At 38.5% G+C, this 121896-nt stretch overlaps 5 protein-coding genes, 3 long non-coding RNA genes and 2 pseudogenes across 16 annotated transcripts in view; 6 read left to right on the top strand and 4 right to left on the bottom strand.

Moving 5' to 3' along the window:
- The first annotated feature begins 639 nt into the window (after positions 1–639).
- Positions 640–114581, top strand: LOC126587865 (TMV resistance protein N-like). The gene is made up of 8 exons (XM_050252947.1): positions 640–657; positions 2635–3181; positions 3268–3670; positions 64596–65300; positions 65401–65679; positions 65803–66789; positions 66858–67444; positions 114271–114581. Exons 2-7 carry the CDS (start codon positions 2664–2666, stop codon positions 67419–67421), a joined length of 3456 nt encoding a protein of 1151 aa, XP_050108904.1. The 5' UTR covers positions 640–657; positions 2635–2663; the 3' UTR covers positions 67422–67444; positions 114271–114581.
- On the bottom strand, positions 20084–21324 carry LOC126587907 (uncharacterized). The gene is made up of 2 exons (XR_007611246.1): positions 20404–21324; positions 20084–20220 (listed from the first exon to the last, which is right to left on the bottom strand). It is a non-coding gene; the product is annotated as an uncharacterized LOC126587907 (long non-coding RNA).
- LOC126587905 (uncharacterized) lies at positions 44132–50472 on the bottom strand. Its single transcript, XR_007611245.1, has 3 exons — positions 50326–50472; positions 45097–45120; positions 44132–44340 (listed from the first exon to the last, which is right to left on the bottom strand). It is a non-coding gene; the product is annotated as an uncharacterized LOC126587905 (long non-coding RNA).
- Positions 55223–57760, top strand: LOC126587913 (uncharacterized). The gene is made up of 2 exons (XR_007611257.1): positions 55223–55454; positions 57147–57760. It is a non-coding gene; the product is annotated as an uncharacterized LOC126587913 (long non-coding RNA).
- Positions 88341–92357, top strand: LOC126587885 (disease resistance protein Roq1-like). 3 transcript variants are annotated; one of them, XM_050252972.1, is made up of 5 exons: positions 88341–88398; positions 88536–89340; positions 89419–89591; positions 91243–92111; positions 92216–92357. In XM_050252972.1, the coding sequence occupies exons 3-4, from the start codon at positions 89524–89526 to the stop codon at positions 92063–92065; spliced, it is 891 nt and encodes a 296-aa protein (XP_050108929.1). In that variant the 5' UTR covers positions 88341–88398; positions 88536–89340; positions 89419–89523; the 3' UTR covers positions 92066–92111; positions 92216–92357. The 3 variants fall into 3 exon arrangements, with proteins under 3 accessions (XP_050108929.1, XP_050108930.1, XP_050108928.1); XM_050252973.1 differs by having other exon boundaries at positions 88342–88398; positions 88733–89591; XM_050252971.1 differs by having other exon boundaries at positions 88353–88398; positions 88531–89591.
- On the top strand, positions 107798–112131 carry LOC126587868 (disease resistance protein Roq1-like). Of its 5 annotated transcripts, XM_050252954.1 has the most exons (6): positions 107806–107886; positions 108517–108631; positions 108946–109021; positions 109854–110377; positions 110464–111568; positions 111670–112129. In XM_050252954.1, the coding sequence occupies exons 4-6, from the start codon at positions 109854–109856 to the stop codon at positions 112069–112071; spliced, it is 2031 nt and encodes a 676-aa protein (XP_050108911.1). In that variant the 5' UTR covers positions 107806–107886; positions 108517–108631; positions 108946–109021; the 3' UTR covers positions 112072–112129. The 5 variants fall into 5 exon arrangements, with proteins under 5 accessions (XP_050108909.1, XP_050108911.1, XP_050108912.1 ...); XM_050252952.1 differs by having other exon boundaries at positions 107798–108631; XM_050252955.1 differs by lacking the exon at positions 108946–109021 and having other exon boundaries at positions 109690–110377.
- On the top strand, positions 113529–114581 carry LOC126587897 (uncharacterized). The gene has a single exon (XM_050253012.1). The coding sequence runs from the start codon at positions 113555–113557 to the stop codon at positions 114083–114085; it is 531 nt and encodes a 176-aa protein (XP_050108969.1). The 5' UTR covers positions 113529–113554; the 3' UTR covers positions 114086–114581.
- A 5191-nt stretch (positions 114582–119772) lies between these two features.
- Positions 119773–120499, bottom strand: LOC126586892 (L-type lectin-domain containing receptor kinase S.6-like; annotated as a pseudogene).
- Positions 119773–121300, bottom strand: LOC126587894 (L-type lectin-domain containing receptor kinase S.6-like; annotated as a pseudogene).
- LOC126587877 (uncharacterized) overlaps positions 121187–121896 on the top strand; it is a 4068-nt gene continuing 3358 nt past the window's right edge. For 2 of the 3 annotated variants that reach the window (XM_050252962.1, XM_050252960.1), the window contains exons 1-2: positions 121193–121348; positions 121501–121896. The exon at positions 121501–121896 is cut by the window's right edge and continues 193 nt beyond it. The gene's annotated coding sequence lies outside the window, so the exon portion shown is untranslated. Of the gene's footprint in view, positions 121349–121500 lie in introns of all 3 variants that reach the window. The other variant, XM_050252961.1, reaches the window with a different exon arrangement.

Raw genomic sequence — 121896 nt, 5'->3', positions numbered from 1 at the left:
AAACCTTAACCTCTTTTGCTTAGCATACATTTTCAATTAACAAAACAAGATTTAAAGTTTCTATTTTCTATTTTCTTTTCACTGCTCGTTTTTGTTTTATTTGTTCATTGACTAGTATTTTAGTTTGCAGAACCCTTTATTTTTGTGGAAAATACTTACGAACGAGTGTTGCAAAATGGGTGAATAAATCAGACGAGTAAGTGGCTTTAGCAACATTATAGAAACAAAAAGACATGAATATCTTTTCTCAGAAGAAAGTTGGGCACTTATTCATACATGAGTATCTTTTCTCATAAGAAAGTTGGAAACTTACTCATAAATCTTGCATCCAATCACTTTGGTGAGAAGAGAAAAGGTAAACCGTCCCAACAAGGAAACTTCCTGGAAATTTCTCGAGTCCGTCTTCCACTTTTCTTGTGGAAAATACTAGTCCTTTCACTTTAATAGTACATTTGTTAACGTGTTCCTTTAGCTTTTCCTCTTGAATGAGTATTAAAAGTTGGACAGCTCTTGCATGGGGATTTTCTTGTTGCCTCTTTCAGGAGCTTTATATTGCACGAAAACATTACAGCGGTGTGGCACAAATTTATCCCCACCTCATCGTACCTTAACTTTGTAACGTGACAACAGGTACTTAACTTTGTAACGTGACAACAGGTAATAAGTTGATTACACGGCTATATTGGCGTTTTAGTTCATGTAAATCATTGTTCTTTTTCACATATAACATTTTATATATTTTATTGCCTTGTGTCATGGCGTTTCAGTTCATGTAATTCATTTTCATTGTTGTTTTCCTCTCTTGCTACAATTTTGCTTTGAGAATTTCAGGGTGATTTTTTTGCTTCTTTTATTGCCTTTTGTTAGTTACACATCTATAACACGTTTAGATAAAGAAATTAAAAACTGAAAATACAATTTTGAAAGCTCTAGAAATTAATTTTAATATTTATTTCTTTAAAAACTAAAAACTGAAAGTAGTTGACAAACAATTTTTCTTTAAAAATTAAAAACTAAAAACTGAAAAATAGAGTCTCGTGTAACACCTTTGGGTATTTTATTTGTATCGTGAAGATTGTCATTAAGAATAGCTTCAGTTGATCATCATCATGATTTGGTGTTGATTGTGTGTACTTTGAAAGTTATGCCTTCCACCATTAACATAGGGGTCTTCCTGGAATGTTGTTGCTCCTTAAGTCTCTAAGTTGTTTGCTGCCTTCTCCTGCGTGGTTTAGGCTTTGGTTTTTAGGTTTTCCCTTTTGTCTACTGGTGCTTTGAATTTTCTTCTTTGCCCAGTTTTCATTTGTTGTTCTCTTCGGACTTTTGCCATTTTAATATATATATATATATATATATATATATATATATATATATATATATATATATATATATATATATATATATATTAAAGGAATAGCTTTGGGTATTCAATATATAATCAAATAGTAAGGATTACAACCGTTTCAAATACTACTTGGGCTTCAAATTTAATACAAAAATAGATAACCCATTTGTAATGAGACGCATTTCTAAATGAGATGTTAAAATTCTAGATGGAATACCACTGTGCATATTTGATATTAAAAGTCTCTTCAATCGAAGTATTATTTGTTGACTGGATCTGAAGGCTTAGTGATTTGATGTCAAGTTTAACATCAATGTTAAATTTATTTTTAATTCATTTTAATATCGGGTCTCTTATTCCACTAACATTTCAACCAATAAAAATTTTGTTTCAACATTTTTTTAATAATTACAATCATTTAAAGTTCTATTTAAATATTAAAATAATATTAGTTGGAGAAGTACAAAATTTGACATAAGATTTCATATTACAACATCAACTATCAATTATAATTTAACATTTCATTTAAAAATGGTCTTAAAGCCAATCATGTTTGCTGGGAGGCATTGGGCAGATTGATCACGCCCACATATCAAAAGGAGAACCTGACATTAGGATGCATGTACGAAAAAACATAGATTAGTGGGTGACATAAGCATTACCCTTTCCTTTTTAGAAAAACAAAGAGACATGAAATATCTTTTATGATAAGAAAGTTGGAAACTTAGTCGAAAGTTGGAAACCTAGATTAGAGGTAAAGAAAGACAAGGCACCCAACCCAAACAAGGAAGCTTCCTCGAAACTTCTCATGGTCAGTCTTCCACTTTTATTGTGGAAAATCCTTGTCCCTTCACTTTGGTAATGGCAGTACATGTGTATGGGGATTTCCTTGTTGCTTCTTTGTCAAAGAAATAATTCACATTCTATCACAGATACTAAACCGTGTGATTCCTAACACCACCGCTACCGGTATGAGTACTCTGCTGTCCATCTCTCTCATTTATTTCCATTCCTACCTCTCTCAATTTTGTCTCTTCCTACAACTTTGTTGTGAGAATTTTCACTGTGATTTTTCTGCTTCTTGCCGTGCCATTTGTCGCCTTGCTCTACATGTGTAAGTTTGTGCTGATTCTGGATTTTGGTTTTTTCTAGTATTTTCTCTGGGTCCTTCATCTCTTTTTCGTTAATATATATACATTTTAAAGTTTCAATTTTATTTTTTTATTTTTTTACATTTTAAAAGATTGATTTTCTATCTTTTTACTTGTTCATTCATTTACTGTTTGCAGTACACGATTTACAGCAACTGTTTCTCCCCATGGCATTGAGCACCCAAAGAGCCTCTGCATCTTTTCTTTTGAATGAATCAACTCATCCATCGGAGTATGATGTGTTTTTGAGCTTTAGGGGTGTAGACACCCGCAAGGGTTTTGTATCCCATTTATACCATGAATTGTGGAAGTGCCAAGGAATTACTACTTTCATTGACAATCGAGAGCTTGAAGGAGGAGCAAGTATTCGTCTTGAGCTCCCAAGTGCGATCAAAAAATCGCATACTGCAATTGTTGTTCTCTCGCCGAACTATGCTTCTTCCAAATGGTGCTTGGATGAACTTACAACCATTCTTCAATGCATGGAAGCCAGGAAGTCGGTTCTGCCGGTCTTTTATGAGACAGATCCCTCCGACATAGGAAATCAGAGGGGGTCTTTTGCCGAAGCCTTAGAGGAGCATGAAAAAAACTTGATCAGTACCGAAGATAAAAAGAAGGTGATCCAATGGAAAGCTGATCTAAACAGAGTATCCAAAATTTCTGGGAGGCATTGGAAGGATTTTAAGTAAGCGTGCATATTTGAATGTTTCGTTCTTGTTCTTGCTTTGGTGCCCCTGTTTGGTTGACTGATTATACTTTTCTTCTTTCCAGGTGTGATAGAGAGCTGATTGAAGACATCGTCAAATGGGTGTGGAGGAAGGTGCAACCTACATTCCCGCTATCAGTTTCCTCACGGAAGTTAGTCGGAATTGATTATGCACTTGAGCAACTAAGTTTGCTACTAGCTCACGATGTCAATGATGTTCGCTTTATTGGGATAACGGGGATGGGCGGCATAGGCAAGACAACCCTTGCTAACCTAGTTTATGATAAAATCTGCCATGATTTTGAAGTTCATTGGTTTCTTGTCAATGTTAGAGAAGTTTTTGCAAAAAATGGTATAGTTGATCTTGCAAAAAAGCTTCTTTTCCCGTTCTTGAGGGAAAGGATCGCAGAAATTTGGGATGAAGAACGCGTAAGCATTCTCATTGAGAAGTTCTTACACAATAAAAAGGTTCTTCTCGTACTTGATGATGTGGATGAATTAAAGCAACTCGAATTGTTGGCTGGAAATCAAGGTTGGTTTGGTATGGGGAGTAGAATTATCGTCACAGCTAGGAATCAGCGCTTGCTAGTCCAACATGGTATAGAAACATCATATAAGGTGCAGGGGTTAAATGATGCCGAAGCACTTAAGCTCTTTAGCCTGCATGCCTTTAAAAAAGACCAACCTGAGGAAGATTTTTTGGAATTGTCCAAGTATTTCATTAATTATGCTAGTGGCCTTCCATTAGCTCTTATAATTTTTGGGTCAGCATTGTTTAAGAGAGGGCTAGATGCTTGGATTAGTGAACGGAATAGTCTGTCAAAAATTCTTAATCCAACAATTTTTGATAAACTTAAAATAAGTTATGATCGACTAGATGAGCGGGAGAAGAGCATTTTCCTCGATGTTGCATGTTTCCACAAAGGGAAGTACACGAAGAAAGTAATTGAAATACTATATAATTCGAATCCTTTTGGAATGTCTAGCCGTATTGTGATAGATGTACTAATTGAGAGATCTCTCCTCTATCAATATCACCACAATTGCATAAGGATGCATGATTTGATACAAGAAATGGCATGGAAAATTGTTGGTGACGAGTCTAAAGAGTCTGGTCAACGCAGTAGGTTGTGGCTTTTCGAGGACATAAATCATGTATTCATGACTAATACGGTAAGAAGTTAAATACTAAGTTTAAAAGAAGATACGATTTTTTTTGACACTATATTAGATTTGACTGTGAAATTAATTTGTTCTTTTTTCTTAATTGTTAGGGAACGGAAGCAATTGAAGCAATATCCTTATGCTTGCCCAAAATAGAGGAGGTACACCAGTGGAATTGGGAAGCCTTCTCTAAGCTCCATGGACTGAGGTTTTTGGAATTCGGTAATTTGATTTTTACTTCAATCCCCGAATTTCTTCCATGTTCCTTGAGAACTATAAATTGGAGTTTCTATCCGTCCAAGTTTCTTCCAACCAGGTTCCAACCGCATTTTCTTACTCAACTTGAGATGCGTGGGAGCAAACTTGTTCGGCTATGGGAGGGGAAAAAGGTAAGAAGTAGCATTGAATAAATGCTATTTAATTTAAAAAATTATCATTTATTTATTTATTTATTGTTTTGAATAAATATTAAGGTTGTAGAAGCTAAATATATGATCTGAAACTTATCGGTGTTGTACAGGACTTGCCCAACTTGAAATATATCGATCTTAGCGACTCCAATAAATTGATTAGTACCCCAGATTTTAGTGGTCTTTCAAAACTTGAGACGTTGGATCTTGCGAGTTGTAAAAATTTAGTCGAGATCCACCCGTCTCTTGCAGTCCTCAAAAAACTTAAATCTTTGTGGCTTTGTGGCTGCAAAAGCATTAAGAACCTCCCAAGTAAGGTTGAAATGGATTCCCTTGAGATTTTCGATCTTAGTGACTGCTCAAATCTGAAAGAGATTCCAGAATTTGGGGAGCAGATGAAGAATGTGTCTTGGATTTTCTTAGGTGGGACGGCGATCGAGGAAATACCTTCATCAATTGGACATCTGGTTGGCCTTAAGAAGTTGAATCTAATGAATTGCAAAAATCTCTTGAACCTTCCAATGGCTATTTATAGTTTGAAGTCTCTTGAACATCTAGAGTTTGACAAATTGGATGAAGGATCGGATGCTAAAGCAAGGGACGGGTGTGGCCTTCTCCGCTGTTTAGGACTTGAAAGGAGTCGTCCTGATCCTCCTCGTTGGGGTGTGGTGTCGTCTTCTCTAAATCGTTTATGCTCTTTGAGAGAGTTATATCTAAGAGATTGTGAACTCTATGAAGGGGATATCCCCAATGATATTGGCTGCTTGTCCTTTATGGAAAGATTGGATCTTAGTGGAAATAATTTCGTCAGTCTACCTAAAAGCATTAGATGCCTTTCTAAGCTTTCGATTCTTAGTCTTCGGAGGTGCAAAAGCCTTCAAGAATTGCCACCTCTTCCATCAAAGGGCTCTTTGTGGGTGGATGTAGAGAATTGTACTTCCTTAAAAAGGTTGTTAGATCCATCCAAGATGATGAGTAGATACACCAGTATCGATGGTAGAAAGTCTTTTTGTTATAAGTTCTTTTGCCTGAATAACATTGCCTTGGCACAAGATGAAGGCTGGATTAATACAATACTCTCCACGATTCTAAAATTTGCCACTCAGGTACTTTCTCTCTCTCTCTCTCTCTCTCTCTCTCTCTCTCTCTAAATAATTGATCTTTCTTCTGCTACAGGGATTCTCAGTTTGTGGCCAAGAAATTGTAATCCCTGGAAGTGAAATTCCAGGGTGGTTCAAGAATCAAAGTGTGGGACATTCAATAAATGTAGAGCTTCCTCCGCCATCATGTACCGACTGGCTGGGGATTGCCTTTTGTGTTGTTTTTGAAGATCCAATGAAAAACTTGGCCAATCCAGCTGCCCTTCCTCATTGTGATAAGTTCAATATTCTAGTTAGAGATTTTTACAGTTACAATGTGACCTACAAAATAGGGTCTCTCATGTCAAAACACCTTTGGGTATTTTATTTGGATCGTTGTAGTTGTTATCAAGAGCAGTTTTTATTCGAAACTTACTTTGATGCTTTTGGAAAGAGAGGAGTAAAAGCAGACTTGAATACAGTGAAGAAGTGTGGGGCTCGTTTGCTGTACAAGCAAGATTTGGAAGAACTCAACCAAACACTGAAAATCTTGAAATGAACACATGATTATCGTGATGAGGCAACTCCAATTGGACCTGGAAGTCCTAGTTTCAACGATACAGAACAAATCTACAAAAGGCATTCTTACTAGTCACCATCGGTTTTATCCCATCAGCTTCATTGTCTCTATTGCTTCACCATCTTAATAAATGTACTCAATCTCACGAGCTATATTAAGATGACTATGTTTATTGAAAGGCGAGGGGATACAAACACTTTTGCAGATTACTTGTGTGGAACAAAAAATATTCACCAGGCGACACGTGGACTTTTGAACGAAAGAGGACAAAAATACCCTTGAGGCATACCGGGATTCCTACGCGCAAATAGTGGGTAATCATCCTCAACCAATTCAAAAATGCTCCAGAAGAGGTAACCAATTCCAAATTATCTTATTTTAGGTAATTATTTCCAAAACTTAATTTCCCTAATATATTATTTAGTTAATTAATTATCTAAATAATATATTCTTCCCATATCTCCTAAAATCATCCCTTAATTACCAATTTGAAACATCCACTCAAACCTAAAAAATGGCATAGGGCCGGCTACCCCATTCAAAATCTATTCCATCACCTTTTTTCTACCTTTTCCACCTTTCTTTCCCTTTTAAATTAGCCAATCAATACCATAAATAATAAAATATCTCCTTTCATATTTAATTAGCCAATTAATTGGCTAATTAAACCAAAAATAAAACCCAAAACTCCCATCTAGGAGCCGGCCACATTCCCTCTCTTTTTCCTTATCTTTTCATACTTCCTCCACTTCATTAGCCAAATAATGATAACCATTCAATTTAGTAACTTCCCATTTATTTCTATTGTATTTTATTAGCCAATAAAGTGGCTAATAAAACCAAAAAATTCACCCAAAAGCACACAAAGGGGCCGGCCCTTTTCTTGAAAATGTGGACCAATTTGGTCCTATAAATAGTCACCCATTTCTACCAAACACTCATTCCAAACCTCTTGCAAAAATTCCAAAACACTCTAAACACTATTTCTCTCTAAATTTCTAACTTTGGCATCGGAGGTTCTTCGGCCAAAGCCCCCCCCCCATTCATCGTGGGCGCGTGAAGCTTTTGGCCTTAACCTAAGGTGCTAGTTGTTTTGTAGGTGCAAAATCGTCCAAGATCGAAGAGGAGAAAATTTGCATCCACAAATTGGTGCTTTCATTGAGAGTTGAAATCCATACTCGTAGAAGACTCTCGTACAAAAAGGTTTTTTCTTTATTTTCTAGTCCATTTGAATATTTTTCATACGTTCTTATTATTAGAATTTTCTACTTGCAAAGGATCTTTGATAAAACGTATAAGAAAAATATAATGACTAGAAGTTTAGAAAATTCCGCAAGTAAAAATTCTAGTATTCAAGAAATGGGACTGCGGAGATCCATGAGGCAAAATGCGACAAGAAGGGGAGCGGCATCATCACCACGAGCTTCCACCATGGGAACCACCGTGATGGCTACCTCGGTAGCCACCCGCGGCGAGGTCCATGGTGCCTTCACCACAGCCACCATGGGAACCACCACGGGGGCTACTCCGGTAGCCGCTCGTGGCGAGGTCCATGGAGCCTTCACCACCGCCGCCATAGGAACCACCACGGTGGCTACTTCGGTAGCCCCTCGTGGCGAGGTCCATGGAGCCTTCACCACCGCCGCCATGGGAACCACCACGGTGGCTACTTCGGTAGCCACTCGTGGCGAGGTCCATGGAGCCTTCACCACGGCCCGAGCCGTGCCATCCAAGTTTACGTGGACCAAAGCCCAAGCCTCGCATTCACATGCACCGCGCATTGAGCAGCCTGCTCCCGTGATCCAGCCAGCTTTTGTAGCCCAGCCTGCTCCCGTGATCCAGCCTGCTCTTATAGCCCAGCCTGCTCCAACGATCCAGCCTGCCCCAGTGATCCAGCCTGCCCCCGCAGCCCAGCCTGTTTTCATGGTTTCCCAAGCTGCCCAAGTCCGCCCGAGACAATCTCAACCATCCGGACCAATCATCGAGGCTGAGGTGTTTTCACCACATTTCTCCGCAGATTTGACATTCCCCAACTCAAATCTCGCACTTGGAGTCAACCACCCTTTCATTGTTCAAGGAGGTGCATTCCATCCAAGTTCTTCCAATCCGAATGGCGAACAAAACTTGTCCCGACAAGTCATAGAATTGACGAGCGCCCTTGCACAACAAACTACCTTGGTGAATCAACTTTTACAACGTACTGAGATGCATCGCGCCCACGATGAAGTTTCCCGAAGTAGAACAAGGGTAGACAAGGAGCCTTTTAAACAGCGTCCTGGAAAGCAGCCATTCAACCCATCACAAGTCGAGCGTTCAGACAGTGCACACTCTCGATTGGGCCCCCGAAATAGCGTATACTCCCGTCTTAGCGCGCGGAGGAGCGTGCACTCTCGGTTAGGCCCACGAGCAAGTATACATTCACGGTTGGGGCCACGCTTTGATAATCAACATGGGCAACCTACCAGGCAAAGCATTCATTCGCGATTAGGCTCACAAGGAGTATCCTCCACATCACATCGGAGCAGGCAACCTGACAAACGGAAGGAAACGATCGTTCAATCTGGCTCTAGTTCAACCGGTAGCCTGCAAAGAAATCCCTCGCCTGCTAGGAATCTATCTCATCCATTGCAGCCACAGCATAGACGAACCGACCGAGAAGAAGAGCAGCCTAGACCGGTAGAAAAAGACCAAGGGCAGCCAAAAGCTCCGCTACCCCAACAAAAGCAAATCCAAGAAGAGGTAGAAAGGCTTTTCAATGAGCGGATGCGTGATTTTCGGCGCAACGAAATGGTTGATGAGGCACTAAGGCGAGATATGACCAACATGAGCAGGTCACCTTTCGCGGATGAGATCGAGCAGGCAGAGCCTCCACGCAAGTTTAGCATGCCGCACTTCACATCTTTCAAAGGAGATGGGGATCCCGAAAGACACTTGAAGCATTACCGAAATGCGATGGTCCTTTATCGGAATAATGACGCCCTTATGTGCAAAATATTCGCCACTACTTTACAAGGCGAGGCACAAGATTGGTTTCATACCTTGCCAGCACGATCCATCCAGAATTTTGATGATCTTTCCTTGGTCTTCACCAAAGAATACTCATCTTATCGATCGATCAAGAAGAAGTCCGATCACCTGTTCAACGTAAAGAAAAACCCAAAAGAGTCGCTTCGCGATTACGTGAAGAGATTCAAAGCAGAGAAGGCGAAGATCGTCGGATGCGACAACTCGATAGCAAGTGCAGCCTTCCAAAAAGGACTACCAGCAGACCACCCACTGTTTGGAGAAATGATCATGAAAGAAGACCTAACTCTAGCAGATTCCTTTACTCTGGCAGAAAAGCATGCGCTTTGGGACGAGGCTCGACAAGCAGAAAAGGCTCCCGAACAACCTCGAAAAGAGTTGGCAGCTACTCAAAAGAAGGATGAAAAACAACCCAACAAGGGCAGGCAGGAGTTCAAGCGCAGAGACCGACCCACGACCAAAGAAGGCCCGATGACCAACAACTATTCTAAGTTCTCAATTCCGATTCATCAAATCCTTCGTGACGTCAAGAATGAACCATGGTTCAAGTTGCCGAAGCAGTCAAAAGGAGATACTTCCAAGTTGGACCACACTAAGTATTGTGCATTCCACCGAGGTCCCGGTCACACAACCAACGATTGCTACACTTGGAAGAACTACCTAGAGAAACTCGTGAAAGAAGGCAAAGTCGATAGATATTTGGACAAGCCAGCTGAGCAACAAAAAAGGAATGCAGACGGAGATGAGAAGCCACCAACTAAGACGATTCGAATCAACGACATTTTCGCTGAGTCCGAGCACTTAGGGGCTACTAATAACTCCAAAAAGAGGAAGATCCAGCAGGCCTTACTAATCTCACAAATTCATGCAGTCGATACCCAACCTGGACCTATCATTGGCTTCACGGAGCAGGATGCAGAAGGAGTCGACTTCCCACACGACGATGCATTAGTAGTATCTGTCCAACTAGCCCATGCTATAGTCGACAGGATGATGGTTGACAATGGAAGTGCGGTCAACCTACTTCAACTTTCAGTCATTCAGAAGATGGGCCTGGAAAGTACAATCATACGCTGGGCAGAGGTACTTACTAGATTCAACGGACACACCTCAACTGCCATCGGCCATATCATACTTGACGTAAAAACACCGCCAGTCGTCTCAAAGCAAACATTCACGATTGTAAGCGACCCATCTCCCTACAATGGGATTCTTGGGAGACCTTGGTTGATCAAGCTGGATGCTGTCACTTCCGTCAAGTATCAAAAAATCCGATTTCGCATCCCGGGAGGAGGAGTCGAAGAGATCAAGTCTGACCAGGCCTCATCCCGACGATGCACTGTGCAAATGTTAAAAGAAACAAAGAAGAAGACATTTACCCCCATAGAGGTTACCGAAGTCCAAAAGGGCAAAGAAATTGCCAAATAGCAATTACAGCATGTGGATCGAGAAGATGGCACCCAAGCAGACAAGATAGGATGGAAACCCGAAGAGGACGCTGAAGACATCATTCTTGATCCCCAGCAGCCGGAAAAGATGGCTAAAATTGGCTCACGACTAAGCCCAGACGAGAAGGAAGAACTCACAATTTTCCTTAGGAAAAACCGAGATATCTTCGCATGGTCACCATCCGACATGCCCGGTATTGATCCCAAAGTGGCCTGCCACAAGTTGCACGTCGATCGAACTGCCAAACCGGTAATTCAAAAAAGAAGACATTTCACTCCCGAACGAGTAGCGATCATCGAGGCAGAAATCGACAAACTATTGGAGGCCGGTTTCATAGAAGAGGTAGCACACTCGGCATGGCTTGCTAATGTCGTACTAGTCATGAAGAAAGAGAAGGGCAAATGGAGGGTTTGCGTAGACTACACCGACCTCAACAAAGCATGCCCAAAAGACCATTATCCTGTCCCCCGGATTGATCTATTAGTAGATTCAACTTCTGGAAACCAGTTACTTAGTTTCTTAGACGCATACTCCGGCTACAACCAAATAGCCATGCATGAGCCCGACAAGGAGAAAACTGCGTTCGTGATAGAGCGAGGCACTTACTGTTACAAGGTCATGCCTTTTGGCCTCAAGAACGCGGGAGCCACTTACCAAAGGCTAGTAAATATGATGTTCAAAAAGCAAATCGGGGTAACCATGGAGGTCTATGTCGACGATATCATGGTAAAGGGCAAGCAGCGATCAGATCACATTCGCAATTTAGCAGAAACTTTCAATATCCTTAGAAGGTACAAGATGAAGCTCAACTCCACCAAGTGCACGTTTGGAGTATCTTCAGGTCGATTCTTAGGGTACTTAGTAACCCAACGAGGAATTGAAGCACATCCCAAGCAAATCCAAGCAATCATAGAGATGAAATCTCCAACTACCTTGAAGGAAATCCAAAGCTTGACCGGACGAGCAGCCGCCCTCAATCGCTTCCTCTCACGATCCACCGATCGATGCAAACCCTTTTTCAAAGCTATCAAGAGGGCACAAAGAAACAAATGGGATGAAGAATGCGAAAAAGCTTTCCAAGACTTGAAGAATTATCTCACATCACCTCCCTCACTATCCAAGCCGGAAGCAGCGGAGGATTTATATATTTATTTGGCAGTTTTCGAGGTAGCAGTGAGCTCTGCTCTCATACGAGAAGAGCTGGGGGCCCAACTGCCGGTATTCTACACTTCTAAAGCTCTTCTCGATGCAGAAACAAGATATCCGAAGATTGAAAAATTAATTTTGGCGTTAGTTGTTGCGGCTCGGAAGCTCAGACCCTACTTTCAAGCTCATATAGTCATTGTTATGACTCAATATCCCTTACGATCAATATTACATGGTCCGAACGCTTCTCAACGAGTGATGAAATGGGCATTGGAACTTGGCCAATATGGTTTAGTTTTCCAACCTCGCACAGCGATAAAGGCCCAAGCTTTGGCAGATTTCGTGGCAGAATTCACACCTAGCCTAGGCAACGCAACAGTGCGGCCCAACGACGCCCCAGAAGCAACCGAGAGTACCTTAGCCACACTTACTCCATCTAATAAAGATTTCTGGAACTTGCATGTCAACGGTGCATCCAACTATAAAGGCTCGGGAGCAGGTGTAGTTTTTGTTACTCCAGATGGCTCAATGCTCGAGCAGGCGATCACTCTAGGTTTCAAAGCATCCAATAACGAAGCAGAGTACGAGGCTCTACTAGCAGGCCTCCGAATGGCAAAAGACTTGGCAGTGAAGAAACTCGCAATTCATTCTGATTCCCAACTAATCACCAGCCAGGCTACTGGGGAATACACGGCAAAACACCCAAGGATGGTACAATACCTAGAGAAAGTACACCAGCAGCTTGAAGCATTTCAGACTTACACTCTCACTCAAGTTCCGCGGGCAGACAATGCACATGCAGATGCACTAGCTGGTTTAGGCTCCGCCCTTGACCACCAATTCAAACGCTCCATTCCGGTGGAATATCTAGACAAGCCAAGCATAGAGATGGAGTCGATAGCCGAAGTGTCACAGGTTAGTGTAACTCCCACTTGGCAAAGTTCAATTATAGACTACTTGGTCAACGGCACATTACCCACAGAAAGATTGGAGTCAAGGAAGCTCCAAATTAAGTCGGCACTCTACTATATGTGGAACGGCATTCTCGTCCGAAGATCCTACACCGGACCACATCTCCGCTGCCTGGCACCTCCCGATGACTTGAAGGTTCTAAGCTCAATCCACGAAGGCGTTTGTGGGAATCACTCTGGAGGTCGATCCTTAGCCCAAAAGGCTCTTAACGCAGGCTATTACTGGCCTACCATGCACCAAGATGCTAAGGAGTTAGTACAAAAATGCGACCGTTGCCAATGCTACAAACCAGTACCAGCACTACCCGCCAGTGAGCTACACCCGCAAACGAGTCCTTGGCCATTCATGCAGTGGGCAATCGACCTGGTAGGGCCTATGCCGCCTGCTACGGGGGGCAGATGCATGATGATCGTGGCAACCGACTATTTCACCAAATGGGTAGAAGCAGAACCCATGACAACCACGACTCAGACGGACATAGAGCGCTTTATATGGAGGAACATCATTTGCCGATTTGGCATCCCTCAGTCCATCGTCACTGACAACGGTCCTCAATTTGTGGGAAAAGATTTGGCAAAGTTTTTTCAAAAATACGGCATCAAACAACACATGTCCACACCAAGATATCTTCAAGGCAATGGGCAGGCTGAAGCATCCAACAAGACGATTCTCGACTGCCTCAAGAAATCCCTCACCGACAAAAAGGGAAAATGGCCAGATGAGCTCCCAGGATGTTTATGGGCATATCGCACCACCAAAAGACGAGCAACCGGTGAAACTCCTTTCTCTTTGGCGTTTGGTTCGGAGGCAATCATACCTCCCAACATCATCGTGCCAAGCATCAACACTCTATTGCCAAACGTTGAGCGGAACAGTAAAGAAATGGCCACAGATTTAGATCTGGCAGAAGAAAGGCGCGAACAAACCATCACCCGCATCGCAGCCTACCAGCAGCAACTCATTTCCAGCTACAACAAAAGGGCCAAGATCCGGCAGTTCCAACCCGGAGACCTAGTCCTAAGAAAAGCTTTCATCACTGCCCGCAGAGAAGGCTCGAAAAAAATGGACTCCATATGGGAAGGTCCTTACAAGATCAACAGAGTCGGCGGTAAAGGCAGTTATACTCTTGCTACCATGAATGATAAAGAGATCGAGAAGCAATGGAACGCCTACAATTTGAGGAAATACCATGTGTGACTTCACACTATATCAAGACCTGAAGACTCGAGCATCTCAACGGGCACCACCTCGTAAACCGAGGACTATCCAATCATCATGCAGTTTTTGCAACCAAGTTATTTGCTCATTTTATTTTTCAATAAAGAATTCAAAAGTAATTTGCAATTTGGCTTTAATATATGTCTACAACAACTTATTTCTTTCCGCACTTCAAAAGAAAATTACACCCCCCAAGGGACCAACTGTGCTCTCCAAGGAGGGAGGATAAACTCAACACTCCGAATATCCAGACGTGGATGAGCTTGGCTGCCCTAGAATAACTAGGTGCATGATGGCTTGTGCCGGGATTCCTAGAAGTAGCCACAATGGTCTGTTTCAAGGCTTAGCTAGTTGAAGGATTATGGGTCTATCGGCTTAATCCGCAGGGAACCGGGCCCTAGAGACGGAGAGGGCACATTATGCAGCACACCCAATGGGCGGCTGCCCTGGAAACCTAAAGCTGCTACCGAGTGCACTAAGGTAGCCTACGGATTTCCAGAAGACTGCCTACGGCTTGCCCTTCGAGCAGTAGAACCACGCTAGACTTATGCAACCGCACATTATTGTGAAAGGTTAAACAAGTTAGCGTGCACACACGAAGATTTTATCCACTGCCGACATGCTACGTAGTTGATAAGCTTCACCTCTGTCAAACGCAGAATAATCTACACCAAGTCCTAAAGTGTTGTGGTACTTGCTACACAGCCTACGGAATTGGAAAGATCCAAGGTTGAATAGCCAAGTGGTTACGCGGATTCGTCTGCTTCTGTAAGTAAGGCATCCGGCTGCCAACCCTATGGTTAATAACTTTGCAAAAGTTCTACATCAACACCTACGGCTGCATAGGCTATGTGGGCTTGTCTGCTTATAGAAAAGTAGCACGCCTGCCACTGGCTTATAAGGTCTAAAGGTTAGGGTAAAAAAAAAAAAAAAAAATATATATATATATATATATATATATATATAAAATAAGGATGGGAAAAGCAAAAGAAGCAAGTTTATTAAATTTTATAGCAAAATTGATAAACAACAAGCAAATACCGAAGGAGTTCAAGCAAAAGCAACAAAGGAAAGAAAAGGAAACCCTAAAAGCTACCTAGAAGACTACTCTTCAGTAGTTTGGACATCTCCCAACTGCTCGGTCATTACACCTTCAGCAGCCTTGGTGTTCTCAGCAGCGGCATCATCCGAATCTTTACCCTCGACTGCTCCAGCTTGGGTATCAACTCCTCCAACTATTTCACCGATAGAAGACTCAAAGGTAAAATCGAGCAAGTCTTCTGGAGAAATAGAGAAGGTCTCGAAGTCTTTACCGGAAAACTCAAAGTCAGACGGCCGCCCATAGAGATGATCCACATAGCCCAGCTTGTAGAAATCGGTTTGGTTCTGAATAAGCGAAGCCTCGAAACCATCTTTCTCACTCTTCAACTGCTCATTCTCCTCAAGCAGGCAAGCACGAACCCGCTGCAACTCCTCAATTTCTTTCTTCAGATTGTCGTTGGTCTTCAAAACACCTTGAAGTTCCGACACTTGAGGCTCAAGCCTGTCAACAACCTCTTTGAAGTGGATCGCTTGGTTGTAAGTAGCAATCAATTCTTCATCCTTTTCATAAGCAGCAGAGCGAAGTTCAGATATGGAACGCTCAAGATCTTGAATCTGAGGTATGTAACGCTCGATTTCCTTCTCTGCACTTTCATTCTTTGTTTGGATCGCATCAAACCTAGTCTTCAAATCCATGATCTCCTGGTGAGCGGCCTCAAGCTGCAGAGAAGTGGGGGCAGAAGTATTAGATTCCTTCAAAGCAGCAAGCTCAGATTCCAATTTTTTTATTTTTTTCGACCGATGAATAAGCTTCGGCAGCCATAGTTCTTGCCATCTCTTTAGCAGCCTTGGCGTCCTCTTGGTCAAGAAACATAGACTCGGCTGCCAGAATTGTTGTTTTCTGCATCATGGCTAGCAGAGCAGTTTTCCTATACTCGGGTGTGTGCTTTGCAAAAAGACTCGGACCAACAATCTCTTTGACGCCATCAACAAACTGGGCACATACATCCATGTCTTCAAGAAGATCTGGTTTCAAAAGCGCACAAATCTTAGCAGCCTCCCCAGAAACGGCCTTGGCGGATTCTTCAAGCCTGCCTGAGCGAGCAGCTTCATTCTTATCAGCAGACGAGTTGGTTGCAGCAGCGGAAGAAGCAGTTTTCGGCGCCACTTTAGCAGACAGGGGCACCTTATCACTCTTCATAGTAGCAAGTCTCTTCAAGGGTAAGTCAGGTTTAGTCCCGGACGGACGTTTCGGCACAAACTTCGGTACCAAAGGCACGGAAGAACTTTTACGCTGAGCAATTTTTTCAGCAATCGAGCTAGCAGCTTTCGAAGCAATAGGCGTTACCGGCACAAATGTAGCAGTTCGTTCTTTCTCGCCCTTAAAGGAAGTCAGGTCAATCACAATCTTGGGAGCAGCCGGAGAATCCCCACGAGCAGTCTTCGTTTTCTTCTCAGCAGGCATCTCTTGAGCAGGCGGGGAATGTTTCTTTTTCCCACCTTCATTGGTAGTAGGCTCCACCACAGTGATAGGACGAGCCATCGCGTCTGCCTTGATCCGTTTTATTTCTTCTTCTGGGGGTAGTCCACCTTTTTCCCTACGAAGAGGACTAAGCAGCCAACACCACTCACGATACTCGGAAGGAATACCCAGAGCGACATGCACTTTTTTCATATATGGAGAAACCCTAGGAGTTGAGCCAAATTCCGAATCTACAAAAAAAAAAAAAAAAAAAACAGAAGACAATCAGAAAATTGAAGAATGATTTGGCACTAAAGCAAAGCAGCCGAAAAGACTAAGCAGTCTGCTTACCAGATATGAAGACCGTTGATACACGCAGCTCGGGAGAAGAATCAGATTCCCATTCTCCACTTATCTCCAAAGTCTCTTTGGCCCAATCATGATCTCCTTTACTCGAATTATCAAAAAGCTTATGACGGATTCGCAGTTGTCCAACTCCATCAATACGACCTATGTCAAAGAAATACCAAAATTCGTTGGTGGTTAGTCCCAAGTCAAAGAATTGGTTCAAATTGTGGAACCCCACCATCACTCGGACCGCATTCGGGGAACATTGGGCAGGCGCACATTTCATAGAGCAAAGCACTTCTTGGAAGAAACGCGGCATAGGGAAAGTAAACCCTAACACAAAATAGTAAGGATGGAACTTGATAGTTCTCCGAGTTCCACTGCATGGTTCTCGGCTGCTACCATCTTTAACTCGTCTCACACGCACTCCCGACGGAATGGCATGCCAATACGTTTCAAGAAAATCTCTAAACAAATTGTCGGAGCTAATCTTGATGTGAGCAGCTTTGAAGTAGCCAATCTTGCTCAAAGACCCGCCTTGACGGTACAGCGGGGGCACACCATCATCATTCTTACGGCTCGAGGAAGACATGCTTGAAAATTCTACAAAAGTACAAGGAAGATTTGTTAGAGAGTTGTTTAAAAAAAAAAACAAAACAAAACAGCTCTCGGCAAAAAAAAAAAAAAAAAAAAAAAAAAAAAGCAAAACAGCTCTCGGCAAAAAAAAAAAGTTGAAAGCCGCAGCCGCAGGAACCAGCCAAATTGCCAAGCCCCACAGCTTGGCTAATCATCCATTCACCATAGCCCAGCAAGAAAAACCAAAATAAAAAATCAAGAAGACAAGAAAATCAATTTCTTCTTACCTGGAAGCAACGAAGAGCGATCCTTTACACGGACAAGACGTAGAAGATTGTTAGAGGAGGGGGAACAAATATCCTCTAAGCTCTCTTTTTCTCTTGTAAGGATGAATAAGTTTCTCTCTAAAAAAGTTGATTTAACAATCCACTTAAGGTGGACTTAAATAAGCTTTGGGGAAATTTATTTCCTTTTCCTAGAAGGATTTAATTTCCTATTGAAAGAGAGAATCAACAACAAAATAGGAAACAGTTCAGAATTTCCTAAAGCAAGAAAATCTCTACACCTATTGCCCTTTTCTGCAAACAGCTCAACAGGTGTGGGGGCATTTGTGGAACAAAAAATATTCACCAGGCGACACGTGGACTTTTGAACGAAAGAGGACAAAAATACCCTTGAGGCATACCGGGATTCCTACGCGCAAATAGTGGGTAATCATCCTCAACCAATTCAAAAATGCTCCAGAAGAGATAACCAATTCCAAATTATTTTATTTTAGGTAATTATTTCCAAAACTTAATTTCCCTAATATATTATTTAGTTAATTAATTATCTAAATAATATATTCTTCCCATATCTCCTAAAATCATCCCTTAATTACCAATTTGAAACATCCACTCAAACCTAAAAAATGGCATAGGGCCGGCTACCCCATTCAAAATCTATTCCATCACCTTTTTTCTACCTTTTCCACCTTTCTTTCCCTTTTAAATTAGCCAATCAATACCATAAATAATAAAATATCTCCTTTCATATTTAATTAGCCAATTAATTGGCTAATTAAACCAAAAATAAAACCCAAAACTCCCATCTAGGAGCCGGCCACATTCCCTCTCTTTTTCCTTATCTTTTCATACTTCCTCCACTTCATTAGCCAAATAATGATAACCATTCAATTTAGTAACTTCCCATTTATTTCTATTGTATTTTATTAGCCAATAAAGTGGCTAATAAAACCAAAAAATTCACCCAAAAGCACACAAAGGGGCCGGCCCTTTTCTTGAAAATGTGGACCAATTTGGTCCTATAAATAGTCACCCATTTCTACCAAACACTCATTCCAAACCTCTTGCAAAAATTCCAAAACACTCTAAACACTATTTCTCTCTAAATTTCTAACTTTGGCATCGGAGGTTCTTCGGCCAAAGCCCCCCCCCATTCATCGTGGGCGCGTGAAGCTTTTGGCCTTAACCTAAGGTGCTAGTTGTTTTGTAGGTGCAAAATCGTCCAAGATCGAAGAGGAGAAAATTTGCATCCACAACTTGTACTCTCAGTTTTATAGTTGTCTTATTTGGATGTGTAAGCATCTCATAAAATGACTTACTTGGATGGTTAAGATTATATCTTGCTAACCGGTCTCAGACCAACCATCATTGTGTGAAAGAAGATACATCATTTCATCCGTATTCTTTGCTCTTCCCAGAAAATCCAAAAGCCAAAGTTTCAATTCCAATTCTTCTTCCTTACAAAATCTAAAATATCATACATAAATCTAACACTAACAAAGAAAAATCTGCTTATTTCTCATTGCAATAGTTTTTCTTTTCAGTTCTTCCAACATTAACTCCTTCAAATATATAAACAAACTAAACACTGAAAAAGCTTTGAATTCCCACATCAAAATATATATCAAATTCCAAACTTTGAATTGCATTTGGGTATGTTGTGAAATTAAATAACGACCAGTGTTAATAATGAAATTCCAAAAAAGCTGCTTATGGTAAGAAAAATATATACACGATGCAATTCATCATACCTTTTTTAGAATCTATTACTTTCTTCTAACTTTTTAGGTTATAGATTATGTGGTAATCTTCAAATATGGCTTATCGGCTATACATGGTGATATACTATTTGAGATTCAAGGATTATCAGCCTTAAGTTAGGGCTTTGTGGTGGTCAAGGAACTTTGTTCCGTGTTATGAAACTTTATTGAATTGGTGCGGCAACCTATTTGTGGACTTAGGCTGCTATGCATCTCAAATTTCATAACTCTTCAGTTTTAATTTAATCAGCTAACTGAGTTTATGCATTGCACACACAACACAACACAACCCAACCATGTGGGTGTGTTTAAATCATACAAATACCATAAGCCTTCATGCATATGCCAATGTCTTGCTGTGCAACAAATTAACAAGACAATTTTCATTTCCCACTACAACTGTACGGACATAAAGATCACTACTTTAACTAAGTCAAAAACCCAAAAACTCTGAACTAAATCCAAATCGAAAAATTGGGTAAATTTAACATCACATTGTATGTACCTTCGAAGAGGTCGCATTTGGTGCGATGGCAAGTGCCTTTGCCCATGAGCGGTAGGTCTCGGGTTCGAGACTTGGGAGCAGCCTCCCCATAAAATGGGGGTAAGGCTAGCCGACATTCACCTCTCCCAGACCCTGCATAAAGCAGGAGCCTTGTGCACTGGGTACGACCTTTATTGTATGTACCTTCGCAGCTGTGGGTGTAAAATCCTTTGCTTTTCCTTTGAAATCTGCTTTTTCTTGTCCTGGAATTCAAATCGAATAGATGGAAGCTACCAACCCAGCAAACTCCACAAATTAATAAAACGGGTATCTAATTTCCCTTGTATGCTATTCAACATTGACATAAGCATCTTATTGTTACACCCCGGACACATAAAATCAATACAAAAGGGAAGTTGGTAATTTCTGCCATTTTCCTCAAATTTCTCAGCATCCAACAAAGGGATCAAGTTCAACAATCGAAATAAGTTGACTATCTGTTTGCGGCCGCCTAGAAACTGAAAACCTATACAAATTGAGCTACTTAATTTGACTGATGTACAATTGAGCTAGCAAATTTACACACCAACCATAACCCAATATAAAAAAATTAAACATACGCTTCTATAACCTTGAATTTCTCCCTAGATTTCAGCATTAAAACAAAATAATGTGAAAATAATTAAATGGGTTTTGATCTATGTGACCCATAAAACCCTAAAAAACCAAAAACCCCCAAATCTGCCCTCTCTAAGGGACCATCCGAGATTCAAATCGAAGAATCGCACATAAGGTATTGGAGATATCACATACGACTTGTAAAAGACGACCTTCCACGACTCATGATTGAAAGCTTCGATTTCTGAGCTTCTTCTTCACTGGTTTCGGAGAACCAAGAACTTCAATCTTTTAGCGGTGAACAACAGAAAAACAACAACAACAACAACAACAAAGCCTTTTCCCACTAAGTGAGGTCGGCTATATGAATCCTAGAACGCCATTGCGCTCGGTTTTGTGTCATGTCCTCCGTTAGATCCAAGTACTCTAAGTCTTTTCTTAGGGTCTCTTCCAAAGTTTTCCTAGGTCTTCCTCTACCCCTTCGGCCCCGAACCTCTGTTCCGTAGTCACATATTCGATCCGGAGCGTCAGTAGGCCTTCTTTGCACATGTCCAAACCACCATAACCGATTTTCTCTCATCTTTCCTTCAACTTCGGCTACTCCTACTTTACCTCGAATATCCTCATTCACAATCTTATCCTTTCTCGTGTGCCCACACATCCCACGAAGCATCCTTATCTCCGCTACACCCATTTTGCGTACGTGTTGATGCTTCACCACCCAACATTCTGTGCCATACAACATCGCTGGCCTTATTGCCGTCCTATAAAATTTTCCCTTGAGCTTCAGTGACCTACGACGGTCACACAACACGTCGGATGCACTCTTACACTTCATCCATCCAGCTTGTATTCTATGGTTGAGATCTCCATCTAATTCTCCGTTCTCTTGCAAGATAGATCCTAGGTAGCGAAAACGGTCGCTTTTTGTGATCTTCGCTAGATTGCTCCGGTCATTAGTGTGGATAAGTATATAAATGGATAGAGATAGGAAAGCAAACACCAGATGTACGTGGTTCACCCATATTGGCTACGTCCACGAAATAGAGGAGTTCTCATTAATTGTGAAGGGTTTACACAAGTACATAGGTTCAAACTCTCTTTTAGTGAGTACAAGTGAATGATTTAATACAAATGACATTAGGAAATATTGTGGGAGAATGATCTCGTAATCACGAAACTTCTAAGTTCCGGAGTGTGGTATCGTCTTGACTTGCCTTATCTGTCTCGTAGGTAGATGTGGCATCTTCTCTGGAAGTACTCTTCCTCCATCCAGGGGTGGTATCTTTAACTGGTGGAGATGCACAAGGTAATGTATCAATTTCACTTGAAGCTTACTTGTAGTTTCAGGCTTGGTCAAGCGCGATACAAACCATGTAGTAGGAGTCCTCCAAGTCGCCGAGCTAGGGGATCTGCTGAAAGAGGTGACAGACAAGGTAAGCAATCAGAGCTCCAAGCAATCAGTCCCAGATCAGAACTTTGATTTCGAGTTCCGGCTGATTGTTCACATTTTCCCTATCTTGCAGGCAGCATGAGGATAAAGAGAAGAAAAATGAGAAGAGATGATATGGGATACTTTTGCTTTTGAAGAAGTAACTTTCCACAGGCTTATTCTTGAACTGGGCTGGAGGGTTTTCTGGTTTCCTCCAGAGTATAAGGCCGACTGAAGAATTTAAGGGTCAAAACAAGTCTATCAAATCTATAGTACGTTCGACCCTGCTGATATGGGATACTTTTGCTTTTGACAGAGTAGTGGATGTATCGGCACGTGTGCTGTTACGCTTGTCTCCACATGCTTCCTTGTATCCTTCTCACTTGCCCTATATGTTCTTCAGGTAGATGCGGTATCTTCCCTGGAAGCATAAGATGTTGAAGATGAGTACTCGAGAGCAATGCCAGGTAAGTAATCAAGTAAGGGGTTCCAGGCAGTCAGTTCCTGACTGGAAGCTTGATTCCAAGTGTTGACTGATTGCTCTCTTTCTCCTTGTCTTGCAGGTAAGAACAAGGCCAAAGGAAAAGACAGGGAAAAAACATGATATGGGATAATCTTGCTTTTAACCCTGATGATATGAGATATTCTTGCTCTAGTATAGCTTGTTTGCAGAGGTATTATCGGGGGAAAGAAAGCTGAATATTTCGAAAGGCTTCTTTGGGAGTGCCCTCTCAGATATGAGGAAGGGTTGAGCATTTTTGCAGGTCTTCCTGTCTGTTGGGGATGGAGGTCAACATATATAGGAGTCTCCCTAACAACAAGTAGTAATGCTATTCCTTTACCCTGCTTGGTCATAACACGATAGTGGGAGCTGCCAGCTTCACATGTTTTAACTCTGTCAGAGCACTTTGAAAAAGTGGTCTGTGGTATCTGGAAAGCTGATGTTGCGTGTAAAGATTACAGACAAGCTTTATCCAAGGAGATCCGACTCTTGAAGTTGGGAAAGTGGTGCCTCTTCGGTTTTCGAACAAGCAATCTTGTCGGAGATCTGGCTCTCGAGATTCGGAGAACGATGCCTTTTCGATTTTTGAGAAAGCAATCCTGCTAGGGGTCTGGCTCTTGAGATTCGGAGAGCGGTGTCTCTTCGATTTTTGAGAAAGTAATCATGTTGGGAGTCTGGCTCTCGAGATTCGGAAGGCGGTGCCTCTTCGATTTTGGAGCAAGCAATCTTGTTGGGAGTGTTTTCTCGAATGTGAGAAAAGGTTGGGCATGTTTACTAGTCTATCTTGCCACGAAGCACAGAGGTTGACACACAGGGACTTTCCAATTATCGAGCAGTGGTACTGTTCCTTTACCCTTGTGGGTAATAATATGGTAGCTAGACCTTCAAAATTTATGTGTCTAAACTTTGTTAGTGCTGTTTCTTTGCTATTCTTTTACCCTTCTTGGTCAGAGCGGTGTAGTGGGAGCTGCAAGCTTCACGTGTCTCAACCTTGTCAGAGAACTTTGGCAAAGTTATCTGTGGTACCCATGAGCTAATGTTGCGTGTGGGAAGTGGGTGATTGAACAGTAAGATTCATGTGCTTTCTACTTCACCAGAAATCTTCGACATAATGCCCATAATTTCCGCAAAGCTGACAGGTGCTGACAAGGCTGGAAAAGTAGGTGCCTCTTCGATTTCTGAGATCGGCCATCGTGGTCTCTGAGCAGCCCAGCTTTTGAGAAAGCAAGCGCCTCTTCGATTTCTGAGATCGGCCTTCGTGGTCTTTGAGCAACCCAACTTTTGAGAAAGCAAATGTCTCGTGGTCTCTGAGCAGCCCAGCTTTTGAGAAAGCAAACGCCTCTTCGATTTCTGAAGCTCCGTCGAGTGCAGATTTTTATAGAGGCTGGCATTAAGTTCCAAAGCACACTTGAATCTCCACCAGTAGAAGCTCCATTCTTGCACTTCTAAGATCTTGATTTGTCCGACCTCTTCTCTCTTCAACACCTTTGAAAATGTCTGGCCCCTCCGACCGTCGTTTTGACTTGAACCTTCTTGAAGAGGCAGCCACGCCTTCTCCAGATAACATATGGCGCCCATCCTTCGTCTCCCCTACTGGTCCTCTTACCGTTGGGGATTCCGTGATGAAGAATGATATGACCGCTGCGGTAGTGGCCAGGAACCTTCTCACTCCCAAAGATAACAGACTACTTTCCAAACGGTCTGATGAGTTGGCTGTTAAGGATTCTCTGGCTCTCAGTGTTTAGTGTGCAGGTTCTGTGTCTAACATGGCCCAACGCCTATTAGCTCGAACCCGCCAAGTTGAATCATTGGCGACTGAAGTGACGAGTCTCAAACAGGAGATTAGAGGGCTCAAGCATGAGAATAAACAGTTGCACCGGCTCGCACATGACTATGCTACAAACATGAAGAGGAAGCTTGACCAGATGAAGGAATCTGATGGTCAGGTTTTACTTGATCATCAGAGATTTGTGGGTTTGTTCCAAAGGCATTTATTGCCTTCGTCTTCTGGGGCTGTACCGCGTAATGAAGCTCCAAATGATCAACCTCTGCTGCCTCCTCCTTCTAGGGTTCTGTCCAGTACTAAGGCTCCAAATGATCCCCCTCTAGTGCCTGCTCTTTCTGGGGCTCTACCGACTGCTGAGACTTCTCCTAAGCAACCTTTGTGAAGGCTCCCTCTTATTTGTTTATTTTGACTCATGTATATGTACATATTTGTGACTTATCGGGGATATCAATCTTCGTAAGAGATAGATTGCCTCCATGGTTGAGCGCCCTGGCATGAACCCGAATTGGTTGTCCGAAACCCGTGTCTCTTGCCTCAATCTATGCTCAATGACTCTCTCCCAGAGCTTCATTGTATGACTCATTAGCTTAATACCCCTATAATTCATGCAATTTTGTACGTCGCCCTTATTCTTGTAGATAGGCACCAAAGTGCTCGTTCACCACTGTAGAAACTACTCTTTTTATCGTCGAATCCGGAAGGAAGAAGTGGTTGTAGCTTTGAAGAAGATGAAGCATAGAAAAGCAGTAGGCCCAAACGATATACCAATCGAAGTGTGGAAAGTTTTGGGAGAGACAGGTATAACATGGCTCACTGACCTTTTTAATAGGATTTTGAAAACGAAGAAGATGCCAAATGAGTGGCGAACGAGCACTTTGGTGCCTATCTACAAGAATAAGGGCGACGTACAAAATTGCATGAACTATAGGGGTATTAAGCTAATGAGTCATACAATGAAGCTCTGGGAGAGAGTCATTGAGCATAGATTGAGGCAAGAGACACGGGTTTCGGACAACCAATTCGGGTTCATGCCAGGGCGCTCAACCATGGAGGCAATCTATCTCTTACGAAGATTGATGGAAAGATATAGAGATGGGAAAAAGGATTTACACATGGTCTTTATAGATTTGGAAAAAGCGTATGATAGGGTCCCAAGAGACATTCTTTGGAGGATTTTAGAGAAGAAAGGAGTACGAGTAGCATATATCCAAGCTATAAAGGATATGTATGAAGGAGCAAAGACTGCCGTAAGAACTCATGAAGGACAAACCGAAAGCTTTCCCATAACTGTAGGATTACATCAAGGCTCATCCTTAAGTCCTTACCTTTTTGCGTTGGTAATGGATGAGTTAACAGGACATATTCAAGATGATATTCCTTGGTGTATGCTTTTCGCAGACGATATAGTGTTGATAGATGAAACTCAGGAAGGGGTAAATGCAAAGCTTAACCTTTGGAGAGAAATGTTGGAATCTAAAGGTCTTCGCCTAAGACGATCAAAGACAGAATATATGGAGTGCAAGTTCAGTGCAAATGGAAGCCAAAACGAGTTAGGGGTGAGGATCGGAGATCAAGAAATACCAAAGAGCTATCGTTTTCGTTACCTAGGATCTATCTTGCAAAAGAACGGAGAATTAGATAGAGATCTTAACCATAGAATACAAGCTGGATGGATGAAGTGGAAGAGTGCATCCGGCGTGTTGTGTGACCGCCGTATGCCACTGAAGCTCAAGGGAAAATTTTATAGGATGGCAATAAGGCCGGCAATGTTGTATGGCACAGAATGTTGGGCGGTGAAGCATCAACACGTACACAAAATGGGTGTAGCGGAGATGAGGATGCTTCGTTGGATGTGTGGGCACACAAGAAAGGATAAGATTATGAATGAGGATATCCAGGGTAAAGTAGGAGTAGCCGAAATTGAAGGAAAGATGAGAGAAAATCGGTTACGGTGGTTCACTCCTACTGATTTTTTTATGAAGGATCTATCCACGGGGAAGACGCTTTTCCACGGCAAGAGTGAGAATGGATTGTATCCGTTTCGTGTGGTTTTGTCGAAGTTTCCTTTAAAAAACGTGGCATTATTTGGACAACGAACTTCTTCATTTATGTGGCATCAGCGTTTCGGTCATCCATCTCCTGCAATTTTTAAAAAAATTATGTCCTCTATTCCTATTAAGGATTCTAAGTTCCCTAATTCTCGTTTCGCGAGGCAAATCAATTATCTCATTGGCGTGATGCAATGACATTGGAGTTTAAGGCCTTGAAAACTGCTGGTACATGGGAGTTGGTACCTTCTTCAACTGCTACTCATGTTCTTCCTTGCAAGTGGGTCATCGCACAAAGTGGAAATCTGACGGTACAGTGGAGCGATATAAAGCTCGTCTTGTCGCCAATGGATTTCATCAAACGATGGGTGTTGATTACACGGAGACGTTTAGTCCGGTGGTTGACCGAACCAATTACATGTTGTGGCTTACCCAGTTTAATCCCTTACTTAAAAGTAATGATCTTGTTGCCTATGTTGATGGTACAAAAACATGTCCAACCAAGTTTCTTGAGAATACTACTACTCTCAATCCCGAGTACGTAACTTGGCAGCGACAAGACCAACAATTGTTAAGTTGGATTAACTCAACTTTGACACCCAATGTGCTTTCCATCGTCGCAACCTGTGACATATCCCGAGCTACTTGGGACAAAAGATAACAAATATGGATTATACTGCAAAAGTCTCCACACAATAAGGCACAACTATGGATGGACAAAATACTCCTGCTATCGGTAAAGTTATATTTTAAACAAATAAAAGGTTATGGGTATAATCGTTTACCTGTAAAATTTAAATTGATAATTATGGGTATTACTCACGATTATAAACGATACCTGTTTAACCGTGTATTGGTTCAAATGAACATTTTACCCTTGCCTTCGCTCGCTTATATCTCTTTCATTATAATTCCGATTTGCGAACGGTTTTCGTCTACATGTTCGTGGGATCGACCTATATCCAAATATACTTAGTGTGATCCCGAAAGATTACATCATTTGATAAAACTTAGAGGATTAGATAGAAAACATAATCTGATTCATGGATATGCTGTTGAGTGTTGCTTCCAACGGAGTCAAATGACTTGTGTTAATGCACAAAACCGGAAGTCTTGGAACAACGTAAATCCGACCGTGAATCTGCATGAAATGTAAATAACACAAGATGTATCGTGGTTCACCCCCAGGTTTGGGCTACGTCCACATTGATTATGTATTTATCTGAGGGAGAGAGAGCTCTGAGAGTGAGAGCTTTGAGAGGGGGTGAGAGGGCCTAGGAATTGGCCTCTCCTAATTGTGAGGGTGAGGGGTCCTTTTATAGAATAAGGACTCCTCACTTATTACATATTTGCCCCTTCCTTTATCACATAATTACATTTAAGTCCCCCGAGTATTTGTACGAGATCTAAATACGATGCCCTAAATATGGTATAAACAGTAGTCCTCCAAGTCTTCAGTCAAGAGAATCTTTTGGCTGGAGACTTGAAATTCAGTCCATGTGTGGGCTGAAGTAACTAAATGTTGTTTTGAACTGATGCTCGATATGAGGCCATGCTCAATTTAAAATGATGCTCAACTAGAAGTAGCACATGATGCGAGGCTACTAGGCTCGTGGCTTAGGTTGCCTTGGTTGGCTCGGCTTGTAGCGTTGAAGGTGAGGGAGTCCCTTTTATAGAATAAGGACTCGCTCCTCAATACATAAGTAATGGGCTAAGAGTTGATGTTAGCGGCGAGGCGGTTGCTCAGCTGGCGGCGATGCTTTTCTAATGATGGTGAGGGAGTCCCTTTTATAAAATAAGGGCTCGCTCCTCAATACATGAATAATGTGGTAGAGTTGATGCTCGCGGTGAGACGACTCAATACATGAATAATGTGCTAGAGTTGATGCTCGCGGCGAGGCAGTTGCTCAGCTGGCGATGATGCTCTCTAATGATGGTGAGGGAGTCCCTTTTATAAAATAAGGGCTCGCTCCTCAATACATAAATGATGGGCTAGAATTGATGCTCTCTAATGGTGGTAAGGGAGTCCCTTTTATAAAATAAAGGCTTGCTCCTCAATACATAAGTGATGGGCTAAGTCCCCCAAGTATTTTTTATGAGGCCTAGTTGAGGCCCAATATATGGTACATAATGTAGTCCCCCAAGTCTTCGGTCAATAGAGTCTGTTGGCTGGAGACTTCAAATTGAATCTATGTATGGGCCGAAGTGGCGGTTGTTCGGAGGCGGTATTTGTATACCCTGCACTGAAGCTTTGTAGGTGAAGCTTTGCAAGTGAAACTTTAAAGCTAGAGCTCTGTAAATGAAGCTTTCGAAGCTGGAGCTTTTGTAAATGAAGCTTTTGAAGCTAGAGCTCTGTAAATGAAGCTTTTGAAGCTGGAGCTTTTGTAAATGAAGTTTTTTAAAGCTAGAGCTCTGCAAATGAAGCTTTTGAAGCTAGAGCTCTGTAAATGAAGCTTTTGAAGCTGATTGACATGAGTGATGCTCATGAATGTTTATATTGATTGACATGAGTGATGCTCATGGATGTTTTCATGAGTGATGCTCATGAATGTTAACATAAGTGATGCTCATGAATGTTGACATGAATGATGGTCATGAATGTTTATGTATGATTGTCATGAGTGATGCTCATGAATGTTTATGTATGAACGACATAAGTAATGCTCATATATAATTTGGAGTACTGGGCGTACTTTTGATCACATGGTTGGTGGCATGAAGGAGAGTACGGGTCGTACATTTCATCACCTGGTTGGTGGTATGAATGGCTAGTTGCCAAATGATATTAGAGTACGGGTTGTACATTTCATCACCTGGTTGGTGGTAATAGTGGCAGGTTGCCGAATAATTTTGGAGTACTGGGCGTACTTTTGATTACCTGGTTGGAGCTGTTTTGGGCTTCTGAGCCTTCGCCCTCCACAACATGTCAACCCATTTATTTTGGGCTTTGCCTTTTTTTTTTTTTTTTTTAACCCTCTGATGGGGCTTATACAAATGTTTCCGAAAGATAAGAAAAATAATTTATACCATTCAGAAACAAGAAAAGTAAATCACATTATTCTGGTAAGGTATTTATTCCTTGCTTTTGCTTTCTGCTTTCCGTCGCACTCTCTCTGTCTCTTCACCTGGTAGACAAAAGGAATCGTAATAATAGGAACCTTATAATTTTGCCCTTTTTCTTCTTTTCTCTTTTCCTTTTTTGCTTTACTTTTGCTTTTGCTTTGTAGAGTGTAGATGGCACTGAAGTTATCTTTACGTCTCTCCACCTAACAGACAAAAGGAATCACGATAAAAATAATAATAGGAAACTTTATCTTTTTTAGAGTGGGCATCTTCTTAATGGGAGTGACAAAGAACTAGAAAAATGCCGAATGGATCCTCAATCTGAGCCCAACGCTGCTCGTCGCAAAAGAAAGCACCACCGCCGCATCGACGTCCGCAACAGCTACAACAATTAAAAATGTCCAGCAACTACCACAATGGCCTTGATCCTTAACGGGAGTGACAACTCCATTCTTTCTCCAATCAACAAATGGCGGGACACTCCTAACATTTCCATACCGAAAGCCAGTGTCAGCACGCTGCCCTTGGAACATTCTATGGTGCTTAACCTTCGAACCAGCGTAAACACTCCTTAACGATGAAGAAACCTAGTGCATGGCCGGCCACGGCGGCGATGAGGATTCCAATATTGAATGACATGATAGAGAGCATGACCAGGTAAGCCAAACCGGTACGAAAGGTGTGGACGCGGGTTTGACCGATGAGGGATAGGTAGGGTTTGGTTGCCAGTCTATGTTTGGGCAAAACGGACAATACCTCGATCGCGACAACGAGGAGGAAAGTGAAGAAGAGAGCCAAGACGTACATACAGAGGTTGTTGTCAGGCCACTTGAGGAAGAGGACGATGACATCTTTACCCCATGTGAGGCCGCTGCTTATCATCATGGTACCATAAGTTGTGTTCGTCAGGTCGCCCTTGGGCGGAGGAGACATATTAGGCATGTCGTCTATTTCTCTCTCTAGAGAGAGAGAAAGACAGAGACAGAGAGAAAAAGAGGTTTTAGATTTTAAGGTTGGATTACTTCGGATGAATCTGGTTTTGGTGGCAATGAAAGGTTTAGTGCTTTCTTGAGCTGGCTTGTTGTCGCCAGCAGCTGAACTCTACGAGTGGAAAACCCGCTTCAAAGACTCATCCTCATAGTTCACATCCCTTCTCTTCCTTCTACCACCGTCGCCGCCGCTTTGCTCAGTCACAGTCAATTCCTCAAACGACCCATCTTTGTTCACAGAGCTATCTCCAAGGCACCCAAACTCTGACCCAAGTTACCCACTCAGAGCCCCAACCAACCATCATTGCCGCCGGGCTGGCCGCTGAAAGGGCCAAATCTCTGCCAGGCTGTAGGATGCTGAGTTAGCTACTAAGGAGGAAGACTCGTTGATTAGTGGATGATCTATTTCCTCAACAACCTAAACTTATTCGACCTGAACCCGAATCTAAAAACTGAAACTGGAGATACCAACCGAGAGAGAGTAGCGGGTGTATGAGCTTTTGAAGAGCTCGTGGGTTTAGTGAGCTGATGGGTTATTTAATAAGTGATTTTAGAGAGAGAAAGATTTGGTTTTTTTCTGTTTCTGGGTTTTTGGTTTTTGTAGATTCAAGGTGAAGGTGAAAAAATGAAAGAGAACCGACACAACTTTTCGTATCGATTCCCACAAACTGCGCCAAATGTTGATGTACAAAACCGGAGGTCTTGGAACAACGTAAATCCGACCGTGAATCTGCAAAAAATGTAAATAACACAAGATGTATCATGGTTCATCCCAAGGTTTGGGCTACGTCCACACTGATTATGTATTTATCTGAGGGAGAGAGAGCTCTGAGAGTGAGAGCTTTGAGAGGGGGTGAGAGGGGGTGAGAGGGCCTAGGAATTGGCATCTCTTAATTGTGAGGGTGATGGGTCTTTTTATAGAATAAGGACTCATCACTTATTACATATTTGCCCATTCCTTTATCACATAATTACATTTAAGTCCCCCGAGTATTTGTATAAAATCTAAATACGAGACCCTAAATATGGTATAAACAACTTGTTCAGAGCTTTACTGGAATAAGGGCATTAAACATGGTTATTACAGCCCAGACTGCACGATAAGCCAATAGCATTTTATTTCTTACTAATTCACTTTTCTTAAGTAACTTGCAGCATACCCTACAAACTCACGGCATTCCCATCTTATTCGAATAAGTTGTGAGGTATAATGTGCAAATTGTAGGGCACATATACAGTTCCCTTCAACTTACCTTCACAAGAAAGGGCAATTAAACTTTGCAAGCTAAAGGGGATTGTTTCACGGAAAAAAAAAAATAGTTAACTTGCAGCTATTAATAAGATGCTTGAATTGCTTGGACCAAGCGTAAAGGTGCATGTAGTTGCAAATATCATTCGTTCTATAATTTCAATTGTTGGAATGGTATGAGAACTTTAGAGATTCAAATACGGAAGTGCATGCTAAATGTACTTATAAATGAGTAAAACAAACGTGTAGATGGGTAAAAACGGTAAACGGGTTAAAAACGGGTAAATGGGTAAACGGTTAAATGAGTACGCAATTACGGGTATGGGTAACTGTTTGTAAACGGTTATGAGTATGGATGGTTTATAAACGGTTATGAGTATGGATATAACCGTTTATGCAATTATCCTAAACGGTTATGCGGGTAAGGCCAAATGGTTATGGATAAATAACTGCGGGTTACCCGCCCGCCATAACCGTTGCCCATCCTTAGGCACAACTCTTGCTAATTTCAAGAGACACACAAATGTGGAATTGATTTGGGGTCTACTTCTACATTATTTTGGTTGCACCTGCTTTCCTTCTTTTTAATGAATACTTAATTGTAACAAAATCATACAAACTGAAAATACAAAATCAGTGAAACATTTTATGCATTCTTATTGTCAATCCACTTCAAGTACGGGTGACTGCATTCGTTGGGATCTAGAAGGGCCTTGAACTCTGTACCAAGAAAGGTACACAATCTCATGCAAAGGAGTCATAACGCCAAGAGTGTAAACAACAATTTTGTTGTTTTTTTTTTCAAATGTCATTGCAAGGAGTCATAGCGCCAAGGAAAGAACTTAATCTCAAGGTCGGTAGTACAGATTAGCCACCCCCATGCCCTAGTGACTCTCCATCATTCAGAACTTGGCACCCTTAGTATGGAAATAAGAGTTGAACATCAAACTACATATGAATGGTAGTGAAAGGGAAACCTATTGTGTTTAGTAACTGCCATTTTGAAATGGAAGTAAGATGATCTAAAACTGATTAATCTCAAAGGTAAGAGATCATGTACTAACCAAAAAAAGCCTACGTACCTGTAATTTTTTGCAATTTCCCTCGTGTATGTATTCGTCTCTGATCTTCTAGTCATTTCAATTAGTCCTTGAGATATTGCAGAACAGCTTTGGTTCCTCCATCTAAAACCATCCTCCACATTCTGTCAAGTATAAATCCAAACAATGAGAAGGTCAATGATGCATAGGATAAGCAAGGAATTTAGAACTCATGTAATCATACAAATGAAGTATATTAAACAGGTATCATTCTATTATCATGGGACTGACTCTGTAGTAGAAAGTCCAACTGATTAGCACGAGATTAGACAAAGTGCTATGCCTCACTGACATTTTTTCTTTTATTCTATGAATAAGGGAATTGATAGCAAGAGACTATCTAGGGTGCATGTCACGCATTGATCCCGACATACATCCAGGATCGACACGTGACGTTACCAAATACCAGTATTCCAACATACCCCATCTCCAGAATATGGCAAATCACATCTCAAGAATCGAATCGCATAGTCATTTTTCCGTATACTTTATGGCTGCATCTAACCTCTTCGTTAGATTGCCTGCGTACCCTTATTAGGGATCAAGCCATTCGTAGTTCATCATTTCGCTACACTCGAACATTCATCACATAAACCACTGTATCTCAACATAATACCACAATTCAATTAGGTAGCACCTCAAGGAGCATTTAACAAGGCACAATATTAATCCATATTCATATCAACTCATCCACACATATGCATTCCAACACCATCCAATTGTCACATCAATCAATGATGCCAATCACCATATCATCAATAACACATACAATTCATCAAACTGCAGGGCTAGAATGACACAGTTCGGCCGAAGCTTACATCTCTGAAACTATCTCAAATGATACGATTTTGAACCATTCAACAAAATCCATCATCAACAGGTTCCGGACCTCTCAACGGAACCAAGACACCAAAGGGGATTCCGAACCATCACTCAACGAAATCCAAATTGGAATACGATTCCGGACCATCACTCAATGGAATCGCGGAGTAGGAGGGATTTCGGACCATTACTCAACGGAATCCAAACCAAGATAAGATTCTGGACCATCACTCAACGGAATCATGAAGTAAAAAGGAATTCCGAACCATCACTCAACAGAATCATAGAATAGAAGGGATTCCGGATCATCACTCAACGGAATCCAGAATAGAAGGGATTCTGGACCATCACTCAACGGAATCCAAGCAAGCATATGATTCCAGATCATCACTCAACGGAATCACAGAATAGAAGGGATTTCGGACAATCACTCAACGGAATCCAAGCAAGCATATGGTACCTACGAAATGTACCAGGTATATCTAAACCTCATCATCTCCATAATTACAATGTAGTCACTTACCACATTCACTTCTCGTGGCCACCAACTAATATGACACACAATCATATAAATTCTACTGAACACTTCTAATAGGAATATATGATCACATTATCACCACATTTATCGGACTTACCTTTCACATTACTAAAAGATAATTAAACGCACATATATCACAATCATCACCCGTACACAAGCCAATTCATGTTTAATAAACATAAGTCTATGGCTATTTATATATATATAAATCATATGTCAATAGAAATCCTATTTATAAAAACCAATTCATATTCACAATTAATACCAATATAAGAAATTAAGATAATAAACAATATCACAAGTATTCAAGTCACTCTCCAACCAATGTAGTCCCACTAGACTTCACTTAAGTCTCTCATAGTACTAATTTTAGTAATTAGGACGCTTCATGACATGTTGACCAAAAAACAACTCTCGATCAACAGTATGGTCCACAAACTTACGTAATTTGATTCAGAAGATCTGCACCTCGGATTTCCTATCCGTAAATTTCCAAAGTCCACATTATGCTCAAATGACAACATACTAAAATCTTAACACGATCTGACGGTCGGATCTCCGCCTCCGACGGTCGGATCTCCGCCAATTTCAAAATTCAAGTGACGATCGACATTTAATTTTACAAATTTAGAAATCCAATTAGGCAAGATCCGTACGTCGGATTCTTGATCCGTAAGTTTCTATGATACAAAAATATTATGTTTTATCACACATTAAGGTTTGGTGATGATCCAACGGTCGGATCGTCGAATCATATTTTTGACCTAACCACGTATCGTAATGGAATTAAGTTCAAACAATCAAACCATATCACAAGGATATCAATTATGAAACCATGGCATATAATTGAACTTAAAAGGACATCGTCGGCCCACCGGCCAGGCCGCTGTCGCACACGCCGCCGCAAGTGGCGGTTGGCCGCCCCGACTTGTTGGAAAATTCAACTATTTTTAAAAATTACCAAAAATTATGGAAATGAAGATCTCAAAGAGTAAAGCAAACTTTATACCTGTGACCAAGTCCAATTTAGCCGGGAAACACTTCAATTTCACTCAAACCCACCGAAACCCTATAAAAGGGTGTGCTTTGATTCGGCTTCCAATCGAACTCTGACGCCTCCAACACTGCTTGGGCTTTGTTCCTGAGGTTAAGGGAAGTATTTTGGTGGTGTTAGTTGATGGAGTTACCTTTGAATTTGATAGATTGCCGCCCCGAATCCCGTCGCACCCACCGGTGCAAATCTCCACAATTTCGAACCTAAGCTCCCCAAATTTTGTGTGGGAATGGTAAAGGAAGGGTCAAGATAATGATTTGGTATGGTGGCTCTTCCCAATTTTTCGGAAAAAGGGGTGAAAAATCACCGGAATTGGCTTACCAACCCAGTTTGGCCGACGGGTTAGAATCGGATCCTTCGGGATCCTGTGTTCCTCCCTTCTCTCCCTTTCCTCCTTGCTTTCACTCTCCATTGGTTACCATCCTTCCTCTCTCCTCTCCCCATTCGGCCACCTCTCTCCTTTTTTCCCTCCTGAAACTCTCCTCTCTTCTCTCCCTTGCTCAATCCGACCCCCCTCCTCCTTTCTGATTGGTTCCCCTTTCTTTTTCTTTTTTTTCTTTCTTTCTTTAGTTGCCATTTGGCAGCTCAATTTCTTAACATTATTATTATTATTATTATTATTATTTTCCAACAATATGAGATCGAGGGGCTTTTTATAAAAAAAAAAAAAACATGCGTTGTACATATAAATGCGTTGCAATTAATAATACGAAAATATGTACCTTGAAACAGTGAAATTCGGGGACGGAATTTCACATTCTTCCCCCCTTAAAAAAAATTTCGTCCTCGAAATTTCAGTACCAATCCATATCCACTAATGCCACATATCAGATAGATAACGATTCATAATTGGCATTCACTCTTTAATTATACTCGAATTTAGCTAACATCAAACTCGACAATATCAAACCATTGCTCGCAAATACAACTATCATCGCCTCAATACGAACTCAACACCAATCTTTATACAAGCATCGAGAACGCCACTACTAACAAGAATTCTTTGATATACTCACGATTATGGCAACCAAACCAACCAATTTGTAATTACAAACTTTCCCCAACATTCCATTTATAGTGAATAAAATCATAACCTCAGCCTATGAGTTTAATCAACTCAAATAAATACATCAATGAAAATCATCATGATTCTCACCCATATACTGAGATGCTCAGCAACATTTATTAGTAGAATAAATATCAGGAATTCTAGCCATACACATTGGCACAATAATTATCAAACATCAAGCCTCAATCCTCATTGTTTAAATAAATATCAGATTATCAAACCACATCTACCATTGGCTAGATAAATACTAGCATAATAACCACAATCATTGGTAAAACCACTTACCATCATTGACTATACACAGCTATACCACGATTCTTTCACAAAATTTCTAGCCACCCCCACTGGTGATACCAACATCAGAAAATTTTCGCCCTACTCATCATTAGCAAAAAAAAAGCATAAATTCCGGCCGAAACCCTCATTGATCAAATAAATATTTGAATTTCAAGCCAAACTGTCAGAAATGGGTAAATCAAATATCCGAAATTGCAACCAAATTTGTAATTACAACTTTCCCCATTAATTTTCTTCACCAAACGCAAAAACTCATGCCCTATTCCAAGATTCTGTATCACCTCAAACACATACCACATCACAATGGTGATTACACTAAATTCAACACCAAATTCATTCTATAACTACAATAGCCTTCACAACGCCTACTATCATTTCCAAAACTTTAATAGAAATATTTTACCTTGTAATACTTGAGTAGGCGCGGATACGGCAATTGTACAAGCAATATAAAATTTTCCTTTTGACTCGAAATTTTTATTTCGAAAACAGTTTTTGGAATCAGCACAATAAATCATTCATTTACAAGATGGCAAATCAATTGCAGCTCATTCACCAACCTTAAGTTCAATAAAACTCTGAGACCCTTAATACGTCCTGCCATCGGTACAAGAATAATTCTAGTTTGGATTTTGTTTAATTAATCTAATGCCATGCCGTCCATCACAAGATCTCAAAATCCCTCAACATTAATCCTTTATTTCATACAGAACATAAAATTGTAAGGCTAGAGTCACACAGTTAGGGCCAACTCTACACTCTACAGAGTTTTAAAACCCTTCATGGTTGTCAAGCAGGAAAATAGTGTTTTAGAGCGTTACATTGAACTCGACAAATATAAGTCACTAGATTTCAAAGTACTTAACGAAACCATTTAACAAATAGGAAAGGCGTTTCATTTTTCACATGTCACCATGCTTTCATCAACAATTTCCTAATCGCAACAAATAATTATTTTAATTAACCAAAGAAGAGAATCCATATACATCACGACTCTATTGGCCAACAGAACTAAACCTTATTAATCACATAGCCATGAGAATATGTATGGGACTTCAGTTCTGTTCGCAATATCGAATCTATCAATGACAACTCATGACTATGTCAACTAAACTAATCAAATTTGTAATTACAACTTTGTCCATCCATTCTTTTCATCAAACGGAAAAACACAATTGGGAAATCGTTTATATTAAATGAACTCAAAATCTCAATCCATACTTTCAATTCATGTCAACCAATAATAAATGAAGAAATGTTTATGATCTTTTCACCATTCCAAATATAATGATCAACCACAACCACAATTATCAATTGCCAAAAATTTTAAAATTTCTAGCCACCCTTATCATGGTCAAAACAATGATTTCACCACCATTTTCTTTTATCTCAATCAGTGACCAGTAGGCTGGAAAATGTTGTAATATACCTGGCCAATACACATTACATATTTTTATTACTTCAATAATTCATTCCCATAGCCCACACATGGAGCTCTTCTTCCGAAAACACTGGGTCCTTATGCCCATTCAACCACTTTCCCACATTCCACGAGTCATTTCGCCAAAATCCACATCCACGAGTTTTTTTTTTTTTACCCAACCGACATTCCTCCTATTCCACGGCTATCACGACCAAATTCAACATTTCCCAATCGCACAGGTATAATACATCTTTCCCCCACTAGTTGTCACAATTTCACAATCATCTTAATATTCAAATTCCCATAATGCATAACATAATATCAATCCAATTCACTTCATTTCATGAGGATTCACAATATATATATGTGTGTGTGTGTGTGTATTTCACATAACTTCCTCATTATTCAAAGAGCTTAAGGAATAATGCAATATCAATGCAATTAATAATTCCTACTATCGGAATTTCATAATCACCATGTAAATTGCACAAAAAACACAAGGCTAATCATACATGTATGTCACATATATATATATATATATATATATATATATATATATATATATATATATATATATCACATGCATACCACTTTATTCACAAAAATTGTGAAATCATGCAACCACAATGCATACCATAATTCACACCGACAAGAACTCGAGAATATTACATAATGTAAAGCAGGATCATTCGCTCTGATACCATTAAAATTGTCACACCCCGATCCCGACATACATCCAGGATCGACACGTGATGTTACCAAATGCCCGTATCTCAACATACCCCATCTCCAGAATATGGCAAATCACATCTCAAGAATCGAATCGCATAGTCATTTTTCCGTATACTTTATGGCTGCATCTAACATCTTCGTTAGACTGCCTACATACCCTTATTAGGGATCAAGCCATTTGTAGTTCGTCATTTCGCTACACTTGAACATTCATCACATAAACCATTGTATCTCAACATAATACCACAATTCAATTAGGTAGCACCTCAAGGAGCATTTAACAAGGCACAATATTAATCCATATTCATATCATCACTCGTCCACACATATGCATTCCAACACCACCCAATTGTCACATCAATCAATGATGCCAATCACCATATCATCAATAACACATACAATTCATCGAACTGCAGGGCTAGAACGACACAGTTCGGCCGAAGCCTACATCTCTGAAACTGTCTCAAATGATACGATTTCGAACCATTCAACGAAATCCATCATCAATGGGTTTCGGACCTCTCAATGGAACCAAGACACCAAAGGGGATTCCGGACCATCACTCAACGAAATCCAAATTGGAATACGATTTCGGACCATCACTTAACGGAATCACGGAGTAGGAGGGATTCCGAACCATCACTCAACGGAATCCAAACCAAGATAAGATTATGGACCATCACTCAATTATATGCCCTCGTTTACATAATTGATATCCTTGTGATATGGTTTGATTGTTTGAACTTAATTCCATTTCGATACGTGGTTAGGTCAAAAATATGATTCGACGATCCGACCGTTGGATCATCACCAAACCTTAATGTGTGATAGAACATAATATTTTTGGATCATAGAAACTTACGGATCAAGAATCCGACGTACAGATCTTGCCTAATTGGATTTCTAAGTTTGTAAAATTAAATGTCGATCGTCACTTGAATTTTGAAATTGGCGGAGATCCGACCGTCGGATCGTGTTGAGATTTTAGTATGTTGTTATTTGAGCATAATGTGGACTTTGAAAATTTACGGATAAGAAACCTGAGGTGCAGATCTTCTAAATCAAATTACGTAAGTTTGAGGGACCATACTGTTGATCGAGAGTTGACTTTTGGTCAACATGTCATGAAGCGTCCTAATTACTAAAATTAGTACTATGAGAGACTTAAGTGAAGTCTAGTGGGACTACATTGGTTGGAGAGTGACTTGAATACTTGTGATATTGTTTATTATCTTAATTTCTTATATTGGTATTAATTGTGAATATGAATTGGTTTTTATAAATAGGATTTCTATTGACATATGATTTATATATATATAATTAGCCATAGACTTATGTTTATTAAACATGAATTGGCTTGTGTACGGGTGATGATTGTGATATATGTGCGTTTAATTATCTTTTAGTAATGTGAAAGGTAAGTCCGATAAATGTGGTGATAATGTGATCATATATTCCTATTAGAAGTGTTCTGTAGAATTTATATGATTGTGTGACATATTAGTTGGCGGCCACGAGAAGTAAAAAGGAATTTCGGACCATCACTCAACATAATCACATAATAGAAGGGATTCCGAAGATTGTCGCCCCGAATCCTGTCGCACCCACCGGTGCTAATCTCCACAATTTCGAACCTAAGCTCCCCGAATTTTGTGTGGGAATGGTAGAGGAAGGGTCACGATAATGATTTGGTGTGGTGGCTCTTCCCAATTTTTCGGAAAAAGGGGTGAAAAATCGCCGGAATTGGCTTACCAACCCGGTTTGGCCGACGGGTTAGAACCGGATCCTTCAGGATCCTGTGTTCCTCCCTTCTCTCCCTTTCCTCCTTGCTTTCACTCTCCATTGGTTACCATCCTTCCTCTCTCCTCTCCCCATTCGGCCACCTCTCTCCTTTTTTCCCTCCTGAAACTCTCCTCTCTTCTCTCCCTTGCTCAATCCGACCCCCCTCCTCCTTTCTGATTGGTTCCCCTTTTTTTTCTTTCTTTCTTTAGCTGCCATTTGGTAGCTCAATTTCTTAACATTAATAATAATAATAATATTATTATTATTTTCCAACAATATGCGATCGAGGGGCTTTTCGTAAAAAAAAACATGCGTTGCAATTAATAATACGAAAATATGTACCTTGAAATAGTGAAATTCGGGGACGGAATTTCACAGTGCATCACTGTAAGAACTCAAAGCAGACATATTTTGAGCTTGGGATAACGCCCCAAGTTGTGTAAATCCTAAAGGGTGTAATTTTGCCTTGCATTTCCATCCACTGTAATTATCCAAAAACTGAACATTTAGAATAAATTAATTAAAAACAAAATCATGGAGATGAGGAAAAATGAAAAGTGATGAAACTATGTTACCAAAAACAGAAAAAGGATAGACTCAATTGTTTCTCTTCCCTCTTCTTCCACTATAGCACCGCTACTTTTCTTACTTTAATGAATACTCAAGCAGCAACTCAACTACATATATATTAAGCTAAATTAGCAGAATATGATAATCAACATTTGAGCATTTTGCTTTAAGCCATACAGTACAACAAATTAAGCTTAAAGTACAAAACAATGACCCACAGTAAATCAAAAAGCAAAAAACCCACATCCAAAAGAATCCAGAAGCTAAGACGATGGAAAGAAGGGGTATTTATATGTACTTGTGAAATCTATTTTTGGAGCAGCAGCAGTAGCAGTAGCAGAAACTCAATGGTCGTCGCCCAAATGCCAGACCCCCTTTGCCTTTTCTCTTTACACACGGACGCTCTAGCCTGGGTTGAGATTGAAAAACCCATCTGCCATATTAAAGAAGGAAAGAGCAAGGAATTGACTCTTTGGATAATCGAGAACGAATAGATGGAGAAAACTTGAAAAATAGAGAGATAAACCAAAAAAATCAAACATGTGAATCAAATGGCTTAGCAACTGGGTCGAGAATCAAATGGCTTACCAAGAAAGATTGCAACAAATAAAGTGAGTCGAAAACCTCGTGTATATATAAGAAAAACTTGCATAAGCACAAAGAAATTGTTTTGACCAACGTCCGATTTAGGGCGAACTTGAAACTCCTCGAAACTAACGACAGCTTGCCCGCATCTCCAGCCGTCGTCGATGAATAAGATCATCATCCATCTTGCTTATGATCCTTCTTCTCTCCAACGATATCCGAGGTTTTTAATTTCATTTGCAGTTAAATGAGTGCGTATGCAGCAGTTATATGGGTTTAAGGGGTTTCCTTCACGTTCACGTTTGTGTTTCCGTATTTTCTTTTTAATTTACTGGTTTTCTGCATATTTTCATTTGGACAATTCTATCCTTTATCCATATTCCTAACAGTACATCAGTGGAGTTAAATTTTTTTGTTTGAGGGGTTTTTTTGTCCAAAATTTTTGGTGAAGCCTTGAGACACCAAAGCGTGCTTGTGGCTTTCTAATATTAGAGATTATCCATATTCCTAATAGTAAATCAGTGGAGTTAAAAAAATTTGTTTGAGGAGTGTTTTTGTCCAAAACTTTTTGGTGAAGCCTTAAGACACCAAAGCATGCTTGTGGCTTTCTAATATTAGAGATTTAAGATTAGATATAGGCTTATTATATTAGCACCCTACAAATTGTTGAATAAACCCCACATACTTAATACATCTCACATTTATTTTTCAATTAAAAATTATCTTAATACATCTCATTTCCTTCCCTATAATACCCTCACACCCCACATTCTTAATATACACCTTACATTTTCTATACACACCCCACATTTTTTTTACACCCCACATTTCTCAAATCTTATAACAGTCATTTTTAATTTTGCCGAATGATTTCAAACCATCTAAACTTTATTTTGCCGAATGATTTCAAATTGAATGATTTGAAAAAAATGTTTAGGTTCATTTGAATGTTTTTTCAATATCAACAATAATGATTTTAAAGCTTTCGAAACACCGATTTCGTGTTCTATTCGTCAAAAATAATTTTTCTTAATCAACATGTTTGTAGTTTCATTGCTTAATCAATATGTTTGTAGTTTCATTACTTAGGGTTTTATTCAACAATAGAGGGTGTGAGGAGTTTTGAGAGTTGAAGTAGATAAATAATGCGTTAAAAGTTATTTTTTTTATTATTTTTTAAACATAATAAGGTCAAAATTGTCATTGCATAGTAAAGTAAATAAGTCATTAATATTAAATTTTAATATGGGGTGCATTCAACATTTTGTAGGGTGCTAATATAAAAAACCTAGATATAATATGATATAATTTGAATTAATAAGTCCATTAGCTATAATAACAAAATGCTTAGGAAAAGTTGTCCGTTAAACACTCTTGAGCATTTCATTTCTCCACGACATCAAACACAATTTCAGCATTTCACTTCTCTATGACATCAAACACAATTTCAGATTACAAAATCTACAAATTAACTGAAGTAACTGAAGTATTCCTCAAGATCCCCAGTCAACAAAAAGCTCCTAATTTCTCTGTTACAAACTGCACTGAAATCCTACTCTTAAATTTGAGGTTACTTGATCTATTACGAGCAACTAATCCTTGCCAAAGTGGCTCTTCCGAGTCAAATATTGTATATTGTCATGTTTAATACTTGGCCGAACACCACAGCAAAACGTGATTTCTTCAGAGTCATCAGGAAACACAGGGCGAAGGCTTACCCTTGGTTTTCTTGGTGGCAGCAGAGGAAGAGGCGTTTCGCCTTTACGAATCCTTGCAGCCTCCTCCACTGTTGGCCTCTTCGCATGGTTTGGGTGCACACAAGCAAGTCCAGTCATCAGCATCCTCTCCATCTCTACCGTATCAAACTTCCCCATCAACCTCAGAGCAGCAGCTTTGATCAGTTTCCCCTTTTCCCACATGCTCCAAACCCAATCAACCACCACTGTTCCATCATCCTCCACCAGCTTTCTCTCCATCGCCACCTCTAACACCACCACACCACCACACCAAAGCTGTAAACATCAGTTTTAACAGTTGGAATACCTGAATAAACATATTCCGGAAATACCTGAATGAACATTACTTGACAAACCTACAAATCACATGCATATTGATTGGAATTTCAATTATTTCATCCAGGAAAATGAAAACCAACCACTTACAATGGCAATATGGTTTCCGTTAAGTAAAATCTGATCAAGCTTGGTTATACATCTTCCTTCAGGAGTAATATCTTTGCAGTACAAACAGAACGGTAGACATTTAAAACAAAATAGCAAAAGACCTTCAATGTGATGTAGGTATTATAGATGATAATTAGTGGGTAAACCATATAGTAAATAGAGTCAATGCACGAAGTGAGTGACTTGTATAAACTAAGAATGTCTAAATTACTTTTACAAACTCTGTATAACAGAGATATTCCAGTCGAATTTCTTAGCTATTCTCATCCCAAGGCACTGCAGGTTCTTTCACATGACTACTGCAAAACATGCAAGATGCAAAAAGGTATTTAACGCTTGTTTTCTTGGAGTACAATTACGTTAACCATTTAACACATCAATGCGTCAATGCAAAATCAATTCTTAGCATAGATGCAATGCTTAGTAGTTTATCTCCTTATGAAAACAACTTTTAATCAAATCAATGTTTAGTTAAGAAATGCCCCAAAGACTATAAGCTTAAACTACTTCTTAACTATGCCAGCTATACCAGTCTACTAAAACCCAACTCCAAGTATTTAAGTGAAACCCAAACATACAAACAAAGTTGAACACAATAATATAAAATGTGCTTTAGCACCAATCCTAATCCAAACCTTTAGAAATCAACACCTTAAAATTCCCAATATATATAACTGGGATAGGAAGTTCTAGTGGCTATCCTGCCTCAATCGGGATTAAAATGTACGAGTTTTTGGGCATGACATCATAATAAGAGATTAGTGAAGTTGGATGAATCGTACTGACTATAACTTGTAAGAGATCGATACGAACTTCTCCAATAAACTGTTTTCCCTGATCAATTTTCTAACTGAAATACTAACAAAGACAATTCTGATTAGCTAACTTCCAACTGTCTTCTTCTTTATATAAGTTTCCCATTACTCAATCTAAAAGTTGAAGCATTCACAAACATAAAGATTCACACTTTGTATTGAAATAGAGTAAAAAAAAAACCCCAAATGCTAGGGTTTCGGGCTACAGTATGCAACAAGAACTGAGAGAGTGAATCATACTATTCAGTGACGTCTTCGAGGATCCTGTTGTTAAGACCACACCGGTGCCGGAGAATCAATCTCACCGGTAGCTAGGTAGTATGGAAATGGCGAGAGGACAAAGAGAAAGGGAGCAAAGGAATATTCTATTAATTTCCAAATCTGCCTGTTACAGTCAACTCGGGAGCACGTACATCCCTCATGCTGCATAATCCCAATACAAGAATGCCACCTGGACACTACTATTAGTAATTTCTAAAACCTCTAATAACTCTTGGCTCGTTACAATTGAACCCTCCATACTTAACTCCTTACAATTACCCTTAACTACCTTACAATTTAGCCCTTACTGTTATTAGCTAAAACCTCTTTGTGATTAAGGCAATCACAACTAGTTCATAACAATACCTTCCCCATATAAAACCTTGTCCTCAAGGTTTGCTCAGAGTTGAAATGTAGGGTATTTAGCCTTGAACTCATCAAAATCTTCCCAAGTAGCCTCCGATTCCTCTTGATCCTGCCACTTCACTAACAACTGGACCCCTGCAATATTGCCTTTCTTATAAATTCTTCTTCCCAACACTGCTACTGGTGTGTTTCCTGTTAACCCATCTTCGACCACCTGAGGTAGGACATTATGAGGCATCACATTACTCCCTAATTGTTTCTTCAAATGACTCACATGGAATACAGGGTGGATTTTCTTGTTAGATGGCAGATTCAGTTTATAGGCTACCTTACCAATCTTCTCACAAATCTCATAAGGCCCATAGTACCTTGGTTGAAGCTTATGGTAATTGTGAGGGGATAGAGCCTGCAACTGATAAGGAACTAACTTCAGATACACGGAATCTCCCACTTCAAATTGCCTTTCAGTTCTCTTTTTATCATGCTGCACCTTCATGCGATTTTGAGCCATCTCTAGGTTGTTTTTTAAGATAGATAAGACCTCATCCCTTTCCAAGAGGCTTTGTTCCACTGTTTCCACCCTTGCAGTACCAAATTCATAGGGTAGAATTTGGGGTGGTGGGTAGCCGTAGACTAACTCAAAGGGTGTGAACTTGGCTGATGAATGGTAAGAAGTGTTGAAACACCATTCAGCCCACGAAAGCCACTGAACCCATCTCCTTGGTTGTCCTCCAACAAAACATCTCAAATAGGTTTCAAGGCACCTGTTCATCACTTCTGTTTGCCCATCGCTTTGGGGATGGTAGTCCGAGCTCATACACAGTTTTGACCCCTGTAGTTTGAACAATTCCCTCCAAAAAGCACTTACAAAGATGGGATCTCTATCACTGACCACTGAACTTGGTACACCATGTAGTTTTAGGACATTATCAGCAAAGGCCTGTGCTACTATGATTGCAGTGTAAGGATGAGCCATAGCTATGAAATGAGCACTCTTGGATAATCTGTCAACTACCATTAATATCACCAATCTACCCTTGCATAGAGGTAACCCCACTATGAAATCCATGTTGATGTCTGTCCAAATTCTTTGAGGAATTGGCAAAGGTTGCAGCAATCCTGGTGGGGTAATGGTTTCCACTTTGTTTTGTTGGCACACTTGACAATTTGCTACATAGTTCTGAATATCTTTCTTCATTCCTTGCCAATAGAAGCTCTTCTTGACCCTGTAGTATGTTTTTAGGACCCCTTGATGACTAGCAGATGGAGTACAGTGGTGCTCTTCTAGGATCTTCCTTCTCCACTTAGAGTGAGGGCTTAACACCACCCTCTTCTTGTAAAGCAACAAACCATTATCGACAGTGTACTTTCCCAAAGTAGATCCTCATGTGCCATTCATTGCAGATTCAATCACTTCTTTTTTTCTTTGCTACAATCCACTCATGTCATTCAGTGCTGCTTCTCAAGTCATCTATCCAACCATTGTAAGGGTAAGAAATGGCATTGCATTCCCCCATGAATCGAGGAGCAGGTTCATGTAATTGAGTCACTCCATGTAATCGAGACAATGAATCGGCAGCTGCATTTTGGGATCCACTTTTGAATTGGATCTCATAATCATACCCCCAGTAACTTAGAAACCCATTTCTGTTGAAATGTAGTGTGAACTCGTTGATGCAGGAAGTATTTAAGACTGTTATGATTAGTCTTGATTATGAAATGCCTTCCCTGCAAATAATTCTGCCATTTCTTCACTGCAGAGACCACGACAATCAACTCTCTCTCATAAGTGGAGAGTGCTTGATTCCTTGGACCAAGTGATTGGCTGGAAAAAGCAATAGGCCGTCCACCTTGTTGCAACACAGCTCCAATACCACAACCAAAAGCATCACATTCCACTTCAAATGGTTTAGAAAAATTTGGTAAAGCTAAAACTTGGGGAGAAATCATGGCGACCTTAAGCTTGTCAAAGGCTTGCTGAGTTTCTGCAGTCCAATGGAACCCATCCTTCTTTGTCAACCGATATAAAGGCTGGCAAATTTTGCCATAGCCCGGGACAAACTTTCTATAGTAGCTTGTTAAACCCAAGAAGCCCCTCAAGTCCTTGATAGTTTTTGGTGTAGGCCAGTTTTGTATAACGTGGATTTTTCCAGGGTCAGGTGCCACTCCTGCTTGAGATACAACATGTCCTAAATATTCCACCCTATTTTGTCCAAATGAACATTTGGATTTCTTGAGAAAGAGTTTATTGACCTGTAAAAGCTCAAACACCGCTTTCAAGTGAGCCAAATGAGCCTCCCAGGTCTTACTATAAATGAGGATGTCATCAAAGAAGACTAACACAAATTTCCTCAAATGAGGCTTAAACACATCGTTCATCAAACTTTGAAATGTAGCAGGAGCATTTGTAAGCCTAAAAGGCATTACTAGGAACTCATAGTGGCCCTCATGAGTCCTAAATGCAGTTTTTTCAATGTCTCCAGGTTGCATTAATATCTGGTGATATCCAGAGCGCAAGTCCAACTTAGAGAAATAGAGGGATCCATGCAGTTCCTCCAATAGATCATCAATAAAGGGTATGGGGTACTTGTCCTTAATAGTGAGGGCATTGAGCTCCCTATAGTCAATGCATATTCGCCAAGTGCCATCCTTCTTATTCACTAAGAGCACAGGAAAAGAGAATGGACTATGGCTTTGCCTTATGAAACCGTCCTCGAGTAGCTCTTGAACTGCCTTTTCGATTTCGGTTTTTTGCAATGGTCCGTAGTGGTATGGTCGAATGCTTGGTGGTTTTGCCCCTTGTAGGAAAGGAATGTGATGATCATGGTTTCGTTGTGGAGGTAGCTGAGTAGGCACGGCAAAAATAGACTCGAAGTCATGCAATAGGTGCTGCAATTCTTACAATTGAACTGAACTCAATTCACAGGATTCTAACTTCTCATTTTCCATGGAGTACAAGAACAACCCCAAATTAGAATTAGTTAACTCTTTTTGAAGCTGATGCAATGAGACTTCTTGAATGCTTGAGGCATTGGAGGAATGATGGGACAACTTATAAGTATGGTGGTTTTTGGTGAACTTCATAGTAAGGAGCTGGAAATCCCATAACACAGAACTTACGGTGGAAAGCCACTGCACCCCCAAAACCACATCACAACCACCTAGTGGCAGGGAATACAAATCTATAGAACAATGATACCCTGCTAAAGTCAACTCCATAGCCTTGCAACAACCAGAACTTGTAATATTTCCCCCATCTACGATCATGACTTCAAAAGACCTGGTGGTGTGAGCTTTCCATCCACATTATTTTAATAGTTTGGAATTAACAAAGTTGTGAGAACTACCCGAATCGAGTAAGATCTTCACGGTGTGGCCATTAACTTGTGAGCTGTAGGACCGCAATTTGTGCCATAAAACGCACATTCACTGAGCTCCATGTTTTGAAATTCAGGTTGATCCCCCCAGATATCTTCTTCTGAAACTTCGGAATCAGATATGCCCAGGGACCCACTTGTCATTGCAGAACCAACATTCACCACGTTCCCTCTTCCTTTGAATCTCAGCAGGAGTCAATTTCTTAATAGCAAGGTTGTTAGTTTTAGGCATAGTATGGGAAAAAGGGGTGACGGGGGTAGATGAGGGTTTAGAATATGTAGAAGGCCGAGGCAGAGGTAATTTCAGCTCAGTGAGTTTTGAATCGAGTTGCACTGCAATGGCAATAGCCTCATGCACAATTGCAGGTTTCAACAATTTAACATCGTAGCGCAGTTCCTTTTTTAAGCCCCCGAGAAAGCAACTACGTAATAAAAGATGACTAATCTCCGGTGATCGAGTAGCCAAACGGCGAAATTTGACGATGTAATCACGAACAGTACCTGTGTGTCGAAGTTTGAAGAGAGCCTCGGCACTGTCATCAAATTCAGAGGGTCCAAACTCGCGACAAAGAGCTTGGGTAAACTCCGGCCAAGTGGGTGTGGTGTTAGTACAGTCCATTTAGCGAAACCAGTGAAAAAGCTCCCCTTCAAAATGGAAGGAAGCAGTGTGAACACGGTGAGCGTCCGAGATCTTGTAGAAGATAAAAAACTACTCCGCTTTGTAGATCCAAGCAATGAGATCGTCGCCTTAAATGAAACGGGGGAATTCGAGCCGCTGTTGCCAAGGACTGTGAGGTGGCTGAAATTGTGCCAGATCTAGATGAGCAAGGAATTCGGAAGGGGGTGGGTGAAAGGACCCTTCACCCTCCCGACGACCGGGCAAGTCATGGTGGAGCTCATGACGGAACTGCTCAAAATATGCAGGAAGACGTGCGTCAAGCCAAGAGGAGAATTGATCATCCATAGCGGATTTCACCGCCTCACGAATGAGGGAGGGAAATTCAACTTCGAAAGCGGCAAATCGAGCATCCATGGTGTTGAAACGAGTGTTTGGTTTAGGACGGGGCATACACGGAAGAGAAAATCCAGGATCGGAGGGAGATACCAATGTTAAGACCACACCGGTGCCGGAGAATCAATCTCACCAGTAGCTAGGTAGTATGGAAATGGCGAGAGGACAAAGAGAAAGGGAGCAAAGGAATATTCTATTAATTTCCAAATCTGCTTGTTACAATCAACTCGGGAGCATGTATATCCCTCATGCTGCATAATCCCCAATACAAGAATGCCACCTGGACACTACTATTAGTAATTTCTAAAACCTCTAATAACTCTTGGATCGTTACAATAGAACCCCCCATGCTTAACTCCTTACAATTACCCTTAACTACCTTACAATTTAGCCCTTACTGTTATTAGCTAAAGCCTCTTTGTGATTAAGGCAATCACAACCAGTTCATAACACCTGTTGACGTAAACATCGAAACCCCTTAGAGCCCTACCAGCTCCTTGTCTCCTTTCATTATCACCCATATCTTCGACCCTATGCACCGGTCGATCAACTCTGCCAGGAATAAAACCTCTAATTTTCCAATTAATTTTCTCGAGAAAATACGGGAAAGTAGAAAAGGGGAAAAGAGTGGGCAAACCTGATGGGAGTAGGTGCGACGGATTGTTGGCGGCCTTTGGAAGCACAGAGCTTTGGCGGCAACAACTTGTCGCCAGGAGAGGAACAGAGCAAAATCTAGTTTGCACCAATAAACCAAAGAGAGTCAAGTTAGGGTAGTGTTGTAATTTGCAAATTATCTGGGTGTAATTTCGGCCTTTTGAAAGTTAGTTCAAAGCTCCCATTGCTTCTTGCGGAGGATGTGAGTTCAATTCTCAACGAAAACACGATACATAGGGTTACACTATTCCCACATTATTTTCGTCTCACACACATTTCACTAATATTTGTTTATTACCCTTCTTCAATTCATTCGATACAAATGTGAAAAATTAAGAGACGTGTGTTAGAAGTAAAAATAAAAAATAAGTGAGTTAAAAATGAAATAGTGTGTGAATAGCACAATCATGTCCATCTTTTTTCGTTTATTCATTTAATTACACGGTCCAATAATATTTATTTTATCTATAAGTGAAATGTTTTACGTCGGAATAGGAGGATTGTCAAATTAAATTTGACAGCAATTTCAAATCTAGTTTTAATTGGTTAATCATTATTATTATGTTTACTTTACAATTATATAAATAAATAATTTAATAAATAGTAATTTAATTTAACTAGGTAACAAATTTTCAAAAATTAAAGTCTGATATATGCTAACAAATTTAAATTTTATATGTATAGCTTAACTTCGAAATGTTCTTAGACTAACTCCAACGCTCGGAGTAAGTCTTAAAATTTGTCTTCTATTGCCCCTAATTTCCTTCCAACCTTTGTGTCAATTTGAGGTTATGAGTTAGAAGCTAAAATTGGGCTAAATACTAGCTAGAAAAGTAGGCAGGGTTAGTGGGGGGACTCTCTGTGAAATCCCGTTCCTGGATTTCACTGTTATAATCTTCGTATTTGTACTATTGAGATTTTATATTATTTCTCGAGAATTTATTTTAAATTGTTTGGATTTAGATTTTAATTAAACTAGTTACGAAGAGTGAAGTTTGGAAAATAATTATTTAAAATTCTTTGACCTTTTGAGGTCACAAGTAACGTTTTCGAATAGGTCTCAAAGTCACGAACGCATAGGCGAAAGCCGTTTGCGAGTCCGAGTTATAACGATATAGTTACGGACGTTTGAAGTTGTTGCAAAAAAAAAAAAAAAAAAAAAAGAGAGAGAGAAAGAAAGCCACGGGAGTGGTTGAAAAATAAAGGGGGAAAAAGAAAGAAAGCCACGGAGTGGCGAGAGAAAAGGAAGAAGAGAAGGTCCAACCGTGGACCTTTATCCGCACCAACCCGGAGTGGCTTCCGGCCACTTCCACAATTTTTTTAGGCGAAGTTCAACTATCTCTCACCTGCAACCTCTTCTACCATCTCCCATATTCCATTCCCACCCAAAATTGAGGGTTTTTAGGTCCAAAAACCGTGCGGGTTAACCATAGAGTTTTGACGGCGATTCCACCGTTCCGGCAAGTCTCACCACCCTTAATCAACTTCTTTTGGACCTAAGAACAAGACCCAATCAGTTGTAGGGGCGTTGGAATACCAAGGAAGCCAAATTGAAGAACACCCACCTTAGGGTTTTGTTGGGTGCGAGCCAATCTGAGGGCCTTCCTGGACAAATTGGACTTGGCCACAACTATAAAGTTTACTCTACTTGCTGAGATCTTTATTCCTGTAAAATTTGAGAATTTTTGGAAAAAGTCAAAATTCCCAGTGTGTGACATCTGATTTATGAAATGCTGATGGTTAACATTATGTATGTATAGTCTTATTTGAAAATTACCCATTTATCATGTTGCATTTGTTGCTTTAAAGTTAGTGAATGCATTAATGTAATGTTGATGATGGGGAATCGATAATTATATTGTCCTATAATGTGAAATTGTTTCTCTTCATATTTGGTACAATTTTGCTAGAGTTGTTAATATACTTTTAGTCAGACGTGGTCCAGATTTTATCCTTGTGATGACAGTGAATAGCTATTGTTGATGAGCATATTGATTCCTTCTCATTGGTTTAGCATTATCAGACATTTCTGCTTGTGTCTGAAGTTGAACGAATCTGTATATGTATGTATAAATTAATGAAGGGATGAATTTGTTTCCTTATTTACCGTATACATATATCTATGTATGCATATTCAAAGGAACTTGCTTATATCCCTGGATATATAAATGCACCAACTGCCAAGGCATTATATACATGTACATCTATATTGGTAAGTAGCATCTTCACTTGTTTTCTCTTGAGTGTTTTCATTCAAATGTTACATTTATTTTGATCATGTTAATTCAAGTTAACCAAAATAGTACTTGGATCTCATAGTGTGAATTAGTAGTTCCAAGTAATCTAATTAAGATTAGAGTCGGAAGTGATGCATTTAGTAATTGCATATACTTGAGAATAGGAGTTGATCGAGGTGATGGATGCTTGTAGTAATAATTCGAGACAATGCTTTGGAACCTAGATGGGAAATACAAAAATGGATGGTGTATGTGCTCATGTTGTAAATCATAAGTGTGGAGGTAGGAGGTAAGTTGTATGTTGGTTTGATAGCACCATGTAGCATTGGTACATCGATGACCCTGCTTGGTTAGTTATCTTGACCTTGCTTGGTTAATCCGTGTTGGGGGGCCACTTCCTATTTGGTTACTTGCATAGGCTTCGGCCGAACGACGTCTATCTAGCTCTAGTTTTGAGTGTGTCCGTGAATTTTGGCTTCGAGAACTTTGAGTTTGATTTAGAAAATTCGTTGGATGTCTATGTGACTCCTTCGGAGTTTGCAAAGGATTGGTATTAATTTCTTATGAATGATTTATATTCAAAGTTTATAAACTGTGATTGATGGGTAGTTTCATCATTATTATTACATACTTTGTATTATTGTTGCTTACACGAGCTTCGCAGCTTATCCGGGTTGTTGGTTGCTCGATGCACCATTTCCATGATGTAGGCACTTATTTCACATGCGACAGGTTTGGGTAAATTATAAGAAACCGTTTGATATTTTGATTTCGTTAGGTAGTCCAGAATCCTTGCTCTTGCTCATTTCCATAAGGTTATCTTAGAATCCTAGATTCGTGTGAACGGGAATTACCCACGATGGATCTTGTGAATACAAATTAGAATTACCATGTTATTATTCATAACCCAAGTAGGGAATTATGTAGAGTTCCTTAATTAAATTCGTGACATGATATGCTATCTCACTGATTGATTAACGTGATTAAATATTAATATTGTGCTTCGTAATTCCTTGATATGTTACAAGCTATGAATTGAGATATAATGTTGGAAGCATAGAGATTGGTGTGATGTAGTGAAATGTGATTTGACTTGTGTATTGGGAATGGTTGTGACATGTGATTGAAATGCATATTGAATTGTTTGGGAGATGTGGGGTCTATTAATGGACCGATAACCCATTGTGATGGGGATTTGTTGCTTGATATTGTTTCGTTTCGTTGAGTCTTTGTGAATTGAGTAACTTGAATCATGTCTTATTCTTTCGAGCCGTTGTTATGCTTCCTGGACTTCCGTTCAGTTCTGTTGAGTAGTCCGGAACTGAGTTCTGATTGGATTCTGTTGAGTGATGGTCCGGAATTCCCTTTGGTGCCTTGGTTTCATTGGGTGGTCCAAAATTCCCTTTTCAGAAATGTAGTCTTCGACCGAGCTGTGGCACTGTAGCCCCCATTTTGAAATGTTGTATGTGTTATTGATGATATGATGGTTGGCATTATTGATGGATGTGATTATGGAATGATGTTGGTTATGGTAATTATGATTAGACTCGTTGAACTTTATGACTAGTGAATATGATTGTGCTCCGTCGTTTGTCCATTGTAATGTTGCAAGTTATGCATTGTGATTTATTGTTGAGACATAGCGATTTAATTGATGAATTTTCGAGTGTAGTGAAATTGGCGAACTATGAATGGCTTGATTCCAAATGAGGGTACGTAGGCAGTCTAACGAGGAGGTTAGATGCAACCATAAAGTATACGAAAAATTCTATGCAATTTGAGGCATGGCATGTGCTTGATACATATCCCGGGGACGGGTATGTTAGATATGTGGTTATTTGATGACGTCACGTGTCGATTCCGGACGTATGTCGAGATCGGAACGTGACACCCTCAAATGCGCGTGGACTCGCCTAACTTTGCCCAGCACCTCACGCGAGATGTGCCTCACTCCTGAACACACGGAGGCAGTAAAGAGGCAGGGTCCTACCCTCTATCATGCATTTTATATTCTTTCATAGTGTTTCATGATGTCGGTTTAATGATTTTTCAATATTTATCAGAATCTAAATATTTTTTTGTTAAAATGTTCATAAAATTAAATTAGGATAGTCTAAATATATTTTTTTTAAAGTTACTTTAAAAAATTAGTCTAAATTCATTTTTTAATAATTTGAGACTAAATATTTAACTCAAAAGGGGTTGGAGTAGAAAAACTATTTCTAAGTTAAAACTTAAATTTTTTGGACTAAAAATTTTAGATTTCTTGGTTGGAGATGGCCTTACACACTTTTTCCTTTGTTTTGTTATATATATATACACACACACACACACACTATTTTTTTCACAAAATATACTATCTCTTATTTCCTCTACCGAATTTAAATATGGAAAGTACTTTGAGTCAGTTATTTTTAATGTTTTCACCTTTTTTTAGATTTTCCCTATATCTTCGGAGTTGTTCTGCCTGATTCCCAGATTTCCTGACAATTTGTTGACAAAAAAAATTAAAGATCTCCTCACAATTTTGGATTCATTGATTGCCCGAGAGAAAGATGGCTCCTTCCAAACCCTAATTCCCTCACATTCTCGCTCTGATTTCCCCTAAAAACTCTCGCATTGCAGTCAATTTCTCTGAAAATTGAGGCGCTTCGACTGCATGTCGGACTCCTGAGCTACTAACGAACAATGGTATGTTTCTTTGCCCAATTCCCAGTTCAATTTCCTTGCAATTTTTCCAATTGAATTTTGTAATTTTTGTTTTATTTTTTAATTTTGCTGTTTGAAAGTTTGGATATGCTGATTAGACTTGAATGGGCCTAGGTCAAGTTGGTAGGAACTGTCTGGTGGGGTGTTTGAGCGAGTAGAATTATGAAATTTTAGGGCAAAACGAAGTTTTTTGAGTGAAGTTTATGAGAGTGAAGTAGTGGGTGTTCTGGTTTGTGCCATTGGCAAAGCAAAAACCTTTTGGCTTTAGAACTTTTTTGATTGTTCTCCTCCTTTAAGTTTTGTGGCCGTAAAGATGTTGGTTTTACCGGGAAAGCAGTAAATTTGACATATGTTATGCTGCGTTTCAGTGACGACGGCATTCAACAATGGTTCATTATGTTAATTTTATTGATTTTGATTGTGTAAAGAAGTAGAGACTCCTATATATGTTGTACCATATTTTGACCATGTCATATCTGCAGTGTGCATGTGTTGTACCATATTTTCGCTTTCATTTTGAAACTATTTGGTTCTTTTCCGAAACTTATAAGAGAGTAACGAATTCAGTGAGTATATTATCCTGGAAAATGATGGTACTTGATCTTTAGAGGAAAACACTTCAAACCCTATAGTTAAAAAAATAAAAAAAATAAAAAATAATAATTAAAAAAAAAACGAATTGATTTGATGAAGGAAGGATTTCACAATTAAGAATCAATTCGAGCATGACAAATGACAAGGTTTTTTTTTTTTTTTCCCCTTCAATTGAGCTCTTGACATGTTTTTGTATAAAAGTTGTCAGGGGTGTTTTGTTCTATGTTTGAATGAGGAATGAACTTTAGACTTACTTGTTAAAAATGCACTACAAGAACACTACTTATGAACTACTAAAGCACTACAAAGTTACGACTATAACACTACAAATGTAGCTTAAATACACGCAACAAAAGACTTTCAAGGTGTCATTTGAAAGTTCTATCAAATGTCTTACATCTAGTCATTTTGAATCCCTCTATCTACTTTTCTGTAGTGCATTTCTAAAAGGTGTAGCCTAGGTTTCGTGGAACTTTGAAGACCATCATCCACATGCAGTGTTTACCCTATGTTTGGATGAGGGACCTTAAAAGTCCATGGAACTGAAGCTAAATTTGTTAGGATTCTTTACAATAATGAGATAGGGACTTGAAAATGACTAGATGCAATACGTTTGATAGAATTTTCAAATGTTCAAAATGTCATTTTAGAAACCCATTGTTTGGTGTCTTGTAGTGCATTTCTAGAGTTTTAGAAGTAGATTTGTAGTGTTGAGTAGCTTAATGATGGTGTTAATGTAGTACATTTTTAAATTAAGTCCAAATTTCCTTGGTACTTTGATAGTCCTCACCCAAACACAGGTTTCATGGAACTTTAAATACCATCATCCAAATGCAGTGTTTATTCTAAGTTTTGATGAGGGACCTTAAGGGCCCATGGAACTTAGCCTAGGTTTCATGATTCTTATGAATGATCATTTTCTTTGATGTATGGATCATTTCAACTCCACTCTTACATTGCAGCTTGCATTGAAGACTTGTCATTTGTTTGACTGGTTTTATCAGATTTGATATTGCTAATTGCTGGGGGTGATACATTTAGTGCAAAGTATAACTGTGAGAAGGTTTGTCTAAATGACAGGGGAAGTCTCAGCATATTCCACAAAGACTTCAACATTGTTAGTGGACCTCACGAACATATGTGTGAAAAAAAACCTATATAGAAGTTTCATGGTGGATGACATAAATATTTTCCTCGTAGTTAGTCTTCTACTTTTTTTGGTGGAAAATACTTTGGAACGAGTATTGGAAAGTGCTAAAGAAATAAGATAACTAGTTGGCTTTAGCATCACTGAAGAGAGAGAGAGAAGAAAAAAAAAGACATGAATATCTTTTCTCAGAAGAAAGTTGAGAACTTACTCGAAAATCTTGTTTCCTGGAAATTTTCCATAGTCGGTCTTCCACCTTTTTTGTGGAAAATACTTGTCCTTTTAGTTTTTCCTCTTGAACGATTATTCGAAAGTGGAGAACTCTTGCATGAGGATTTCCTTGTTGCTTCTTTGAGAGAGATTTACATTGCACGGATTACCGCGGTGTGGCTCAAATTTGTCTCCACCTCGCATTGTACTTTAATTTGTGGCGTGATTATATAGGTTGATTACATGCCTACTTTGACATTTTCATTTCATGTAATTCATTGTTCTTTTGTCACATATAAGTATAACGCTTTCAGTTGACATTTTATTGGTTTTGTTACTTGTTGGCTTGTGTCATGGTGTTTATTAGAAACTAAAATTAAAAAGTCAAAATACAAATTTTGAAAGCTCAAGAAACTAGTTTTTAGTTTTCATTTTTTAAAAAAAACTAAAAACTAAAAGTAGTTGTCAAATAAGTTTTGATGAGGTTTATATTCCTACTAAACTGTGGTTTCCCTCACTCCTTTATAAATCTTGTAGGTATTGAACCATAAACCTAAGGTATTGGTACAATAGTTGAAAACTATAAGTTATTGTTAGACTGTTCATATGTAATAGTCAGGTTCTAATAAATCCTTATGTAAATTATTAGTATCACTAGACTTCCACTTCAGAATTTTAATGTTCAAGAAATGCTGATTTCATTTTTATTTTATTTATTTAATTTTATTCCATTTTGATTATAGAGGTTTCTAATTCGATAATTGTGATGTGATTTGCGAAACGCGTTTTGGTTGGAAACTGATTTGTTGAATTTTGGGGCTAATATTGTGCAATTGCCAAAATGGCCTTATGTGTTGGATTACCCTCTACGGCTCGTGTGAAAAAACTAGATTCAAGTTTCAAAATGGGTGACATAATTATTTTCCTCTATAAAAAATGGGAAAGTTGGGAAGTTGCAGAGAAGTCGCAAGTCTTGCATCCAATCACTTTGGGGAGAAGAGAAGAGGTGAAGGAAGATAAACGTCCCAACGGGAAAGCTTCCTGAAAATTTCTCAGTCAGTCTTCCACTTTGCAGAAAATAGTTGCCCCTTCACCTTGGAACCATTATTGGAAATCAGAGTTAGGGCTGGTTTGGTATTGTTGTGCTTTGAAAAAAAGTTGTTTCTGCTGTGCTGTGAAATAAAGCAGTAGAATGTTTGGTAAATTTTTTTGTAAAAATGCTTTTGAAAAAAAAAAAAAACAGCAGTATTATAGTGTTTGGTAAATTTTTATGTAAAATAGATGTGAAAAAAAGCTGGTTTTTCAAAATTGGATTTTGCAGCTTCTTGTTTTTGGCTTATTTTCATCCAAAACTGTGAAAAAAAGCTGAAGCTGAATGTTTACCAAACACAAAAACAGCTCCCAGCTTTTTTTGATACCAGCTTTTTTCATAATCATCTTAGTACCAAACCAGGTCTTAGTCTTCCATCCTTTTTTTATAACTCTATATAATTAATTAATAATAGGGCAAGTTTTATTGATCTTGAGTGTGGCTTTATATTATAGTGATAACAAGCAAAGGTGGCCGTGTAATGCAGCGGATTTACAATTATATTTCCACATATTTACAACTCTATTTACACATATGTACAACAATATTTACAATCCTATTTTCGGGCTTGCCACTCTATTTACACAAATTTACTTATGTTTACTATTCTATTTACTCATATTTGCACAACATATTTACAATCTATTTACATATATATACTAATCAACATTAAATCGAATTGAACCGAATAATTAGTGACTTACTCAATAAGTTCAGAGTACATTTCAAGTAGCCAAGAGTAATGGCCTGCATGAGGAAGGTTGAACACGTGGACATCAAATTTCCTCCATTGTAGATAGGATGGGTGTCCATCTGGATGCCAATGTTTGATCGTCGATGTTCTCACTAAATTAGTATTTATTCTTCCTTTGAAGTTTATATTTATTATACTTATCTGATGAAACATATTTTTTTAGAAGCTATGTGATAAAACATTCAAATCAATCAAATGAAACCAATATGAAACCAATAAACTAATACGGAAAATTTTGACAAAATAAATAATTTAGTGTGACACAAAGATTTATACTAATTTGGTGTACGCTTATATCTAGCTAGGAGACGACAAAGAAATTCCAATGATAATTAAAATAGAGATTACAAATATAATTTTAACTGTTAAACCTCCAATTCCGCGTACGCCCAATAAATTGAAGAAGCGTAAAATACACACCAATGTCTTGAATGAGTAATTGACTCTCTTTTCATTTCCTTTCTCTGTCTTTGATACGATACACCTACTTTACGTCTTCACAATTAAACCGTAACTAGTATTATTAAGAGAAATATGACATCATCCTTCAATTATTACAACAACTACTATTTATAGTCACTTGCTAGCTTACTCCTTAAGCTAACCTCCAACAACTTCTAACAATCTTAACAACTCAACCTCATCAACTAGTTCCTTTATCACAACCCTACATCTGTCACAATTAGATGCTGCCATTTGGCATTCTAACAGCACCCTAACAATACCCCCCCTTGAAAACCTACTAACACAGAACAGAAACAAGTACATGAGCATATCAGAAATTAACAATTTCAGGGAATTTAGTCTTCAATTCCGCATAAGGCTCCCAAGTAGCATCCTCCGGTGAATGATTTTGCCACTACACCAACACTTCAATGACAGCTCTGTGTCCTTTCTTCACCATTCTCCTTTCCAAAATTGCAATTGGAACGTCCTGCAGAATTCCAGCTTTATTGATGACAGGTAAGGGCATTGTGGGAGTAACTTGGCTACCCAAATGCTTCTTTAAGCAGGAGATATGAAATACTGGGTGTAATTTAGAGCTGTCAGGTAACTTCAGTTTGTATGCCACTGTCCCAATCCATGCCAGAATCTCAAAAGGTCTATAAAAGCGAGGCTGCAACTTCTGGAATGAATGAGAAGCCAGGGACTTATGCAAATAAGGTACTAAGCGCAAATACACCCAATCACCTACTTCAAAACTCCTTTCTTTGTGCTTCTTATCATACTGAATCTTCATTCGACACTGGGCTGCTTCCAGATTGGTTTTAAGGAGGGACAACATCCGATTCCTTTCCAACAAACATTGCTCTACAGATTCTACCTTTGTGGTACCAGGTTCATAAGATGGAAGAAGTGGAGGGGTTTGACCATACACAATCTCATAGGTTGTCAACTTCATAGCAGTATGATATCCGGTATTAAAACTCCATTCTGCCCACGATAACCACAAGGCCCATTTCTTTGGTTGCAAACTGCAAAAACATCTGAGATAAGTTTCCAGACAACGATTCATCACTTCAGTTTGGCCATCGGTTTGAGGGTGATACCCTGAACTGATACTAATGATACGATACACCTACTTTACGTCTTCACAATTAAACCGTAAATAGTATTATTAAGAGAAATATGACATCATCCTTCAATTATTACAACTACTATTTATAGTCACTTGCTAGCTTACTCCTTAAGCTACCCTCCAACAACTTCTAACAATCTTAACAACTCAACCTCATCAACTAATTCCTTTATTACAACCCTACATCTGTCACAATTAGATGCTGCCATTTGGCATTCTAACAGCACCCTAACAGTCTTTTAGGAACCGAAAGGCATAGGTTGCCTTTCTTTTTCTCTTTGGTGATGGGAACCAAAAGAAAAGCATCCAATGCCTTATAATGCTGCTCCTTTTTTATTCCCTTTCTTTCTCAGTTTTTCAGGAACCGAAAGGCATAGGCTGCCCTTCTATCTCTATTTGCTGATTAATTGGCTTGAGTCAAAATAATTCATCATCTGACACTATCACCCCACACTGAACCGTGTGGTCCCTACTACCACTACTACCAGTATAAGTACTCGACTGTCCATCCCTCTCCCATTATTTCCTTTCCTCCTCTCTCAATTTCCTTTCTTCCTACAATTTTTCTGCAAAAAAATTCAGTTTTGCTTCTTTCCTTGTCCTTTGTCACTTCTCTTTGTCTCTGTAAGTTTGTGCTGATCTTGTTTTTTTTTTTTGGTATTTTCTATGAGTCCTTAATCTCTTTTACTTAATATACACTTTCAATTACCAAAGCAAGATTTTAATTTTCTATTTTCTTTTCACTGTTCATTTTTGTTTTCCTTGTTTATTGACTACTGATTTGTTTGCAATACCCTTTTTTTTTGTGTAGAAAATACTTTGGAACGAGTATTGAAAAGTGGATGAAGAAATACGAGAGGTATGTGTCTTTAGCAGCTCTGAAAACACAAGGAGATATGAATATATTTTCTCATAAGAAAGTTGAGACTGACTCATTCATGAATTATCTTTTCTCGTAAGAAAGTTGGGAACTTACTCAAAATATTGCATTCCATGACTTTGGTGAGAAGAGAAAAAGTAACACGTCCCAAATGAAGCTTCCCGAAAATTCTCATAGTCAGTCTTCCACTTTTCCTATGGAAAATACTTGTCGAGTTCCCTTTTGCTTTTCCTCTTGAATGAGTGTTGGAAAGTGGATAGCTCTTGCATGGAGATTTCCTTGTTGCTTCAAGGAGATTTACAACAGTGTAGCTCAAATTTATCCCCACGGTTATTTTAGCGTTCCTGTTTTTATGTAATTCATTGTGCTTTCCCACATATAACCTTTTCTGTTGGCATTTTATTGGTTTTCTTACTTGGCTTGTGTCACGGTTTTGATCAGAAATGTTTGCTGATGGAGCTGCACAATGTTTGATCGCTGATGTTCTCACTAAATGGAACCGGATCCCCAAAATCTGAGCATCATGGACAACAAATCAGGACCGTTGAAATTTGATTAAACAGCTACAATTATTATAACTTTCAGAGGGGTCCCTGTTTATAGCCGTTGGATCAAATTTCAACGGCCTATGATCGTTGCTCAAGATACTCAGTTTTTGGGATTCGGAGAGGATATGGTTCCTCACTAAATTAGTATTTATTCATCCTTTTAATCTAAGTTTATCTTTATACTAATGTGATGAACATTCAAATCAGTCAAAACTGAAACCAATATGATGCCATGGACTTGTAGTTTAATTTGATTAAATTGGTTGAGCTCATGTTTTTTGGTAGTAAGCATGGACCAAAGCAATCATACAAAGATCGTTTAACAGTTGGTTAGTGTGACCAAAACTCGAAACTTGAAAGTGAAATTAATCAAAACTATTTCCTCTCTTGACACAGCATGTATACAAAAGAGAGTGAGTATTACGAATTGTTTAACAATTTCTAATTTACAGCTTCTCTGTATTTTTTGGACCATTACCAATAGTTTGAAATTTTCACGGTACTAGGGGGTATGAGTTACTCCAGATGTTTTAGCCCTTAAATAATTTACCATAACTTCACTCTAGAATTTCGGTTCTTTTACTCCTACTTAGGTAAAACAATCATACTAACTTTTCTTTGTCAGAGAAATAATTCACTATCTGACACTATCACCGAAACTAAATTGTGTGGTTCTCACCGCCACCACTACCAGTAGAAGTACTCGGCTATCCATCTCTCTCCCATTTATTTCCTTTCCTACCTCTCACAATTTCCTCTCTTGCTACACTTTGCTGCGAGAATTTTCAGTGTGATTTTTCCATTTCTTTCCTTGCCATTTGTCACTTTTCTCTGCCTGTGTAAGTTTTGTGCTGATCCTGTATTTTATTTTTTTGGTATATTCTCTGAGTCCATTATCTCTTTTGCTTAATATACATTTTCAATTACTAAAACAAGATTTAAAGTTTCTATTTTCTTTTCCCTACTCATTTTTGTTTTACTTGTTCATTGACTATTGTTTTTGTTTGCAGAACCATTTTCTGGTAACTGAATATGATTCAACGGCTTAAACTGAGTTATTGAAGACTGTAAGATCAAATCGGATTGTCAATTATGTGTTGGCACTGAGTCAAACATTTTACAGCAGTGAGTCCCTGTAGTTACGAATAAAAATTGCATCTTGTGATTACCAAAAGAAGATTTAAAGTTTCAAATTCTTTTTTAAATTTTAAAACATTGATCTTCTGTCTTTTTACTTGTTCGTTCAGTTACTGTTTGAAGTATCCAATCTACAGCAACTGTTTTTTCCGATGGCATTGACTTTGAGCACCCAAAGAGCCTCTGCATCTTTTATTTCAAATGAATCATCTCCTAGATGGAAGTATGATGTGTTTTTGAGTTTCAGGGGTGTCGACACCCGCAAGGGTTTTGTATCCCATTTATACCATGAATTGTGGGAGTGCCAAGGAATTACAACTTTCTTTGACGATCGAGAGCTTGAAGGAGGAACAAGTATTCCCGTTGAGCTCCCACGTGCGATCAAAGAATCGCATATTGCAATCGTTGTTCTCTCACCAAACTATGCTTCTTCCAAATGGTGTTTGGATGAACTCACAACCATTCTTCAATGCATGGAAGGCAGGGAATCAGTTCTGCCGGTCTTTTATGAGACTGATCCATCTGATGTTGGAAATCAGCGTGGATGTTTTGCCAAAGCCTTTACGGAGCATGAAGAAAAGTTCAACACTACCGAAGACAAAAAGAAGTTGACCCAGTGGAGAGCTGATTTGAAAAAAGTATCCAAATTTTCTGGGTGGCACTTGAAGAATTTTAAGTAAGCATGCATAGACAATTAATTTCCTATATCTCTTAAAGGAGTCAAACGAGAATGCTTCGTTTATCTTCCATTGATTGCTTATTTTACTTTTCTTCCTTGTAGATCTGAAAGAGAGCTGATTAATGACATCGTCAAATGCGTGCAGAGGAAAGTGCAAGCTACATTCACGCTATTAGATTCCTCACGGAAGTTAGTCGGAACTGATTCTGCACTCGAGCAACTAAGTCTGCTATTAGCTCATGATGCCAATGATGTTCACTTTATTGGGATAACGGGGATGGGTGGCATAGGCAAGACAACCCTTGCTAAGCTAGTTTACAATAAAATTTGCCATCATTTTGGAGTTCATTGTTTTCTTGCCAATGTCAGAGAGGTTTGTGCAAAAAATGGTATAGTTGATCTTGCAAAAAAACTTCTTTTCCCGTTCTTGAGGGAAAGGATTGAAGAAATTTGGGATGAAGAGCGCGTAAGCATTCTCACTGAGAAGTTCTTACATAATAAAAAGGTTCTTCTCGTACTTGATGACGTGGATGAATTAAGGCAACTCGAAGTATTGGCTGGAAATCAAGGTTGGTTTGGTATGGGGAGTAGAATTATCGTGACAACTAGGAATCAGCGTTTGCTAGTCCAACATGGTATAGAAACATCATATAAGGTGCAGGGGTTGAATGATGCCGAAGCACTTGAGCTCTTTAGCCTGCATGCCTTTAAAAAAGACCAACCTGAGGAAGATTTTTTGGAATTGTCCAAGTATTTCATTAATCATGCTAGAGGCCTTCCATTAGCTCTTAAAATTTTCGGGGCGACATTGTTTAAGAGAGGGCTAGCTGCTTGGAATAGTGAACGGGATAGTCTGTCAAAAATTCTTAATCCAACAATTTTTGATAAACTTAAAATAAGTTATGATGGACTAGAAGAGCGGGAGAAGAGCATTTTCCTCGATGTTGCATGTCTCCACAAAGGGAAGCACATGGAGCAAGTAATTGAAATGCTACATAATTCTAATCCTTTTGGAATGTCCAGTCGTATTGTGATAGATGGATTAATTGAGAGATCTCTCCTCTATCAAGATCATCACAATTGCATATGGATGCATGATTTGATACAAGAAATGGCATGGAAAATTATTGGTGACGAGTCTAAAGAGCCTGGTCTACGCAGTAGGTTGTGGTTATACGAGGACATTATTCGTGTATTCACGACTAATACGGTAAGAAGTTAAATACCAAGTTTAAAAGAAGACATGATTTATTTTGACAGTATATTAGACTTGAATGTGAATTAATTTGCCATTTTTTCTTAATTGTTAGGGAACAGGAGCAATTGAAGTAATATCCTTATGCTTGCCCAAAGTAGAGGAGGTACGCCAATGGAATTGCGAAGCCTTGTCTAAGATGACAGGACTGAGGTTTTTGGAATTCGATAATTTGATCTTTTCTTCAGGTCCTGAATTTCTTCCATGTTCCTTGAGAATTATAAATTGGAGTTTCTATCCATCCAAGTTTCTTCCAACCAACTTTCATCCACACTTGCTTACTGAACTCAACATGAGTAATAGCAATCTTGTTCGGCTATGGAAGGGAAAAATGGTAAGAAGAAGTATTGAATAAATGCTTTTTAATTTACAAAATAATCATTTATTTATTATTTTGAATATACTTTAAGGTTGTAGAAGCTAAATATATGATCTAAACCTTATCGGTGTTGTATAGGACTTGCCCAATTTGAAATATATCAGTCTTAGGAGCTCCAATAAGTTGAAGAGTACCCCAGATTTCAGTGGTCTTCCAAATCTTGAGACGTTGGATCTTTTGGAATGTAAGAATTTAGTTGAGATCCACCCGACTATTGTAATTCTTAAAAGACTTAAAGTTTTAGACCTTAGTTGGTGTGAAAGCATTAAGAGCCTCCCAGATGAGGTTGAAATGGATTCTCTTGAGAAAATACCTTCATCAAAAGGACATCTGGTTGGCCTTGAGCATTTGTATCTACGTAATTGCAAAAATCTCTTGAACCTTCCAAGGGCTATTTGTAATTTGAAGTCTCTCATATATCTTGATGTGCGTGGATGCTTAAAGATACACAAACTTCCCGGAGACATGGATCACTTAAGGGTACTTGAATTGGGAACCACTATGAAAGAGCCGCTTGTGGGTATGAAAAATCTCGAGTATCTAGCATTTGAGGGATCGGATGCTAAAGCAAGGGAGGGGTGGGGCCTTCTCCGCTTATTAGGACTTGGAAAGAGTCGTCCTGATCCTTCTTGTTGGGGTTTGGTGTTGTCTTCTCTAAATCGTTTGTGCTCTTTGAGAGAGTTACGTCTAGAAGATTGTGAAATCTGTGAAGGAGATATCCCCGATGATATTGGCTACTTGTCCGTTTTGGAAAGTTTGGAACTTAGTGGAAATAATTTCGTCAGTCTACCTGAAAGCATTAGACTCCTTTCTAAGCTCGAGCGTCTTAACCTAGACAGGTGCAAAAGCCTTCAAGAATTGCCACCTCTTCCATCAAATAGCGAATTATATGTATCTCTAGATGATTGTACTTCCTTAAAAAGGTTGACAGATGCATCCAAGTTGAGCAGCAGATTCACCAATTTGTATGATTTTTGGTTCACTTGCAAGAATTGCATTGCATTGGTTCAAGATGAAGGTTGGATTAATACAATACTCTCAAGGATTCTAAAATTTGCCACTAAGGTACTCTCTCTCTCTCTCTCCCTCCCTCTGTCTCTCTCTCTCTCTCTAAAATAGTTCTTTTGTTATAGGTACTTCGTCCATATTCCAGAAGAAAGGCCCCAAATGTTGTATGGCCTGGAAGTGAAATTCCAGAGTGGTTCAGTAATCAGAGCGTGGGAAATTCAGTAAATGTGGAGCTTCCACCACCATCGTGTACCAACTGGCTGGGGATTGCCTTTTGTCTTGTTTTTCAAGATCATAAACAAAACTTGGCCAATCCAACTGCCCCTCGTCGTTTCACCATTCAATTTTCAGAGAATTACTTAGATTCTCTTTTGGCTATAACTACTAAAGTAGGGTCTTTTGTGTCAGAACACCTTTTGGTATTTTATTTCCCTCGTGAACAATGTCATCGGGAACAATTTTTATTTGAAACTTACTTTGTTGATATTGAGAACAATGTAAAAGCAAACTTCAATAGTGTGAAGAAGTGTGGGGCTCGTTTGGTGTACAAACAAGATTTGGAAGAACTCAACCATACACTGAAGATCTTGAAACGAACACATGAATATCGTGATGAGGCAGCTTCAAGTGAACATGAAAGTGCTAGCTTCAACGACACAGAACAAATCCGCAAAAGGCATTGTTACTAGTCACTGTCTTGTAACAAATGTAAGTCATCATCAATTCATACCATCAGCTTTATTGTCTTCAAAAATATTTCCTGCTTCGCCATTTTTTAGTCAATGGACTCAATCTCATCAGCTATATATATTAAGATGACTATATTTATTGAAAGGCAAGGGAATACGAATGTTGATGTATAAACACTCTTGCAGATTGCTGGGGCACTAAGAAGATTGATTTAGTATTTGATTAAAACCACAACGAAACAACGCTAATAAAGTCTCAATTTTTTCACACACCGTTGAATCCTTCTTCTGTGGCATGAATAATGTCCTCGGTGAGAAGGTCTTAAACCTTAAAATTCATACAACATTCATCGAACACATGATCTACTAACAACAAAACCGCATTTCTCACAATCAAATCACACCAAAACCAAACCAAAACAAATGAGAATCAAATTGCAAACTCTCAGGTGCTTGCGTACCGAAACTCTAGAAGATGCCAGAGATCGGCATGCCGTGAGGCTTGTTGGGGGTAGTTGGAGTTGACAGAAATCGACGAAACCTTGCGCAGTTTCATCATTGTACCACATAAGTTCTTGAGGTTGTAAGTAACCAAGAGAAGCTTCTTCAATGAAATGCATAAACAAAAGCAAATGTTAAGCATGGGAAAAAAAATGATATAAAAAAAAAAGTTATGTTAAATAGCAGGTATTCTATTTACAGTCAATCTCTATTTTTAATTGAATAAAAATAAAATAAATTCATAATATATAATATATAATATATAAAATAAATCAAATTTAAGCCAGCACCAAAAATTATCCACAAAATAAATATTTCACCGAGTAAAAAAGAACTTGGAAATTAGATGAAAATAAGGTAACGCATCTTAAATTTCGAATAGCATTCAATTTCTTGATAGACAATAAAATAATGTGTTCTAGCTTCTTGCTAGGTAATAAAATTTGCATGCATTCATAATATATATTATCATTTAGGAATTTCTATCTTTTAATTGAAGAGGAAATTAGTCTTGTTTCAATAATCTTTGTCTATTCTATTGTTCAATTGTTTAAATCAAGCTTTCCTCAGATTAATATCACATTATTATATTATTTCAATATTTTCATTTGTATTGAGTATATATACATGGCACTAATCAACCATTCAATTATATTATGCATTAACACTGTATATCACATTATTATATTATCTAAATATTTTTTTTCTGTTTTGAGTATATATTTGTGTGTGTGTGTGTGTGTGTGTGTGTCACTGATCTATAATTCGTTTTTATTATGCATTAATACTATATGTCGTCATAATCAGTGAATCCTCTGTATATGAATGTGCAACTTAAAGCATATCTAGTATTATTAAAGCGTGTTACGAATAAGATTTGATAAAAACTGTCACAATCATATTCCTTCTAATATAATTGTGCAGGTTAATATTTTCTTACAAATGAAAATATGATCGCACAACCATCATACGAAGGTGCTTGGCCCAACTATAATTCAGTTCAGCATGTAAACTAAAACAGTGATTGATACAAAAGCCTACGCATTACATAAACATGACTGACTAAGAAGAATTCCAGTGCAAAATGATTGACTAAAAAGAATTAAAAGTGCAAAATGACCAGAATATGAATAAAAAGTATTAGCATTGTTATGTTGCCAAACACATTTTTTTCCAAGTCAAGTTTAAAATCGAGTAAATTGTAGCAATGGTTCCTCAACTAAAAATCCATTACTATTGGTGCCTCAACTTATCAACATGTGTAGCTATAGTCTTTTTCATCAATTTTGTCAAAATTTTGTCAAAATAAGTTATGTTGGAATAACCATTTATATAATTTGGATCCCTCAACTGATCAAAGTGTGTAATTATGGTCCTTTTCGTCAACTACGTCAAAAAATTTGTCAAAACGAGTTATGTTGGAAGGACTATTGCTACAATTGGGTTAAAGTTAAGGAACCATTTCTCCAGTTGAATTAAAGTTGAGGAACCAATGGTAATGAATTTTTAGTTAAGGGACCATTGCTCCAATTGAGTAAAAGTTAAGGGACCATAGCAACAATTTACTCTTTAAAATCTACTAAAAGCAATAAAATTTAGTAAATTATCTAGATGACCAGCGCAGCCTTGACCAAATGGATAACCAGCGAACCATGGCATATTTATCAGAGTAGATGTTCAGAAATATGTAATGAGATTCTATCTATTAGAAAATATTAAATGATCAAGAAAAATGGTGACACATAAATATATGAAAACAACTATTGGTATAATTAACAATGATATGAATGTTTTTAAATTTCATACCACTTACTAGCCTGACCCAAGTTTCCTTTTCTCCTTTAGCAGCATACTTTCTGGCTCACGCGAACTGCTTTAGTGGCAATCTACAGCACAAAATATATTCTCACCTATTTCAAGAAACTACGGAGTTTCAACATTATATTCAATATGGAAAACATAAACTCAACCAAGCAAACTCTAACTTGACTACAAAAGAAACATATAGAAACCAAGCCGATGCAATTCTTCACAATGAAGTTTTTCATTGTTAAAGATTGCACAATTTGCATATCTCTCAATTAGACAACGTATAAGAAGGATGACAGGGGTTGCCACTAGGTTCACTTTGATCTGATGGTATTTCTTGATTCCCATTCTGCTTGCAATTAGAGAAACAGGAAGAAATAGTCGAAATCCCATTCAAAACAATAAACACACACACAGAAGCAGACAGTGGAATCTCCTTTGACCCTTTTGATCTTTTTTTTTTTTTAATTTTATTTTTATATTCCATAATTATCCAGATGAAAACATGGGCCACTGCATCACACATCTACACCCTCGATACAACGATAACGTTAACACTTACCAAATTTAATTTGAAAATTGAGCCTAGTTGAGAGCGTTAATTAGTGAAGAACGTCTTGCTTTTGTTACCTAGAGGTGTTTACAAACAATCTGATTCAACCTCTACACCTAACCCCCTCTCCATCTCCCTTCCCACCACCACCATAGTCCCAATCCATTTCCTTCATTCTTTCTCCTGGTTTCTGAAACAGCACATCTCTCTCTCATCAATGTCGTTCAATGTTGTTTTATGATCTTATATGGAGAACATGAAACTACCAAGAGTTGGACTACATGTATAAAAAAGAGTAAAACAAAGAGCTTCTTTTAGCATGAACCGGAAGTTGCAACTCTATCTATGAAGCGTTTGACACCCATATTCAAGGGTCCAAAATGAATTTACTATTAAAATACAGATCTTGTGGAGATAATTTTTCCGCCATGCTTCCACAGAAATGAAAACTCAGGGCTTCTAATTGAAAAGATTAAAGCTAGTTAAAATTAAAGAGGTTATCATAATTCATTCAAAATACGATTACATTTTGTTATCAAATATAGGAAAATGAACAAAGACTCACAATACATATATGACAAATCAAATTAAATATAAAAAAAAACACAACAAAATCAAACCAAAAATTTCACCAGGGTAAACTATGAAATATCCAAAAAAATGATTAAAAAGGGTCAAAGGAGAGAATTACTCATGGGTTTACGACAATTGCTTGCCGTTTAACCGGAAAATAACCGCCAGATTTCTGAAACTCACCGCGAAATGCAGATGTTAGAATTAGCTTTGATTAACCTTAAAAAAAATTGAAATCGAACATGCAATACCTGAATTTATCTCTTGTGAGTGAGAGGAGACGTTTCCAGGTAATGGCGATGCTCAATTCGTCGGCGATAGGCCGGAATTGGGTCGCCGTAAAATTGGTGGGATACCCTAAACATTGCTTACACGAAAACGGCGAAAATTTTGGGTCGTTCAGGTTTTTGCCAGTACCGTGGACGAAGGTGGCGGTGGCAGAGGAGGGATTGAAGAAGGCTTAACTCAAGCAATCACCCAAGATAATAAAGGATTTTCGCTTGCGGATTCGTAAAGGGTAATTTTATTTAGACCCAACAATAGTCTTTCTACAGGAACATTTGGAAATATAGCAAGTTTAGAAATCACTTACTGAAATATAACTTACATGTTCTAATTTTTATAAAACTAACCAAAATTAGAGTTAAAAAGACTTAATTACCTTAACTTTCTCTTAACACTCGCGTGCTGTCTCTTAACACTCCTCATCTCCATTGAAACGCCACCACCGAACTTCTCTTTACCCAAATAGTTGTCGCAATACTAGATGAAGAAACAGTCAAAACTAACAAAAGTTTTCTGAAATCTTATTCGTGGTGTGGCTATGAACCCAGTCGAGGCTATCAAGCATCCTCATGGAGGAGGTAATCACTGTAAGAGTATGAGTATGAATTGAAAGAGCCGAGTAGTATAAATCTTTTGAATGGAATAGTCCTGTTAATAAGCTTCGTGAAATCCTTTTTCTTGTAGGATTATAAGTACAAGTCCTTGTTGTTGAGGGACTTATCTCTGTACTTTATCTTTTAAGAGTCACTTGTAATATGGATTACTTGTTCGAGTTCTATAAGTATTCTAATAGGGGAATGATTAGAATGACCATATATATATATATGATCATAATCACTGCTCTTGCAATGTCTGCTTCTTTTGTACCAAATACCTATTGTTTGGAAAGCACTTGTGTTTGGTAAAGAGGAGAAGGTTATTAGATCAACAAGCTGCGATGGCTTCGTCTTCCATATCGAGTTCTACAGGTTAGTGTTTCTGCAAATACGTCAGTTTTCCATAAACACGTTTAATGGTGAATATTAGTTTGTTCTTGATTTATGGTGATTCAATTGGCAAACTTGTGATTAGTAATTTAGGTATATATATATTCCTATTAATCTTACATGTGGTATCAGAGCCAATTAAATTTTGACCATTGACATCATAAATCTTGTTCAAGATCAAATTTCACATAAATTCCCGGTTTTTGAACCCAGAAAGAACTTAAGAAACGACACCGTTTAAAATAAATAAATAAATAAAAAAGGGAAAGGGCGAAAGAGCCGTTAGAAGGTTTCCTTTTATTTTAAATTTTTCGACTGTTATTTTCTGGGTTTTCGGTTTCTTCTATCTGGGTTTCTTCTTTTTCTTTTCTTTCTTGCTTTCACTGAAAGTTCTTACGATTAAGAAGTTTTTGCTTCGTCTATCTCTTGATCACGACAACCCCATTAACATTATGTTAAAGGTATGTTCTTCAAACTCCGCTTAAATAATTAGTTGTAGATCGGAAATATTGGAATTTGACAGCGATATTGAAATAACACCTGCAATTGAATATTGTTGAATCCAAACCGTTCTTTTCTAACTAATGTCACATTTAAGTTGCATTAGTATTGCTTCCGCTGCAGTTGGTTATGATGTTTGTAGATTGAGATAATTTTGGTTTATTAATCCTCCTTGTATTATCAGTATAATGAATAAACTTGTATTATGAATGAGAACCATTGAACAAAGTTCATCTTGTTTCTTTTGTTTTATTGAAATCTGAATGAGAATTGTCTTTTTCTGGGAATTGGTGCTGACGGGATTCTGGCTGATAACTTTGGCGATGATTTTGGATCGGCGAGCCTGTAACAATGGCAATTCACTTCGATAATCTGCAATGGTACGAGGTCCATGGGAATTTGGAGTGATGGAAATCCGCGTGGTTGGGTCTCGAGCATTGATGGATAATTTGTTTCATTTATTTGAAGCCGAGGAATTGCAATCGGGTTGACGAATATGGATCCAACGATGCATTCAGGTAACTTAATTCATGTTATCATGCATGGTTAATTGTTCTCTTATATGCATGATTATAGTGTGATGAGTTTGAGCATGATGAATTAGGGCTTTTGCTATTTCGAGTATGCCTGTTTAATTACATACTGTGAGGGCATGATTAAACTCGAAATCCTTATGGATGCCAACTTGTAATTATGTGGGATGTCTGAAATCATCTTTTGCTGCATAAATAAGTTAATGCATGCATGGTTAATTGTTCTCTTATATGCATGATTATAGTGTGATGAGTTTGAGCATGATGAATTAGGGCTTTTGCTATTTCGAGTATGCCTGTTTAATTACATACTGTGAGGGCATGATTAAACTCGAAATCCTTATGGATGCCAACTTGTAATTATGTGGGATGTCTGAAATCATCTTTTGCTGCATAAATAAGTTAATGTAGCATTTAGTCTATGTATACTCTTTATTTTTCATTAAAGAGTCTATGGTTATGATTAAATTAGTCTTGGTGGAGGATAAAACTTGTTCATATATAGCACCTATCGTTCTCTTTTGTCTGTTTGTTTTGGGACATATATGATGAATATCAATTTGGAATGGAATCAATCTGACTACACGAGAACTCCATGAATTGATATTGTTTGGACAAGTATGCTTAATGAACAAGCTGTTCTAATATTAAACTAATGGAATTTGGATGCCATTGTTTGTATTTATGGTACATATAATTACATGCATTGGTCTGTTTTGAATTATTAAAAAAAAAAAAAAAGTTCAATTCATATCCCCAGTTTTGGTTAGACTACATATAATATGTTTTAGGAGTGTTGCCGTATATATGAATGGTGGAGTTTGGAATTTGGATTCGATAAATGTCAATCTTTGCAGTGTATAACCGAAAACATGTGAAGGCTCTTGTATTTATACCTTGTATGGAATGATATAAATTGTTTTGGTGAAGCCTTGTTGGCAAGAATGCATTCTGTTTCGCTGTGATAGTGGAACTCATCGATTGGCAAGATTTGGTCTGGAATTTTCGTTTCTCGTTTGCTTCCGCTTCTCTTAATGAAAATTTGCTGATTAATTGGTATGTATCCTTTAATTCATATCTGATGCGATCTCAAAGTTCATAAGAATTTAATTTTGAAATTTTGACAACTTATGGGTTTTCCATTGATTGGAATTGTTTGAGATTTTGAAGCGTCAATTAGTATTTTTGCAATTGATTTTTGGACTAGATTGAATTATGATACATGTCGATCTTGTTAAAGAATTATTATATGTAAATCATATTGTTGAAAAGTTGAGATCTTGATTATCTCGTTTTAATCAAGATAACTTGTGCTTCTATGTCCAAACATTATCAATTTTTAGTTGATCTTGCTCGATGGATATTGAACTAGTTAGGATCAAATTGAATGCAAAAAATATTGTGCTTACTATTCTGATTTTGATCATTGTTGAAACTAGTGATTTTGGGTTTATGTGAGATAAGTTTTTCCAAATGGATTGTGACTATCTTTTGATACATAGACTGTTTGCATAATGGTTTAGGTGTATATGACTAAACTGAGATTATGCAATTGGTGAGGAATCGGGAACCAATTGGTTCATATCTCCGGTTTCTTTATCGGCTGTGTAGTACATTCTGCTTATGCTTAAGTGGGAGAATCATATATTCGAATGTAAGCATAAGGCTAAGAGTAGCCATTATAATTCATCAAGATGCTTAAAAACCAGTTTATGGTTTTATTGAAGCAATTGGTTAAATTATTTGTGTTACTTAATTTGTTTAAGTAATGAGAAGAATCCTATTATGTTAGCATTCAAAAGGAAACGAATTTGGTTTCCATATGGATTCTGATTAGTCATTCATTGTATTGGAATGATTTTTAGTTAATATAGTTGCTATTAACTTGTACTTAACTTGGTTGTGTTAAGTATGGCCTAGATAAGTGGGAGTGCACTGTTTAAAGGCTTGAAGATAGTTGCTTTTGTTCAGTTAGAACATGGCAACGATGAGCTTGAAGATTCCCATAACTAAGGTAGTCTAGTTGGCTTAGTTATGCTTATCTAGTTGTTAGTGTTTGTTTTGGTTCTCATTAAGGGTTCAATTTTCAAACTTTGTGATCAATTGTACCAGAGAACATATTTTATTTGATAGTTTGGTTTGCTAGAAAGTCACTTTGTGATTTTGTTGCAGAATACCTTTTTTGAACTATTGAATATGCTGTTCTGATATAAGATGGTTGCGGTTAATAAGTTTTGATCATTAACTGATGTCTTGACAATTTTTGTGTTGAGGTTATATTGGAAAAGTGGGAGTAATTATTTTGACATTACTGAATATATACGTTCACATGAACACAGAGAGCAATTTAGGCATGCTGTGATTCTTAAGTTAATTTTGTGATGGACAAAGGAGACTTATGAGTTCCATGCTTTGAAGTGCTTGAGTAACGTCGAATGTGAAGATAAGTTTTCTTTTGGTATGGACTTAGTGATCACTTCCATGATTTATAAGGCTGTTAATCATATGTCATACTCAAGTGGGAGAATGTAAGAGTATGAGTATGAATTGAAAGAGCCGAGTAGTATAAATCTTTTGAATGGAATAGTCCTGTTGATAAGCTTAGTGAAATCCTTTTTCTTGTAGGATTATAAGTACAAGTCCTTGTTGTTGAGGGACTTATCTATGTACTTTATCTTTTAAGAGTCACTTGTAATATGGATTACTTGTTCGAGTTCTATAAGAATTCTAATAGGGGAATGATTAGAACGACCATATATATATATGATCATAATCACTGCTCTTGCAATGTCTGCTTCTTTTGTACCAAATACCTATTGTTTGGAAAGCATTTGTGTTTGCTAAAGAGGAGAAGGTTATTAGATCAACAAGCTGCGATGGCTTCGTCTTCCATATCGAGTTCTGCAGGTTAGTGTTTCTGCAAATACGTTAGTTTTCCATAAACACGTTTAATGGTGAATAATTAGTTTGTTCTTGATTTATGGTGATTCAATTGGCAAACTTGTGATTAGTAATTTAGGTATATATATATTCCTATTAATCTTACAATCACCACATATTGGACATGCTACAAGAGTCAGGCGTGACGCTCCTCCTGGGTAGAAGGTTGGTCTCATTGCTGCTAGGGGGACTGGTCATCTCAGGACAAGTTGCTGCAAAGGTCACTAAGGCAGACAAGTGATGAGATTACATTTACCACTTTATCTACATTTGTTGTGTGTGGCCTATTAGTATTTTATTCAAGATTAGTTTGGTGCATTTTGTGGAGGAATTTTGTTTAAGAAAAAAAAAACAATGGGGATGAAGATTTAGAAAGAAAAAAAAAAACACCACGTACGATTCTAGAAGCAGAGAAAGTTTTAAACTAAGGGCCATAAGTCTTTTTAACTTTAATTTTGGTTAGTTTTATAATAAATGAAAAATGTAGGTTATATTTCAATAGGTGATCTCTAAAATGGCTACATTTCCAAATTTCTCCTTTCTACACCCAGTTACAAAAATTTTTTTATGTAATTTCTATATTACCCCTTATACAAAATAAAATAAGAAACTGAAAAATTAAATATCTTTCTACACCCATTCAACCGAGATAGAACCCACATACATCGCCACCACTCAACCACCACTTCAGACCTCCCTCCCTCTTCCTTCTCCTACATATAGAAGTAGTTAGGCGGGATTGCTAAATCAGCCATCTCCTTCTACAACCCGACCCAATACAAAATCCATTTGACTCCATTTTGGACTTCTGCAACAAGTCGCTTACGGAGTTGACGATGCCGCTTAGTTTTGGCTATTAACATCAAGGTCCTATCACGCGCAATAGAAGAAAAATGGAAAGATTCACTGGACGTTTGGTGGAGTAGCCACCACAAAGAATTGGTGGGTGTGGGAGAGATGGGGGAACACACCGAGAATATCAGGGAAAAAAAACAGTCGAGAGGGAGACAAACCCAACAAATACAGGGAGGAGACGCCAGAAGGCGAGAGTCGGGAAATGGGTTTGATGAGTTTTTCTTTTTCTAGTTTATTTATGTTTATAATTTATGAGGGTAAACTAGAGAGTTTAGGTAACAAAATATTAACGTTGGGTTTAGAGAGAGGAAAAATGGATCCAAATAAAATTTCTCATTCATAAAAGAAAGAAGAAGAAGCCGGGGTCTTCTTTTTAGGGAAATATAAGGGCTTAAATTAAAGAGTTAAAGTCCACTTCAATCGAAAGAGCTAAACATAGTGTCGTTCATAATTCTAATTCTGTAAAAAAATTATTTTTTAATAAACAATGACAGACCATACTCATGTACAATCTCCAACATAAGGGGTTAAACGTAGCATCTCTCAATAATTTATTTGTTTTAAGTTTATACTTTGAATTTATTGGTAATTTAGTTAAACTGTAGTTGGATTTTTTCAAATATAGACATTGAATTTGAACCAATTATTGAGCTAAGTTTAGTTAAATTTTAGTTAAACTTGAACCAACTATAGTTAAACTTTAGTTAAACTATTGCAACTCATGAGTTAAGTTTCAAAAAAAAGGTTAAGAGGCGGCTACATTTGACCAGCCTTAGGGCCGTTTAACCAAATAAAGGTCTAGTGAGCTCCACAAAATTATATATTCTAGTCATTGGTTTGAAATGAGTTATTTTAGCAAATCAGATTATTTTTTACCTTTTAAACATTTAACCCTTTCTATTGGAGATGGCGTGGCGGCAATAGTTTCTCACAAACTGATAAACGTATGGATAATTTGACACAAAAATAAATAAATAAATAAACGCTTGGATAATATGGGCAGTTTAGTAATTCATAGTTACAAGCTGATAAATGGACAGGACATGGAGAAGAAATTAAGGGCATGATTGTCAGTTCACTGTTGGTGAACAATGATTCTCAACAGAAATTTAGCACATAGATGAGTTGAGATCATCTCCGAATCCTTTATGTCCGGATCCACCGAATCAATCAATATCTGCCGTTCAAAAAAGATCGTGCGGTCCATAACAAAATTTTAACTCTGTTTAATTATTTTTCACGAAAAATGGTGCACTCCTATCCTTCGAAGCAGCCGCTATTTTTCATACACGTCAACTTCACCGGTCTTAGACTAACCATCATTGTGTGAAAGAAGAAATATCAATTCATTTGAAATTCTTTGCTCTTTCCAGAAAATCCAAAAGGCAAAAATCCAAATCCAAATTCTTCCTCCTCACAAAATCTAAAATATTATACAGAAATCTAACACTAAGAAAAAAAAAGCTGCATAATTTCTCGTTGCAATAGTTCTTCATTTCTTAATTTCATTTCAGTCCACTGTAAAGTCAGTTGCATCATAAGCTTGGGAAGAATTGGCAAAGCCGGACTTGAAGTAGTATGAATACTATCCGAGCGTCGTGGAGTTGACCTCAATGTTTCTTCCTGGTACAAGAATGAACCACAAATTTTCGATCACCAATGTGATTTATCTTGCCCGATGTCATTGCTAACCTTAATTCAATCTTTCGAACATCATTTGAATTATTAAGTCCATCAGCTAATAACAAAATGCTTTTTTTTTTTGGTTAAATAACAAAATGCTCAAGACCATGTCAATCATGATAAAACAGACAAGGAAACACTGAGCATTTCAATACTACAAGACATCAAACACATTTTCAGACTACAAAAATCCGCAAATTAACTTAAACAAACGAGGGGTTCCTCAAAGTTCCCCAATCAACAACAAGCTCCTAGTTTCTCTATCAAACTGCACTGAAATCCTACTGATTGTTATGTTACTTGTGTTAGAGTATGAGTATGATTCTTACAAGTCTTGAGATAATTAGTATTGTTATAGAGAAGTCCTAATCATATCAGTGAGAGTTAATCCAATTGTGTTGGGATATTGAGAACTCTTGTATTTGCACACATATAGAACTCATTCCGGTAAAAGGAATATAGCGTTGTATTCCTTATAGGATTGTAGTAAGGCAATATGTGCATTTAGTATATAAAAACAAGCCACTGTTCTCATAAATCAGAGTGCAAAAGTTGCAAAGGAAACGTAGAAACAGACTCAGACACATTGAAAGGTAACTTAGTACTTTTTCCTAAAGGACATGACTCACAAAAGGTTACATCATAAGTACCATGAATTGGTACCAATTTATTTGAAATTAAAATCTTAATTATTGAATTGGCATGATGACCAAGCCTAGCATGCCATTTTTGGACTGAACACTGTACTCCTACCAAGGCTGAAATTGAAGACTTGAACTGTCCATTGCCACTAGGAAATGGGTATAACCCATTCTCACATCTCCCTTGGAAAAACGTCCTCTGTTTCTTGAGGTCCTTAACAAGGAAAAAATATGGAAATATTAGTAGATAGCAATTGTTGTCTAAGGTAAACCTATGGGCAGATATGATGTTTTGAGAGGCAGTGGGACAGTGAAGGACATTATTCAAATCAAATGAACAAGCTTTAGTATGTAGTTGATTGGAATCCAAATGAGAAATAGTGATGCCAGAATCATTACCTACACCCACAATAGTTTCATTACCATTGTATTCTTTGGGATTAACCAAATTTTGAAGTTCAGGAGTGACATGTGCATTAGCACCAGTGTCTAACAGCCAGGTACCATTGGATTGCTTGTTCAGAGTGATCGGCGAGGAGGACATGGCTGTGAGTCTTTTTGCAGGAATCCTACCTTCATAAGCAGCATTCAACCTTTGGTAACAATCAAGGGCAGGATGACCTGGTTTGCCACAAATTTGGCAAATGATACGCTCACCAGGACAAGGAAGTCTCTCACCATTAGTGGTCCCACGAAATCATTCACCACCACGTCCTCGAGTAGCAACAAAGGCATTGACAGGTGTAGGTTCAACCAAGGAAACATTCTGATCCGCCATTTTTCGCTCGGTAGTCAATAGAAGTGCCTCAAGGGTGGGATAGGTGATAGGAGTATCCCTAGCTTGAGTAGCACTTACTGTCATTTCAAAAGCAGGTTCTAGATTGTTCAACACAATCTGCACGAGTTCATCATCATTCACAGGTTGCCCCGCTAGGGCAAGGTTGTCAGCAATCGCATTCATGCGATCTAGGTAATCCGTAACAGAAATACCACCCTTCTTGGTTTGCAACAACTCATTGCGCAGGAATAAAATTATGTTCTGAGAAGTGGAGGCAAACCTTTGTTCCAAAGCTTCCCAAGTGGCACGCGCAGTCCTCTTGCTTGCCACAGTAGACAAAACAGAACCAGTCAAGGAGCCATTTATCCAGCTAAGAATCATTTGATCTTGTTGGTTCCATGCAGTGTAAGCAGGATCCACAGTGGTAACACTAGGCAGGTTTTTGGGAGGACATACCAAAGTACCATCCACGTACCCCATCAGATCTATACTCTTGAGAATTGGGAGAATTTGAGCCAACCACAGTGGGTAGTTGGTTCTGTCAAGTTTGATATTGACAACAGTGGAAAACAGATGGAAGAGAGTGGTGGTAAGTGGGTTGGAGGAGGTGGAGTTGGAAGAGTTGACATTGTTTTCAGCCATTGAAGAGTGAAAAAAAAAGATCTAGTCGTTAGACAGTAAGGCTCAATACCATATAAGAACTTTAGCACGCTCAGGATTCACTTCAATTGCATACCCAATCAATAATGGGATGCATGTATTTATAACAACTTCAGGATTACAATATGGGTTTGAAAACCCTGGATACAAGGAACTTTTTAAAATACAAACAGAAACATAAGATTACATACACAGCTTTGCATACAACAAATATTTGAAAAACAAGTCCTAAAAACTAGGAGTATCAGAAAAGATAAGAGTTTGATCAGAATCCCAACTCCTCAGATTGCGGTGAGTACAGCTTGACCTTGACTTCGTCTAACACCAATAACCTATTCTTGGAAGAGCATTGATAATTGCAGAGAAGAAAATGTTTTGTGCGAGTACATAGATGGCTTCTACATCAATGAATATGTCTGCAGCAAGGTTCTAAAAAACGCTAGGCGCTAGTCGGGCGGCGGGCTAGCGCCTAGGCGGATTTAGGTAAATTTCTTGCATATCTTGTAAATAAGTGCATATTGACACCTAAAAAAAACTATACTTGTATGGATAATAAAATAATGATAAAATGCAAATTAGGTACACAATTTCCATAAGTATTGGATGAACCTGTAGTAAATCCATCATTTGCAAATTAGATACACCATTTCCATAAGTATACCACTATGAAACCAAAAAAGAAAAAAGCACGCAATTAATAAAAAATTGTTTATACCATATTTAGGGCCTCGTATTTAGATATCGTATAAATACTCGAGGGACTTAAATGTAATTATGTAATAAGGGAAGGGGCAAATATGTAATTAGGGGAGGAGCCCTTATTCTATAAAAGGGCCTCCTCACCCTCACAAACCCTAAGCCTCCTCACATCCCCTAAGCTCTAAGCTCTCTCTCCCTCTTCAACAGAGAAATATAATACAATCAGTGTGGACGTAGCCCAAACCTTGGGGTGAACCACGATAACTCTTGTGTCATTTACATTTCATGCAGATTCACGGTCGGATTTACGTTGTTCCAAGACCTCCGGTTTTGTGCATCAACATTTGGCGCCGTCTGTGGGAATCGATACGAAAAGTTGTGTCGATTCTTTTTCATTTTTTCACCTGCAAAAACCCCCACCAAAACACAGCAGATCTCAGCAGGCTGCTCCCATGGCTGCTCCAAAATCATAAACAAAAATCAAAATAACAAAAATCTTCAGATATGGTTCTGCTTCACCTCCCAAGAACCCATATATCCCTCTCCACCTATCTCTCTTTTACTCGAAGCCCGCCATTGTTCCGAAGCCAAAAAGAAAGGCAAATGCAAAGGCTAAGCCCAAGGAAGCAGGTTTTCGACCAAGCCCAAGCCCATCCTCGGGATTATGAAGCCGATTCCGATATCTCCAGATCTGGGAAGCTTCCTCGGCGTCAATGAGTCCTCCCGCGCCGAAGCTGTCAAGCAGTTCTGAGCTCACATAAAGAGAGTCGAAGAGAGAGAGAGGAATTGCAATGGCGGTGTTTGAGAGGAAGAAGAAATGGGTCGGTGCGTTCATGACGGTGCTTCCCGTATGTTGCTTCGCAACTGCTATGGTCTCCGAGATCTCTCGCAACAGCAATGGAGGGACAGAGGAGTTATAAAGCTCGAGCAACTCGTCCATGGCGGCCAGAGTAGCTGAAGATGATGAAGGATTCAATTGGTATGCAGCGGAAAACCCAGAAAAGATTGCTTCCATGGTTGACATGCGTATCCGCAACAGCACGGAGAGGATGAAGCTGGGCTACGTCTCGTGTGGAACTGGCAATCCAATCGATGACTACTGGCGCTGTGATCCCAACTGGCATAAAAACCGCAAGCGTCTTGCAGACTGTGACATTGGTTTTGGGAGAAATGCCATTAGTGGTCGCGATTGACGCTTCTATGTTGTCACCGACCCTAATGATGATGATCCTGTTAAACCCAGGCCTGGTACTCTTCGCCATGCTATCAACCCCCACTCACTCCCCCAGTTTCTGCCTCTCATTCTCTCTTTTAGGTTTAGTCGCCGCCACTCTTTCCACTGTTTTTTTTTCTTTTGTAGCTTAAAATGCAATCCCTAGCTCAATGTGATGGAGAACCTCGCTGGAAACCTAGAGGCCTCGGGCTACTCTTCTCTGGTCACTCTCTCGAGCTCCAAGGCGGCTACTTTTGACGATGTTCTGTGTGAATTTCGAGAATGCGAACTAAGCCTATCTGGATTGTGTTCAAGCGAGACAAGGTGATATGGTTGAAACAGGAGCTCATCATGAAGCTTTTGAACAATCCCTCACCTTCTTGCAGTCGATCTCTCCGTCCGTCCCGGCCCAGTGCCTTTCCAAGAGGATTTGAAGAGGAAGACTAGAGCAGAGAGGTTTGGGCTTCCTGACCCTGAACCAGTCCAGTGACTCCGGCCACGTCAAAAAAAAAAAAAAAAAAAAAAAAACTCCATCGACACCACACGCACCATCTGAGACCTCTCCTCCATGGGCCAGCCGGTGTGGCCTCGATCCCATTCTGGCCTACACGGCTGGGGCTGAAATCGAGCAGCTGCAGTGGTCTTCTTCCCAACCTGATTGGGTTGCAATGAAGAATAAGTTTTCTATTATTAATTATGCTATTATTGTCTACCATCTTCTAAAAGACAGCAAAAGCAAAGCAAAATAGAAAAAGGAAAAGACAGAGACAGAGATAATGGATGGGCACGACCAAAGCAAGTGGGTTTGGCAAAAGATACCTTACAAATCAAGGTGGACAGAGAAGGAGTGGGGAGATCAAGAAAAGCATCAGGAAAAGAGAAAGTAAAAGAGAAAGTAAAAGCAAGGAATAAACACCCCATCAGAATGATGTGGCTTACTTTCTTTATTTTTGAATGATGTAATTTATTTTTCGTATCTTTCGGAGATATTTGTATAAACCCCATCAGAGGGTAATAAAAAAAAAACGACAAAGCCCAAAATAAATGGGCTGGAATGTTGTGGAGGGCGAAGGCCCATAAGCCCAAAATAACACCAACCAGGCCATCAAAAGTACGCCCAGTACTCCACAATTATTCGGCAACCCGCCGCTATTACCACCAACCAGGTGATGAAATGTACAACCCGTACTCTAATATCATTTGGCAACTAGCCATTCATGCCACCAACCAGGTGATGAAATGTACAACCCGTACTCTAATTTTGGCAACTAGCCATTCATGCCACCAACCAGGTGATGAGATGTACAACCCGTACTCTCATTTGGCAACTAGCCATTCATGCCACCAACCAAATGATGAAATGTACAACCCGTACTCTAATTTGGCAACTAGCTATTCATGCCACCAACCAGGTGATGAGATGTACAACACGTACTCTAATTTTGGCAACTAGCCATTCATGCCACCAACCAGGTGATCAGTTGTACAACCCGTACTCTAATTTGGCAACTAGTCATTCATGCAACCAACCAGGTGATGAAATGTACAACCCGTACTCTCCTTCATGCCACCAACCAGGTGATCAAAAGTACGCCTAGTACTTCAAATTATACATGAGCATTACTCATGTCATTCATACATAAACATTCATGAGCATCACTCATGACAATCATACATAAACATTCATGAGCATCACTCATGTCAATCAACATAAACATTCATGAGCATCACTTATGTCAATCAACTTCCAAAGCTTCATTTACAAAAGCTCCAACTTCGAAAGCTTCATTTACAGAACTCTAGCTTCAAAGCTTCACTTGCAAAGCTTCACCTACAAAACTTCAGTGCAGGGTATATAAATACCGTCTCCGAACAACCGCCACTTCGGCCCATACATGGATTCAATTTGAAGTCTCCAGCCAACAGACTCTATTGACCGAAGACTTGGGGGACTACACTATACATCATATATTGGGCCTCAACTGGGCCTCATGAAAAATACTCGGGGGACTTAGCCCATTACTTATGTATGAAGGGGCGAGCCCTTATTCTATAAAAGGGACTCCCTCACCATCATTAGAGAGCATCGCCACCAGCTGAGTAACCGCATCGCCGCGAGCATTAACTCTAGCACATTATCCATGTATTGAGGAGCGAGCCTGTATTTTATAAAAGGGATTCCCTCACCATCATTAGAGAGTATTACCGCCAGCTGAGCAACCGCCTCGCCGCGAGCATCAACTCTAGCACATTATTCATGTATTGATGAGCGATCCCTTATTCTATAAAAAGGACTATCTCACCTTCGTTAGAGAGCATCGCCGTCAGCTGAGCAACCGCCTCGCCACGAGCATCACTCATAACCCATTATTCATGTACTGAGGAACGATCCCTTATTTTATAAAAGGGACTCCCTCACCATCATTAGAGAGCATCAACTCTAGCCCATCATCTATGTATTGAGGAGTGAGCCCTTATTCTATAAAAGGGACTCCTTCACCTTCAAACGCCACAAGCCGAGCCAACCAAGGCAACATAAGCCACAAGCCGAGCAGTCTTGCAGCATGTGCTACTTCTGGTTGAGCATCATTTCAGATTGAGCACCGCCTTACATCGAACATCAGTTCAAGACAACATCTAGTTACTTCGGCCCACACATGGACTGAATTTCAAGTCTCCAGCCAAAAGACTCTCTTGACTGAAGACTTGGGGGACTACTCTTTATACCATATTTAGGGCCTCGTATTTAGACCTCGTATAAATACTCGAGGGACTTAAATGTAATTATGTAATAAGGGAAGGGGCAAATATGTAATTAGGGGATGAGCCCTTATTCTATAAAAGGGCATCCTCACCCTTACAAACCCTAAGCCTCCTCACATCCCCTAAGCTCTAAGCTCTCTCTCCTCTTCAACAGAGAAATATAATACAATCAGTGTGGACGTAGCCCAAACCTTGGGGTGAACCACGATAACTCTTGTGTCATTTACATTTCATGCAGATTCACGGTCGGATTTACGTTGTTCCAAGACCTCCGGTTTTGTGCATCAACAAAAATAAATAAATAAAAACCTCTTAGGACCGCCTAGGGCCGCCTAGCCCGCCTAGGCCCAACCCGATTTTTCCGCCCGATTTACCCAAAAACGCCTCGGTTGCTAGGCGCCCAGCGCCTAGGCGGCCGCCTAGGGCGTTTTTTAGAATACTGGTCTGCAGGTCAGTTTACTGTCATATATGGTTTGTTCCTTGTTATTCATATGTTTGTCAATACTGTGATTTAATTGCTCGGTCTTTTGGTTCATTGGATGAGACTAATATTGTTTAAGTTGTCTCGAGTTCAATCTAACAACTTGATCTATTACGAGCAACTAATCCTTGCCAAAGTGGCTTTTCAGAGTCAAATATTGTACATCGTCAAGTTCAAGACTTGGGCGAACACAACAGCAAAACAAGATTTCTTCAGAGTCATCAGGAAAAACAAGGCGAAGGCTTACCCTTGGTTTTCTTAGTGGCAGCAGAGGAAGAGGCGTTTCACCTTTAAGAATCCTTGCAGCTTCCTTCACCTTTGGCATCTTCAAATGGTTTGGGTGCACACAAGCAAGTCCAGACCATATGTGAATTCTTATCAGTTGTACTTGATTGAATATCCAGTGTCTTTAAATAAATGAATTCCCACCATCTCAGAATTCATGTTAGTAAGTCGCCATCTCACTCCTAGCCTTTATCTGCTTCTTAATCTGCTTCTTCCTTTGTGCCTTCCGATATTTGTTAGTCATGCCTTTGTTAGATTCATCCAACGTCTGCAAATCTCGGATTTAGGACATATCAGCGTAGCGCCATCATTCTACCGTGATAAGTTTTCGGTAGAGTTTGTTTCTATGATCAGTAAACTCTCTCATGAGTTTTTGTTTTGCACTAAGAATGGATGAATGAATGAATGAAGTAGTGCAATTGTTAATGGTGTTAGAGAGCGATGTTATTGCGTTGCAGACATAATCCAAAGGATTTGTATTCGTAAACAACTTTTGCAGCTTACAGGGTTGTACATGTATAAATCCCTTTGTTGACAGGAAACAATAATATGTGCAGAAAGTTTCATGCCCCTTTAATTCCGGACCTTGCTTCACATTTGACTTTGGAACTTTCAGTTAATGTCAATCTCCTTCCAAACGTCAATTTGTCACAACTTCCGGTTAGTTTTATCATGTACGATTTACATGACCAATTTTTACCGACACATAAAAGAAAATGCTACATTCCCAGGGAAAATATGTTAATACTTGAGAATTTGATGATTAAATTATGAGAAATTTTTCAAAAGGTATTAAATTTCACATAGTTGGAGCAAATTCAGAGGTCTCTATTGTACAAAATTGATACTATAATTGTCAACACTACAGGTTGTAAAATAATGTCATAAATTAAAACTTTTGGGTGGTTTAAAGTCAAAAAGTAAAGTAAAATTTCGAAAAGCTAAAAGTGAAAGATGGTAAAAAATTCGGGAGGATTTACTGAAGTTTTCTTAAATTGGGGGATATTGCCCTTGAAAAAGTTCATCAAAATTAGCCGTTGAAGATAGGGGTGGATTTTTTTACAAATTACTGTCAATCAAATTGTCAACCATACTATACTGATTTTGTGTCAATCGGTAATGACATGGTATTATACCGAACCAAAATTTTTTGGTAGGGTATTTGTATTCAATATCATTATCACGGCATTACCATACCATAGCGAAACATATAAATATATATAATATATAAATAAATAATGTATATAATATTTCAATATTAAAAAAAGAAACTGGTAAGATGCCTCTCACTCCCACCTAAATCAACCACTACCCACATACCAAATCCCCCGCAACACCCCGAACCCACCTTCAAAATCCCACCCTTCTGAATATAAACTGGGAGAGCACTCAGAGCAGTACGTGAACCCAAAAAAGTAAATCCCCCACAGCACCCCCAAAACCTGCTTCAAAATCCCACCCTTCTGAATATAAACTGGGAGAGCAGTACATGAACCGAAAAAGGTGAAAAAAACGTATGGGCCTTGAATTGGGTTGAAGGAAAAAAAATCAGATTGTGGTTCAAAAAAGTAGCCCAAAACAAAATGATAATTTACTATTACCATACTATACTATTATTTGATATACCGAAAATTTGGCACAGTAATGATAATCAATTTCGTTATACCAAAAGTTTGGTATAATAATTAATAGGAGGATTTTTATACGGTAATTGTACCGAAACAACCCTACCTAGTTAAAGTTGAAGAATATGAAATGTTGAAAATCCCACTTTCCTCAAAACGCACCGTCTGACTGAAAATTCTACCAAAATTTCCCTCCAGATCCTCCTCCTACTCCCGCTCAGGATTCAACTCCAGTCACCAAAAGGCAAATATTCCCAAAATCTTTTTCCTCTGTTCTTCTTAAACCCTAAATCCCAAAACTTTGATTTCCCTCTCTCGCGGAATTTCAATTTTCATCACCCTGCCTCTCGCGGAATCTGAAGGCTCAGCCATATGGCAGGCAGGCCAGTGATTGTGTAGCTATCTTCTAAAACTTGTCGACTTCCACACCGACAGAACCCGACTGCTTACGAATCGAATTCTGAAAGGCGAGTTTTTTACTCTGCTTCTGCTTGTTTCAGTGGCAATCATATGTTTTAACTTTTGGAAATTGAATTTGTTTGAATTTTGTTTCTTCAAGGTTGATGGAATGGCCGGTGTTGGGGAAATAACGGCTGCTTCTGCATTCGTACAGGTACATATTCCTTGTAATATCGTGTTTGATTACTAACTACTAAGTTATTGTAACATTCTAGTAGAAAAGCTCGATTGGAAGTAAATTCATCTGCATATATGTTTATATATCTTTTTCGGTTTTATTTGGAAGGGTAGGCAGAGCCTTTTTTTGCATAGAAATTCTTTTAAAGGAAGAAGCGATGTGCTCTTGGGCACGCTTCACAGGCGGAATGCAGCAGTGGCTTTTGGTTCTTAAGTGGCTGCTTCAGCTTGTGAGGCCTAGAATTTGTTGAGGTTTGGCCTCAGTTGTCATTTACAACAGCTTGGTCTTCTAATGCCGTGTCAATTTGCAGAGCGTTTGGTTTGACAGAGGCGACTCATTTGGAGGACTCAAGGAGGAAACTAGTTTTCGTTTGGTAAAATTTTGATGATTGGCTTGTCGTGGGGTTCTAGATAAAGAAGTGCTGAAAGCCAGGCATGTGCCTTCATGGGAATTGTCAGTACATGATTGTCACCTACACACCAAAAGTGGCAGTAATTTGAGATGGCAGCAATGGGGACAGAGAATTGGCTGCAGCATTTTATGCGTCTGGTTTTGAACCATGGGATTTTACAAGGTCAGGCCTTCTTCATGGAGCCATATGACTGGATAAATTGCATGGTGTTGTGTTTGTTGTGGGCTTTAGCTATGCTGATGTGCTTGATTCTGTGGAAGGTTGGTCTGCTTCAGTTCGATTTAATTAGCCCATTTTAAATCAATTTCAGGAGTTTTACAAGCGACCAGACACTTTTTAAGTCTTGGTGTTTGCAATGGGTGTCAGCTTATGGCCCTTTTGAGGTGTGTCCTAGGCCCTCAAATTGGTGGTGTGCTAGGTGGTGGCGGGGACGCTTCACACCCCAGGTTCATTCACAACAAGTCTAGACGTTTTGAAGGCCTAGTCACCGGCTATAATGTTTAGAGGTATGGAGGGCAGTACATTGGGTGTTTGGGCTGCCTATGATGAGGGTTCCCTCATGTTTTCGGCAATTTGTTGTCCAGATGGGAGACATCTTGCCATGATGGCTTATTCAAAGCGTTGCTTCTTAATGTGGCAATTCCCATGGTATCCCAAGAGTGGGATGTGGACAAGAAAGGGCCTAGTCCATGGTTGCGGGTGATCCAGAATGCCAGAGAGTGGTGTTCCACAGAAAAAGTGTTCATTTCCGTACATGGTTAGTACTTCTGTGTTCATTGTTCATGAAAATTGCTCCTTTATTATTATTTTTTTCTGGTTACATGAGAGGTCTGCTTTTTGTTGCATTACGTATTCATACATGTTTTATTTGTTGAGCATATGCTTACATGAAAATAAACTGGACATTTAAAATGTCAGTGCAAATCATCAGATGTGTATCTGTGTACGACCTTCTATCATATGTTGAAGAAAGAGGTAGAATCATCACATTCTGGTTAATGGATTCAAAACAGTTTGCTTCTTATTTGAGATATTTGTTTTCGTTATGGGCAGTGGGAACTCAAATTGGTTATATTTTTCGTGAGTGTTGTGGATGCTATTTTCTGGATCCTGAGACCAAATGCCATGCTGGTTGCCATTAATCTTGGAGTGCCATTTGAATTAATTCCATTTCTAGTTTTTTATTTGACAAGAATTCTAATTCTAGTTCTATCATTTGAATCATTTCTTCGTGTATGTATGGGGTGCTATGCGTTTGTGTTGCTGACGTGAATTGTGCTGTCTTTATCATTGTGGTAATACAGATGATGACGACGTTTTGTCTGCTTTATTCCGAAATTTACGAGTATACTTCAACTTATATCCAGATTTTCATTTACGAACATGCACTTGTTACATGATTATTTAGTTAATTTTGTTACTTAGAAAGACTGTTCGCAACTCGTCAAGAGTGAGCTTCCTTGAAATTTCATTCAAACTATACTTCAGTTTCTCGAGAATTTTCGCAACGCGTCATGAGTGACCTTCCCTGAAATTTCGTAACTATTAAGTCAATTCTCCTTTCACACGTTTTTAGTTGTGAAATTTTGTCCTTTCAGTTTGGTGTTGGCCGGGTTCAGCTCTTTCTTGAGGATTCCTCATTATTTTTCCAGTTCTTTGTTTTGGCTCTACATACAAATGTTTTTTTTTTTTTTTTTTTTGGAGGAAAAAGGAAAAAGAAAAACCTTTCTTCATCATCTGTTCCTACTTTGGTGTGGATCCCTCTGACGTAGATTGTGAGGAGCCACTTTCCAATGACGTTGAGCACGCAAAGGGCCTCTGTGTCTCTTCTTTCATCAGCTCCTCGTTGGAAGTATGACGTGTTTCTGAGTTTCAGAGGTGTAGACACCCGCAAGGGTTTTGTCTCCCATCTATACCACGAATTGTCCAAGCACCAAGGAATTACGACTTTTATGGACAACCGACAGCTTGTAGGTGGAACAAGTATTCCTCTGGAGCTCCCGAGTGCGATCGGAGAATCACATACTGCAATTGTTGTTCTCTCTCCAAACTATGCTTCTTCCAAATAGTACTTGACTGAACTTACAAACATTATTCAGTGCATGGAAGCCAGGAACTTAATTCTCCCAGTCTTTTAATGGTGTGGATCCCTCTGACGTAGGAAATCAGAGGGGGTGGTTTTCCGAAGCCTTTGCCGAGCATGAAGGGAAAGTTCACTAGCACTGAAGACAAAAAGATGGTGACTCAGTGGAAAGCTGATTTAAAAGAAGTGTCCAAACTTTCTGGGTGGCATTTGAAGAATTTTAAGCAAGCAAGCATGAACAACGTTCTTGCCCATGTCTTAATATCGTCACACACTTGATAGCTTACTCATGTTCTCTGTTTTGTTATTCTATTCTTCCTTGCAGGTGTGAAAGAGAGCTGATTGACGACATCGTCAAATGTGTGTGGAGGAAAGTGCAAGCTACAATCACTTTGTCAGATGTCTCAAAGAAGTTAGTCGGAATTGATTCTGCACTCGAGCAGCTAACTATGCTATTAGCTCATGATGCAAATGATGCTCGCTTTATTGGGATAACTGGGATGGGTGGCATAGGCAAGATAACCCTTGCTAAGCTCGTTTTTGATAAAATCTTCCATCATTTTCAAGTTCACTGTTTTCTTGCCAATGTAAGGGAGGTTTGTGCAAGAGGTCGTACTCTTGTTGGTCTTCAAAGACAACTTTTCCCAATCTTGAAGGAAAGGATTGAAGAAATTTGGGATGAAGAGTGCGGAAGCAAATTAACTAAGAAATGCTTGTGCAATAAGAAGGTTCTTCCCGTAGTTGATGATGTGGATGAATTACGTCAACTAGAAGTACTGGCTGGGAATCAAAGTTGGTTTGGCATGGGGACTAGAATTATCATTACAACAAGGAATGAAGGTCTGCTAGTCCAACATGGTATTGCAAAGTCATACAAGGTTGAGGGATTGAATTATGATGGACTCCGGTTGATGGAGAGGAGAATTTTCCTTGATGTTGCATGTTTCTACAAAGGGGAGTGCAAAAAGCAAGTAATTCAAGTACTAGACAATTCTTTTGGAATTTCTAGTAGTATTCTAATAGATTTGCTAATTGAGAGATCTCTTCTAGATAATGATTTTGAAAACAAGATAGGGATGCATGATGATACAAGAAATGGCATGAACAATTGTTGGTCAAGAGTCCGAAGAGCATGGTCTACGGAGTAGGTTGTGGCTTCTCAATGATATTTTTCATGTATTCATGACGAATACGGTAAGAAATTATGTAGATATGTACCTAGTTCAAAAAAGGATATGATTTCTATTAATATAAAGTTAGCATGTGAAATTGACGTTTCCTACATTCTTGGTTATTAGGAGACGTGCTATTGAAGGCATAGTCCTACAGTTACCCGAATTAGAAGAGGTGCACTGAAATTGCAGAGCCTTATTTAATATGCATGGACTGAGGTTTATGGAGTTCAATAATTTGATCATTTCTTCATGCCTCAAATTTCTTCCATGTTCTTTGAGAATTATAAATTGAAGTTTTTATCCTTCCAAGTTTCTTCCAACCAGCTTTCAACGCTTTTCCTTACTCAACTTAAGATGCATGAGAGCAAACTTTTTGGCTATGGAAGAGAAAAAAGGTAAGTAGTATTGAATAAATGCTTTTTAATTTACAAAATAATCATTTATTTATTATTTTGAATAAACTTTTAAGGTTATAGAAGCTAAATATATGATCTGAACACCCAACTTGAAATATATCGATCTTACCTACTCCTTTAAATTGATGAGTGCCCCAGATTTCAGTGGTTTACCAAACCTTGAGAAGTTGAATCTTGGGCATTGTACAATTTAGTTGAGATTCACCCCGTCTGTTACAGTCCTCAAAAGACCTAAAATTCTGGACATTTTTTGCTGTAAAAGTATTAAGAGTTTTCCAAGTGAGGTTGAAATGGATTCTCTTGAATCTTTAAATCTTAGTGGCTGCTCAGATGTGAAAAATATTCCAGAATTTGGGGAGCAGATGAAGAATTTGTCCCAACTTTCCTTATGTGGGACTGCGATCGAGAAAATACCTTCATCAATTGGACATCTGGTTGGCCTTAAGCAGTTGTATCTGGATAATTACAAAGATATCTTGAACCTTCCAAGAGCTATTTGTAATTTGAAGTCTCTTAGAGACATCAGAGTGAGAGGGTGCAGAATATTTAACAAACCCCAAGGAGACATGGATCACTTAGACTTCCACCCAGCCATAATTGAGGACTTCCTCCACCATCAATTCATGACTACATAGGCCATCTAAATATTACCAGTGCCAGGTAGAGTTGGATTCGGTTTCAATCGGTTCTGTCGTTTGCCGAAATTAAAAACTGAATAAAATTAGTGTTCGGTTTTTATTTTGTTCTATTAATTTCGGTTTGGCTTTTCCGGTTCGGTTGCAGTTCTGTTTTTGGGTGTTTTTTATTTTTTTTATAATTTTTTTACAGAAAAAAAATCTGGAATTTGATTACAAAAGACGCTCAAATCATGTTTCTACAGATTTCAGCTAACCTGTAAACCAGCCTTGGGATTGCAGTGAGATTCGGATACATTGTTTGATCCAATTTTTGGAAACAAGAAAAAATTAAAAGAAACAAAATACTTAATAAGCCATTTCCTTCAAAGATTGGGTTGATCCAAAATTCAGAATCACTTCAGAAATATATAATATATATATATACACACACACATACGTAAGCTCTAACATTTCAATCCTATATTAGAAAAATTAAATTTATATTAAAATAAAAAATCCTTTCACTTTTTTTTTATTTTTTTTTATGAACAATTGATGTTTTTTTTGTGAAAAAACGACATTATCTACACTAAGGGAAGGAGATAGGCTTAGCCTCACAATAGACTAGCAATAATATGGTTCAAATTCGCCTAAGGGAAGGGGTGGGCTTAGTCTCATAATGGACTAGCAATAAAATGATTCAAATTCGCCTAAGGGAAGGGGTGAGCTTAGTCTCACAATGAGCTAGCAAATTCTCCTTTGGCGAGAATCGAACGTGAGACCTCTCACTTACCAATGAAGAAGAATATCACTAGACCGTAGTAATAAGTGACAAAATTCCTTTCACATTAGTTTCTCCTAGAATGCAACCTGCACCCAAAAAAGCACTACAATTCCAAATGGGTGTCAGCATATGGCCCATTTGGGGTGGGTCCTAGGCCCTCAAATTGGTGGTGTGCGAGGTAGTGGCAGTGACCCCTCACAGCCCAGGTTCATTCACAACGAGTCTAGACGGTTTGAAGGCCTATTTGCCGGCTATAATGTTTAAAGGTATGGAGGGCAGTACATGGTGCTTGGGCTGCCCATGGTGGAGGAAGAGCATATTTCCCTTATGTTTGCGCCAATTTGTTGTCCTGATGGGAGACATCTTTCCATGATGCCTCGTTCAAAGTTGCTTCTTAATGTGGCAATTCCCATGGTATTCGTGTTGGAATTGCCTCTCTAACTTGGTAATTACCGCATGCTCAACCCGTCAAGTGTGGGGTTTATCACAATAGACATCGATATTAATTAGGGTAAGGTAATCCTATTTAAAGTCATTATTGTTGACTTCCCCTACCGATGTGGGATAGCCAACAAACCTTTCCGTCAATGACTAATCTAACATCTAATGTGTCACTTAGTTTAGTTTGACCAATTATTCATGATGGGGTTTATGTCCTTACTGAACTGTGATTTTGCTCACCTTTTTATATATCGAAGCAGGTATTGAACCGCAGACCCAAGGTGTTGGTACAACAATTGGAACCTTTGTTGGATAACATGTGAGCTATAAATCCTTATGTTAATTTTTCTCTTGAAAAATTATTTTCCTCTGGAAAAAATGGGAAAGCTGGGAAGTTACAGATAAGTCACAAGTCTTGCATCCAATCACTTTGGTGAGAAGAGAAAATGTGAAGAAGGATAACACGTCCCCAACAGGGAAGCTTCCTGGAAATTTCTCACAGTGATCAGTCTTCCATTTTTCTTTGTAGAAAACCGTTCGTCCCACTTTGGAACGAGTATTGGAAATGAGAGTCAGTCTTCCACTTTTTTTTTTCTTTTTTGTGGAAAATACTTGTCATTTCACTTTAGAAGTCCATGTGTTAATGTGTTTCCTTCAGCTTTTCCTGCTGAATGAGTATTGAAAAGTGGCCAGCTCTTGTATGGGATTTCCTTGTTGCTTCTCTCAGGGAAATTTTAAATTTATGGCATGATAACACGTAATAGGTTAATTATACCGTTATTTTGACGTTCTCTTTTCATGTAATTCATTCTTTCTCTTTCGCATATAATTTTTCTGTTGAGAGTTTAATTTTTCTAGAAATTAAAAACTAAAAGTAGTTGTCAAACAAGTTTTCTTTGAAAATGAAAAACCGAAAATAGATTCTCTTCCATCAGAATACCTTTGAGTATTTTATTTGCCTCGTAAAGATTGTACGCCTAATGAAGATTGTCATTATGCATTATTTTAGCGAATATCAATCATATTTAATAGCTGGAGGCATTGGGCAGATTGATCACATACATATATCGAAAGGAGAACCTGACCTTGGAATGCTGGTGTGAGAAAACCTAGATTAGTGGGTGACATAAATATTTTCCTTTTTAGAAAAAACAAAAAACAAAAAAACAAAGAACTGTTGTAGGTATAATTTACTGAACAATTATGGAGGCTAGAAAGAGAGAGGGATGCGGCATAGATAGAGAGAAAGAGAGAGATGGGTAATTGTGGGTGTGTGTTATTTTACCCCATTGTGCCTTTATTTATAGTAGTAGGATAGGTAAAAACATTTCCGTTTAGGATTACAACATTTAATAGGTAATCTACTCCTAATAGGAATATAAGATACATTCACATATCTACTAGGATTTACACAATTACATTCTTATTCCAATATGACTGCAACACTCTCATTTGAGTGTGTAAATACTCAAGTAAATAGCGCATCAGGTCTTCAATGATGAAGCAAGTATAATTGATGAAGTTGTCGGCACAACGGGTGATTGCGAGTCTCAAATTTACTTTGAAGTATGCATTTGTAAAAACTCACAAAAACCTTGCTATGGTAAAACCCAAAGAATGGGGAAAACCCATAGACTAAGGAGAAAAGTAAGAAAATATGCATAATGTCTAAAACAATCGTCAAACTGGACGAAGGTAGTGAACTCAATGGAGTATGATCATCCCAGGATGGGTGCTTCGTTAAAACCTAGTTAGGTGGCAAAAACCCAGTGGGAAAATGCTCCTAATCGTAGGGAAAAAAGTACATTAAGATCATGTGAGTATACTTCTAGATACTCCCCATAAGTTAGACATAACTTCTAAATAAGAGAACTACAAGCGATTCAACTCAGATAATTTACGCATACCGAATCCTTGGACAAGTTTCTGGAAGGTTGACTTCGGCAATGACGTCGTGTAGAGGTCGGCAAGGTTGTCTAGGATCGGCTTGCATGACTTCAATCTTCTAATGCTTTGCTGATGTAAATGTAGACGCAATATGTCTTGGTGTAGACTTTGTTGATGTATCATGGCTTGGTCGGGTTGATACATACGGCATAATCTTCATGGATCGTCGTTGGGACTCAACGATGGATGAAAACACAGCAAGTACTTCGAATATGCTCAATAAGAACTCCTAACCATGTCTCACTTGTGGCATAGTGAAGTGAGGTGAGTCTTGGAACGATTCGAAGATTTCGCAACTAAGGTCATATTGTGGACCTCCAAGATATTGCGATATCCCTAACGGTAAAGACATAACCATTTGGGGATTTTGCCTTGGGCGGGTTTGATAAGTAACCTGCGTCAGCATAACAAACAAGGCAAGCATCATTTCGAGGATCAGAGGGTTGGATCCGCTAAGATGCGTTGGGATTTGCCCATATAGTACCTTCAGGGTAGTCATTAATATCAATTCAGTGGATGCGTGTAGACGCGGTGCTGCATCTTTACCAAGATCAACAGCGAAGGAGATGTCCTGTCTAAATACAATGAGCTAAGTACAACGAAGCGCAAAGTTGAACTCAGATATGGAATTTTGGATTCCATAACCTCTTCAAGGGTTTCATTTGCTTATAACGTATGGATGATCATAGGTATACTCAAATGTAACACATTCAGGGTGTAGTTTGACTGGTAGACCAAAATACCGTCAGAACAATGCTTCAACTTCAGGTCAAGGCATAAACGAGTTTTCCTAAGATCCTTCATCTCAAATTCCATCTTCAGGTACGAGGCAGTTTTCTCAAGCTCTTCTGAAGTCTTAGTGAGATTCGTGTTAACGACATAAACTGTAACTCTAGCAATTTGGAATAAGACTTCATAGTTTAACACACAAGGGCATAATTCATATCCCTGACTGATCAAATAATCACTTAGACGGGTATACCACATCCGTCAGATTGTAAGTGAACGCCCAAGCAAGTTAAGAGGGTGTTTCGTGGTTTTGGAACTATTTAAAACAGTCCATGTAATTCTTCGAGAATTTACATGTAAATCTCTGTATCTATATCCCCATAGAGAAAACACTAACCACCTTTCATAATGTTGCTATCAATCACAGGACGTTTGAGAGAAACCTTGCGCCGTAAGGCGTGCATCATATTGCACTATTTCATTCATCTCATAACGTTTCCTTTCCCACTTGGAACACAACAGGGTTACCTTAGGTAGTGTAAGAACGATAGGTTTAATACACACTTTGGTAAGGAATTTGACCTGGATTGTAATTTCAGTTGTCCAATCAGTTCTACGTTGTCACTTAATCAACGGAACACGGTTCGATATCGTCACTTTTCATTTATGTCGGTAGCTACCATATAAGTGAAAACATCATCGATGATAATCTTATTTCAATTCCATTTTCTCATCCAAACTAGTATACTGGACCAAGAACTTTAAGTCTCAGGAGAAATCCGAATTAATCTCATGAGATGGAAATGATTTGAGACAGCGATCGAGTTTAGATTCATTGTTATGCCGTATCTTCCTTTTCTAGGGAAGTGAATCCTATGAACCGAATGATCTGTCGTGCTCCAGGCCAAGACAGATTAATTGGCTATCCGCCGGTGTACCGGACCGTCCAACATGGGAGTCCAAACCGTCTAATAGGGGCAGCATACCCTTCAGGGATGTTGACTCGATGTCCGTTAAGTACATATATCCTTGCAGGCATGTTTGTAGCTGGTATATGATCTCATCACTTTAGCTAGATCAAAGGAATGTGTCTGGAGCAACATTCTGAAATCTAGAATTCATCGCACTTGCTTATCACACTTGTGCAGTATGGGGATCGAGATGAGACATAATGGGTAACGTCTACGCAAATTCACGTTGTTCTACAGGAACGTTGACGTTCTAATCTCCCCTTAACGGCGGGAAGACTGTCTCATTAAAGTGACAACCCGTAAATGAAGGGTAAAAAGATCGCGTGCAAGAGCTCTAAGAAAGCTAGTGTGAAGAAGAATCATGATCGACAAAAGATACACATCTTTCTTTGAGGACCCATGGTGGTACGTTGCAGCGGCGCAACTTGGCACATAGAATGCACACCCAAATGCGTAAATACGAAAATCGTCAGGTTCGTATCCAGTAACCAACTGTAACGTCATATAGGTTAGGTGGCAATGGGCCTCAAGGTGGACCAACATAACTGCGTACAAGGATTACATAGCCCTAGGCAGAAACCGAAAACTTGGTACGTTTACCAAAAGTCGGGCGATCATTTAAATTGCGCTTTATGATCGCTAGGCGAGGTTATTTGGGGTGAACATGAGAATTCGATGTTCAATTATAAACCCAAAACGACATGCAATACTTTATCGAAAACCGTCGATATAAACTCTCCAGCATTTTCCAGTCTCCCGGACCTTAAGGGATAAATAGGGTGGTGAACCCTTAATCAGCCATGAGGTTTAGCAGTAATGTTTGTGGACAAACATGTGACCAGTTTGTCGATTCATCAACCAAAACTATAAGTATTTATATGGTCCACATTTTGGTTGGATTAGTCCACATATATTCCCTTGAATCCATTGTGAAAAAGGAGTCGCTTTGTAACTTTGCTAAGGATGATTTAGAAATCAAATTTCCTAAAACAAGCAGGCTTTGGCAAAGTGTGCTTGTAGGCACAAGATCCTTACTTCGGGTAAGGAGATGCGTTGTAGCATCATGGTTCGACCTAAGTGTCCCAAAAGGTCATGCCAAAGCAAGTAAACTGCTCAATCACCCGACTATAGCCCGGCCATATGTGTCGTGTGCCCCAGTTGGGAGACAACCCATTAGCCCCAAATCAAAGCTTCAGACTCATTTTTGGAGGTGGTGCAAATATATTTCACTGTATTTTCTTCAGTGGTTTCATTTATGATCATTGTTATCTCGAATATCCTTAAAAACTCAACGTCAGGGAGAATTTAAGGTCCCTTAAATGGTGATTCAGTACCATTCATACAACGAGGATCGTGCCAATGCTCTTAATCAGGTTGGATAGACCTGAAGTCGTTGTTAGAGATGTGATTTAGTGATGCGTAAAATAACTAAACACACAAATTAAACCCTATTTGTGACAATTGTAATAATGATGTAAGTAGGGATCTTTCTAACCGGGGATTAACTAGGGGTGCTAATCTAATGTAAATTGATTCAAAAACACAAAAACTAAACTTAAAGACTCTAACAAGACTACTATGACTCAAAACAGATTTAAAGCACTCAAAACTGCCTAAAACAATCAAATTGACTCAAAAAGAAACTAGAATTTGATTTGGACAGAATCCAAAGTGTTTATGACTCCAAATGCTTAAGAACACAAAATAACACAGATTTGAATGACTAAGACTCAACAAAATATGGGGGAATTGTGTTTGGACGAAATTAAATTAATTTGGCAGATTGTAAAGAAAACAGATTGTAAGACAAAATTGTGATGAATCAATGGATGATGGAATAGCTAAGGGTTTCTTCTCCACACATGAAATATATGCAACATAAATCAATTTCCAGTTATCAATTCATTAAGTTATGAACCTCGACACTCCAAGTTAATTAGGTCCGCTTAAATTAACCTTTAGATTTCCCTAGAATCATTGAATTGGATGAATATGCATCGCAAACAAATTATTCCTAACAAGTTCTCTATATGAACAACATGATAAAGACACAGGTTAGAATCATTACGTTCTTTGGAAATCATAAGCATCGACAAGGCATTTGTAACTATGAAAAGCATGATACTTTTGCCAGGAATCTACTTAACACGATCGTGACTAGCGACCTTCACTACTTGCGAATATAAATTCATAACGATTAGGTGAAACAAATTTATATCCTAGCACCAAATTCAAACATGCAAATCAAGCGTGCACTCTCAATCAACATGCAAGAATAAGTTCTAAATCCAACGGTTAAGCAAATTGTATTCACAACTTATGCAACAATAACTGGAAGTAATCAACTTATTTCACATATATAATCATGGTTTTGAATACACCCTTAGCCAAAACAAAATCAGCCAATCATACTTAAAGCAAAACAAAGATTACATGAATTAGACATTAAAATCCAAAGAAAGAAAACACCTAGAATGCTCCAACTTGGCAGCAAGTGCATCCAAGATTTCTCATTTCCCTTGCTTGCGGCAGATTGGGTTGTGGACATATTTTGGGTAGTTTTATGGTGTAGAATGGATGGGGAATGGTATGGAAAGGTTTACGGTGAGTGTGGAGGAGTGTTTGATGGTTGAAGGGTGGTGGAGAACTCGGCAAAAATGGTGGAAGAGGGTGGAGTGGCTGTTATGTTTTATGGGCACTAGAATGGTGTTTTTGGGGTGTTTTGCTGCCTAGGGTGTGTATGGACGAATTTTCTGTGATGAATGATGAATATGGGAGATGGTAATCCCTTGGCCAAGGGATGTAAACATGTATATATAGGCCCCAAAAACCCTAGAGAATCAGGTTAGGCCATGGATGAAATGCACAGCAAGGAGGGTGAATTTGTGGTGTGCAATGGTCCAAGGATGAAAATGAAGTAATGATGCAAAGTATGGAGGGTAAACTGGAGTGGTATTTCAGCTAGGGAGCATAAATGATTGTGTACATTGCATATAAATGAAAAGGGGAGGTGAAATGTTTTAGAAATTAGTTAAAGGTGCATCAACATGTGTTGCACACGGCATAGGATCCCAAAGGTGGCTGATTGAGCATCAATTGGTGCATGTAATGGTTGTGAAAGTTGTGTGAAATCTGATGGGTGAAAGGAACAAGAGGTATGCAGCAATTGAGTGTAATAATTGAGTGTATTAAGGCATGACATCAGAAATATTGTAGGGGACAAGGGTAATTAAGCATGGCATGGGAATCCAAAAGGAATACAATGGGGATTGCACGGCAAGGAAGGTGTATTGTGGAGTGACACCCTTTTATGGCTGAGTTCCTTATCCTTTGTACAATAATTCTTCACATTCTTGGCCTCTTTAATCTTCAATTTCGTCCATCCACCTTGCTCCATGCATTTGCTATCCATCCAAACCCGAAACTGCTCCAAAGGCCTCCTAAATGCATCTTCTTGCATATTTTGTCCTTGGAATCTGAAAACACACAAAAATGACTTTAAACACTAAAATAACCAAGAAAACACAACGTAAATGCGCAAGAACAAGCTAACTAAGTCGCATAAATATGCTCCTATCATTTAGGTGTAAAGTTAGTGTGCGTAGTACGCATTCATCTAGACAACTAACTTTCCCATATTCCTACCTAATCATGTGGTTTAATTGAATCGGTCACATGTATTAAGAAACATGATTCAATTAACTTATATTCAAGGACAATATCAATAAGATTATCCATAAGTAAAACATACACCAAACTTGAATCCAAGAACATGGAAAAATGTTCACAAAGTAAATGGTTTACTTAATGGGATTCGGCCAACAAGGCTATCCATGTAAATCTAACGATGTTTGGTGAAGCAAAATTAGTCTCATATATTGACTACTAGAATGGTACTCTTCAACAACATTGGTAGGTGCACGAACAGGTGCACAACCAATGATCTATTTCATTGATACGGAAGTAGATTCTGCAGGGTTGAGGTTTGGGAATATTATCCCTTATTCTTGAAGTTTTAGGTCTTAGGTACAAAGGATCATGCTTCGGGCATGATGCCACACCTTGGTAGGCCCTAATTCTACCATATGTTGTAAAAACAAACTTGAAATTGGATTATGAGAGAATATGCCATTCGATGTATCCCTACCGAAGCAGTGCATCACCATTCGGTAGGCTTTGACCGAACTGGGTCGAGCTACTCGGTAGACTCTAGCCGAACTGGGTTCATACCTTTCTCTCACATGTGTGGTAGTAATCAGATCCGAGAATTTAGTAAACTTCCGCTATCTACACTACTGCTTCAGGGGTAAGTTAGAAGCAAGGAAGGATGAGAAAAGTATTCTCTAGTCAATATTCGATCGGATTTATAAACTTCAGAATTGTACTCTTTCATGGACGTAATCATGATGTGCTTCAGGCAATGTCTTTCATGATTAGACAGTCTGTAGGAGCGAGCCAAAGAGCCATGGAATCCTCGATTGGGAGGTATTTCCATTTGTAATGCTTTGAGCATAAGTTTTCGAATGAAGATCATGGCGGAGGCTTATTCAGCTCTTCCATGCCATTGTTGGCTTCAATGGTTTCTCAGCTTCTTGATAGTCAGGTGGAGATTCACGTCTTGTATCCCACATAAAGTGGTTTCTATTAGAAATGTCCAAATGAGGAAAATAGAACTTGTGACGGTTCGACAATCCACTGAATTTGGAGGGAACAAGGTTATGATTGGTGCTATGGGAATGAATCATCCATATGCATCAAAGTTAGAACATTCGAGTTCTAAGACATGGTTTTCATGAAAAACGTCTGGTTTTCATGGGTGTATTGTTTTATGAAAACTTCGGGTTTCAAAGGCACTAAATTTGAAACTACATGTTCAATTTAGTTTATGAACGTTTAGTTCATAAAAGAGAGGTTCCTGCAAGAAACACAGAATGCAATATACTAACTAAGTGTAGTGGATTTGAGTTGTCTTTGGGAACTCAAGTGTGAGTGCTTTGGGACTACGAAAGTAAGTCAACGGTTCAAAGTATAAAAATAAATTGTTGAATCGTTAATGTCCAAAAGTGATCTTCAGGTCAATAATTTTGGATTCATTATCAGATTAATGGACTGCAGGTCACTTTTAATTAATTAAATAAATCGGGCCATACAGGGTCGATTGTAGAAGCAAAATAATATTAACATACGGGTTAAATTATTTAGAATGCTAAAATAATAGCATTTGGTCGAAAAAACCATAGCCCAAAAAATTGGGCTGGGTGCCGTGTAGGTTTGGCTACAGTATGCAGCTCATGGGGTGGTTTCAGGCCACATGCCGTAGGCAAGGGAGCCTATCAGCAGCAGCAGCTGCTAGCTTTAGGCCAAAAAAGGGGGGGCACTGGTCAAGCCTAGCAACGGCTGGCCATGGGTTGGGTCCATGGCAAAAGAATCCCAGCCTACTAGGCTGCCTTGGTGACACGCGAGTTCGGAGGGTCAAGCCCAACAAGCCAAGGGCCTGCGTCGTGTGGGCAGAGGCGAAGCGGGGGCCCAGCAAACGGCTTCAGGCCGTTCTTAGCTTGGACTCAGGGTGAACCGAGGGCTGCATGCCTTTAGGTTTATCAACCCAGATTTTTTTTTTCCGACATTGTTAGGTTTAGGAAAACCTTATAATTGCTTCTAATTTATGAATATACTTTGACTCACAAATTCCACATAGCGATTTTATAATTGCGTAAGGCATAAAACAAATATATGAACATATACAATATATATATCGGAAGGAAAATATAAACATAGGGGGGTTCATGCATCATTGGGAATTTTTTCATGCTTCATGGTCGTTTCAAATATCTTACTTTATTTTAAGCGTACCTGATTGGCAGAAAACAATAAAAGCCTTTGAATTTGTAGAAGATCCTTCTCGGAAAGCCGGAATTGCATCTCCAATGCGTTGTATCACGTTCAACATAAAAAAATTAAATTGAATCAATAGCATGTAGATCAATTCAAGAAAATAATAAATTAATCATAACAAGAATGATTAAAACATAATGCTCCCTTGATTGAAGAATAAACTCTCTTTAGCGCAGCGTCAAGAGCGTGCTGATAACGTGTTGTAGGCATAATTTACTGAACAATTATGGAGGCCAGAGAGAGACAGGGGTGCGGCATAGATAGAGAGAAAGAGAGAGATGAGTAATTGTGTGTGTTTGTTATTTCACCCCATTGTGCCTTTATTTATAGTAGTAGGATAGGTAAAAACTTTTCCCTTTAGGATTACAACATTTAATAGGTAATCTACTCCTAATAGGAATATAAGATACATTCTTATATCTACTAGGATTTACACAATCACATTTCTATTCCAATAAGACTGCAACAAGAACATGAATATTTTTTCTCGATATTCTAGTAAAAAAGTTGGAAACTTACTTGAATTGAAAGTCTTGCATCCTGTCACTTTTATTATGGAAAATCTTTGTCCTTTCTCTTTAGTAATGGCAGTACATGTGTCTGGGGATTTCCTTGGGAATGAGGGAACGTTCGTGCATTCATGGAACTATTATTTTTTATGCTTGAAATCCATATGATTATGCGTCACTTAGTTGTTGTTTTTTTTTTTTTTGACACGATAATTTTTGTTAAATTAGATAGTGGTTCTTTATTATAGTGATAGAAAAGTGTTAGGTCCTTGCATGACGGCGTGGATTTAAATTCCGTTGGTGATTAATCTAACATCTAATGTGTCACTTATTTTAGTTTGATCAATTATTCATGATGAGGTTTATGTTCTTACTGAACTGTAGTTTCGCACACCCCTTTATATATCTTGCAACTATTGAACCGCAAACCTAAGGTGTTGGTACAACAATTGGAAACTAGAATTTATTTTTTATGCTTGAAATCTATATGATTATGTGTCACTTAGTAGTTGTTGTTGTTGTTTTTTTTTTTTGGTAACACGATAATTTTTATTAAATTAGATAGTAGCTCTTTATTATAGTGGTAAAAAAATGTTAGGTCCTTACATGACGGTGTGAATTCAAATTTCGTCAATAACTAATCTAACATTTAATGTGTCACTTAGTTTAGTTTGATCAATTATTCATGATGAGATTTATGACCTTACTGCACTGTGATTTCGCTCACCCCCTTTATATGTCTTGCAGCTATTGAACCGCAAACCCAAGGTGTTGGTACAGCAATTGGCAACTAGAATTCATTTTTAGACTCTGTATGTGTAATAGCCAGGTTCTAGATAAAAAGAATTAGGAACCTTTGTTGGATAACATGTGAGCGGTAAATCCTTATGTTAATTTTGGGGCTAATATTGTGCAATTGCCAAAATGGCCTTACGTGTTGGATTACCCCTCTACTGCTCTTGTGTGAAAAAACCTAGATTCAGGTTTCATAGTGGGTGACATAATTATTTTCCAAGTCACAAGTCTTGCATCTAATCACTTTGGTAAGCAGAGAAACGGTGAAGCTTCTTGGAAATTTCTCACAGGACCTAGATTGTCTGCCCACCCCATTCCATACCTTTCTCATTCTCTTCTATTTCTGTGATCACGGTTAAGTCACGTCAGCATTTTATATTCTCATTATTTATTGTCTTATTATTTCCATAAAAAAAATCAATATAAAATGTTGACATAGCGTAACCGTGACCACATAAATATGAATGGATGAGAAGGAGATGGAATGAGGGAGGGCAGACAATCCATGTCCTTCTCACAATGATGTCTTCTTGAAATCCAATGTCCCTTCACTTTGGAACGAGTATTGGAAATCAGAGTCAAGTCTTCCACTTTTTTGTGTGGAAAATACTTGTCTTTTCCCTTTATAAGTCCATGTGTTAACGTGTTTTCTTCAGCTTTTTCTCTTCAACGAGTATTGAAAAGTGAACAGTTTTTGTATGGGGATTTCTTTGTTGCTTTTTTAAAGAAAATATTAATTTTGTGGTGTGATAATACGTAATAGGTTAATTGCACCGCTATTTTGACATTCTCGTTTCATGTAATTCATTCTTTCTTTTTCACATTTAATTTTTTCTGTTGAGAGTTTAATTTGTGTGGTGGTGTTGGATAGAAATGTTGGCTGATGGAGCTGCTTGCTAGGTCCTTCCAACTTGTCTTTGGCTCGATACTAGACGCCAATGTTTAATTGTTGATGTTCTCATCTAATTAGTATTTGTTCTTACTTTTAATCAAAGTTTATCTTTATACTTTTGTGATGAAACATTCAAATCAGTCAAATGAAACCAATATGAGCAGTTTTGTGTAGTAAACTTGTAGTTTAATTTGATTAAATGGTTTAGCTCATTGTTTTAGATCATCTCTAACTCTGACCTATAACCTATTTTGCACTTTATATTCCCCCTCCAAATCCAACCCAACCCAAGCTTAAAATTGGACCTAAAACCTATAACCTAAAACAAAGCCAGATTTAGGACAATATTAGTGGGCCTGACCCACCATATATGTATATTTTATTTAGTTTTATATTTATAAATTCATTGAATTCAATGGTTAAGATCTAATTTGATGAAATTCAACAGTAAAAATAAAATAAAAATTAAACGGTCCAAATTTAAATCTAACGGCTAAAGTAATTAAAAAAATCTTTTATGTGTTTCATATTTTTTTTTCATAGTGTTTAACGAGCTTCATGGTATTGGTTAGTGATTTTTCAAAATCTAAATATTTTTTGGTTAAAATGTTCATAAAATTAAATTAAGATAATCTACATAATTTTTTCTTTTAAAAAAGTTACTTTAAGAAGAAAAAAATCAGCCTAAATTCATTGTTTAATAATTTATGGCTAAAATTTTAGGTCAGAAGGGTTGGAGCAGAAAAGTTGTTTCTGAGTTAAAACCTAAATTTTCTAGATTTTAGGTTTTAGGTCAAGGGTTGGAGATGGTCTTAGTAGTAAGTGTTGTTTGAAAGTGTCAAATGTGAAACTAATAAATTAATTCTGAAAAATTGGACAAAACAAACAATTCAAAGTGACACAAAGATTTATACTGATTTGGCATAAGCCTACATCCAGTACAGAGATGGTAAGGAATTTTTACTAATAACTAATGAAGATCACAAATAGAGTTTTAACTCTCAAACTCCAAATCCTAGACACACCCAATAATTCTCACTAAAAAAAAAAGATAAAAAAAGGAAGAAATGAAAATACATAATTTCGTCTCTCCCAAAAGCATTAACACCAATATCTTGAATGTGTAATTGCCCAAAATCTTTATTTTTCTCTTTGCTAATGGGAACCAAAAGAAAAGCATCGAATGCCTTATAATGCTGCTCCATTTTTTTGCCTTTCATTTTTAGGAACTGAAAGGCATGGGATAGGTTGCCTTTCTTTTCCTCTTTGGTGATGGGAAGTGCGAACCGAAAGAAAAAGCATCCAATGCCTTATAATATTGGCTCCTTGCTGCCTTTAACATAGTCATCACGTGACTGAATCTTTTTTTTTTTATCCAGAAAAACATTGGCTTCAGTCAAAGTAAACGGTCCAATAGGAATGAGCCACAAAACTCAACAGTAAGCATCGGCCAGGACAATTAATTGTTTGGAATTTTAACGGAGTATGAGATATTTAACATATTTTTACCGTTAAATGGTTCACCATAGATCATCTTAAAATTTTAGTTCTTTTACTCCTATTTAGATAAGTAATCATACTAACGTTTCTTTGTCAAAGAAATAATTCACCCGACACTATCACCGGCTTTGAACCGTGTGGTCCCCACCACCTTCACTACCAGTATAAGTACCCATCTCCCTCCCATTTATTTCCTATCCTACCTCTCTGAATTTCTTATATTCCTACAATTTCGTTGCGAGAATTTTCGGTGTGATTTATCTGCTTCTTGCCTTGCCATTTGTCACTTTTCTCTACTTGTGTAAGTCTGTGTTGATCTTATATTTTGTTTGATAATTCTCTACGTCCTTAATCACTTTTGCCTAATATACATTTTCAATTACCAAAACAAGATAGTTTTTATTTTCTTTTTCCTGCTCATTTTTGTTTACTCGTTCATTGAATACTGTTTTTGTTTGCATAACTCATTTTTCAGTAAGTGCATATGATTCAACAACTTAAATTGAGTTATCGAAGATTGTAAAATCAAATCGAATTGTCCAATGTATGTTGACATTGAGCCCAATATTTGACCGCAATGAATCTATGTAGTTACGAATAAAAATTGCATCTTGTATTACCAAGAGAAGATATAAAGTTTCAAATTCTATTCTTAAATTTTAAAACATTACTCTGTTCTAAGAGTAGGCAGCGGCGGCACTGTAGCTTTAGCTAGAGTGCAATTTCATTTGATAATTTGAAACTTCTAACTGTTTGGAGGGTTTTTTCTGATGGTTGAGTTATAGTAATATATGTTAAAATTTCTGAACCCCTAACTGTTTGTTTGTTTTTCATTCCACGTGATTTTGCACCCCATCTATAACATTCAATTGTTGATGTGTACACTGACTCTTAACTGCTTTGATTTTGAACATCCTATTGTGTCACTCAGTGGCATGGATTCGTGACAAATTTATGTAAACTTTGGTGATTGGATGCACTTGTTTTTAACCTTATATTTAGAGCAAGTGGAGATAATCTTCGGATAAAAAGATAAACTTGGCCAGGTACTTCAACTTTCCATTCTAATAACTGGCATTTGATTTTTTTTAAATGTTTTACGCATAGAGATATGTACTATGAGTATCAGATTTCGTTCCCTAGACTTTGGTTGTTTGAGGTTATGATTGTTTAAGTTTGAACGTTGATGAATTTAGATTGTGTTTTCAGTTATATGGTACACTATATGTATAAGGTCTGATCGGTTACAAATGAAACAACTTTTTATTCCCAATTGCTTTCTTTATCATTTTTCCTTAATGGGTTATCCATTCCTGGCTTTTGAACTGTTTTTTGGCTATGGGTGCTTTGTGTTCTGCAGTTCTCTTCATGGGGGTACAAATTGCCTCATCAGTGCTGCCAATTGTGGCTATTTAGAGGATAGTCTTTTACAGATATTGGGTTGCTTGAACATTTTTCTTTACTCAATGTTTAATATAGCTACTTAATTAGGTTACATGTATAATATATCATTTTATCATACTCACTATGCAGACAATTTATTAATCGAAATAGTGATGCTATAAATTAAGACACACAAAACTAACACATTTATTGACAAACTCTATGATACATATTAGTCCAATATGCAATTGTAAAGCTCACATCTATTAATATGTCATCAAATATCTTGATATTGTGTGTCTAAATAGTTTTATTGAAAAGGAATCTGGATGTTATTTGAACTGCCCATTGTTATAAAACATTTGTATACGTAAGTTTATAATTATCAAAAGATTGGCACTGTTCAAGTGCTCATTGTTCAAAAGATAGAGGTTCTATGACAGCTAGATTTATATACTTACATCCATGGTTATTACAAAGAAGCACGTATGCCTGATTTTTTGTTAACTACGTTTTCTAATCTTTGGGGTTTAACTAATTAAACTGGCATGCCTGTAGGTGGACATTGCTTTGTTTATAGTCTATTTTGGGGTTTTAATCACACACATACATATATAACTAGTTAAACTCTGTTTGTCAATAATTTTACTCACTTAATTAGCTAAGAATTGGTTTACATTTGGATAATATATATGAATTTGAATTTGTGTTGGTATAGCAGGGGACCTTTATATATGCAAATGGTTGTTGGGTCGGAAGGTCTGCTCTCAAAGAAGAACAAATCAAGAATAGAGTGAAACTGTGCTTCTCGTTGATCTTCTACGGTTTTACTTGTTCATTCAGTTACTGTTTGCAGTACCCGATTTACAGCAACTGTTTTTTCCGATGGCATTGACTTGGAGCACCCAAAGAGCCTCTTCATCTTTTCTTTCGAATGATTTAGCTCCTGGATGGAAGTATGATGTGTTTTTGAGTTTCACGGGTGTAGACACCCGCAGGGGTTTTGTGTCTCATTTATACCATGAATTGTGCAAGTGCCAAGGAATTACGACTTTCTATGACGATCGAGAGCTTGAAAGAGGAACAAGTATTTCTCCAGAGCTCCTAGGTGCAATCAAAGCATCGCATACAGCAATCGTTGTTCTCTCTCCAAAATATGCTCATTCCAAATGGTGCTTGGACGAACTCACAAACATTGTTCAATGCATGGAAGCGAGGAAATCAATTCTGCCGGTCTTTTACGAGACAAATCCATCTGACATAGGCAATCAGAGGGCGTCTTTTGCCGAAGCCTTCACTGAGCATGAAGAAAAGTTCATTAGTACCGAAGACAAAAAGAAGGTGACCCAGTGGAGAGCAGATTTGAAAAAAGTATCCAAAATTTCTGGGTGGCATTCGAAGAATTTTAAGTAAGCATGCATATTTGAATGTTTCGTTGTTCTTCTTGCTTTTGTGCCCCTGTTTGGTTAACTTATTATACTTTTCTTCCTTCCAGGTCTGAAAGACAGCTAATTGATGACATTGTCAAATGCGTGCAGAGGAAAGTGCAAGCTACATGCACGCTATTAGATTCCTCACAGAAGTTAGTCGGAACTGATTCTGCGCTCGAGCAACTAAGTTTGCTGTTAGCTCATGACGCAAATGATGTTCGATTTATTGGGATAACTGGGATGGGTGGCGTAGGCAAGACTACTCTTGCTAAGCTAGTTTATGATAAAATCTTCCATCATTTTGAAGTTCATTGCTTTCTTGAAAACGTTAGAGTGGTTTCTGTAACAGATCGTACTCTAGTTCGTCTTCAAAAACAACCTCTTTTCCCAATCTTGAAAGAAAATATTGAAAACGTTAGTGACCAACAATGGGGGATCATTTACACGAAGAAATGCTTATGCAACAAAAAGGTTCTTCTTGTACTTGATGATGTGGATCAAGTAAACCAGCTACAAGTACTAGCTGGAAAGAAAGATTGGTTTGGCATGGGAAGTAGAATTATCGTTACAACTAGAAATGAACGTCTGCTGGTCGAGCATGATGTATCATTGTGTCATAATGTCGGGGTGTTAAATGATGCTGAAGCACTTGAGCTGTTTAGCCTGCACGCCTTTAGAAAAGACCAACCTGAGGAAGATTTTTTGGAACTGTCTAAGCATTTCCTAGATTATGCTAAAGGCCTTCCATTAGTTCTTAAAACCTTGGGGTCGTCTTTGTATAAGAGAGGTCAAGATGCATGGAATAGTGTACGAGATAATCTAAGGAAAATTCTTAATCCAACAGTTTTTGATTCACTCAAAGTTAGTTATGATGGACTAGAAAAGACGGAGAGGAGAATTTTTCTCGATGTTGCATGTCTCCACAAAGGGAAGCCCACGACGGAAGTATTGCGGCTACTAGACAATTCATTTGGAATTTCTAGTAGTAGTATGATAGATGTACTAATTGAGAGATCTCTCGTATACAATGGTTCCAGGAACACGATAGAGATGCATGATTTGATACAAGAAATGGCATGGACAATTGTTCGTGAAGAGTCTGAAGAGCCTGGTCTGCGCAGTAGGTTGTGGCTTTCCAATGACATTTTTCATATACTTACGACCAATACGGTAAGAAGTTAAATTCTAAGTTTGAAAGAAGATACGATTTCTTTTGACACTAAAGTAGACTTGATTGTAAAATTAATTTATCCTTTTTTCTTAATTGTTAGGGGTCAAGAGCAATTGAAGCTATATCTTTACGCCCGCCCCAAGTAGAAGAGGTACGCCAATGGAATTGCGAAGCCTTCTCTAAGATGCATGGCCTGAGGTTTTTGGAATTCAATAATTTGATCTTTTCTTCAGGCCCCAAATTTCTTCCATGTTCCTTGAGAATTATAAATTGGAGTTTCTATCCTTCCAAGTTTCTTCCAACCAGCTTTCACCTGTACTTGCTTACTGAACTTAAGATGTGTAATAGCAAACTTCTTCGGCTTTGGGAGGGAAAAGTGGTAAGAGTAGTATTAAATAAATCCCTAGTCAGTACTCATTTTCTAATTTTGTCCAATGATATTTTAACACATATTTTATTGTTTAAAAAAAATAATGGACATGTTAAAAACAAGAACATGTGACATTTTCTTATTGGACCAAAACAAAAAATGAGTCTAGAGTACTCACTAATGAGTAGCTAATTATTATTCATCCTTGAATAAATGCTATTTAATTTACAAAATAATCATTTACTTTTTATTTATTTATTGTTTTGAATAAATTTTAAGGTTGTAGAAGCCAAATATATGATCTGAACCTTATCGATTGTTGTACAGGACTTGCCCAACTTGAAATATATTGATCTTGCCTTCTCCAATCAATTGATTAATACCCCAGATTTTAGTGGTTTTCCAAATCTTGAGACGTTGCATCTTTTGGGATGTAAGAATTTAGTCGAGATCCACCGGTCTATTGCATTCCTTAAAAAACTTAAAGTTCTGAACCTTAATAGCTGTGAAAGCATTAAAAGCCTCCCAAGTAAGCTTGAAATGGATTCTCTTGAGACTTTCAATCTTGATGGCTGCTCAAATGTGAAAAAGATTCCAGAATTTGGGGAGCAGATGAAGAATTTGTCCCTGATTTCCTTAAAAGGGACTGCGATCAAGAAAATACCTTCATCAATTGGACATCTGGTGGGCCTTGAAGAGTTGTGTCTACGTAACTGCAAGAAACTCTTGAACCTTCCAAGGGATATTTGTAATTTGAAGTCTCTTAGAAAACTCCGAATGCAAGGATGCTCAAAGATTGACAAACTCCCAGGAGACATGGATCACTTAGAGTTTCTTAACTTGGGAGCCACTATGAAAGAGCCGCTTGTGGGTATGAAAAATCTCAGATATCTAATATTTGAGGGATCGGAAGCTAAAGCAAGGGAGGGGTGGGGCATTCACCGCTTATTACGACTTGGAAAGAGTCATCTTGATCCTCCTTGTTGGGGTTTGGTGTTGTCTTCTCTAAATCGTCTTTGCTCTTTGAGAAAGTTGATTCTACAAGATTGTGAACTCTGTGAAGGAGATATCCCCGATGATATTGGCTGCTTGTCCTTTTTGGAAAGATTGGATCTTAGTGGAAATAATTTCGTCAGTCTACCTGAAAGCATTAGATGCCTTTCTAAGCTCAACTATCTTTATCTGTACAGGTGCAAAAGACTTCAAGAATTGCCACCTCTTCCATCAAATAGCGAATTATCTGTGAATGTAGACAATTGTACATCCTTAAAAAGGTTGAGAGATGCATCCAAGTTAAGCAGCAGATTCACCAATTTGTATGACTTTGACTTCACTTGCAAGAATTGCATTGCATTGGTTCAAGATGAAGGCTGGATTAATACAATACTCTCAAGGATTCCAAGATTTGCCACTTATCGTGCGGTACGTACACACACACACACACACACACACACACACACACACACACACACACACACACACACACACACACACACACACACACACACACACACACACACACACACACACTCTCTCTCTCTCTCTCTCTCTCTCTCTCTCTCTCTCTCTCTCTAAAATAGTTCTTTTGTTACAGTTACCGAATCCATATACCTTTATGCGCCCTGTATGGCCTGGAAGTGAAATTCCAGAGTGGTTCAGTAATCAGAGTGTGGGAAATTCAGTAAATGTGAAGCTTCCACCACCATCATGTACCGACTGGTTGGGAATTGCCTTTTGTCTTGTTTTTCAAGATCCTAACCAAAACTTTCCCAATGCACTTGACCTTTCTCAGGATGGTTATTTTATTATTAAGTTTTTAGCGGATAACCTTTTGGGTTTTGAAATAGGGTCACTTCTGTCAGAACATCTTTGGGTATTTTATTGGACTCGTGAAAATTGTCATCAGGAACAATTTTTATTCAAAACTTCCATTGAAAATATCGAAGTGCCAAAACAATGCGCAAACTTCAATAGTGTGAAGAAGTGTGGGGCTCGTTTGGTGTACAAGCAAGATTTGGAAGAGCTAAACCAAACATTGAAAATCCTGAAACGAACACATGAATATAGCGACGAGGAAACTTCAAGTGGACTTGTAAGTGCTAGCTTCAACGACACAGAACAAATCCACAAAAGACATTGTTACTAGTTACTATCTTATAATAAATGCAGGCAAGTCCCATCGATTTATCCCATCAGCTTTATTGTCATTAAAGATATTTTTTTGCTTCGCCATCTTAGTCAATGAATTCAATCTCATGAGTTACAAAGAACGAAGAAAAATCTGCTTAATTTCTCATTGCAATAGTTTTTCATTTCTTCATTTCATTTCAGTTCCCTGTAAAGTCAGTTGCATCATGAACTTGGGAAGAATTGGCAAAGCTGGAGTTGAAGCAGGACAAATACTATCCGAGCGCCGTGGAGTTGGCCTCAATGTTTCTTCCTGGTACAAGAATGAACCACGAGGTTCATTTTCTGAAAACATCGGGGAGTTGAATTTAAATTTTATAGAACTACAGAATTGACGTGTTTCAGTCTGTTTTTGTAACTAATGGAAAAAACACTGTTGTCTTGATCTGCAGTCATATATTGTTGTACAAATAACAAAATTCGAAAGGAATATTTGGATGAAACACGAAACTTAATTCAATCTTTCGAACATCATTTGAATTATTAAGTCCATCAGCTTATAACAAAATGCTTGAGACCATGTCAATCATGATAAAACAGACAAGGACACTGAGCATTTCATTACTATAAGACATCAAACACAATTTCAGACTACAAAATCTGCAAATTAACTGAAACAAGTTAGGGGTTCCTCAAGTTCCCCAGCCAACAACAAGTTTCTAGTTTCTCTTCTACAAACTGCACTGAAATCCTAATAATTGTGAGGTTACTTGATCTATTACAAGCAACTAATCCTTGTCAAAGTGGCTTTTCAGAGTCAAATATTGTACATCATCAGGCAAAACAGGCCGAAGGCTCACCTTTGGTTTTCTTGAAGGCAGCAGAAGAGGCGTCTTTTCGCCTTTAAGAATCTTTGCAGCTTCCTTCACCGTTGGCCTCTTCACAAGGTTTGGGTGCACACTAGCAAGTCCAATCATCAGCATCATTTCCATCTCTACCGTATCAAATTTCCCCAACAACCTTGGATCAGTAGCTTCGATCAGTTTCCCTTTTTCCCACATGCTCCAAACCCAATCAACCACCATTGTTCCATCATCCTCCACCGGCTTTCTCGTTCTCGCCAACTCTAACACCACCACACCAAAGCTGTAAACATCAGTTTTAACAGTTGGAACACCTCAATAAACGTATCCCGAAGCAAGATATCCCATTGTTCCGGCCGGTATAGTTGTTTCCTTGCACTGATGGAACTATGTGTTGTGCTTGAGCACCAAATGCAACAAATAAAATAAAAGAAATAACTCTCAATTTATTAACTGATTGAGATAACAAATGTACAAAGAAGAATCTCACAAATTGGCTCACACAAATTATTTCTACGTGAGCTCCTTTTATTACAAAACAAATGGTTTGCCTTCTAATACGTAAAGCCATAAACAAGTTTGTGATGGAGAGAAAAACAAGGATAACCAATACAAGGTAATTGACCAAGATTTATATCGAGCCACATGTCAACAATTTCCACTTTGGCGAGATTCGTAATCACAAACATATTCAGGCACATAGTATATGAGCTATGTTCAAACAATGCTCAAACTTGGCAAGTCTGAGGGCTTTAGTTAACATATCAGCTGGGTTGTCCGCAGTTGGAACTTTATGAAGAATAATCTTTCTCTTGGACAAAATCTCACGAATAAAATGAAACCGAACATCGATATGCTTTGTCCTCGAATGATAAACTTGGTATTTAGACAAGTGAATAACACTTTGACTATCACAATGTAGCTCCACCTGCTTTTGATAAATTCCTAGATTCTTTATCAGTCCATGTATCCAAATGGCCTCATTTACAGCTTCTGCAATTGCCATATATTCGGCCTCCGTTGTTGACAAAGCGACTGTGGATTGTAGTGTGAACCTCCAACTAACTGGCCATTTGGCCATGGTAAATAAGTAGCCAGTAGTCGATCTTCTTTTATCCAAATCTCCAGCATAGTCAGAATCAACATATCCAACCACAAAATTCTCAAAACTGCTATCACTTCGCTGAAAACATAAGCCAACATCTCTAGTTCCATGTAGGTATCTTAGAATCCACTTAGCTGCTTGCCAATGTTCATTTCCTGGATTGTGCATATAGCGACTAACCAAACCAACGACATGAGCAATATCTAGTCGAGAACATACCATAATATACATCAAGCCACCAACCAAATTAGAATATGGAATATTCTTCATCTGTAGCTTCTCTTTATTGTTTTTTGGAGATAACAAAACACTTAACTTAAAGTGAAGAGCCATTGGAGTACTTACAGGTTTGGTGGCATCATTAATACCAAAACATTGAAGCAATTTACACAAATATTGCTTTTGTGTAAGATACACCAAGCCTTTTTATCGGTTACAAGTAATTTCCATATCGAGTAGCTTTTTCGCTTCACCAAGATCTTTCATCTCAAACTTGTTCTTCATCATTGCTTTCAACTTTTCAATCTCCTTAACATTCTTCGATGCAATTAACATATCATCAACATACAATAATAAATAAATGAAAAAACTATCTTGCAACTTTTTGAAATAAACGCAATGATCATATTGACTTCTTAAATAGTGTTGACCTCTCATGAATTCGTCAAACTTCAAATACCACTGTCTTGGAGATTGCTTCAATCCATACAAAGACTTATTCAATTTACAAACCCATTTCTCTTTTCCAGTTACCTGATACCCATCAGGCTGAGAAAGCCGTCTTAACATCAAGATCTCCATGTAAGAAAGTCGTTTTAATATCAAGTTGCACTAGTTCAAGATCAAATTGTGCAACAAAGGCTAACATAATATGAATAGATGAATGCTTCACAACAGGAGAAAATACTTCATTATAATCAATACCTTCCTTTTGTGTATATCCTTTTGCTACCACTCGTGCTTTGAATCTTACATTGTCTTCTCCTGGACGACCTTCTTTTTTAATATACACCCACTTGCAGCCAATAGCTCTCTTGCTAAGAGGCAATTGAACTAACTCCCAAGTGTTGTTCTTCATAAGAGAATTCATTTCTTCATCCATAGCCTTACCCCACTCTGTATTTTTAGAGTTGTTCATAGCTTCCTTATAACTTTCTGGGATTTCTGCATTAATAATAGGAAGAGCATAAGCAACATAATCACTATATCTTGCTGGTCTCTTTGTGTTTATCTTGGCTTTGATTGTAGCAATGCATTCTATAACTGGAGGCTGTTGGGTATGAGCCTCTTCTTCATCCTGGGAAGAGACATCTTCATCTTCTTGACTTTCATTTACTTTTTGTTCAATCAAAACAGGTAGTGGAGTAGTGGTAGCAATCTTTTAAAACTCCACCTCCTGAAAACTTCTCTTAGGAACTTGAGTCGTATCAACGCTTGTCTTTGAGTTGCTTTGTAACATAGAAGTTTCGTCAAAAGTCACATCTCTGCTGATTACAAGTTTCTTCAAATCTGGACACCACAAACGGTAACCTTTGACACCCTATTAAAGCCCATAGAAATAGCCTTCATGGCTCTTGGATCAAGCTTACTTTGAGTCACATGGAAATAAATGGACAACCAAAAATATGAAGAAAATCATAATCAGAAGCTCGTTTTCCAGTCCACTTCTCAATAGGTGTTTTACCTTCAATTGCAGACGAAGGTAAACGATTGATAATGTGACAAGCATATGTAATTGCCTCTGCCCAAAATGCCTTACTTAAACCAGATTGAGCCAACATACATCTAACCTTTTCGAGTAACGTTCTGTTTAACCTTTCAGCAACTCCATTTTGTTGGGGAGTATCACGAACAGTGAAATGCTTTATTATACCTTCTTCTCTACAAACTTTCAAAAATGGATCAGAGGTGTATTCACCACCATTATCTGACCTCAAAACTTTAATTTTCTTACCAGTTTGGTTTTCAATCATTTTCTTCCAGTTTAAGAAAATATTTAACACTTCATCTTTGTGTTTCATTGTATAAACCCAAGCTCTTCTAGAGTAGTCATCAATAAAGGTTACAAACCAGTGCTTACCACTCAATGATGCAATCTTGGTAGGACCCCAAACATCTGAATGCACATAATCTAGGATTCCTTTAGTTTGATGCACAACAATACTAAATTTAACTCTGGTTTGCTTACCTAAGACACAATGCTCGCAGAAGTCGAGCTTGCAAGTTTTCGCTCCTTTCAGCAGTCCCTGTTTCACAAGGGCTTGAAGAGCTTTTCCACCAGCATGTCCAAGTCTCATATGCCATAACTTGGTGTTGTTAGTATCTGATTTTTCAGAAATTGTGGCTGCACCGTTTAAAACTGTTTTCCCTGCAGGAAATATATATTCTGCTTTCGGATTCCCTTCATCGTAACCAAAGCACCTTTAATAACTTTTAGAACACCATCTGACATATTTACATTAAACCCATTGTTGTCCAAGGCACCCAAAGACATTAAATTTTTCTTCAAAGCAGGAACATACCACGCATTAGACAACTCTCTAACGATGCCATCATGGTGTTTCACCTTAATTGTTCCTACTCCCTTTTTATCACATGCATAATCATTACCCAATAAAACAGTTCCCGTCTTTACAACTTCTAGATTAGTAAACCAATCTCGATTTGGACACATATGATGAGAACAACCAGAATCCAAAATACATACATCCTAATCACAAGCAGAAGTAACAGCCAAAACATAATCAGATTCATCATCACTAAGTGCAACATTAGCATTGGTGTTTCTGTTATTCTTGTGCAACTTAGGGCAATCCTTTATCCAATGTCCCTTTGTATGACAAAATGCACATTCATCTTTGTCTAATATTTGTCTATTTTGTGAATTACCTCGTGGTCGAGACTGAGATCTTCTTCTGTTATTGAATCTCCGTCTTTCATTCATTCTGCCTCTAACAAACAAAGCATCTGATGCTGTATTATGGACTTGCTTATCTTTATGTCTAACTTCATGGTTCATCAATGCATTAGACACATTTTCAAAATTTATGGTGTCTTTACCATAAATTAAAGTAGTAGCTAAATAATCATACGCCTCAGGTAATGAATTTAACAAAATCAAGGCTTTATCTTCATCCTTGACATGTTCATCTAAATTTAACAAATCAACGATTAATTTGTTAAATGAATCGAGGTGTGTAATCATTTTCATATCTTCTTTGTATTGGAATCGGTATAACTGTTTTTTCAAATGGAGGCGATTTTCGATGGTCTTTGTCATGTACTTGTCCTCCAATTTTTGCCATAGCGACTTAGATGACATTTCTCGCATGACAAAATACTTTTGAGGTGTTGCAAGACATAAGCTAATTGTAGAGCAAGCCATTCGATTTAACTTGTTCCACTCAACTTTTCCCATATCCTCTAGCTTGTCTTCTAATGTCAGATCCAAATCTTGTTGAGCCAACACATCTTTAACCTCACATTGCCACATACCAAAGTTATTGTTCCATCGAACTTTTCAACTTCAAACATTGCATTTTGAACTGTCGTTTTTGCCAAACGCGAAGCGTGTGATTCCGGCAAAGGATGCGCGCCTCCCGATTCTGATTGATCACCCATCTTCGTCAAGCTGGTTTCAAATGCAAACTTTGATACGGATGAGCCTAGTGGCTCTGATACCAATTGTTGTGCTTGAGCACCAAACGGAACAAATAAAATGAAAGAAATAACTCTCAATTTATTAACTGATTGAGATAACAAATGTACAAAGAAGAATCTCACATATTGGCTCACACAAATTATTTCTACGTGGGCTCCTTTTATTACAAAACAAGTGGTTTGCCTTCTAATACGTAAAGCCATAAACAAGTTTGTGATGGAGAGAAAAACAAGGATAACCAATACAAAGTAATTGACCAAGATTTATATCGAGCCACATGTCAACACTATGCTCATACACTTCTGCTAAACCAAAATCCCCAAGTTTGGCGTTAAAATCTGCATCGAGCATTATGTCGCAAGTTTTAACATCTCTATGAATTATTTGCCTCTCACACTCCTCGTGAAGATATGCAAGAGCAGATGAGACTCCGAGAACTATATTAAGCCTTTGCTTCTAGGATAGAACAATTGCTGAATTGAAGCTTTTGTGAAGAACTTAGCAGGGGCTTCCATTGGGTATACTCGTACACCAGGACTAACTCATTACCCTCACATCACCACCCATGAAGCTGAACCAGATTCTTGTGCCGCAAACAACCCACCATAGTTGCAAACTTTATGGTTTAAGGAGACTACCAATTCCATCAGCCCTCTCAAACCTTTTCACTATCACTTATCCACCAGAGGGCAGAGACTCCTTATAAACCTTAGCCGATGCCCCTTCCCCAACAACCCTGTTTCGGTTAAACCCCATTCTAGCTGATCTTGGTGACAAACTTTTCAAAACTTTATTTGCCTCAACTCAACAAGTTTTGCCCTCTCTGCTCCTTCTGGCAGTGACTTTTCTCTTCTACACACATACAAAACAAATGACGAAATGGAGTGCGAATATGGAGAGGACAAATGCGGCTCAACCTCCCAAACCAAGAGCCATCTCCAGCACCTTTGTTTTTCTTCCATGAGAACGATTACAAAACAAATGACGAAATGGAGTGCGAATATGGAGAGGACAAATGCGGCTCAACCTCCCAAACCAAGAGCCATCTCCAGTACCTTTGTTTTTCTTCCATGAGAACGATTTTCTGGGCTGCTTTTGGTACTTGAATCTTCTGGTGAAGAGCACGTGAAGCAGTCCCCTTCTTCAAACTCAACCGTAGTAATCCCAGTTGGAAGAGATCCGAAAGTCTTGAATCTCCACCTGCCAACAAGGTAAATTGAAGAGCCCTGCCCATTCTAGGCAGAAAAAGTGACACGCATGAACTCCTTGAACTGGTTGGAGAGGTCAATCTGAGCAACAAGAAGAGGCGTTGGAAGCCTAGTTGACGAGATCTGACCCAAACCCGAAAATATTGACAGCATCTCTGTACTCAATCAAGCGATAATCTCCCTCCCACTCGTCAAATCAATTCCTCTTAAAACAACATCGACACAGGCAACATACACAACCGTGTTCACATGAGTACCAATGTGGTAAACCATTGAGGTCAGCGACCATAGGATCAAACCTGGTATCGAATTTCACAGCGATGAACGATTCATTCGACACCGACGATGGCTCCGGAAGGCTCATATATTCTGTTGGATGATCCCAGAGAATCGACATAATAATAAGAGATTAGTGAGGTTGGATGAATTGTACTGCCTATTACTTGTAAGAGCTCGATTCAGACTTGTCCATAAACTGTTTTCCCTGATCAATTTTTCTAACTGAAATAGACAATTCTGCTTGATTAACTTCCAACTGTCTTGTTCTTCGTATAAATTCCCCATTAATAAATCTAAAAGTTGAATCATACTATTCAGTGACGTCTTCGACCCTATGCACCGGTCGATCAACTCTGCGTATTTTCCAGGAAAAAACCTCTAACAGGAAAAGGGTGGGCAAACCTAATGGGAGTAGCTGCGACGGATTGTTGGCGGCCACTGGAAGCGGAGAGGTTTGGCGGCAACAGCTTGCTGCCTGGAGAGAAACACAGAGCAAAATCTAGTCTACTCCCAAGACGCCAAAGAGAGTCAAGTTAGGGTAAGTGTTGTAATTTGAATATTATATAGGGGGTAATTTAGGCCTTTCAAAAGTTCCGTCGAAAGCTCCCCATTGCTTCTACCATTCGTTTGGTTATGGTTTTAAAATGATTGAAAGCAGGTGTTTGAGTTCAACCCTGTATCTTCTGAGTTGTTCTGACTGACAATTTGTTGACA

This window comes from Malus sylvestris, chromosome 10 (assembly GCF_916048215.2).
Source record: "Malus sylvestris chromosome 10, drMalSylv7.2, whole genome shotgun sequence".
NCBI classification, from domain to species: Eukaryota; Viridiplantae; Streptophyta; class Magnoliopsida; order Rosales; family Rosaceae; genus Malus; species Malus sylvestris.
The sequence above is the reverse complement of the archived record's forward strand: the minus strand, read 5'-3'. Positions and strand labels throughout refer to the sequence as shown.

What these genes read in the sequence shown, in the direction of transcription:
- LOC126587868 (XM_050252951.1), top strand. Translation starts at nt 108,836, where the DNA reads ATGAAACAACTTTTTATTCCCAATTGCTTTCTTTATCATTTTTCCTTA. An exon ending in AGGATAGTCTTTTACAGATA is followed by an intron (nt 109,022 to 109,853) that starts TTGGGTTGCTTG and finishes CTGTTTTTTCCG; the next exon opens with ATGGCATTGACTTGGAGCAC. An exon ending in ATATACTTACGACCAATACG is followed by an intron (nt 111,569 to 111,669) that starts GTAAGAAGTTAA and finishes CTTAATTGTTAG; the next exon opens with GGGTCAAGAGCAATTGAAGC.
- LOC126587885 (XM_050252972.1), top strand. Translation starts at nt 89,524, where the DNA reads ATGGTTGCGGGTGATCCAGAATGCCAGAGAGTGGTGTTCCACAGAAAA. An exon ending in AGTGTTCATTTCCGTACATG is followed by an intron (nt 89,592 to 91,242) that starts GTTAGTACTTCT and finishes TCTTCCTTGCAG; the next exon opens with GTGTGAAAGAGAGCTGATTG.
- LOC126587865 (XM_050252947.1), top strand. Translation starts at nt 2,664, where the DNA reads ATGGCATTGAGCACCCAAAGAGCCTCTGCATCTTTTCTTTTGAATGAA. An exon ending in GGCTATGGAAGGGAAAAATG is followed by an intron (nt 65,680 to 65,802) that starts GTAAGAAGAAGT and finishes GGTGTTGTATAG; the next exon opens with GACTTGCCCAATTTGAAATA. An exon ending in TTCTAAAATTTGCCACTAAG is followed by an intron (nt 66,790 to 66,857) that starts GTACTCTCTCTC and finishes CTTTTGTTATAG; the next exon opens with GTACTTCGTCCATATTCCAG.
- LOC126587897 (XM_050253012.1), top strand. Translation starts at nt 113,555, where the DNA reads ATGCGCCCTGTATGGCCTGGAAGTGAAATTCCAGAGTGGTTCAGTAAT.